Below are 110,330 nucleotides of genomic sequence, written 5' to 3'. Positions count from 1 at the left end.
ATACAATTACATTTTATTATATTTCACAAGCACTTCCATAGCCCTTACAGTGTGACAGACACTGCATATATCATATAACTCGTGGTATATGCTACTTCACTAGATCCTTAAAACAGGTGTGGTAAGTCTTGTTATTGTCCCTATTTTACAGATGAGGAAACCAAGGCACAGAGATTCACTAATTTGTCCAAGATTATGAAGTTAGTAAGGAACACAGCAGAGCTGGAATCTGAACTCAAGTTGTCTGGTTCAGAATCTCTACACTTATCAATAATGTTAATTAAGTAATGAACTGTGGATTAATTTTTTGTGCATGTTGGTTGTTATCATCATCATCAATTGGTTTACAAAGCAAGAAAGTTTGAGAGAACTGCACTATATAAAATAAATTCAAACTTCCCATGTACCCAGTTTCCCTGGGGTCTTTGCATAGGCTGCCCCCTCTACCCATGCTGCCTGCCCACCTTCCCTGTTTAACTCTGACCCTGAACTTATCCAAAGCATCACTTCCTATGGAAGCCTCCCTTGACACCTAATACACTCCCTAAATTTAAAATCCTATCACACCACATAGTTCTCCTTGGTCGCAATGATCACAATTGCATTCATGCTATGGTACAGTTTTTCAGGTTGTGTCAATAAACACATAACATTAAATTTACCGTGTTAACCATTTTTAAGTGTACAGCTTAGTAGTGTTAAGTATATCCACATTGCTGTGCAACAGATCTCTAGAATTTTCATCTTGCAAAATTGAAACTCTATACCCATTAAATACTAATTTTCCCCTCTCTTCCTCCCAACCCTTTCTATTTTCTATGATTTTGACTACTTTCAATACTTCATATAAGTGGAATGATACACTACTTGCCTTTTTTGGAAATGGCTTATTTTACTTCGCATAATGTCCTTGACGTTCATCCATGTTGTAGCATATATCAGAATTTTCTCTTTTTTTTTCCTTTTTTCTTTTTATAGGAACAGAGAGAGAGTCAGAGAGAGTGATAGACAGGGACAGACAGACAGGAATGGAGAGAGATGAGAAGCATCAATCATCAGTTTTTCGTTTCGGCACCTTAGTTGTTCATTGATTGCTTTCTCATATATGCCTTGACCGTAGCCCTTCAGCAGACCAAGTAACCCCTTGCTCAAGCTGGTGACCTTGGGTCCAAGCTGGTGAGCTTTTTTTTGCTCAAGCAAGATGAGCCCGCGCTCAAGCTGGCGACCTCGGGGTCTCGAACCTGGGTCCTTCCACATCCCAGGCTGATGCTCTATCCATTGCGCCACCGCCTGGTCAGGCAGAATTTCCTTCTTTTTAAAGGTTGCATGATATTCCATTGTATGTATATATCACATTTTCATTTTTTAAAATACTTTATTCATATTAGAAAGGAGAAAGAGAGAGAGAGAGAGAGAGAGAGAGAGAGAGAGAGGAGGTGGGGAGGAGCAGAAAACATCAACTCCCATATGTAGCTTTGACTGGAGAAGCCCAGGGTTTTGAACTGGCAACCTCAGCGTTCCAGGTTGATGCTTTATCCGCTGCACCACCACAGGTCAGGTCTATATCACATTTTCTTTATCTGTTCATCTGTTGATAAACATTTTGGTTGTGTCTACCTTTTGGCTATTGTCAATAACACTGCAACAAACCTGAGTGTGCAAATAGCTCTTTGAGATGCTGCTTTGAATTCTTTTGGATGTCAGCCAGAAATGAGATTACTATTTTTAATATTTAAAGGAATTTCCATACTGTTTCTTAAAATGGCTGCACCACTTTACATTCTTACCAACAGTGCACAAGGTTTCAATTTCTCCACATCTTCACCAACATTTGTTATTTTTATTTTATTTTTTATAGTGGCCATCCTAATGGACATAAAATGATACCTCACTGTGGTTTTGATTTGCATTTTTCTTATGATTAGTGACAGTGGCATCTTTTCATGTGTTGTTGGCCATTTATATATTTCCTTTGGAGAAATGTCTATTCAAGTCTTTGGACCACTTTCTAATCTAATAATTTGTTTGTTGTTGTTGAGTTATTTTTTAACTTTTTTAAAAATTCTGAATATTAATGGTTTATCAGATGATTTGCAAATATTTCCCTCCATATCTTAGGTTGCCATTTCTGGTGTAGACTTTGAGACGTAATATATCAGCCAAGAAGGATTCCTCGTTGTTAACTGGGCATTAATTTATAACTAGAGTCTAGCAGTCAGAGCCCTCTAATACACACTATACTCCATGAAAAAGCTACAGACTGAACTGCTGTCCTCCTGTGTCTAAATCAACCCTTCGAAGGGAGTTCCTGTTATCATCTTCCAATCAATGAATTGAGACCTGACCCATTCAATCATCTGCATCATACTGATCAATCAGAATGTCTTCACAACAGCTTATCAGGGTGCAAGAATCCTACCACTCTATTGCCATTTGGACCAAACTGACTGCAAATTTGGATCCTTTGTTTGCATAAAAATGGACCAAACTGGAACTAAAGCAGGAACTTTATAAAAAGGAGCTTCTCTTGAGTCTGGAGGAATGCACTTCCGATCTCTACCAGAAAGCACATTTCCTATTTGTGAACTGTTTACCTAATAAAGTTTCTCCTTTACTGCACCCCAGACTGGGGACTCCTGTTAGCATTAGATTGGTGGCATTAAACTTTTGTTGACACTAATCATCGTACACTTTACTTAGTAGCCCTCTCTCACCTGACATTTGTTGACCAATGGTAATTGGCATCAATTTAACATCAATAGGAATCCCCAATTTAGGGTGCAGTGAGAAAAGGAAGCTTTATTCAGTGCAAACAGCTCAACTGTGATACAGCCTGGCTGTAACAACAACACCACCATTAGTAGTCCATACTGGTCTGAATGCTCCAGGCTCCAGCCAGACTATCCTTAGTATTTCACTTTTGGTGTTTCAGTTACAGCCATGGAAACACAGTCCTCACTCTTCTGGGAAAGGGAAAGTGCACTCCCATAGCAAGAAGGGAAATGACTTATATAAACAAAAGTCCCCACCCCTGGTCCCTGATTGGTTTGTCCTCATGCAAATGAAGACTCCAAATCCTCACAGTGTGCTTGGTAGAAAAGGCACTTTCCTAATTAGTCAGAATTGAGACACTCTGATTGGTTAGTAAAGAAGCTGATGGGGAAGATGGCGCTGGAGTAGGCGGACGTACCGGCATCTACCTCCCAGAACCAAAGTGGATTACAAACTAATTTTATGAACTATCAGCTGGAAAAACCAACTTTGGACTAAACTAAAAGGACTCTTCAACCAAGGAACGCTGAACAAGCCACACAGAGACTGGTAGGAAAAGCGGAAACGCGGAGAGAGTTGCCCAGCTCCTCGGAGCTAACGGCAGCAGGGAGAGACTCGCGTGGCGGGAAGTGAGTTTAGCAGAGGGGAAAGGGTCCTGAGCCCCAGGAACAAAGCCCCAGCCTGCAGCCCCAGACCCCAGAAGAGGCGTAAAGACAGTATTTAGCCAGAAACAAGTCAGGATACTGTTTGTGAGGGAGTCTGATTTCTCAGACCCAGGATCCTTCTTAAAGGGACCACGCAGAACATCTCTCTCACAAACACTCACCCGGGGCTCCTGGAGACGGAGGGAGAGGGGAGAGAACCACAGTAACAGGAAGAGAGTATAATCTAGGAGGCACAGGGAGAAACATTTTGGGAGATAGCCACCCTAACCCCTGGGACGAGTCACTCCCCAAAGCTGAAGTGAATATTTCCCCCGGAAATAGCAATACCAGCAAAGGGAAGCAGGAGAGCAGCCAAACAAGCTCCCCCGCAGCATTCAGAGCAGAGTCGCATAGAAGGAGGGAGCTTTAGGGTCTACAGTAGTGAGTCTTAGGGTCCGAGCTGCAACGCCCCCACCCACGCAGCTGAGGGCGCACGGGAGAGCCGGTGGCAGCGGGAGACAAAAGCGCGGTTCTGCTGGCAGGGTTGGAAGCCAGCTGGCCACCACTGGGCTCAGGTGTGAGCTCAATCTTGCCCGGCTAGGGAGAAGGGGGCGTGCAAAAGCGGCCAAGCTCAGCTGCCGGCAGCCTGTAATCCAGCCTCGGGAGAAGGGCGGGAAACCTGGAAAGGGTAGAAACCAGCCCCGGAGCAAGGGCAGAGGAGCACATCCCTGCCCCGCCCGTGCAACCCAGGCTTGCGGTCTGACTTGGTAGCCGGCTCCTCCCACGGGGGTGGAGCCAAAAGCCCAGAAGAGGCGGAGTTCCGCTACAGAGCTGAGCTTGGGCACGCAGCCCTGCCTGGTGGTAGAGCCAAGGCTAGCAGCTGTTCCTTGAGTGGGATCATCCGGCAAAGGCAGGGCGAAAGCTCGGAAACAGGCGGAGACCCGCAGCTGAGCAAAGGTGCTCGCCAGTGCCCTCAGGACCGAGCATAACGTCACACACGGGGGTGGGGCAAAGGCCAAGGCCACCAACCCTTGTGCACCCGAGCACGTGATCACAGCCACTCCCGTGAAGAGAAAATGCGGAGGCAGAGAAATACAACACAAATAAACCAAGAGAAATCCCCAGAAAAGGACCTAAGTGAATCAGATATAACCAAATTACCAGATGCAGAGTTTAAAATAACGATTGTTAGGATGCTCAAAGATATTAGAACCACCATAGATGGCCATTATGAAAACCTAAATAAAGAGATAACAAATATAAAAAAGGACATTGAAATAATAAAAAAGAATCAGACAGAAATGACAAATACAATATCTGAAATAAAGAATACAATGGAAGGAATTAAAAGCAGGATGGATGAAGCAGAGAATCAAATCAGTGAGTTAGAGGACACAATAAATAAAGGCACGGAAGCAGAGCAGAAAAAAGAAAAGAGACTCAAAAAGTCTGAGGAAACTCTAAGAGAGCTCTGTGACAACATGAAGAGAAATAACATCCGCATCATAGGGGTTCCTGAAGAAGAAGAGAAAGAACAAGGGATAGAGACTTTGTTCAAACAAATTATAGCGGAAAACTTCCCCCAGTTAAGGCAGGAAAATGTCTCACATGTTCAGGAAGCACAGAGAACTCCGTTAAGGAGAAACCCAAAGAAACCAACACCAAGACACATCATAATTAAATTACCAAAGCTAAATGATAAAGAGAAAATATTAAAAGCTGCGAGAGAAAAAAAGACTATCACCTACAAAGGAGCCCCCATAAGGATGACTTCTGACTTCTCAACAGAAACACTTGAGGCCAGAAGGGAATGGCAAGAAATATTCAAAGTAATGCAGAACAAGAACCTACAACCAAGACTACTTTATCCAGCAAGGCTATCATTTAAAATTGAAGGAGAAATAAAAAGCTTTACAGACAAAAAAAAAACTCAAGGATTTCACTGCAACCAAACCAAGGCTGCAAGAAATGCTAAGGGACCTGTTGTAAACAGGTCAAAGGAAAAAAAGAATATAGCAAAAGAGAAAAACAGTTTTAAAGAAAAAAAATGGCAATAAACAATTACATATCAGTAATAACCTTAAATGTTAATGGATTAAACGAGCCGATCAAGAGACATAGGGTAGCTGCGTGGATAAGAAAACAGGACCCATACATATGCTGTCTACAAGAGACACACCTTAAATCAAAAGATGCACACAGACTGAAGATAAAAGGATGGAAAAAAATATTTCACGCAAATGGAAATGAAAAAAAAGCTGGGGTAGCAATACTTATATCAGACAAAATGGACTTTAGAACAAAGACCATAGTTAGAGATAAAGAAGGTCACTACATAATGATAAAGGGAGCAATCCAAAAGGAAGATATAACCATTATAAATATCTACGCACCTAATATAGGAGCACCTAAATATATAAAGCAGACTTTGATAGACTTAAAGGGCGAGATCAACAGCAATACTTTAATAGTAGGAGATTTCAATACCCCATTAACATCATTAGATAGATCCTCAAGAAAGAAAATTAACAAAGAAACAGCAGACTTAAAGGACATATTAGATCAACTCGATCTAATAGATATCTTCAGAACCTTTCATCCTAAAGCAGCAGAATATACATTCTTTTCAAGCGCTCATGGTACATTCTCTAGAATAGACCACATGTTAGGGCACAAAAGCGGGCTCAACAAATTTAAGAAGATTGAAATCATATCGAGCACTTTCTCTGATCACAATGGCATTAAACTAGAAATCAACCACAATAGAAAAATTGAAAAACATTCAAACACTTGGAAACTAAATAGCACAATATTAAACAATGAATGGGTTAACATTGAGATCAAAGAAGAAATTAAAAAATTCCTAGAAACAAACGATAATGAGCATACATCAACTCAAAATTTATGGGACACAGCAAAAGCAGTCCTGAGAGGGAAGTTTATAGCATTACAGGCATACCTCAAGAAGCTAGAAAAAGCTCAAATAAACAACTTAACCCTGCATCTAAAAGAACTAGAAAAAGAACAGCAAGTAAAGCCCAGAGCTAGTAGAAGGAAGGAAATAATAAAGATCAGAGCAGAAATAAATGACATAGAGGCTAAAGAAACAATACAGAGGATCAATGAAACCAGGAGCTGGTTCTTTGAAAAGGTAAACAAGATCGATGAACCTTTAACAAGACTCACCAAGAAAAAAAGAGAGAGGACTCAAATAAATAAAATTAGAAACGAGAGTGGAGAAATAACAACTGACACAACAGAAATACAAAATATTGTAAGAAAATACTATGAAGAACTGTACACCAAAAAACTAGACAACCTAGATGAAATGGACAAATTCCTTGAATCATATAATCTTCCAAAAATCAATCTGGAAGAATCAGAAAACCTAAACAGACCAATTACAACAAATGAGATTGAAACAGCTATCAAAAAACTCCCAAAAAAGAAAAGTCCTGGGCCTGATGGCTTCACAAGTGAATTCTACCAAATATTCAAAAAAGAACTAACTCCTATCCTTCTCAAGCTATTTCAAAAAATTCAAGAGGAAGGAAGACTCCCAAACTCCTTTTATGAGGCAAGCATAATTCTGATTCCAAAACCAGGCAAAGACAACACAAAAAAAGAAAATTATAGGCCAATATCCCTGATGAACTTAGATGCAAAAATCCTCAACAAAATATTAGCAAACCGGATCCAGCAATATATGGAAAAAATCATACACAATGATCAAGTAGGATTTATTCTTGGGAGGCAAGGCTGGTACAATATTCGCAAATCAATCAATGTGATTCATCACATAAACAAAAGAAAGGAGAAAAACCACATGATAATTTCAATAGATGCAGAAAAGGCATTTGATAAAGTCCAGCACCCATTCATGATCAAAACTCTCAGCAAAGTGGGAATACAGGGAACATACCTCAACATGATAAAGGCCATCTATGACAAACCCACAGCCAACATCATACTCAATGGGCAAAAATTAAAAGCAATCGCCTTAAGATCAGGAACAAGGCAGGGGTGCCCCCTTTCACCACTCTTATTCAACATAGTTCTGGAAGTCCTCGCCACAGCAATCAGACAAGAAAAAGAAATAAAAGGCATCCAAATTGGAAAAGAAGAAGTAAAACTATCATTATTTGCAGATGACATGATATTGTATATAGAAAACCCTAAAGTCTCGTCAAAAAACTACTAGACCTGATCAAAGAATTTGGCAAGGTGGCAGGATATAAAATCAACACTCAGAAATCAGAGGCATTTTTATACACTAATAATGAACTGTCAGAAAGAGAAATCAGGGAATCAATCCCCTTTACCATTGCAACCAAAAAAATAAAGTACCTAGGAATAAATCTAACTAAGGAGATTAAAGACTTGTACTCGGAAAATTATAAAACATTGATAAAAGAAATCAGGGAAGATACGAATAAGTGGAGGCATATACCGTGCTCATGGTTAGGAAGAATAAACATCATTAAAATGTCTATATTACCCAAAGCAATTTATAAATTCAATGCAATACCAATGAAAATACCAATGACTTACTTCAAAGACATTGAACACATATTCCAAAAATTTATATGGAACCAAAAAAGAACACGAATAGCCTCAGCAATCCTGAAAAGGAAGAAAAAAGCGGGAGGTATCACACTTCCAGATATCAAGTTATATTATAAGGCCATTGTACTCAAAACAGCATGGTACTGGCATAAGAACAGGCACATAGATCAATGGGACAGAACAGAGAACTCAGAAATAAACCCACAGCTCTATGGACAAGTGATATTTGACAAAGGAGGTAAGACAATACAATGGAGTAAAGACAGCCTCTTCAACAAATGGTGTTGGGAAAACTGGACAGCTACCTGCAAAAAAATGAAACTAGACCACCAACTTACACCACTCACAAAAATAAACTCAAAATGGATAAAAGACTTGAATGTAAGCCGTGAAACCATAAGCATCTTAGAAGAAAACATAGGCAGTAAGCTCTCTGACATCTCTCGCAGCAATATATTTGCTGATTTGTCTCCACAGGCAAGTGAAACAAAAGACAGGATAAACAAATGGGACTTTATCAAACTAAAAAGCTTCTGCACAGCTAAAGACAATAAGAACAGAATAAAAAGACAAACTACACAATGGGAGAACATATTTGACATAGCGTCGGACAAGGGGTTAATAACCAAAATTTATAAAGAACTTGTAAAACTTAATACCAGGAAGACAAACAATCCAATCCAAAAATGGGCAAAAGAAATGAATAGACACTTCTCCAAAGAGGACACACAGATGGCCAATAGGCATATGAAAAAATGTTCAACATCACTAATCATTAGAGAAATGCAAATTAAAACCACAATGAGCTATCACCTCACACCAGTCAGAATGGCGCTCATCAATAAAACAACACAGAATAAGTGCTGGCGAGGATGTGGAGAAAAGGGAACCCTCCTGCACTGCTGGTGGGAATGCAGACTGGTGCAGCCACTATGGAAAACAGTATGGAGATTCCTCAAGAAATTAAAAATCGAACTGCCTCTTGACCCAGCTATACCACTGTTAGGAATATACCCCAAGAACAGTATAGCACTGTTTGAAAAGAAGAAATGCTCCCCCATATTTATGGCAGCATTGTTCACAATAGCAAAGATTTGGAAACAGCCCAAGTGTCCATCAGAGGACGAGTGGATTAAAAAGCTTTGGTATATATATACTATGGAATACTACTCAGCCATAAGAAATGATGACATAGGATCTTTTACAACAACATGGATGGGCCTTGATAACATTATACTGAGTGAAAGAAGTAAATCAGAAAAAACTAAGAACTATATGTTTTCATACATAGGTGGGACATAAAGATGAGACTCAGATACATGAACAACAGTGTTGGGGTTACAGGGTGGGGGGAGGAGAGGGAGGGGGTTGGGGGAGGGTCGGGTCACAAAGATCATGACTTTTCAGCACTTGCCATATTCCCCCCTTAATCTATAGACAGACAGCAAATATTTACGTATGGTGTTCCCACTACAAAGACTGCTGTCTTAGGGACAAATGCTGATAAACTACTTCAGCAGTTCCTCCTTCTTCAAAGACTTATATGTAAACATAGAGCTCCATGTATCATAGGACATACTCAAGCTCACTCCATGCTCCCTGGAGCTTTAGCACAAGGGAATGCCCCCTCCCTTTTTTTTTTTTTTTTTTTTTTTTTAGTATTTTTTCTTTTATTTATTTATTTTTTGTATATTTCTGAGGATGGGGATGGGGAGGCAGTCGGACAGGCTCCTGCATGCGCCTGACTGGGATCCATCTGGCATGCCTACCGGGGGGAATGCTCTGCCCATCTGGGGTGTTGCTCTGTTACAACCCGAGCCATTCTAGCAACTGGGGCAGAGGCCGTGGGGCCATCCTTAGTGCCCAGGGTGGATTTGCTCCGGTGGAGCCTTGGCTGCAGGCGGGAGGAGAGAAACGAAGAGGAAGGAGAGAGGGAGGAGTGGAGAGGTAGATGGGCACTTCTCCTGTGTGCTCTGGCCAGGAATCGAACCCGGGAATCCTGCACACCAGGCCAATGACTCCGACGGGTCTACTATATCATGCTTTTTACTTAAAAAAAAAAAAAAAAATTTACATTTCTTTTGAATGCTGATGAGCAGGAGACACCAAATCTTTTTCGCCTGCAAACTACTACCCTCTTTATTAGATCTAGCTAATAACACTGTTCTGTCTTTTTTCCAAACAGCTCCAGATATATGGAAAAGATTTATATAGGCGGATGGGGATCCTCAAACCCCTCAGCGAGATCTTCTGAGAATGGCTTTTAAGATACCTAGAGGCAGAAAAAGCCCAATAGAGATCAGGGGAACTACCAGCTTTTAGGATACACCCTTAAAGGCTCCAATGCCCCAAAGAGGTCTCATAGGATGCCATCTGGGTCCTGCTTCAATAGTGGAAAGGAAGGTCATTGAGCTAAAGCCTGCCAGGCTTACACGCCTCTGCTGCGAGGAAACAGGGACACTGGAAGGTGGGCTTCCCCCTCGCTCCTCTAAGGGAGGGTTCAGTCTCTTCCAGTCCTGCTCCAGCCACCTATGACCTAACCTTGCCCAGAAAGCTGGGGTTTGCCACTGAAGGCTGAAGGTGCCCAGGGCCGTCGGCCCCATCTACAACACTGTGGACGAGCCTAGGGTATTTCTTCCAAGAAGCAGGTAAACTGATCTCATTCGCACAAGGGCCACTTAACTATGTTTTGCCTGAATAGTCAGGTTTTTTATTCTTCCCTCAAAGATCTCTGTTGTGGGTGTTGATAGTCCTATTTTCTGCTGCTTTGCTTAATATATAGTGTTTCCTTTATCCCTCCTACCTCAATGCCCCACTCATATTTCAGGCTGGGACCTACTCCTAATTTAGAGCTCTCTTTCCTCCTTTAGCCAACTTGTATTATGAATTTACCTTTGCCACCCAGCTTAGTGTATCCCAAGGTTCTCTTTACCAGGCCACAGTCACAGAGCTCCAGGAAAAAGCTACCTGGTCTCAACTCTCCAGGCAGAGGAGAACAGAAGCTTCATATCCACGCATGCTGCAAATGGCTTTTTCCAGTCTACCTGAATCATTACCAGCTAGAAGCAGCGGTCATTGGGACTTGGACATGAGCTGCAAAATATAGAATGGTGACAACAATTCCAGTGCTATGCGGACTTTTCCTGTGGGGAACTTTCCTGGACTCCTGCTCCCTGTGACAGCTCCTAACAGACTGAACTGTGGTTGGGTTGCATTTTTCAGGGATTTGGCATGGTGATGGGGCCAACTTGGACTTGGGGAACATGTTAAGGACACTACTCTTTTAGGGATTCTTGCTGTATTGGCCAAGAGTTTGCTTAAAGGCTTTTAATCACTGTAAAAAAAAATAGAGGACTGGATGAAGAAGATGGGGCACATATACACCATGGTATACTATTCAGCTAGGAGAAATGGTGACATTGGATCACTTATAGAGGAATGGTGGAGTCTTGGTAGCATTGTGCGGGGTGAAATAAGCGAATCAGAAAAAAACAGGAACTGCAGGATTCCATACATGGGTGGGACATAAAAGCGAGACTAAGAGGCATGGACAGGAGTGTGGTGGCTATGGGGAGGTGGGGGGAGGGAAGGAGGGAGAGGGGGAGGGGGAGGGGTACAGAGAGAACTGGATGGAGGGTGGCGGAGGATGATCTCGGTTCGGGTGATGGGTATGCAACAGAACTAAATGACAAGATAACCTGGAAATGTTTTCTTTGAATGTATGTACCCTGATTTATTGATGTCACCCCATTAAAATAAAAATTTATTTAAAAAAAAAAAAAAAAGAACTTTTAAGATCTACTCTTAAAAAAAAAAAAAAATAAGCTGATGGGGTTATAGCTGCACAGCTCCAATGAGATGAGGTAAACCTCAGTCCTATAGGTTGAAATAGGATTCCAGGAACTTTGTTTATAAGGGTTGGCTCAGATGGCAGAAACACAGTACAGGTAGGCAGGTCAGAAGGTAGATAAGTACAGCCTTCTCCCTAAAGTACAGTTTGCATTTCTCCTGTATAGAAATGGTTGCTAGGTTCTGTTTGTTGAATTTGAGCCCAGTTAGCCACCAGGAGCCCTTCTTAGTAGTTATCTTCTTTCTCAAGGTCCATACCTATGAGCAATATGAGGTGATGGGCAGACTCTATCTACTTTGCTCTTCACTCTATTCCCACACTGTCTAGCTGTTAGGAAAAGTAATAGAGAGGAGGTGACCACCAGTTGACCAGAGAGATGGACCCAGGCAATTGGAGGATCTTTGCCCCTACCCCCTCCTTGGAATGTAAGTTCTGCCCACTCTTCCTATATGAGGAGCAGTTTCAAAGATGCAGCCTTGAGAGAGTAAGGACCACACATGTGACCAAACCCTGTTAAGATCTCTATAGAAACTTTAAGATTCTGGCGTGAGTTTGGAGATCTACTTCTCTATGGCGCCCAAGACAGCCTTGTAGCTAACTTCCCTGGATTGCTAACACTGCCACCTTCGCATCTGCAGCAGTCAGTCTTTTTCTTCCCTCTCTTCTTGCTGTGTGTGTGTGTGTGTGTGTGTGTGTGTGTGTGTAGGTGGTTTCAAATGCATCCTGAGAAACTCCCAAGTTTGAGAACCAACATTAGTGTCAGGACCGGTGAATACTAGGCCCTTCCCAAATATTTTCTGAAGGAAGTAAGGAAGAGCTGAATATATTCTAGAACGAAGAATCAGGAGAGGTACCGTATTTCCCCATGTATAAGAGGGACCTTAATTTTGGGGCCTGAAATTTGAAAAAAAAAAAAGAAAAGATATTACATAAAGTTATTGAACTCAAGTTTTATTCATCATAAAATTCATACAACTCCTCATCACTGTCAAAACTCTCATCCATTAGCTTGTCCTCATCTGTGTCTGATGACGAATCACTGTCTTCAACAATAAGCGCAAAAACAAGCTCAAAAAAGCAGGACATGCAAGTAAAAAAAAATCTACAACCACTGTATAAGATGCACCCAGTTTTTAGACCCCAAATTTTTTACAAAAGTGTGATTATACATGAGGAAATATGATATTTGGGAATAGCTTATGGGTTCCTGCCCAAGACCAACATTATCAGATAGAAGTGAAATAGGCATAATTTTAATTTGGGGGGGGGGGGAGTCTCTTCTCAATATTTTATTCAAATATGTGTGTTAAAATCATTTAAGATAAAAGAATGCATAATTGAAATTGATTTACTTGAACAATCTATGAAATATCTTAGCAGTACATGATAAAACCAAACTTAAAATTAAGTCAGTTTATGCAGTTTAACCTTTGTTCTGTGCCCGGAAAGACTGTCCCCGCCCTGGCGCCAGGACCTGGTGAACTTCCTCACCATAATAAGTATCAATTAGATGCTCTAACCAACTGAGCTAACCTGTCAGGCCTAGATGTAATTTTAAATTGTCTAGTAGCTGTATTTTTAGAAAAGGAGAAACAAGAGAAATTTATTTTAATAATATTTTGTTTAACAAACTATACCCAAAATAATACCATTTTAACATGCAAGCAATTTAGAACTTGTAACTGCGTTTTAAAAAAATTCATTTTTGGTCCTACAACTTAAAAGCATTTCAGGTCAACTTGACCAGGTGGTAGCATGGTGGATAGAGCATTGGCCTGGGATGTGGAGGACCCAGGTTTGAAACCCTGAAGTCGCTAGCTTGAGCATAGGTTCACCCAACTTGAGTTCAGGGTTCCAGCTTGAGCGCAAGGTCCCGGGTTTGCGCGTGGGATCTTAGCCATGACCCCAAGGTCGCTAGTTTAAGCCCATGGCTTGAGCAGGAGGTCACTGGCTGGGCTGGAGGCCCCACCTCCTCCCGCAAAACACCAATTTTACACTTTTTTCTAATGACACCAAGTTTGGTTTCATATGTGCAATTTTAACATTAATAGTACATAATATTTTTTTATTTATTTAAAAGTATGGTTAACATGTGTTTTTATTTTCCCTCTCTTTTTTTTAAGGGCCCGAATATTTTCTTCTGCACCTGGCGCCTCAACCAACCTTAATCCGCCTCTGTCTTTCACTAAGAAACAAAACAAAAACATTCCAGTTCATTGGAGCCACAATTTCAAGTGCTTCATAACCAACCACATGTGGCTAGTGGAGAACGCAGCGCTAGCCCTTGGCGCTCTGGGTCCTCTGGGAGCCTGCCGCACTCCAGCCTGCGCCGGGCATCTGGTGGGCGCTCGGTAAGGTTTGTTGGGTGGAAGGAAAGAGTAAATGCAGACCCGGGCAGTGAATACGCCAGCAGGTGTACACGCCCAGCACTCGCAGGAACTGGGCTCGATTCCAAGAAGAAAACGATCAGCCCTCCAGGCAGCAAGTCTGCCTCTGGTGCCTAGACGCGCAGTCTACCGGCTGCCCTAGGTTCAGGTCGCCGACGTACTCCGCCGCCAGCAGACAGGAGCTGGGGACGCAAAAAAAGGCCCGTGGGAAGTGAGGAGGTTCGCCAGGTCCCGGCGCCAGCACCGGTACAGTGTTTCCAGGTATCCGCATGGGCGGATTGCGGAGCCTCTTCTCCAGGTCCGAGAAAGGATGGAAGAGAAAAACGGGGTGTCCCCAGAGGCAGATTAAGGTCGGTTGAGGCTCCGGGCACAGAAGAAAATATTGTGCCCCTTAAAAAAGACAGAGGGACAGGAAAATAAAATTACATGTTGACCATATTTTTCAAATAAATTAAAAATATTATGTACTATTAATGTTAAAATTGCACATATGAAACCAAACTTGGTGTCATTAGAATAAAGTGTAAAGTTGGGGTTTGGCGGGGGCCCTTCAGAGGTCGGGGCCCAGGGCGTGCGCCCGTCGTTAAATTCTTCTCTGGCGATCCCAAATGCACGGCTGCAGCAAGGTGGCCAGGGGTGGCAGCTGAGGTCGCAGAGCGGGGAGCGAGCGTGGGTAGGGTACGAGAAATGAAGGGAGAACAACCCGGGGGCGGAAATCCGGGATAGGCGTGGAGGGGGGTGGCCCTGCGGTGGCTCCAGCTCCAGCCGCCGCGCGCTGACACTCTTGAGTTAGCAAAGTTTCAGGGAAGGGCAAGCAATCGATCGCCCCCATTCAGCCCGCCCGGCAGCCGCAGAGAGCAAAGAATAATCGCACCTATTTAGCCGGAGTTTGCGCAACGATGCGGGACCAGGTGAGCTTTTTTTCTCTGTGCGGCGACGTGGTGCAGAGCTCCGGCTTGGAATCGCAGCGTTTATGCGCTGTGCGCCTCTGGGCAACTGACTTACCCTTTCTGAGCTCGTTTCCATCTTTGTTTTTTTAAAGGGCTAAAAATAGGACGTTCCTCTTAGGACTTCTGTGAGCCTTCTGTGTGCTGAGGACCCAAGAAGCACCTTCTAAATGTTAGATGTTATTTCCCCTGGGATAATCTTCTGAGATAGGGTCTCCTGGTCCCATTTTACCCATGAGGAGATGCCGGCTCAGACAGATTAAGTAACTTGCCCAAACAATTAGATGAGATGGAGATTCTAGCAGACAGATCGGTTAAGTCCTCCCAATATGCCGAGTTTGTGGATTTGATGCCCCGTCAGAGCAATGTTTCTCTCTCTCTCTCTCTTTCTTTCTCTCTCTCTCTCTCTTCCTCTCTTCCTCCCTGCTTCTCTCCCTTTCTTCCTCTTTCTTTCTTTCTTTCTTTCTTTCTTTCTTTCTTTCTTTCTTTCTTTCTTTCTTTCTTTCTTTCTTTCTTTCTTTCTCTTAAATCAATTTTAAGAAAACAATTGGATGGCTGTGCAGGTGCGACTCTCCAAGGAGGATTAAATTAAAATACCTTTTCCTTGAACACCTTCTCACATAGAGAGTCGCATTCCAGGGATCCCCACCTGTCACATACTTGCAGGTTTGTGTTCTGATAGGACAAGTGCTACTCTGAAGTGTGCCAGGGCAGTTCCTGGGGACAGTAAAACTGTAATGGGAAGGGCAGTGTGCTATCTGCTTAGGAAACGCCATCCTTTGATGTGGGCCCTTGGTAGGGGTAGGGATCCTAGTTTTTAATATTATTTGAGTTGTTAACATTTGTTCTGCTTACTCTGTGCCAGGCATTGTGCTAAGCCCAAGCTCTAGTGATCTATGGAACCTGGATTCCAAAGCCAGGCTGCCTGAGTTCCAATCCTGCTTCTGCCACTTTTTAGCCGTGTGACCTAGGGCCAAGTTACTTAACCTCTGTGTGTCTCAAATCTGTAAAAAAGGATGATTGTAATATACCTAACTAATAAGGCTCCTGTAAGAATGAAATATAATCTATATTTGCTGATAAGAACAACGTAGTAGTAAACGTTACCCATTTATATGTTATGAGTATCTTCATTTTAAAGCTGAGGAAACTGAGGCTCAGAGAAATTAAGAATTTGTCCAATGACACGGAGCGCTATCCTTTCTTCTCTGCAGCCACCCATTGTTTCTCATTCCTCTGCCACCACCTTAATTCATGCCTCCCTCTTTCCACAGCCACGTTCTTTTGTCTGCCCCTATCTAGGATCTCTGTTTCCTCTGTGTGTGGGGGGGGGGGGGTGGGGGGGTGGGGGGTTCCAGCATCTTCTGTTTGTTCTCTCTCTTCTCCACTTTCAAAACTTTAGTTAGGAGTTCCCCAGTGATCTTGGAATTAGTTTTTTGTTTTTCTTGTTTGTTTGTTTGTTTGGTTTTTTTCCCTCTTCATCTAAGACAGAAGAGATGATTTATTATGCACTTTACATTCAGTCACAAGTGAGAACAGAACTAGTCGAGGATGTCACAGGCCCAGGGCAAAGGACCAAAAGGGAGTGTTTTTGTCTGGGCAAAGTGGGTCTCTCAACAGGTGGTTGCTGCGATCAGATGGCGATGTTGTGCTAGCTAGGTCCATTGAGAGGTCCTAGACACGGGCACGCAGCCCAACAATTTGGACCACCGTCCCTAGCCTCAGGCTTCCCTTATTTCTGCTCCCGTGGCTTCCATGGGTGCTGAAGCTAGTGGTTTACTTGGACCTCTGCCTCATCTTTCTTCTCTTGCACTTAGTATGCACAATCGCTTTTTTCTCCACTTGGCTCTCAGGGCCTAGAGTATCCTAAGATGGTGCTAAGGACGAGAGAGACTAGTTCTTTTTCTTTGACTCTTCCTATGGTTTTTCTCTGATTAGAAATATAATGCATGTACAAGTTACTTTAAAATTTTATGCCTTGCCTGACCTGTGGTGGCGCAGTAGATAAAGCGTCGACCTGGAAATGCTGAGGTCGCCGGTTCAAAACCCTGGGCTTGCCTGGTCAAGGCACATATGGGAGTTTATGCTTCCAGCTCCTCCCCACCTTCTCTCTCTGTCTCTCTCTCCTCTGTCCCTCTCTCTCCCTTTCTCTCTCTTCTCTAAAATGAATAAATAAAATTTAAAAAAATTTTATGCCTTACAAAGATATTTCGTAGGAAGTAAGAAACTCTGCAATTTCATCCTCTGGTGATAATCATTGTTCCGCATTTCATGTATGTTTCTTTACATTTCCTGCATCCCCCCAGGTATGCTAACATAGATTTTTTTAAGTTATCTTTTAATAAAAATGAGATAATGCTATTCAAAACTGTGTGCAATTCACAGCAGAAAATTTAATTAATTAATTAATTTTTAACTGAGAGGAAGTGAGATATTGAGACAGACTCCCACAAGGGCCCTGACCAAGGTCCACCTGGCGACACCAGCCTGGGGCAGATGCTTGAATCAACCAAGCTGTCCCCAGCGCCCAGTCTGATGTTCAAAGCAATTGAGCCACTGGCTGTGGAAGGGGAAGAGGAAGAGAAGGGGGAGAGGGAGGGGAAGAGAAGCAGACGGTCGCTTCTCTGGTGTGGCCTGACTAGGGATTGAGCCTGGGATGTCCACATGCTGGGCCAATGCTCTATCCACTGAGCCACAGGCCAGGACTTAAATTTATTTTTTGAGTGTTACACTGACTCGTGGCATAAAATCCAAAAGATGGCTAAGCAAGTATTGAAAATCTCTCCCTTTGTATGTGTTCTCAGCTGCCAAGTTTCTCACTCTGGAGAAAGCTTGCCAACTTACAGTCTACCTGCAGACAAAGGAAGAAACATAATTACAGTTTATAGGGCATAACAGGTGTCCCAAACCACAACATGTAAAAATAAGATATAGTTTGTAGAAGTGGGGAATTGGAGGGGGAGAGAAACTTTACTAGAGGAGAATGCTGAGATGCTACTTTCCTTTTCTTATGTGATGGGAGTCAGGAGATACGAGCCCCCAAGTTCCTGGAGCATCTCATTCACAGCAGTGGTTCTCAGCTGAGGGGATTTTGTCTCCCAGCGGACATGTGTTCATTCCTGGAGGCAGTTTTGGTTGTCACATCTGGTGGTGGTGGTGGTGGTGGTGGTGGTGGGGAGTGTCCTACTAGCATCTGAGAAGTAGAAGCCAGAGATGCTGCCAAACATCCCAGAATATTCAGGAACGCTCTGCACATTGGACAAGTATCTGACCTAAAATGTCGATAGTGCTGAAGTTGAGAAACCCAGACTTATTAATAGCTACAAAAAAATTACTGATTTATCCTTTTGCCTCGAACTCCAGTTTGGCTCACATCCACACTGATTGGCAGGCAGGACCCGGAAGTCCAGGTGTTCCGTGATTCTCACGCTTCCAAGTACCATTATCTCACCCCAGGCATTAGTTCTTCAGGCAAATAAAACCATCTTCCTGGAGACCACCACCTATCTCCTCTCATTGTGAGCTCTCTCCTTTGATTGTACAATTTATAAAACAAGTCTCTGTCTCTATCACAGAAGAAAATTTCACCCTTTCTTTGAAAAGCTACTAAATTTGTATTTATTGGGTGCATTAATGCAGGAAAGGTTGGGAACAGTATTTATGGGCCTCCAATTCTTCTTGTGAACTACAGAAGACTTCCTTCTCTTTTATTAAATGATACTCACTCAGATTCAAATGTCATAGGAAATGAAACCTATTTGTTCTGGCACTCATAAAAATATGGAAATCTTACCCAGTCCTGGGTCGTCTATTTCCATCTCTTTTTTACGCCTGAATAAAGCGTCTCCTCCCAAAGATAACTGCATGGAGGATTGTCCATTGGCTGGAGTTCTTTCTGGGAACTTGAGTTTTAGGCGGCAATTAATAGCCTGAACATTAAAATGGTCTAACTTCGCTTGACCAGGCGGTGGCGCAGTGAATAGAGTGTTGGACTGGGACGCAGAGGACCCAGGTTCGAGACCCCGAGGTCGCCAGCTTGAGCGCAGGCTCATCTGGTTTGAGCAAAGCTCACCAGTTTGGACCCAAGGTCGCTGGCTTGAGCAAGGGGTTACTCGGTCTGCTGAAGGCCCACGGTCAAGGCACATATGAGAAAGCAATCAATGAACAACTAAGGTGTCGCAACGAAAAACTGATGATTGATGCTTCTCATCTCTCTCCGTTCCTGTCTATCTGTCCCTATCTATCTATCTCTCTGTCTCTGTAAGAAAATAAAGGTCTAACTTCCCCTGGCTGGGTAGCTGAGCTGACTAGAGCATATCTCAATATGTCAAGGTTGCAAGTTTGATCCCTGGCCAGGGCACATATAAGAATCAACCAATGAATGCATGGATAAGTGGAAAAACAAGTCAATGTTTCTCTTTCTCTCTCTCTCTTTCTCTCCCTCCTCTTTCCTCTCTCTCTCTCTAAAATTAATAAATAAAAAATTTTTAAATGGTCCAATCTTTCTCAAAGATCAACCCATTTCACTCTTATCAACACTCTGAGCAAATAGGATACATTGTCTCCATTTTGCAGATGGGGGCAATTGAAGTTCAGAAGGGTAGAGTCCTCTCAGAACTGCACAGTCCTAAGGTGTCAATGAGAGTAGGATTCAAGTCAGCTTGCCGGGAAATGTGGGCTGGCTCCACGCCGCCTGTCCTCTGATTCCTGGAAGGGATGCCATCATAACTGTGAAGGTAAACTGTAAGGTCTGAATGTTGCCCCCGGGGCTGAATCAGCAGAACACAGTGGCTGTGCCTGAGGGTGTTTCATGGAGCATCATGCTCCAGAAAAATGCTTTATTGAATAAATGAAAAGATAGTCTCTTTCTCTTCCACATCACTCTCTAGGGTAAAAAAAAAAAAAAAAAAAAAGAAAAGAAAAAAAAGTGACTTACTTCCTTATGGTGTCCAAGAAATAAAATATTCTCTAGAGAAGACTTTGTTCTTTTTACTGCACTTATGCCAAAAGAACATTCGTGAGAGGGAGGGGTTGAAATTCAGGAAGAAGGAAATACACAGTTTGGTCCTTGAGTAAGGGCTGCTTCTTCTCAAACCCAGGACACAAGGGCCATGAAGCAGCCATGATGTTGGGGGTCGAGGACTGATCTGCGTTTAACAAGGGAGACCCAGTTATTCACTGGCCGGCAAAGGGAGACATGATAACCAGGGTGGCATAAAACAGTCACAAGCTGGTAGACATCCCCTCCTTGAGAGCACAGCAACATAGCTAAGATTAAATAGGGCTGTGTTTAAGGTAGAAAAAGATGGGTCAGTAAAAAAAAAAAAAAAGGATCTACTGTCTCTGCAAAGTGAAGAGGAAATGCCTGCATGTTCCCACAGGTAAGAGAGGGTGCTTTGAAGGGGAGGCGGCAGGGACACAGATGATGGGGAACCCTTCAGAATGTGTCATGGGAGGAGGACAGAAATGGGCTGTCCAGCAGCCGGGTACAGAGAAATGCACAATAAATATTTGTTAGAGGGGAAAAATGACTAGGGGAAGTGGGAAGCAAGGGAGCATGTGTTGGCTGTAAGAGAAAGCTCCAGAACTGTCTGCCTGAATAGGAATCTGGGCTTCTCTGGATCCTAGTTGTGACACTGGGTGAGTTACTGTACTTTCCTGGCCTCAGTTTGCGTGTCTGTAGAATGGGCAGTATGCTAAGAGCACCCACCTCCATGGGTGGATATTAGGGCTAATAAAATATGATATGCACTATAAGCACTCAATAAATTTTCCCTTTAACTCCCTCTCCTTTTCCTCCTCATATTTCTCTTCTTCCTCTGATAACAATGATGTTGATAACAATGATCAAAGTTCAGAGAGCAGGGGTTTGAGTCCCATCCTGCCTCTATTTAGCTGTGTAATCTTGGACAAATTACTTAATCTCTCTGAATCTCACTGTAATCATCATAAAGTGGGGATAATAAGTCCTCTCCATAAGGTTTAGGGTTTGTTTGTTTGTTTGTTTTACAGAGGGGAGGGAGAGAGAGGGAGAGAGAAGCGGGGAAGAGCAGGAAGCATCAACAGCTCTCATATGTGCCTTGACCAGGCAAGCCCAGGGTTTCAAACTGTCCGCCTCAGCGTTCCAGGTTGATGCTTTATCCACTGCACCAAGGTTGAGGCTTTAATTGCTAATTCATGGGAAAGGCATAGCACAGTACCTGGTGTTCAAGTTGGTTCTGAAGAAATGGTCCTGTCTTTAGCTTATTATTATTCTTTCAGGACACAAGAGTCATCAGATTCAAGGTTTACCTATCTTTTTTAAAGCTCTGTGAATCACTAATGTTTGCCATGAGTTCCCAGAATGGAATAGTGAGAGATAGGGGTATCTTAGAGCTCAGGTTATTTCCAGCGACCTAAGGGTCAGTGTTCCCAGAGTTAAATCCCAGCTGAGGGAATACTAATCATTAGGTAGGGTCATTTCTAGGAAGGACACTCCTTAATCATACGGAAAGAAGTAAGAGACTGGATGATATTTCTGTATTTTTACAAATAACAGAACAAGTTCTGTTTCCTATGGCATTTGAATCTGGGTGGGTATCACTTAAAAGAAGAGAAGAAAGTCCTATTACTGTAATTCATAAGAAGAATCAGAGGCCCATAGTTACTGTTCTCAACCTTTCCTGTATTAGCTCCCCCAATAAATGCAAACTAGTGGCTTTCCAAAGGAGAGACAGAATCCCCCCCCCCACCACCCCATGGTAGAGATTTGTTTTGTAATTGTACTATCAAAGGAAAGGTCTTAAAGTGAGAGGAGGTAGGAGGTGGTCTCCAGGAAGATGGTTTTATTTGCCACAAGAACTGTCATTCCTCAGGTGGGATGACAGTACCTAGCAGCATGAGACTCACGGAACACCTGGATTTGGGGCTCCTGCCAGCCAATGAGCATGTAGCTGAGCCAAATTGGAGCAAAAGGGACAAATCAGTCATCTTAATCAGGTCTTTATTGGAAATGTGATTTGGCTCATCATGGATTTTTGCATTATTTTCTCCTTTTAAAAATATTGCTTTATGATATTTTTCATCTTGATAACTAAGATTTTTGGTACCCCTTAAATTTGCGTCCCAGACCAGCACCTCACTCTTTTACCCTACTGTTGCCCCTGATGCCAATGGCACTGAATCTAGAAACTTCCCAAGTTTAACATCATACTTACCTATCACGAGCAAAGAGATGGCCAACATCAAGATGTGAATGTGAACAAATGAGTGAAAAAGGGAGCACCCTGGCAGGTTAGGTAGGTCAGAAGAGTGTCGTCCCGAAACATCAAGGTTGCAGGTTCCATCCCTGGTCGGGGCACACATGGGAAGCAACCAAGCAATGTATGACTGAGTGCAACAACAAATGCTTTCTTTCCCCCTCCCTTCTCTCCCTTCCTCTCTCTGTCTCTCTAAAAATCAATAAAAAATTAAGCCCTGGCCAGATAGCTTGGTTGGTTGGAGCATTGTCCCGGAGCATGGAGGTTGCCGATTTGATTCCCTAGTCAGGGCACATACAGGAGCAGCTCGATGTTCTTGTCTCTCTCTCCCTGCCTCTCTCAAAGTAAATAAATAAGAAAGAAAAAGAGAATTAGTTTCCATGAAAGAATGGGCCTTTATAATACTCTATTCCAAACTAAACACTACTATGCTGCCTCAAAACCATGGTGCCCAGGCCATCACTGGGGACTGTGGTTGCCCAAAACCTCCACCAGTCCTTTCTTTGCATCTTTAAATCCCTATTTAATTCTTGCATTCTTTATTTGGATTTTTGGACATCATGTTTTATTTTCAAAAAGTCATGAGATATATGTATATACATATCAAAAAATATTTCAAGTGAAGCAAAAGTATAGGCAAGGAAGGTGGGTGCTTCTTTCTCCTGTCACCTAGACCAGTGGTCCCCAACCCCCGGGCCGCGGACTGATATCAGTCTGTGGGCCATTTGGTACCGGTCTGCAGAGAAAGAATAAATAACTTACATGATTTCTGTTTTATTTATATTTAAGTCTGAACGATGTTTTATTTTTAAAAAATGACCAGATTCCCTCTGTTACATCCATCTAAGACTCACTCTTGATGCTTGTCTCGATCACGTGATACATTTATCCGTCCCACTCTAAGGGCCGGTCCGTGAAAATATTTTCTGACATTAAACCAGTCCATGGCCCAAAAAAGGTTGGGGACCACCGACCTAGACCAGATCTCACACTGCAGAGGTAACCAGCTTTAATCCTTTTTGGTTTCAGTGCTTTCACTGCTTTCAGCCACCAGAAATCGAGATGGTTTCTTGCTTCGTCCTACGTCTTTAGTGTGCGCTGACTCTGCTCTATGAAAGCTGGGGAATTTCACTCACACTTGATTTCCGCTTCTTTCTCTTCTGTTCCTTCTAGGCTATTTCTTCTCTCTCAGTTTTATTATTTATATATTTTAAATTTGTTCCTTTTGTAGCTATAAATCAGGGTTTCTCAACCTTTGCACTATTGACCTATTAGGTGGGATCATTCTTTGCTGGGGGGCAGCCAGGGGCACTGTGGGATGGTTAGCAGCATCTCTGGTCTCTACCTACCAGATGCCAGTAGTTCACATATGCACATTCCAGCTGCAACAACCAGAAAGTTGCCTGACTTTGCCAAATGTCCTCTGGAGGCAAAACTACCCCAGTTTGAGAACCACTGCCAGTGAAGATATAGTTACAGATCCATGAACTTCAGGCATTATTTTCTGACTTCCCACTTATGATGAGGAAATTAGCTTGACATTCTTCTCAGGTCATTCTTCTCCCATCCATTTACCCAATCCTAGAAAGTATGCTAGACGTTTACCTATCGTGGTTTAGGAATATGTATATCCTGTCTTATACACTACAATGATATGATTCTTGCATTGTCTTTGAGTGGACTGTAAAGATTGATAATACACATGACTACAAGGTTATAGTTACATGCGTATTAGAGAAGGTGGATCACAGAAAAGGACCTGTAAGAAATTAAGAAAATGTATGGGGTTCCTAAAAATATTAAATTCTAGGAAAAAAATTCACTGCTTGAGTACTCTTCCAGGGTCATCATGACCACTGTTTTATTACTAGAAGCCTAAAATAATGACTGACAGACAGTATGAAATAAGGAAAGGGACATGTAATTGTTACTAAATCTGAGCCCCTGGAGGAAGCTGATTCTAACATTCCAGTGAATTGGGTTTTCATTATATGATCTTCCTTAATTATTCAGTCAGGTCAGAGTTTAGTTATTTCACGTTCAGATCATGACTTTCTTATTCAGCTTTTGGGAATGGCTTGGAGTTTCCAAGCGTCTTTAATTTTTTCTTGTTGACAGAGAAAACACGCACAACTCTGAGCGCATCTGATGTCACGCAGGTTCTTACTCATCCCCTTTGGGGGCTGTTATAATTTGCACTGACCACTTTTCAGGAATGTTGCAATTTACTTCTTTGTGTTGCTGCATCTTATCCTCTAAGAATTTTTAAGCAAACAAAAGCACCGATGATAAACTTTCTAACCTTTTACCCATCTGTCCATGTCTCTATTTTTGTCCTCAGCTTGCTTCTGTAGCTTGGCAAGGCACAGGATCTTAGATTAGGAGTCATTTTCCTCGGGACTTTGTGGGCTTGGAAATGACCTCCCAGTAGCAGTGCCCACACCTCTCTTTTGGTAAGGTTAAATTCTTTACAATGAGGTGTCTGTCCTAAAGTCAAAGGGAACCCTGTCGTTATCAGAATGGAAGCAGCCTGCTTATTATTCTCTGGGAAGATTAAATAGCTAATTATTGCTCTCAGCCTCTGCAGGAAATACTTACCTGCCTGCCAGAGCTTGGCACCTTCCTGGCAGTGAGCTGGGGGAGTGTTCCACCTCCGCCAGCCTTACCCGGTGCCTGGTCTACAGTCTCCTCCACCCTGGCTTACCACCCATGCATCCATTCACTTTCTGTATTTTGGAAATTCACTATCTCTAGTCCAATGGTTGCCTCCCTCTTGTCTTGTTCTTTACATTATCATGAGTTTATTCCCATTTATACACCTTTTCTATAATTCACTGAGACTTGAGGAGGGAGGGAAGCTCTGCCCCTCAGGCTCAGTCTGCCATCTTGAATCAGACTGCAGTTTCTTTTGTTATATTCTGAATGTAATGTGATATATATTTAGCACTTTGTTCCTTCCTCCAAAATCACTGCAAGAAATTTGTCATGTGAACAATCAAAGACAAATTAAATTTGTCATGTGACTCCATCAAGGACGAGCCATTGAACTTCTGGCAAATGACTTTATGTCTTTGGAAACTATAGAGTACAATGAGGCCAATTTTGGAATCAGCTTACCTGGTTTTATATCCAAGCTCCACTTCTTTTTTTTTTTTTTTAATTTTTATTTATTTTTTTATTTTTTACAGAGACAGAGAGTGAGTCAGAGGGAGGGATAGACAGGGATGGATAGACAGGAACAGAGAGAGATGAGAAGCATCAATCATTAGTTTTTCATTGCGCGTTGCAACACCTTAGTTGTTCACTGATTGCTTTCTCATATGTGCTTTGACCGTGAGCCTTCAGCAGACTGAGTAATCCCTTGCTGAAGCCAGCGACCTTGGGTTCAAGCTGGTGGGCTTTTCCTCAAACCAGATGAGCCCGCGCTCAAGCTGGCAAGCTCGGAGTCTCGAACCTGGGTCCTTCCGCATCCCAGTCTGATGCTCTATCCACTGCGCCACCACCTGGTCAGGCTCCAAGCTCCACTTCTTACTGGCTGTGTTTCCTGGCTGAATTACTTAGCCTCTCTGTGCCTCAGTGTCCTTCTCAGTAAAGCAAGGGTAATAATGACACCTTTTGTAAGGATTTAATGGGCTAACTAACACCTGTCAGAGTCTCATAACAGTGTCTTACAACATACATATTAGTAAAAAAAAAAAATCAATAAATAAAAAATTAAAAAGGAATAAAAAGAAAAAGAAAGTGTCAATGTCATTAAATTTGATGAACTTGAAGCAAATAATTTTTAAAGGGCATATTTTAATGTTTTCCTAACATAAAAATAAATTTTGGAAGGAATTACTTGTTTTACATAGTGAGATACAGAGTAACTTACCCAAATGTTCCACTGTATTCTTTTCTAGATAGAAATAGATAATTTTCTAAACTTCATTGATGAGAAGCCACTAATCCTGACCATCATAAAATATTTATTTGCTTAATAAAATGTAAGAGAAAATATTGCTATCACTCTTCTCCTGACCCTGAAAAAAATATATGGTCTGTTTAAAGCAAACTTTCAAAAAAAACACAAAACATACATATTAGTTGTTTTATTATCATTGGTTTCTGCAAATCAGGAACAATAATACTTAGGCTGTGTTATATAATGTCTATTTAAGTGGGCAGTGTAAGGACTATGAGTCAGACTGAATTAGGCTTCCACAGACTGTTGGTTCACAGAGGGGAGGGAGTTTGGGGACCTGATTGGAAAAGGTAAAGGGATTAATAAGTATAAGTTGGAAGTTACAGAATACTCACAGAGATATGGTACAGCATAGGGAATTTAATCAATAATATTGTAATAACTATATACAGGGAGACCACTCTGTAAATACAAGATTGTCTAACCACTATGCTGTGCATCTTAAACTAACATAGAATAATATTGAATGTAAACTGTAATTGAAAAACAAACAAACAAAAAAGGACAAAAATAAAATAAAATAAGCCTGTAGCTAAAAACGAAAAAAAGAAAATTAAGTTTCCAGTCCAAGGGGTGGATCCAGAAGGAGGTCCTTTTTCTTCTAACAGAGGGAGGCTGGACACAGACCCACAGTGTAAGGCTCAACCTGGCTTCACTGCCCCCTCTTGCCTTTCTAAGACCCACTGGCAGAGAGAGCTGAGAATCCCTAGCCGCAGACGGCATTAGGCTTATCGTTTCTCACTGCTCCTGGCAGGATTCTGAGCCCATGGACAGCGGGAAAGGGGCAGGGAGGGTTTCTGTAGCCTGCAGGTCTCCAGGAAGCAGAGTCCTTCCTTGGGTAGCAGGGGAGCCCACTCCTTCCAGAAGGTATCAGCGGCTACAAAAGCCATGAAGGGCACTTCATGTTGTCCTCCTTCCCCTGGGATGGGCTGGGACACGACACCGCAGCCAGACAAGAAAGCACAGAGACACCCAGGCTCAGGCAATCCACGAATCTACTCCCCCTCCCACCTTCCCACCTGCTCCTTGCAACCTCCATTAGCCTGCAGATCTGCAGTGATTCTCAAAGCCTGGTGCACAGAAGAATCGCCAGCAAACCCAATAATAAGGCAAGCTCCCAGGTCCCACCCCAGAACCACGGAATCAAAACTTCTGGGAATAGGACCTGAACTAGGGTGGTTCGCCCAGGTTCCAAGGACAAGGAACTTCCAGTGTTAAAACTCAGAACATTCTGGCCAAACTGGGATGAGTTGTTCACCAGATGATCCACAGTGCCCCACCACCTCCCCATCTCCAGCAAGCTCCCAAGTGAATATCACAAACACCCAGCTTGATGCTCACTGACACACACCGATCAGCAAAGTTTAAATGTTGCAGTTCCTTTGGGCTCTGTTCTTCCCTAGACTTGCCCTGTATAATATGGTAACCTCATAAGCCATGTGTGGTTATTTACATTAAAATTCATTAAAATAAACTAAAATTAAAAATTCAGTTCCTGAGTTGCGCTAGCCACAATATAAGTACTCAATAGATACATGAGCCTATTGGTGGCTGTGTTGAACAATCTGATATGGGACGATTTCATCATCAGAGACTTCTATTGGATGACAGTATTGCCTAGATCAGTGGTCCCCAACCTTTTTTGGGCCACGAACCGGTTTAATGTCAGAAAATAATTTCACAGACTGGCCTTTAGGGTGGGACGGATAAATGTATCATGTGACTAAGACAAACGTCAAGAGTGAGTCTATAGACGGATGTAACAGAGGGAATCTGGTCATTTTTAAAAAATAAAACATTGTTCAGACTTAAATATAAATAAAACAAAAATAATGTAAGTTATTTATTCTTTCTCTGCAGACTGGTACCAAATGGCTCACGGACCAGTACCGGTCTGCAGCCCGGGGGTTGGGGACCACTGCCCTAGATGTAGAGTAAGGTTTACATCCTGTAGAGCAGGGGTCCCCAAACTACGGCCCGCAGGCCACATGCGGCCCCTGAGGCCATTTATCCGGCTCCCTCCGCACTTCCGGAAGAAGCACCTTTTTCATTGGTGGTCAGTGAGAGGAGCACAGTACCCATTGAAATACTGGTCAGTTTGTTGATTTAAATTTACTTGCTCTTTATTTTAAATATTGTATTTGTTCCCGTTTTGTTTTTTTTTACTTTAAAATAAGATATGTGCAGTATGCATAGGGATTTGTTTATAGTTTTTTATATATATAATCCGGCCCTCCAACAGTCTGAGGGACAGTGAACTGGCCCCCTGTGTAAAAAGTTTGGGGACCCCTGCTATAGAGTAAGGTTTCCTGACCTTGCCACTATTGACATTTTGGGCCAGATAATTCTCTTTTGTGAGTGGCTGTCCTGGGCATTGTAGGATGTTTAGTGGCATCCCTGGGTCTCTAACTAATAAATGCCAATATCGCACCCCTTGCTTCAAGTTATGATGTCTGAATATGCCTCCAGACATTGTGAAATCTGCTCTCAAGGGGAAAAATTGGGGCCAAATTGCACTGACTGGGAATCACTGCCCTAGAGGCATGACTTCCACAAATCTCTTTCTAAAGTGGAATCAAAGCCAACTACGCACCCTGCACTTCAGACACACACCAGGATGCAAATGCTGTCCTGCAGTTCAGACGGATCAACCAGCTTTCCATGTGAGGCCTGTGGCTTTCACCTCCTTTGATGGCAGTTTTATGTACAAGAAAGAAAGTCTGGTTATAAGATATCATTTGCATGGGGTGGTTAGGGTTATAGTAAGGATGAAACCCCTGGGAAGAGTTTGGTCCAGAAATTTCCACTGAGAAAGGATTACAGTTAAAAAGGAGGCATCTTAGTTAGTATAATGAGATTTGAGATGCTTCGAAACATCTGTGTAAATGAAAGAATCATCCCATTCTTTTCTTGAATTTTCCTCGTGGAGATTAATTGGTGACATTTGCCAACTCTGTCGTCCCAAGTTTCCCAACTCTTATTTTGAAAGATATTGGAACTCATGTAGCACATTTGGCCATTCTCTGAATGTATTTTTACTATGTCTGGATGGTACCCTTCATGGGATTAAAGTTCATATTTACTTTTCAGCCTCTGAAACTTTTTCATGTGCTTAACAAGCTATAAAATCTTACATTCTTTTTGCATTCACAAAATATGATTTTCTTTCCTCATGAATTAAGTCAGTATCTTGAAAATTTAGTAAATTTCTTGAAGGGAAAACATAAATAAAAAACAAGAACACATACCCATTTTGTTTAAACTTGCATTTTAATCTTTTTTTCTTTTATTAATTTTTAGAGAGGGGAGAGAGAGAGAGAGAGAGAGAGAGCATTTTAATTTTTTTTATTAATTTTTAGAGAGGGGGGAGAGAGAGAGAGAGAGAGAGAGAGAAAGAGAAGGGGGAGGGAGGAGCAGGAAGCATCAACTCCTATATGTGCCTTGACCAGGCAAGTCCAGGGTTTTGAACCTGCGACCTCAGCGTTCCAGGTCAATGCTTTATCCACTGCGCCACCACAGGTCAGGTGAACACATACCCATTTTATTTTATTTAGATTTCCCTGCTCCTGTTCATAGCTTTATATTGGTTATTGCACATACAGATCTTATTTTCCGAAGGGTCTAAACTTATGGCTACGAATGTGCCTGGGTCAGAGGTGGGAAATGCTTGGGAAAGGCCTGTGGGACCTGCACTGACAAATATTTAGTTATGGGAGGGTTTTGTTCAATGGGTTGATTAGAGGTTATGCACTCATATGCTTTTAAGAAACCGTTTGCATTGCCTTTATTTCCTTGTTCTAAAAATCACACGTGACAAGTAAGGGATTTAAGTCTTTGTTTGTTGTGACATCAGTGATGACAGCCAGAATAATCATTAAGCCCAGACAAGCCCAGAAAGAACAACGCAGTCTTTGCAAACAAAATCTGCGTCTCTGCTGAAATGTGGATGTGTTTGAGTGTTGGCTCGCCTGCTGCCTGGGCAACCATTCAGGGACACGTAGTGGCCTTCACCCTTTGTGTTGGAATTGCCTTTCCAAGATAAAGAGAAAGGAATCGAAGCTTCCAGAACTGTGATTATAAAAGTTTTGTTGAAATGAGATGCCTCGTATGAGCCATTTCTTTTGGCTCAAAAAAAAAATTCTTTTTCCTTTCTTTTCAAGAATTTTTAGAAGCACAGACTGGTTGTGTGTGTGTGTGTGTGTGTGTGTGTGTGAGAGAGAGAGAGAGAGAGAGAGAGAGAGAGAGAGAGAGAGAGAGAGATGGGGGACGGGGGTGAGTACACAATTATATTATGATATAATGTCCATTGTTTCCCCAAATTTAGAAATTTGTATTCTATTTTCATAATTTTACCATGCATACTAATAGTTACCTATTCTTTTTTTTTTACCTAATATATTTATTTTAAAAAGAAACTGATGTCATTATTGTAAATGGAGAACTTGGACCACTCGCTTATAAATATAGGTGACTATATAGTTATATGCATACATACATACAGGGAAAACCAAACTGTGTTATTAAATTCTAGCTGGATTTTTTAAAAGATTTTATTTATTTATTTTTAGAGAGGGGAGAGAGAGAGAAAGAGAGAGAAAAAAGGGGGCGGGGAAGAGCAGGAAGCATCAACTCCCAAATGCGCCTTGACCAGGCAAGCCCAGGGTTTTGAATTGGCAACCTCAGTGTTCCAGGTCAACGCTTTACCCACTGCACCACCACTGGTCAGGCCAAATTCTAGCTAGATTATGCTGAGTGAAAGAAGCTATATTCTGTGCAATTCCATTTATGAGATATTTTGGAAAAGACAAAACTATAGGATCAGTGACGGGCAAAGGGTGTGAGGGGTGACAGGAGGGGTTTGGAGTGAGGGAACTGCTCTGTGCCCTGATTGTGGTGGTAGTTAAGCATGTGTTCAAACTCACAGAACTAGGCACCAAAAAATATTTTATTGTATGTTAATTTAAAAATGAAATAGTGAAGTTCTAGTCATAAACTGTGGCCTCATGAAGGTTCTGAGCTTGGAGCTTCGTTCTTTGTCGCTAAAGGCAATGGCAAAGTCAGAGGTGCTAAACACTTATTAGCACCAATTGGAGACTTTACCTGATTGTTAATTCAAAATACTGAACAGGAATCAAAAAGGAAGGAACTATCCCTGGGAGATTCCTTGTTATTTTCCACCAGGGAAATGATTCTTTCAAGAGTTCCTGAACTTATCCAAAACCCTCAATTAATAAATGGGATGTATGTGTGCTAAATATGGACCCAGGCATGCGAAGTGCAGGCCCGAGTGAGCCTTCCCCTCCTCCAGAGTAGTCTGGCTGGTGCCTGTGTGGGTTTATCTCCCTTCCCACTGGCTGAGGGCGGCCACCACCAGGGAGGACTAGGTGATGGATGAGACGGATGAGAACTTTGTGGGACAACATTCGTTTGTTCATTAAACGATATTAATTAAGTGCTTTCTACGTGTCAGGAATGGTGTTAGATGCTAGGGATAAAGTGAGCAACATAAAATATTCCTTATGGAGCTTTCAGTCGAGTGGAGGACAAATATTGAACAACATGTACACAAAATTAGTTTGTAATTAAGTCCTGTGGGAAAAGGGCAGGATGCTACAGGACAGGCTTTCTAGGGGAACTATGTGAATGTGGAGGGAAAAAGAATGCCTTTCTCTGAAAGAGGGGTTAGCCATGCCAAGGATGGAGGGAAAAGCATTCTAAGCAGAGGGAACAGCATGTACTAAGGCCAAGACGCAGGAAAACAGCCCAGTGGGTTCAGTGCAGGGGTTGGCAAACTACACCATGCAGCTCAAATGTGGCCTATGAACTAAGAATGGTTTTTATATTTTTAAATTGTTGATAAAATAATAATAATTCATGACATATGAAAATTATGACATTCAAATTTCAGTGTCCATTAACTGAAACACAGACACACCCATTCAACTATGTGTTCTCTGGGGCTGCCAGCTCTCTTTGTGAAGGGCAAGTAGGGTTGGAAATGTGTTCAGGGCTGTTGGTTTTCATTTCCTTCTATTGCGGTGACAAATGTTATATTTAACCTTTCAGTGATGGTTTTATTGTGCTTGTTTTGAGGCTGTAAGTGATGTATACTTCAAAAACTCAATACATCTTGATTACAGCGAATTTTCATTTATTTTAAAGCCTCCATAGTTTATTTGGGGATTGGGCAAAAAGGCATTCACACAGTCAGCATATTCCAGCTCTTTCTGTCTCCCTTTCTCCTACAGTGCTTTAGTGTTTTACTCTTTTTAGAAACTAGTTTTTATTTTTAAATGGCTGTGATTTGGAAAAAAATGTCCTCTTTTTTGTTTCTACTATTCTTTTTTTTTTTAATTGTGGTAAAATACACATAACATCAAATTTATTGTCTTAACCATTTTAATTGTACATTTCGGTAGTGGTAAGTACATTCACATTGTTATGCAACCAATCTCTAGAACCTTTTTATCTTGTAAAACTGAAACTCTATACCCATTAAACAATGAACAACTCCTGTTTTTTATTTCTATGAGCTTGATTGCTCTAGATAACTCCCACAACTGAAGTCACACAATATTTGTCTTTATCTGACTAGATTGTTTTACTTAGAATAGTGTCCTTTAAGGCAGTGGTCCCCAACCCCTGATACTGGTCCGTGGGCCATTTGGTACTGGTCCACAGAGAAAGAATAAATAACTTACATTATTTCCGTTTTATTTATGTCCAAGTCTGAACGATGTTTTATTTTTTAAAAAATGACCAGATTCCGTTTGTTACATCCATCTAAGACTCACTCTTGACGCTTGTCTCAGTCACGTGATACATTTATCTGTCCCACCCTAAAGGCCAGTCTGTGAAAATATTTTCTGACATTAAACTGGTTCGTGGCCCAAAAAAGGTTGGGACCACTGCTTTAAGGTTTATCCATGTTGTATCCTATGTCAGAATTTCACTCCTTTTTACACTTGATCTTAGCCAAAAGGCCAAGAAGCGATGAATTTCATTCCTTTTTGAGGCTGAAGAATATTCCACTATGTGGCTATACCAATTCTGTTTATCCATTCATCCATGAGTGAACACTTGGGTTTCTTCTACCTTTTGTTTTTTGTGAATAATGCTGTTATGAACATGGGTGTATATATATTTCTTTGACGCCTTGCTTTCGACTCTTTCGGATATATAGCCAGAAATGGGATTGCTGGATCATGTGATAATTCTATTTTTAATTATTTGAGAAACCTCCATGCCATTTTCTGTAACAGCTGAACCATTGTACATTCCCACCAACAGTACACAAGAGTTATAATTTGTCCACATCTTTACCAACACTTGTTACTTTCTGAGTTTTTTGGTTTTTTATTTGTTTGTTTTTATAGTGGCCATTCTTATGGATATGCAGCCATAACTCATTGTGGTTGTGATTTGAATTTATTAATAATTAGTGATGTTAAGCATTATTTTATATACTGTTGGCCATTTGATTATCTTCTTTGGAGAAATGTCTATTTAAACCCTTTGCCCATTTAAAATCTAGGTTATTTGTGAGTATTTTTGTGGTTGAGATATAGAAATTCTTTATATATTCTGGGTATTAACCAGTAATCATATATATAATTTGCAATTATTCTCTCCCATTCCATGTGTTGTTTTTTCATTTTTTTTATTGTGTTCTTTGATGCACTGATGTTTCAAATTTTGATATAGTCCAATTTGTCTACTTTTACTTTTGCTGCCTGTGTCTTTTTTTCACATCCAAGAAACTATTGCCAAACCCAATGTCATGAATCTTTTTCCCTGTTTTCTTCTAAGAGTTTTATATTTTTTTAGGTCTTACTTATTTAGGTAAGACCTAAAAATTTATTTTGAGTTAAATTTATTTCAATTTATTTTGAGTTAAATTTTTTTATATAGTGTAAAGTAAGAGACCAATTTATTTTGAGTTAAATTATTTTATATAGTGTAAGGTAAAAACCAACTCCATTCTTCTGCCTGTGGATACACAGTTTTCTCAACACCATTTGTTGAAAAGGCTGCTCTTTCTGCCTTGGGTGGGTTTGGCACCCTTGTAGAAAATCATCTGACCTTATAGAAAAGGGTTTATTTCTGAGCTGTCTGTTCTTTTCCATTGGTCCGTGCATCTGTCTTATTGACAATTCTTGTCTCCTCTTATTCAGCTTTGTTTATTGTTTTTCTTTCTGTAAAGAAGCCTTTTTCCCCCCCTGAATCAAAATTGTGTTGTTTCTATTATCTATCTTTAATAGGGAAACAAACTCAGACCATCATTGATTGTTCAAAAGATTTATGTAATTAAGTAAATAAATTTAAAAGTGAAGAAGTCAATTTACGTGGGAGATGGCCAAGGGCAGTTAAGGAACTTACATTAAAATCTTTGCTCCTACTGACTATCTGGTAAAACTCGGAGAAGTTACCAGGTCCTTCTAAGCCTCAATTTTCTCATCCATGTAATGGAAACACAAAGAGTCCCTCACACTAAAATGAGTGATGATTCTAGGAGAGTGCGCGTGTTCGTTGCTCTGCTCCATGCCTGGCTCAGAGTAGGCAGTAGAATTTATGCCTCACAGAACCCACTTTCTTACTTTGTCTATTTCGCTTCCTAACTTAGATGTCACTTTCATCCAAAATGTTCACCCCTTTCTCTTTAATGAGAAAAATCTCCCTTCTGTTTCCCTTCTTTTTTTATTTCCTGTAAATTTTTCTTTGTACCATTGACTTGGAGAGTTGGAAAAGCCCATGTTAATTGGGTCATTCTCAAACACAGAGGCTGGGTTTTGGGGGAAGGAATGGTGATTATGTCCCCCAAAGACGTCTGGCAATGTCTGGACATACCTGGTTGTCACAACTTTAGGAAGATGGTACTGGCACCTGTAGGCAGAGGCCAGGTCTGCTGCGGACCATCCTACGCAGCATGGGACAGTCCTCCCAACAAAGAATTATCTGGCTCCAAACGTCAATAGTGCTGAGAAGGAGAAAACCTAGTTTAGCTAGGCTAGTCCTGCCAGTCTTATTTTTCTCTATTAGCGTCTTGCACTAGCCTTTTGGCAAGCTACGTTTGGTACTAACTGGGTGTAATCCAGAGAAAAGAGGGGAAAGATCAATTTTCGGAACATCTTTGGTTGTTCTTCTAGGGTAACAATGTGAAAATGAGTAAGTTACTTACCTGAGGCTGTTAGGAATTAGTACAACTACTTAGGGTCCATCTCCAAACAGGAGCTCACAACATAACATGGCAAAACCACTTCCAGGTCTCTTCCTTGGAGAAATGTTTTCCTGGTCACAGGGAGATGCAGATGAGTACACACTGATCATTTTAATAGTGAAAAATGAGCAACAGCTTAAATGTCCATCAGTAGGAGAAGGAATAAATACAATGTAGTTGGGTCATGCAATGGAAAAGTACACAGCCATTGAGAAAAACAAACCTCTAGACTGATGAGTAAACCATTAGCTATAGTTACTAGAACTACCAACATGGATAGATCTCAAAACCAATTGTGTGTTTAAAAAGACAAGTTGCAGAAAATATATAGGGTATAAGATAGATAGCTATAGATACAACTTTCATGCATGAAGCTATAGTATTGTCACCTAGTGACACATATATGTGGCTTCACTAGTTTCCTACACTGCTGTAACTAGGTACCATAGACTGGGTGGCCTCAATGACCAAAACTTATTGTCTCACAGTTCTGGAGGCTGCAAGTCCGAACATAAGGTGTTCACAGGGGAATGGTCCCTCTGCCACCCATAGAGGAAGGACCCTTACTTGCCTCTTCCAACCTCTGGTAGCCCCAGACTTTCCTTGCCTTGTGCCAGGGTAACACCAGTCTTCACATGGTATTGTCCCTGTGTCTCTTCACATGTTCTTCCCTCTGTGCATATCTCTGTCCAAAAGTGTCTTTTTGATAAGGACATCAGTCATATTGGATTAGGACTCACCCTCACGACTTCATTTTAACTTAATTACCTGTGTAAAGACTCTATTTCTAAATCACATTCTGAGATGCCACGGGTTAGCTCTTCAATGTATCTTTTTTATGTGGGGACACAATTCAACCCCTAACATTGGTCAAAGTATAAACGATATGACCTGGAAAGTCACACACCAAGTCCATGATAGTGGTGGTTTCCGGACAGAAAAGAAGAAAGTTGGTGGGAAACTGGATGGGGGAGAGGCATAGAGAGCTTCAGCTTTACCGGTAATGTTTTATTTCCTTGGTAAAATAAAACAAATCTTGAATTAATATGACAGAGATTAGTATTTGCTAATATTTGTTCTTTTGTTCTCTGTACTTCACTGTAGTCTAATTTTTTAAAAAAGTTAGTTAGAGGAAAGAAAACAGAAAGCATGTGAGCCAGCATTTCTCACTTTGCCTATGCACCTGACTGAGCTGTACAGTATGAAATAAACTTTTATAGAAGTCAAAGTCCTCTGTTTTTTTGAGTATGTGGCTCTGCTTGCAATCAGCAAGTTGGAAAATTCAGACTTCGGATCAGTGTCAGAGATTGTAACCTTCCGTATATCGTCTGCAGTCCAGCTCCTGTCACTAACTTGCCTGAGGGAAGCCTCAAGTGCATCTGACACCTGTGGTTCCCAACAAGATCTGCAGACCAAGGTGGTTTGTGTAGCTTGCATCCATTTGGGAGAAAGTGAGAAAAATAAAGGAGTAAGTATTTTTTCCATTGATTTTGAGAGAGCGAGGAAGCATCAACTCATTGTTCCACTTAGTTGTACACCTGTTGATTGCCCTGACCAAGGCTCAAACTGGTGACCTCAGGGTCCAGCAGCAACCCTGGGATCAAGCTGGCAAGCAACTTCGGCATTCCGAGACAATGCTCCATGCACTGTGCCACTGGTCAAAGCCAAGGAGTGTTTATGAAGCTATTCAACTAAATGGCTTCCCTTCCTTTTGAGATTGGAACCCCTCTTGTTTTAAAAAAAAATGCTCCCTAGCCCTGGCTGGATAGCTCAGTTGGTTGGAGCATCATTACAGAGTGTGGAGGTTGCCGGTTCAATTCCCTGGTCAGGGCACACACAGGAGCAGATCAATGTTCCTGTGTCTCTTCTTGCCTCTCTCTTTCTCAAAAAAAAAAAAAAAAAAAAGTCCATAAAATGTTTTATGAAATAATAGTGATAGTAGGTTGTTAGCTATCATTGATTTTAATGTCCTTATTTAGAAAAATAAAATGTTTTTTCCTAAAAAAAAATTTTTTTTTAATTTGGTCAGTCTTTTAAGCCTGACATGTGGTGGCACAGTGGATAAAGCGTCAAACTGGAACACTGAGGTCGCCAGTTTGAAACCCTGATCTTGCCTGGTCAAGGTATATATAGGAGTTGATGCTTCCTGCTCCTCCCCCTTCTCTCTCTCTCTTTCTCTCTCTCTCTCTCTTGCTTTCTCTCTCTCTCTTAGCTTTCTCTCTCTCTCTCTTTCTCTCTAAAATGAATCATCTTAAAAATATTTTTAAAAGTTTGGTTGATCTTTTAAATCAAACGGGTAGTGGCTCATTGGAACTAGTTAGAAATTTCTATAGAATCACTTTGATAATTTGACATTGGGTTTTAAATATGTACCTCATATCATGTATAGAATCGTAACTAGCATAAGCAATGTTGATTTCATTTAGGTTGTAAGGTATACCTTGCCACCTGTTGGCCTGACAAAGTTCACCCCTTTAGGAAAACATGATAGGTACATCTGAAATTAGAATTTGTGGCTTTGCTTTGCCTCTTATGGGGTGTTGTCTTGCATTTAGTGATCAGGTTTGTTGTTTTATGGGTCTCTGTTTTCTTGTCTTTCAGGTAATAAATGACCTCATTAGCAAAATTCACCTTTGCATAGTTCCCAACAGCATGGCCATGATATTCTGGCCTTGACCTGGGTCAGGAAGTAGACAAAGGAGATTAGAGAGAAGAGCCATGACCAGAAATTTATTGCTGGTGTAAATCTAAAAATAATTTTTTATTGATCTGAGAGAGAGGAAGGGAGCAAGAGAGAGAAGGGAAAGCTGAGAGAGAGAAAGAAACATCAACTCGTTGTTCCACTTAGTTGTTCCATTCAGTTGTGTACTCATTGATTGCTTCTTGTGCATGCCCTGACCAGGAATGGGACACACTACCTTGGTGTGCCAAGATAATTCTTTATCCACTGAGCCACTGGTCGGGGCCTAAAACATTCTCTTTTGATAACACTATGATTTTTCACTATGCAGACGAGTTAACAGATTTGGCCCCTCCCCTGTTGATGGGCCTTTGGATTATTTCCAGTTGTTTGTTATTATGCCCAAAGTTTGGCCTGACAACCCCAATGACTCTGTTCCTGTATTTTGTGAGGTTGGCAGCTGCAGAAAAGAGCTTGTGGGTGGCTTACCTTGGCTTATGTTGGTTTAAGACCGGCCAAGCTAACAGCAGCAGAGAGACCCAGAGAAATAGTCTTAATGTTACCTTATCATGGTTATAAAATGTACAGTTTAAGTCCTCACTTAATGTTATCAATAGGTTCGGTGACTTTAAGTGAAATGCTGTGTATGTAACAAAGCCTATTTTACCATAGGCTAATTGATATGAACAAGAATTAAGTTCCTACAGCATCTCATCAATGTTAAAATGCAATGACATGAACAAAGTGACATTCTTCAAAGACCTGCAATAATTTAATCTTGATTATTCCTGGACTAGCTGAATGATAAATGCAAGGTTGTTATGCTCACCCATTCAAACCAGGAATCTTGCAAGGTCAAACTGAGACTCTACAATGAACAGACTTATACTCTGGTTTCTCTTCAAATCGCATAAATCTTTCACCTTTTACAATGAACAGACTTAGAAAGCATATCATTGCTTGGGATTGTGACTGAAAACCATTGAAACAGTGAAGTGGGAAACCCTAAGTGGGATGTCAAAAAGGAGGATTCAGAATAGATGGTTCAGTGGCCCTTATTAAAAAGGTACCAGGGCAGTAAGATCTGGAGGGGAAATAAGTATCTCATCCTCCTTGTTCTTTTTCTAAGACACGAAGCAAAATTACTTCTCTGAAAGGGCAGGGTATTTGTTCCTCTAATGGTGAATAGGAAACTATGAGTAAGGCTCTTAGATGACCACGCCTACTTCATTTGACCATAAATATGTCTATTTCCTTATAATTATTTCCTCCTCTCTTTTCTTTCCCAATCCTTTTCTGTGGCTTAGCTTTTTGTTTATTTAGGAATTTGTCCCAGTGCAGTTTGGTAGTGGTTAAAGCATCATTTGTGCTTAGACTGTGAAAAAGGCATGCAGTATACAAACTCCTGTCTAATGACATTAGTAGAACAGAGAATGGTATCCATAAACTTGAAACTAAGTGTTAGCTGATCATATATAACGTCTATCTATCTATCTATCTATCTATCTATCTATCTATCTATCTATCCATCCATCTATCCATTCATTCATCCATTCATCTACCCATCTACCTACTTCCTACTTATCTATCATCTACCTATCTATCATCTATCTTTGTATCTGTGTGTGTGCTATATGAATATATATGTGAATAAGTATGTATAAATAGATTTATCAGAGACTCTGAACAAAGCTGACTTATATCAGTCAGTCTAGGCTGAGCTCTGGCACATCAAGAAACAAGCTCAAAATCTCAATGGTTTAACACATAAAGCTTATTTCTTGCTCATGAAAGATATTGTGGGTTCATGGAAGCAGAGGTGGACTGTGCTCCATTTAGTAATGCAGGAACCTAGGCTGATGAATGGGACCTCATCTGAAGTGTCACTTGTTGCTTTGGCAGGAGAAAAGGGAGCCAGAGGGTTGAGCTTTGGCAGTTAAATATTTGGCTTGGAAATATCACAATCACTTATGCTCACAGCCCATTGGCCAGAAATAGCTGTATGCCACTGCCTTACTGCAAGGTGGCTGCTCATCTCCTCACAGTGACCTGGAGGGGTCACCAGAGCCTTCTCTCCACTCTACTCCTGCTGCTTCTCCTTGAATTACTAGAGCACATGTTGAGTGTGGGGTTGCCAGCTTGAGTGTGGGATCATAGACATGTCCCCAGTGGTCGCTGGCTTGAGCCCAAAGGTTGCTGGCCTGAAGTTCAAGGTCGCTGGCTTGAGCCCAAGGTCTCTGGCTTGAACAAGGGGTCACTGGCTCAGCTGGAACCTCCATTCAAAGCACATATGAGAAATCAGTCAATGAACAACTAAGGTGCCACAACTATGAGTTGATGCTTATTTCTCTCCCTTCCTGTCTGTCTCTGCCTGTCTCTCTCTCTTTCACAAAAAAGAAAAGAAAAGAAAAGAAAAAAAGATTAAAACTTCAACATTTCTGATTTGAAAGTATGCCATTTCTATAGATGAGAGTTCATGGAATTCATAAAATCACATTTTCAAACTGGAAAGGATGCTACCAATTGTCTCCTTACCTGAGTCCTCTATTTACCATTAACTATTCTTCTTTTGAGCACACATACTAATTTATGCATTGAACCCTAGAACCACTAGGCAATAAAGTACTCAAAAGGTCCTTGTTCCTTCCAATCTTTTGGATCATTGTACCCCTCTCTCCCAACCGAGGGATTATATTGGTCAGGATATAAGTTTGGCCACATGTATCAGAGACCCAAAAAACAGTTTACATAAGATAAATGTTTCTGTTTTGTTTTACATAAATGCCCAAGATGATATATCAGCAACCCAGCTTCTTCCTTCTGTTGTGCTGCTATCCCTAGTGTGGGTGTTGCCTTTGTGTGCATGCCCTATCAGTGGTACCCAACCTTTTTGGGGCCACGGACCAGTTTAATGTCAGAAAATATTTTCACAGACCAGCCTTTATGGTGGGACGGATAAATGCATCATGTGACCGAGACAAGCGTCAAGAGTGAGTCTTAGATGAATGTAACAGAGAGAATCTGGTCATTTTTAAAAAATAAAACATTGTTCAGGCTTAAATATAAATAAAACGGAAATCATGTAAGTTATTTATTCTTTCTCTGCGGACCGGTACCAAATGGCCCACGGACCAGTACCGGTCCGCGGCCCGGGGGTTGGGGACCAGTGCCCTAGATGGCACACCATCATTTCTACACTGCAGCCCACAAGAAGCAAGGACTGAGAATAGGAGGGATACCCCTCCCCTTTAGGAGCACAACCTGGAAGTTGTATATATGACTTCTGCTCACATCCCATTGATCATGGTAATGGCCACACCTAGGTGCACAGGAGGCTGGGAAACATAGACTTTATTCTGGGCAACTGAGTACCCAACTATGAAAGAAAGGAGGACAAATACTGAAAGATAACCAGCAATCTCTATAGGGAGGAAAGGAAAACATCTGACCTTTTCCTTCCTTTTTGTTTTTCAGATTTAAAAAGACGTCCCCAGGGTAAAGGAGCTGTACCAGCATGTCTGCCTACTACAGGAATACTGCGTATAAGGAAGATCCAGAAGACCCTGACTACTCAGGGGCTCAGAACCACACACAGGGGTATTTTAAAACTCAGGATTATCCCGATTCTCTAGGCCCTCTGAACAACTCAAATTACTCCAAAACCAGGGGCAACCCATACTCTGCAGACCCCAGAACAAGTCCAGACTATTCCAGGTCTCTAGCAAAACCAGATTATCCTGGATTTTTGAGTAATCCAGACTCTCCTGGCACCAGAAACAATCTTTACTCTGCAGAGTCCAGAAGAAACCCAGTTTCAGACTATCCTGAATCTCTAGCAGAGCCAGATTACCCTGGATCTCAGAGTAATCCAGACTACCGTAGCACCAGGAGCAATCCCTACTCTGCAGGCTCCAGAAGAAGTTCAGACTATCCCACATCTCTGGCAGAACCAGATTATCCTGGATCACAGAGTAATCCAGGCTACCAAAGCACCAGGAGCAATCCCTACTCTGCAGGCTCCAGAAGAAGTTCAGACTATCCCACATCTCTGGCAGAACCAGATTATCCTGGATCTCAGAGTAATCCAGGCTACCAAAGCACCAGGAGCAATCCATACCCTGTAGGCTCCAGAAAAAATTCAGACTATCCCACATCTCTGGAAAAGCCTGATTATATTGGATCTTGGAACAATGCATACCATCCACATTCATTCAAAAAACCGGATTACTCTGAATCTCAACCAAATCCTGACTTCGCAGGTTCTAGAAGCAGTGGAAACTATGCAGGCTCCAGAAGAAATCCTGATTATCTTGGCTCCTTGGGAGAACCAGACTATCCTGGAGCTCAGGGACATGCTAACCATCCTGACCCCAGAGCCAGTTCCAGCCATCCAGGCTCTAGAAGGAGTCAGGAATATACTGGTTCCAGAACCAAATCATATATAGACACTCTGGGAGAGCCTGATTATCCAGGAGCTGAACGTCAACCTAACTCTCCAAACTTTTTAAGGAAACCAGACTATCGTGGTGCCGAGGACTACCAGAACTCGCCAGATTTTTGGGGAGAGCCTGATTACCCAAACGCTGAGGATGGTCATGATTATGGCTCCTCGGATGCTCCGGAAATGACCAGGGAGTAAGTGCAGGCATCTCTCTCCACTTGGGCTGGGGGTTGAGTCAATGAAACTTGGTTGCATTGTATGGGTTAGGGACACGTATGGTGGTTTTTGTGACCTGAAGTTGTGGTGAAACTTTCATACCTACCTGTAGACTTCACCTGGGCCATGGCTCTCAGCCTGAGGCTTCAAACTTTTACCTGAACATAATCTTTCATCACCTCTTGCTTGGATAACACTCTCCCAATCTCCATTTAGTATCCAATTCCTGAAAAACATTGAGATCTCCACTGTTTTTTCTTAATGCATTTTAATTTTTAAAAAATTTTGAGAGAGAAAGAGAGAGACAGGAAGGGAGAGAGATGAGAAGCATCAACTCATAGTTGCTTCACTTTAGTTGTTCATTGATTGCTTTTCATATGTGCCTTGACCAAGGGGCTGCAGCCAAGCCAGTGACCCCTTGCTCAAGCCAATGACCTTTGGGGTCAAGCCAGCGACCTTTGGGGTCAAGCCAGCAAGCCTGTGCTCAAGCTGGATGAGCCAGCACTCAACCTGGTGACCTCAGGGTTTCAAACCTAGGACCTCAGCCTCCCAGTTTGACGCTCTACCCACTGCACCACCACCAATCAGGCAGATCCCCACGGTTTTGACCTGCTATTTTGTAGGTCAAAGATTTGATAAGGTTAACACTTGATAGTTACAACATTTTAACCAGAAGTATATCAACAGGAATGCATTGTAGTAAATAAAATGTCTTGAAGAACTAACTGCATGAACACAATTTAATTCCTCCATTGATTATCTTTATGGCTGAGCTATAAAATAACTTTAATCTTCCAGCAATTTTTTTGTCGTTGACAAATTTTACTAAATGTAGTTCTGAACGTTACAGTGCTAGTTTGGGTGACTCAGTCTTACTAACTTTAATTTTTGGGGGGTTAAAGTTTTCAATGTTCATGTGTCCAACAAGATGTGATTCTTTGGTCAGGGTTTTTTTTTTCTATAACAAATTTTACCACGTGAAATTTTAACCAATATGAGTCTCATTTTTGCACGTACTGTTTTTACTAGTGATATTTATGACATCAACAAAAACTAATGACTTGTATTTATCTTGAGTAACAAAAATATGAGATTTGTGTGTGTAGCAGGGTCAAAATGTCTTCAGGTCCTAAAAAGTAGGGTTAACAAGACCAGGTCAAAATGCCCTCTTCGATCTTGTCCCCCGCCTGATTCATCATTCCAAAATATACTTATGACCCTGTCACTCTTTTGCTTTTTATCTTCCATGAGTCCCTATAAACTTTGGGGGAAAGGCCACCACACCTGTGAGAACATTTAAGAATAAGCATGTACTGGGAAAATTGTAAGATGCCAGTCAAAAACCAGCCTGACTTGACCTCCCTTCTCCTCTCCTATCCTTTCTCCACCTTAACCTTATATCCAAGGTCAGTGGTTCTTGACTTTGGTTGATCCTTAAAATTAACTGATCACCTGGGGAACTTCAAAAACAATGCCAGGGCCCAACTTTCAGAGCTTCTGATTTAATTGTCTGGGTGAAGCCTGGGAATTGGTATATACATAAAATTGGGAACCATTGTTCCAGGTTAATTGATTTTCATACCATTCCCTTTTACAGTCAACACTTTCTTGCCTCACATCTTTATTTATGCTGTTCTTCATCCTTGGAATGACCTCCTCCTAACTCTTTTTGTATGAATTTATCCTTCCAATCCCAGATTGGATGTAGATTTACCCCCCAAACTCCCAGCCAGAATTCCTCTCTCCTTCCTCTGAACTGCTTGGGCTTATTTTTTGATACTCATTAGTTACTACTTGTATTATAATTGCTTGTGATTGTTTCAAAGAAGCTCTACCAGATTGTTTTGGGAGGTTCTCGATGGTAGACAGACACCCCATGCCTTTACTTTATGTCCTCACCCCCCAACCCTTGCCTAATACATGATTAGCACTCAGTTGGCATTTGTGAAATGAATGGATGGATAGATGGATAGATGGATGGATGACTATCCTTACCATGTTACTGAATGAATATTGATTCATCATTTTGGGATTTCAGGGTGCTCAGCAAAACATCTTCAATACAGCCCTCATTTCATCATGTGGGTGACAGCCCCTTGGGCTTGCTTGCAAGAAGGAATGAAGATTATCCTGAAAGCATTGAAATGAAATCCATGGAGGAAGCAAATCCTTATGACCACTCTAGCAATAGCTATGGTAAGTATTTGTTAAGATGAGAATCATATCTTGGGAAGAAAGTAAAATTTAGTGGACTTAAGGCAGCAATCATTAAAGATTTATAGTAATAGAAGAATGGTTTATCCCTCTCTACTCACATACCCTCTTTACAAGAACTCAAAGTCTAGAGAACAAGCAGTATCATAAGTTATCAGAGTGGGCCAAGTAGGAGTTGTGAGTACGTGAGGTGGCCAATGTTCAGATTTGATGCATTGTGGTTATGCGGAAATGTGGGTTCAGGGTGGCCAGATCATAGTATTTTTCAAAAGAAACGAGAAATCTTTGTTTTTGTGTGAAATCTCCTGATTTTTACATGCTCCAAAATAATAATAAAAAAGTAGAAACACTGGGCTGGGCAAACAAAATCAGTAGGTTAAAGTCAGTTAGTGTGCTGCCCATGGCTAGTTTTGTTTAGCTCATCCTAAAGGTGATCAGATGGTCAGCACCTGTGCCTCCCAAACCTACTGTCAGGCAAATGGAATACGAAGTAGCTCTGTCCTCAACTTATTTAAAGCCTAAGTGGGTAGCTGACACCAGCATAGTAAGACTAAGGAAAATTAAACAAAAAAAGAGGAAAGACTAAAGAAAATTAGCAAGAAGACTAGTAATATGTGAAAAATTGCATCCTCTTCAAAATCTGCTGTGTGTGAGGGTTAGCTCTGGGAGGCAAAGGAAGTTCCACCAGTCCTTACCTTGTTGGAGGGAAAAGGGACTGTTACTGGTAGTTGAAGCCATTTTATTACGTATAAGTCAATGTTACAGAAATTTAGAGCTCGTGGGGACCAGAAAAGAGAGGGAGTGTTCAGCCAAGAACAGAACGAGGGACCCAAGTGCTGGTTGATGCAGAGGGAGAATTGCTCAGCCCTGAAGGAGCCGGTGGGGGAGTCTGAAGCAAGCAGGGAGGAGGGATGGGATGCATGGCTGCCCTGATGAAAAATACTGACTACTACACATTTGCACGGAAAACATGCATGTTGGCTACTAAACCTTATGTCATGCATTATCAATGTGGCAGAATCAATCCTAAGGGATGAAAATTTGATTTGTAAAAGGCCATAAGTAACCTTTTTCTTTTTAATATAGAAAGCACAGATACACATACTGACATAAACAGATATACAGTCTGATAATCAGTCTATTTGTGGTATTAACATTTCATGTGGGAAGGCAATGAAGAAAGAATGTCTAGAAAGATAACTTATAGAGTCATTAATGAAAAAGATATAATCTGTGTTTTAGAGACTAAGATATTAAAACTCAGAGAGGTTAAGTAACATGTCCAAGGACACGGCACAATGTTAATAAGTAGCAAACCTGGGAAATGATCTTTGGAAAGTTCCAGAACCTCCTGAAGTGTTATAGTGTGCATGTCACCATGAAAATATGCTCCATTTTCTCTTTTGAGGAGATGAGCCTTTAATGTTTAACATGGGCTGAATAAAAATATTGAAATGTGACACTGTCGTAGATATGCTGTGACTGACCTCTGTCCCTAAGAAAATTATGTCATATTTGAAATGCATTAATGCCTCATCAGAAAATGCTAGGAAGGAACTTCTATAATTACCTAGACAAGTATCTTTTACTTAATTAAAAATTAATAAGACTGTTTTTTAGGTACACAGTAAAATTGAGAGGAAGGTAACAGAAATTTCCCATATATCCTCAGCCTCCATAATGTAGCCTCTCCCATTATCAAGATCCCCACCTGAGTGGTATATTTATTACAATCAATGGACCTACATTATCACCCAAAGTCCGCAGTTCACATCAGTGTTCACGCTTGGCGTTATACATCTATGGATTTGGACAAATGTATAATGACATGAATCCATCATTATCATACAGAATATTTTCATTACTCTAAAATCCCTGATGCTCTGTCTATTCATCCCTCCCTCCTAGACAAGTATTTTTCAAACTCTGAGTATCACTCATTAACAAGTCATAAAATTAATTTTAAAAAATGAAATAGAGAAGAATGGAAAAGAATAAAAACATATCAGAGTGCTGTTTATGTAGTCAAGCAAAGCATTGTTTGTGAAATTTGTGTTTTAGTTATACATGTGTTGGTACGTCCCAGATCTCAATGTAACAATTATTTTTTAAGTATGGCTTGTAGTCAAATGAAAACCATTGATCAAGGTTGTTTGTATTTAACAGCATCGTTTGTGTATGTGAGTCCTATTTTTCAACCAAGAGCTTAATTATTAGTCTATTAGAACATCAAGGTCAAGGTCTCAGCCTTACTGACCATTACATGCTCGGTAATAGCTAGTGTGGCAGGATTAATGGTGATGTCTCCTACCTCTTCATTCCAGTGAACCCTGCTTATGTGGATGAAAATAGCCCCAGCCAACCTTATGGAAACCCACCATCTGGTAGTGATTGGCACAGGTCACCCCAAGGTAAGGCTTAAATGGACAGTGACCAAAAATTTAATGCTAGACAAGGAACGTTCAAGCACCACAGACATAGCCATTTCCTTTTAGCCTCTGGTATGGTAACTAAGCAGTACTTCCTAAATGTTTGACAATGGGGTTTTCTTTTAGACATGCAGATTTTTTTCTCTCTTGGATATTGAGGTGAAGATGGTTTCATTAGCACTTTTCTGTTTACAAGTGACAGAAACCCATGTCACACTGGCCCAGTGTGAATTTATTGGCTTGTAGGGGGGGAAGGATTAAGGGGAAACAAAGAATTGAAGGTAGAATTACCTTCCAGCACCTGCACAGTGCCTGGCAGATGGCTGGTGCTTGGAGGTATTTGTTGAATTAATTTGTTGAATAAGTTACAGGATCTCTAAGTGTAGAGCTAGGGGTTTAGTGCCTCCTGGATTCTTTTTTTCTCCATCTGTGCTTGACTCAGCTCAGCTTCCTTTGAGCTTCACCTCATAGCCAGGCCTTTTTCACAGTCCAGGGAGCATGACCAACAGCAGGCCTAGATACACACCCTCATTAGAAAGCCTTTCTTTCTCCCTGGGTCTATTAGTCAATGCTGGGGAGAGGCTCTGCCCAGCACTCTTTGGGGCCAAATGCCTACATGTGGACTAATCAGTTTTACACCTTGTGGCTAATACATCTGTGGGTGAGGTGGCAGTGCATTCATCAATGTTTTTTCTGAATCATCATAGAATTATTAGCGATGGTGGAGTGGCGAAGCAGTTGGACTGACGAAAGATAGAAGGCTTTGAAATCAGCCAGGAAACTGTAATGATTACTAGGTGTCTCAATGAATGTCTGATCATAGAGACTAAGAAACAAAAAGGAAGCAACAGAGGAGAGAGGCCAGGGAAGGCTGGAACCTAGAGGCAAATCTGTGAACAAGAAATGAAACCATGGCATCCTCAATGTAATAATGCAAATTGAGGAGCCCCATGACTTAAGACTGCAGTATCTCTCACCTTCAGACCCCCTAGTCTACATGATAAAATTTAGCCTCATTCTTAGAAAACTTCTCGAGGAAGTGTGTATCCTCCAAAAGGGTTAGCTATTGCTACTTGGAGGGAAAATCATGGAGACATAAACAATCTCCATTGGGTTCCCACGGGGGCAGAGAATGGCTTTAACTACTGGCGAGAGGAAATGTCTTTAAACTTCATTAGACTGCTCTATCTAGCGAGCATGAGGTTTGGGGCCTCTGATAAAAAAAAAAAAAGGAGCCCCCAGAAAACAGAGAGAAGTAAAGAAATGGAGGACCCAATGATGAAACTGGCTTTTCTCACCATTTTGCTTTGAGTTAGTTCTGATTCTCAGACCATGTACAATTAATTGGAAAACAGCCTTCTGACAAAGCATCACTTTGATGGATTATGCTGTGCACCTAAGAAAGTGCCTGGCACACAGTAGGTGCACATAAATATTCATACTTTTATGAATGAATGAGTGATAATTCAACATCTTGTAACAGGAAGGGGCCAGGGTGAAGTGATTAGCGGGCCCTGCTTTGGGGCCAGACAGACCTGGGTTTGCTCTGCTACTTACTGCTTTTTGTGACCTCAGTTTGCTTAGCTATAAAATGGGGTCTATTATAGTACTTACTTTAAAATGTGATTATGAAAATTAAATAATATACATTATTTAAAGTACCTGTCTTGCTATCATGGCAAGTATCGTTACTGTTAATTATCGTTGGTGGGGAGGAGTAGAGTGCTAGTCCCATCCTGCCATTTTTTTTTTTTTTTTTACATTTTTTTCATTTTTCTGAAGCTGGAAACAGGGAGAGACAGTCAGACAGACTCCCGCACGCGCCTGACCAGGATCCCGCGACCAGAGCCACTCTAGCGCCTGGGGCAGAGGCCAAGGAGCCATCTTTGCTCCAATGGAGCCTTGGCTGCGGGAGGGGAAGAGAGAGACAGAGAGGAAAGCGCGGCGGAGGGGTGGAGAAGCAAATGGGCGCTTCTCCTGTGTGCCCTGGCCGGGAATCGAACCTGGGTCCTCCGCACGCTAGGCCGACGCTCTACCACTAGCCAACCGGCCAGGGCCCCATCCTGCCATTTAATGAGTGTGATGAGGAGGAGGGTCACTTCGTTACCCTGCACCGCAATATCTCCAATTATTAAATAAACAGCTTGGCTGAGCTGATTTTGAAACCAGATCAATGGGATAGGAATTGTGTTCAGGTGCCTGGCACCGAACGAAGTAGGATGGTGGCTTAGCAAAGGGTGGCTTTTCTCATGTAACTGGCAGTGTGGAGGGAGGGAGTCCAAGTTTGTACGGCAGCACTGCCCCTACGCTGTCAACGACTGGGGCTCCTTCTGGAGCTTTTTTTTTTTCTCCACTATTCTTAGCAAGTGAATGTTTGTCCTCTTGCTTTCAAAATGGAGCTTGTGGTCAGGAAGAAGGAGAATGGATGAAGGACAGAAAAATAAAACCAGGCAAACTCTCACCTTTTAAAGGGCATTCCTGGAAGCCACATCGTCTCATTGGCTGAATGGCGTCACGGGTCCACCCTTAGCCACAAAGGAAGCTGGGAGAATTTTACCTGAGCCCAGTGTATACCCAGGAAAGGAGGCTTCCGCTGGTAGGAGAAAAATGGAGACTGGATGTTGAGAGGCAGACAAGCATCGGGGTTGGCCAACCGAGGCAATCAAGAGACAATAATTGTTTCGCTATAAACCTCTCTGGTTCTATATAGGCATGTAAAATTATTGTAATATAAAATATAAGTTTCAGGCCAGAGACACCAAATGAAAAAGAAAACCTTGCCTTTTGATTATGAGTCACTTAGAAGACTCTCTGCCTTCTGTTTCTAGAATCCCATTGTCTTGAATGAAGGATTCTGTTTCCGGTTTCTTACATAGCTACCGAGACAGACCTCTCTTCAGGACAACACGCCTCCTCCTAGGAGACTCAGCTCTTGTAGATGTGGGGAGTTATACTGTGATTTGTGTGGGACTGGCTTTGGCGATCTCATCCTTGGCATTTAAAAGAAATGTGAATGGAGCATCCCTCTGTGATGCTATCACTCTTTTCGGTGGTTCTGGCCAATGCCGGCAGGACAGCCATGTGAGGTCTGTGGAAGCCCAACCCCAGTGCAGAATTAAGCTTGAGGGAGTTGAGAGATGCTCTCTGATGATCAAGTAAATGAAATAATCGTAGATGTTGAGAATGTTCCATCTGGGGTCCAAAGCCATCTATCCTCAAATCTGAATGTTCCGACAAAGATGCTGGTGAACTCGAGCTTCAACATGGTCTCATCCATACCTAATATCGATGTGACAGACATTCAGATTTCCAGCCACCAAAATGACAGAAAGGCCAAGCAGTTGTTACGGTTTTCAACATCTCTGAATGAATCGTTTTCTCAGTCCCTTCATAGCGCAGAGAGTGTGGACGTGGACACTCCTTGTACTTCACGTGAAAACATTCCAGGTAGTTAAGATGCTGGAGCAAAGAAGCAAAGACAGCTTCCAAGTGATCCCCAGGGTTTTTTAGTTTTAAGACATCAGGTGGGTCATATGTCTGCACCTATACCGGTCACATGCAAGGGGACAAGACCTCAGGATTGGCTTGGACTCACTGGGACCTGTACCCTGTACCTGGAGACGGGTCCTACCCTGCAGAAGCTCAGGGCCATGGGAGGGAGAGGGTAGATTTCCAAACAAAACTGGGATTCTATTGAAAAGGAGAGATGACTTGAAGATAGGCCACCAACAGTATCTGCCACGCTGACTCCAAATGTGATTATGAGATATCGGGAGAAAAGGTGGGGGAGTCATTCCAGGTGGCAGGGCATCTGACAACAGTCAAGCACTGTAAGAGGATGCTGGGGTCTGAAGTCCAGGAGGCAAGAGAAAGCGGTGTGGGGTATGAAGTGAAAGATATTAATGTACAGGATGATGTTTTCATGGAAAAGGAACATATTGAATTGGAATTCTGCGCAGACATCATTTTCTTTGGTTTTGAGATTTAACACAGATACATGTTATCATCTTGTTTTTCTCTGTGACCTTTGGGATCAGTACATTCTTCTTTCCTTGTGCTCTTATAAAAGCATGCTCTATCTTCAGCACCATATTTTTAAATGCCGTTATTTTATTAAACAGAAAGAAATTAAATTCTGTTTTATTTTCTTCCATAGGACAAAAGTTAATCGCGTCTCTCATACCCATGAACTCTAGAGATAGAATTAAAGCCATCAGGAATCAGCCGAGGACCATGGAAGAGAAAAGGAACCTTAGGTATGGACCAAATGCTTTTGTTCTTTCCCAGATTTGACACCAAACTCAATCTTCTACTTTGTCCCCATCTCAGAAAAATAAAAAATAAATAAATGCAAGAAAAAAGACCATCTTCCTACAGAAAATTCCACATAATCTGTGGTCTCCCAGGGTGTAGGCTGTGTGTGCTTAGTGACCAGCATCCCAAGAGTAGTGTGTGGAAGTCATGTTCCAGAGGTGAATGAAGTCCATCTAACACTACCTCAGCCAGGTGATCAAGGTTGACATCCTCAGAGATAAGTCATGTGACCAGAAGGACATATCCCCTCTGTGGCACTCTCTCTTGAAACTTGTAATCCTAGTCTAATAAGAGAAAAAAGTCAGTCAAACCCAAACTGAGGGACATCTTACAAAATACCCACCACGACTCCTCAAAACTGTAGGGTCATCATAAACGAAGAAAGTCTGAGAAACTGTTACATATTTGAGTATTCTAAAGAGATAAGGCAGCCCTGGCAGGGTACTCTGTTGGTTAGAGCAGTGGTCCCCAACCTTTTTTTGGGCCACGGACCGGTTTAATGTCAGAAAATGTTTTCACGGACCGGCCTTTAGGGTGGGACGGATAAGTGTATCACGTGACCGAGACAAGCGTCAAGAGTGAGTCTTAGCCTGACCAGGTGGTGGCGCAGTAGATAGAGCATGGGACTGGGATGCCAAGGACCCAGGTTCAAGACCCCGAGGTCACCAGCTTGAGCGTGGGCTATCTGGTTTGAGCAAAAGCTCACCAGCTTGGACCCAAGGTCGCTGACTCAAGCAAGGGGTTACTCGGTCTGCTGACGGCCCGCGGTCAAGGCACAAATGAGAAAGCAATCAATGAACAACTAAGATGTCACAATGTGCAACGAAAAACTAATGATTGATGCTTCTTGTCTCTCTCTGTTCCTGTCTGTCTGTCCCTATCTATTCTTCTCTCTGACTCTCTCTCTGTCTCTGTAAAAAAAAAAAAAAAAAAAAGAGTGAGTCTTAGACGGATGTAACAGGAAATCTTGTCATTTTTAAAAAATAAAACATCGTTCAGATTTAAATATAAATAAAGCGGAAATAATGTAAGTTATTTATTCTTTCTCTGCAGACCAGTACCGGTCCGCGGCCCGGGGGTTGGGGACCACTGGGTTAGAGCATCATCCTAATATTTCAAGGTTGCAGTTTTTATTCTCAGTCAGGGCACAAACAAAGATCAACCAACAGGCCCTAGCCAGTTAAGCACAGTAGGTTACAGCGTTGTCCCGAAACGCCAAGGTTGTGAGTTCAGTCCCCGGTCAGGGAACATATGGGAAGTGTCCAATAAATGTACAACTAAGTGGAACAACAAATGAATGCTTCTCTCTCTCTCTCTCTCTAATATCAATTTACATAATAAATAAATAAATAAACAAACAAATAGACATGACAACTAACTGCAATGTTGGATGGGATCCTGGAATAGAACATTCCAGCCATCTCAGTCTCCTTGAGGCTTCAAGGGTCCCTATGCACGGGACAGTCTCTTATTCATATACAACAAAGCCCTCTCTACTTCCAAGACTTCATTCAAATGTCGCCCTATTTCAAATTGTCACACGGTACCAGCTCAGCATTCCTTCTAACCCTGTTATGTTTTCCTTTTTCTTCCCCATAGTATAAATCACCTTCTAATATATCATACAGTTTAGCCATTCTATTTTTTAAATTTTATTTATTTATTTTTAAGTGAGAGCAGGGGAGATAGACTCCCGCATGCACCCCAACCGGGATCCACCTGGCAATTCCTATCTGGGTTCAAGGCTCTAATCAACCAAGCTCTCCTCAGCACCTGAGGCTCAGACCAGTCGAGCCACAGTCTGCGAGACAGGAAGAAAGAGAGAAGGGAGAGAGAAAGGGGAAGAGAAGCAGATGGTCACTTCTCATGTGTGCCCTGGCCAGGCATCGAACCCGGGACATCCACATGCCGGCTGATGCTCTATCCACTGAGCAAACGGCCAGGTCCTCACCACTTTATTATTATACTTTCTGCTTACTGTCTTTCTCTTCCAACTAGGATGTCAGTTCCATGAGGCAAGAAAATTTGTCCCTCCTTTTATTTTTAATAACTTGTTTTGAGATTTCATGTACTAGTAATTATTTTATTTTATTTGAAATTGGTCTCTTTATCTCTGCCTTGGACTGAGCCTGGCATGTAGTAGGTGCTCAGTAAATATGTTGGGAATGAATGTACAGTATTACAGCATTTATATCTCTCACTTTCTTCTGCTATCCCCCCTCAAGGAAAATAGTTGACAAAGAGAAGAGTAAGCAGTCCCGTCGTACCTTTGAGCTCAACTGCTGCACTCAGTGCCTGAATTCCATTTCACTGGTGGGTCAGCCTTTACTGCAGTTGGTAAAATGAGCACAAGAGGGTGGAAAGAGGAAGGTGGGAATGAAAGGAGGCCCATGGGGAAGAGGAACTAAGTTCAGAGCTGTTTCACTGAAAGCCATTAAAATTGGGTCACTGCAGGTGTGGGGAAGCCAGGTGCCTGTGTGAAGATCTGAGTTATTTGGGCAATTTAGCCACTGTGAGTGTCACCTTCAACAGCAAACCTGGGAAAATAGTAATAAACCCACTTTAGGAAGTGGTTTTGTGGATTAAATTAAATGGCATTTGCAAATGCCTAGTAAGGTGCCTGGCATATTGTAAGGCTCTAGAAATGGTGGCTGTTTTTGCTATGGCGGGACCTCCTCTGTAGATATTTGTTGAGGGAATGTCAAGCCTTGTCCTAACCCCAGGTGTACCGGAGAGCCAGGAACTGCCTGTCGGAGCTGCTCGACTCCATCAGCCTGTGGCAGAAAACGCTCAAGGTCATCGGAGGCAAGTTCGGAACCAGTGTCCTGTCTTACTTCAACTTCCTGAGGTGGCTTTTGAAGTTCAACATTTTCTCATTCATTGTGACCTTCAGCTTCATCATAATCCCTCAGTTTACCGTGGCCGGGAGCAACAACCTCCAATTCACAGGACTGGAATTTTTCACTGGGGAGGTAAGTTCTCCGTTCTCCCACCTGGTCTGACCACCTCAGAGATGCAGAGACACAACTTGCTGCTGGTCCCTGTTCCAAACCTCTTACTTTTTCCTGGGAGTCAGCTGCTGGGGAAAGTGTGGTTTAAATAATGTTCTTCTTTTTTCTCCCAAAGTAACATATTTTTATATACAATTCGACATAGGAGGATTTCTGCCTCCACAGGTAACACTTAGTGTTGTTGAGAATCCTGAGAACACAATATGCCTCCTTTTTCATTTTTACAAAAGATGATTTATTTGTAAATACTGCCTATGACTTGCTTTCTTCACCTAATATGTAGTAAATGTCTCATATTAGTGCTCATAGATCTACCTTTCCCTCCTACAAAAGTTAATGCTCCTTTAGAAAAACTCCTACTACAGAGAACTAAGAGAAGTCCATTTTACTTTTCTTCCCTAACTCCCCAGCTCAGAGGGTATCTTTGTCCCATGTTTTTCTTCCTATACAACCATAGAGACATACACACATAGGTAGGTAAGGAGGTAGGTAGGTAGGTAGGTAGGTAAGTAGGTAGGTAGAGATAGACAGGTAGGTAGATAGACATTCTTTAAAAAAGAGAAAAAGAGAAAGGATAGGGTTCAACAAGTCTTGTTTTGCAACAATTTTGCTTTACCGTGTCTCTTGGGTATCTACATAGGTCCACATTATTCCACATTGAATAGAAACCGTGAGATCCTGGCTGGCTAGCTCAGTAGATAGAGTGTCAGCCCAGTATATGGATGTCCCAGATTCAATCCCCGGTCAGGGCACACAAGGGCAGTGACCATCTGCTTCTCTCCGGGCCCCACTTCCCTTATCTACCTCTTCCCCTCCTATAGTCCTGTAGTCGGGGCCAGTAGATTCGAGCATCAGCCCAACATAGGGATTGTTGGGTGGATCCCGGTCGGGGCACATGTGGGAGTCTGTCTCACTATCTCCCCTCCTCTCACTTAAAAAAAGAAACGAGACCTTGATATATTTACCCAACTGTTTCTTGAGGCCCGCAGCCCTCCCTTGTGAGTTCACTTCTGGGCGAGAAGTCTGCCACCGAGAGTCTGGAGACCAGGGGTCAAAAAACTGCAACCTGGAGCCAAGTCCGGCTGGCCAACTGTTTTTGCACAGCCTGCGAACTAAGATTGGTTTCTACAGTTTTAAATGCTTGAAAAAAAACTCAAAAGAAGGATAACATTTTGAGAAGCGCGACAATTATATGAAATTCATGTTTCAGCGTCCGTAAATAAAGTTCTTTGGGAGCACAGCCGCACTCGTTAGTTTGCGGGTCTGTGCTGCTTCTCTGCTGCATCAGCAGAGTTGAGACATTGTGGGCTGTCACATTGGCCTGACATTCACTTATCTAGCTCTTTACAGAAAAAGTTTGCTGACTCTTGCAGGGGGAATGTTCAAAGTAAGATTCTTCCATTTGTCTTTTTTTTTTTTCCTTTTTCTGTTAAAATGATTTCCCTTGGGACAGGTACATTTAAATGAAATTCTTGTGTCATTTTTTTTTCTCATTACTGTTTAAATTTTGTGTATTTGTATCTATGAAACATTTTATTCTAAAAAATTTCAAACATACAGAAAAATAAAAAGCAGTATAATAACATCCACACTAGGTAGATTTAAAATTGTAAATATTTTGCCATATTTGTTTTATCTTATTATTTTGGGGGGGCATTTTATAGTTGATTACAGATATCAGGACATTCCACTCTGAATTACTTCAACGTGCATCCTGCTGTTAGTCACGCTTCACTTGGTCACCGTGTTCTGGTGGTAACAGCTGGGTCCCTCTATTGTAAAACTCTGCTGGTTTGGGATTCTTTTCCAATTCTGAAAGCCTAGTGATAAAATGTCTAGGTGCTCAGTGGCCTTGGCTACTTCTTCCCTTGCAAACAAACATCTAATCCAGGGGTCCCCAAACTTTTTACACAGGGGGCCAGTTCACTGTCCCTCAGACCCTTGGAGGGCCGGACTATAAAAAAAAACTATGAACAAATCCCTATGCACACTGCACATATCTTATTTTAAAGTAAAACAACAAAACGGGAACAAATACAATATTTAAAATAAAGAACAAGTAAATTTAAATCAACAAACTGACCAGTATTTCAATGGGAACTATGGGCCTGCTTTTGGCTAATGAGATGGTCAATGTGTTCCTCTCACTGACCACCAATGAAAGAGGTGCCCCTTCCGAAAATGCGGTGGGGGCGGATAAATGGCCTCAGGGGGCCGCATGTGGCCCGCGGGCCATAGTTTGGGGACCCCTGATCTAAACTGACTGGTCCAACCTTCTACAAGACAAAAGTGGTCAACTGTGCTGACCATAGTCACTCATTGTTTTCTCAAGAGACTCACTGACCTACGGCTTACTGTCCCCTGCAGGGTTATTTCAATGACACAGTGATGTATTATGGCTTTTATACCAATTCCACGATCCAGCATGGGAACGGTGGGGCGTCCTACAACATGCAGCTGGCCTACCTCTTCACCATTGCAGCCTGTCTTGTCATCTGCTTTTTCAGTTTGCTATTCAGGTATGAAGTGTCTGCATTTCCTAATTCTAAGCTCTTTTTAGATTTAGGCAAAATTCAAGAGACTCGAAAGTTATCTAGGAAACAGTTTCTCTGTAATCTGTCTGATCCTACCTTGTTCTGCAACATGAACTATCAGTTAGGACAGAAAAGATGCTATAAAAGAAATTGTGCTTTAAAAGAAATTGGTCAGTCTGAACACAAGGATGCAATGAGTCAAGAAGTTATATGGACAGAAGGACATGGATGGAACAATTGTCAAATGATAATTGTCAAAGAGGAAGTACATATGTTCAACCTCTGTATTAGTTTGCTAGGTCTGGGTGGTTTAAGCAACAAGAAATTTATATTCTCAAATTCTGGAGGCTGGAAGTCCAGGACCAAGGTGTTGTCAGCGTTGGTTTCTTCCGGGGCCTATCTTCTGGTAGATAGCCATCTTCTTTCTGTATCCTCACATGGTCTTTCCTCTGTCCATGTCTGAGCCCTAATTTTCTCTTCTTATAAGGCTATTAGTCATATTGGTTTAGGGCCCACCCTTAATGACCTCATTTTAACTTAATTACATCTGTAAAAATCCCATCTCCAAATAGTATCTGAAGTTCTGGATATTAGAACCTTAACTTACGAAATTTGGGGAGAAGGGACACAATTCTATCCATTACAACCTCATTGCCAGCACAATAATTTGAAAGTAAAATGAGACTATTTTTTTGTCCTATCAAATTAGGAAATGCTTCCTAAGCTGCTATTACCAGTGGTGGCACATTTTGGAAAGAGAGTTTCTATTTTACTCAGCATTTATTTGTCCTGAACCTGATTTCATTGAGTCCTCCAGACATCTCCATGATAATAATAGCTCCTTTATTGAGTGCTTATCCTCAGAGCACTACGTTGACTTTTGTGGTCAGCTGAATAATGTCCCTCACCTCCCAAAGATGTCCACATTTTAATCCCTAGAATCTGTGACTATGTTACCTTACCTGACAAAATGCACTTTGCAGATGTGATTAAGTTAAGGACCTTAAAAAGGGAAGGTAAGCCAGGATTATCCAGGTGAGACCAATATAATCACAAGGGTCCTTATTTGTGGAAAGCAGAAGGGTCAAAGTCAGAGACAAATTGTAAGACATTACTCTGCTGGTTTTGAAGATGGAGGAAGGGGCCACAAACCAAGGAATGCGGGCAGCCTCTAGAAGCTGGAAAAGGGAAAGAAACAGATTCTCTACCAGAGCCTCCAGAAGGAATACATCCCAGCTGACACCTTGATTTTAGATCCATTTTCTGATTGCTGACTTTCAGCAAGAGAAAAACTTTGTATTATTTTAAGCCATTAAGTTTGGGCAGTTTGTTACAGCAGCAACAGGAAGCTAACACACCTCTCATAATAACTCTGTGGGGTGAATACTATTTCTTATCACTATCATATAGATGTGGAAACTGAGGCTTGGAGCAGTTAGAATGACTAAGATTCCCCAGTTGGCAATTTAGGATTGTAAGTCAGCCTTGTCAGATCCTAAAGCCAGAGCATTTAACCATTATGTTTGTGATCACGCTGTTCCAGAAGAACTTGGAGTTAACTCTTCCATGTTGCCTTTCACTGTTAGAGACAGCACTGCCCTTTGTTTTAATCCATGCACTCCCCAATGCTTGTCCGAGTAAGCGTTGGGTATTTTGGTTTCTGCCTTCCCTAGCATGGCCAGATATTTCCGGAACAACTTCATTAACCCCCACATCTACTCCAGAGGGATCACTAAACTTATTTTTTGCTGGGACTTCACCATCACTCATAAAAGGGCTGTGAAGCTGAAACAGAAGAATCTCAGCACTGAGATAAGGGTAAGTAAGGCAAACTTGCTTTTTACGACACCTTCCCCCACTCCCAGTCTCCCTCTCTCCTTCAGTATCTCTGTAACTTTTCTTAAAGTAATAATGATTTTTTTTTTTTTTTTACTCATGAGATTGGCCAAAAAAAAAGAGAAAAAAAACACAAAAGAACGTTTATAATGCCTGGTGCTTGTGACAGTGTAGGGAAATGAACATTATTATCACATGACAAGGTGGCTTTGTAATTAGTACAAGCTTACTGGAGGGCAGTTTAGCAATTTATAAAATGTTAAATGTAAGTACTTCTTGACCTTATAGTTTCAGGTTTAAACTTTTACCCAGTGGTTTTCCACCCAGGACAGTTTTGCCCCTCGGGAAATATATGGTCATGTATTTTTGGTTGTTTCTAAACTGGGGAAGGGGTGCTGTTAGCACCTAGTGGATAGATGCAGCTAAACATCCCACAATGCACTGGGCGGCTGCCACAACACGGAGCTGGACACAAATATCAATAGTGCCAAAGTTGAGAAACCCTGGTCTATAAAAATAACTGATTAAAAAGAAAGCAAGCAGAATGTCTAAACAAAAGGGCTTTGTCAAAAGGATTGCAGATATTAACTTCTCATTCTTCCAGAGTTTCACGACTCCGGGGTACTTTCCTCGGGAGCACGGTCCCAATCTGCTGGTCTGTGGGCCAATGTGACTTTCTTGTGTTTATAGGAGAACCTCTCAGAAATCCGTCAGGAGAACGTCAAGTTAACGCTCAGTCAGCGGCTCACCCGCTTGTCAGTCCACCTGGCCGCCTGGGTTGTCTCTACCGGAGTGGCCATTGCCTGCTGTGTAGCTGTTTATTACCTGGCTGAGAACAACTCAGAGGTAACCAGAGTGCCAAAAGCAGCAGGGTCCAGAGCACAGAGGACCAGACGAAGGGCTGGGATGCTGGAGGGGAGAGTGAGATAGACTCTACTCAAATGGGGTCCATCGGCATCAGTTGGAAACTTGTTAAAAATGCAGAATTTTGGGTCCCTCCTGTAGCCCATAGACTCAGAATTGCATCTTAACAATGTCCCCAGGTGATGTGTGTGCATGACTTAGAGTGAGAAGCTCTGGGCTAGTGGAGAGGTGGGAACTTTGGCTGCAGACCTGTGATAAGTTCTTGTTTCTTCCTTTATTATTGTATCCCTGCTGCTTCCCACAGCCCCTGATACACTGTAGACGCTCACTAAGTATTGTGCTCTGATGGACTCTAGCAAATGATTTAATCTTTCTAAGCCTCAGATTCCTCACCTATAAAATAAGAATCATCACACCTGGCTTTGTAGGTGTGTGGTCAGGACTAGAGGAAGTTATATGGAGAGTCTACCCACTGCCTGGTACTGTGGGTGATGAAGGAATGTTAGTTTTATTTTGTTTGTTTTTTGACATGATATGAACTCTGAGGTTAATTAGCTGTGTGGTGTGGGTAAAGTACTGTTTTTCTGTAGGTTTCAACTTTCTCCTCTGGGGCTAAATGTAACCAACTTGCTGACCTCTAGAATTGTGGCACAGGTTGGTTATATATATATATATATATTTTTTAATTTTAATAATTTTATTTTTTTAATGGGGTGACATTAATAAATCAGGATACATATATTCAAAGATAACAAGTCCAGGTTATCTTGTCGTTCAATTATGTTGCATACCCATCACCCAAAGTCATATTGTCCTCTGTCACCTTCTATCTTGTTTTCTTTGTGCCCCTCCCCCTCCCCCTTTCCCTCTCCCATTCCCCCCTCCCCCCCGTAACCACCACACTCTTATCAATGTCTCTTAGTTTCACTTTTATGTCCCACCTACGTATGGAATAATGCAGTTCCTGGTTTTTTCTGATTTACTTATTTCGCTTCGTATCATGTTATCAAGATCCCACCATTTTGCTGTAAATGTTCCGATGTCATCATTTCTTATGGCTGAGTAGTATTCCATAGTGTATATGTGCCACATCTTCTTTATCCAGTCATCTATTGATGGGCTTTTTGGTTGTTTCCATGTCCTGGCCACTGTGAACAATGCTGCAATAAACATGGGGCTGCATGTGTCTTTATGTATCAATGTTTCTGAGTTTTTGGGGTATATACCCAGTAGAGGGATTGCTGGGTCATAAGGTAGTTCTATTTTCAGTTTTTTGAGGAACCACCTTACTTTCTTCCATAATGGTTGTACTACTTTACATTCCCACCAACAGTGTATGAGGGTTCCTTTTTCTCCACAGCCTCTCCAACATTTGCTATTACCTGTCTTGCTAATAATAGCTAATCGAACAGGTGTGAGGTGGTATCTCATTGCAGTTTTGATTTGCATTTCTCTAATAGCTAAAGAAGATGAGCATCTTTTCATTAATCTGTTGGCCATTTGTATTTCTTCCTGGGAGAAGTGTCTGTTCATATCCTCTTCCCATTTTTTTATTGGATTGTTTGTTTGTTTGTTGTTGTGGTTATATTTTTTAATGGCTTTCTATTACCCTCAATATAAAATCTATCCTCTGTGGCATGATTGGTAGATCTTTTATGATCTGACCCCTGCCTTAATTTCCACAGCAACACTAAATGGTGTGTCTGTAGTTTCCTGAACAGACTGTGTTTTCCCTCATCTCTAGATGGTAAACATGCAGTCCATTCTATGTACCCCCCTCACTTGCCTTCATCTTGTAAGCTCTTTTTCCTCCTCTAAACCTCAGCATTGGTGTCACTTCCTCTGGGAAGCCTTCCCTCACCACCATCACTCTCATGAGGCAGAGTTAGGTGCTTCTTGATCTGCAGGCTTTCCCTGTGCACTTGTCACATGCAGCATTGAAAATACCTGTTTATGCATCTGTTTCTTCAAAAGACTGCAGCCAGAAATGTGGCCTAATACCTGGCACACAGTAGGTGCTCAACAAATGGATTAGTACGTGAAGGAGAAGCCAGTAAGAATATGGATGTGGGATTATACAACCCTACAGGTTTGCCATTAACATATTAAGGTGTGCCCTGAAGCGGAGTCAGTCATTAGGGGCTTGGCATTGCCTAGCTGGGGTGCCTAGCTGGGGTGCAGCTGTGACAGGGCAGCTGTGGGTATAAAGAAAACTTATGAGTTTCCTCTTCACCAGAAGGTTTTCTCCACATCCACCGGAAGTGAAGGAGGGCAGCAGAGGAGGAGAGAAGGAAAAGTAGCATCATTCCCATTGTTTGAACATCTGCTCTATGCCAGGCAGGATTGACCCTTTTCACAACTCCAGGGGTCACATTTATTGGAAACTACAATTTCATGTGAATGGTGCCTGATCAGTGTCATTTAGGGGCCAGACCTTGCCTTACCAGTCTCATTTAATTCTTGCAATGCTCCTATGGGTTACATGACAATCTCCCCATTATACAGACTGGGGAAAACGAAGCTCAGAGAAGCTATTTATCTGGCCCTGGACCTTGCAGTTTATAAATATGGGGAGGGGAACAGAATCTGTTATGCTGGCCTCCAAGATACTGCTCAAAATTTGAGTGGTGCTTTCAAAACCATCCAGAGGTAGATGGCAACAGGGTCAAGCCTGGGCATAAGGAAGAGGGTTGTGAGACATCAGATAAATCCAAGGGAATCTTTTACTCCAAGGATGTCTGGCAGCGGGCAGCCCAGGTTCCACTCTGAGCCAAATGCTCAGAGTCGTGTCCACGTGAAGGAAGGGGGCGCCTCACCCGACCTCACTCAGCGACGGGGCATGGGCTAGCAGAAGCTCCCCTCCCCCTAATTCAGCACCAAGGACAGAGGAAGCCTGGTGAAAATGAACCAGGCCATGCAGGAGCAGGAAAGGGATGTCCCACAGGGTTGAAACCCCTGTGCTGTAGCGTCAGTAAGCACAAGCTTTGCTCCAACAACCAGGGAGTGCATTTTCATTGCAGGAAAGTCACAGATTGGCTTTTTGAGGTCAAGCTCCTGAGTCAGACAGACCCGGGTTCAAATTTGTCACTTCCTAGCTGGGTGACACAGGGCAAGCATCTTCACCCGAGTCTCAGTTTTCCTGTCAGTTATATCAGACTTAACCTGTTGGGCTGCAGTGAGGATAAATGCAATCATGCGGCTAATGAATGCTTGGCCCAGGGTAAGTGCTCAGTAACCAGTAACTTAATCCCAGAGGAACTACTTCTGCAGTGTTTCCGTGGTTGGGGAGGGGGACATCTTCTGAGTGAGGCAGAGAAGGGTCCAGTGCACAGTTGGCATCTGGATTCTCTCCCTTCATTTCCTGCAGTTCCTGCAGAGCCACACGAACCCCGGGTCGGCGCTGTTACTGCCTTTCGTGGTGTCCTGCATCAACCTGGCCGTGCCGCGCTTCTACTCCGTGTTCAGGCTGGTGGAGCACTATGAGATACCACGGCAGGAAGTTTATGTCCTCCTGATCCGGTAGGTGTGTCTGTCACTCCCAACACCAGCCTCCATTTTCAGAGGGAAGTAGAGTAGGAGCTAGAAAGGGTTACTCTCAAGCACCTAAGTTCTGGTTTCAGAAAGAATCTCAAGAGTATAGTGTGTTTGTGTGGTATGCTTTAATAACCATGAAATCCAAAGATCCCAGAGAAATGACAGGTTTTTAGTTACATCTGCCTTTTGCACAAAGTAATGGCTTTCTCTTTCCTAGTGGCTGCCAGCCTAAGGCTAAAAATTGTTCTCAGGTATAAGATGTACAGATGGGCAGTTGTACACTGCACTTAGGTTCCTGGCTGAGGCATTGTATGCAAACTGAAATCATCTGGTGTGTCCATGAGTCACATTGTGAGCCCTGGTCTGGTTCCCTCTGTATCAGCTGGGAGGAAGAGGCACATTTTTATAATTCAGCCACCCAAACTAAGGTGGAGGGAGTGCTTTTGGCAATTCATTGGCTGAGGGTGGTGGTGCCTTATTTTGATTCCCACAAAAGCACTGTATGTGCTTAGAAGTGACCCCCGGGGTTTTGGTAAACAAAGCATAAAACTACCCAAATTGCATTCTTCTTCTTGGCTAGTTCCCCAACCAGGTGTTTGCTATGATGGTGTTTATAACAATAGGGCTGCCCAATGCTGATTGAGGTTCTTTACTGATCAGTTGCAGAGTCTTAGCCTGACCATGGCCTCTGAGGTCTGGCTCCTGGCCAGCTCTTCAGCCTCATTTCCTAGGCTTTCCCCCGTCTCAGTGCTCCCCTGACATTACTGGCAACTTAACTATTCACAAACATGCCAAACTGTATACACACCTCTGGACCTTTGTGCTGGCCCTTCCTTTTCCCTGGAATGCTCCCTCCGCAGGCAGCAAATCTATACTGACATCGATGTTTATAATTTCTTTATACAGAACTTACACATTTTTGTTACTCTCAAACTTATACCAAGGATATTTTTGAAAACCACACATATATGTGTGCCTATGTTTTAGATCAGGAGTTGACAAACTATAACCTGCAGGCCAGCCTCCTGTTTTTATAAATAAAGTTTTATTAGACCACCATGTTCATTTGTTGACATATTGTTGGCAGCTGCTTTCATGCTACAATGGCAGAATCAGGTAGTTGCAACACAAGACTGTGTGGCCACAAAGCCAAAAATATGTACTATCTGTGTCTTCACAGAAGAAAATTTGTTGACCCCTTTAGATCACTGTTTAGAGTTAAGCTACATATGTATTATTCTCCCGAAGAAAAATCTTAGCAACCCCTCACTCCTGCCCACCTCACCTGACTAGATGCCTCCTCTCTGTAGTTACAAACCATTAAGACTTTTTAAAATTGTGATATATGGCCCTGGCCGGTTGGCTCAGTGGTAGAGCATCGGCCTAGCGTGCGGAGGACCCGGGTTCGATTCCTGGCCAGGGCACACAGGAGAAGCGCCCATTTGCTTCTCCACCCCTCTGCCGCGCCTTCCTCTCTGTCTCTCTCTTCTCCTCCCACAGCTGAGGCTCCATTGGAGCAAAGATGGCCCGGGCGCTGGGGATGGCTCTGTGGCCTCTGCCTCAGGCGCTAGAGTGGCTCTGGTCGCAACATGGCGATGCCCAGGATGGGCAGAGCATCGCCCCCTGGTGGACAGAGCGTCGCCCCATGGTGGGCGTGCAGGGTGGATCCCGGTCGGGCGCATGCGGGAGTCTGTCTGACTGTCTCTCCCTGTTTCCAGCTTCAGAAAAATGAAAAAAAAAAATTGTGATATATATCATAAAATTTTCCATTTTAACCATTTTTAGGTGTATAATTCAATGGCATACAGTAACTTGGGGGGGGGGTTGTGTATGCATTAATAGTAAGTTTCACTGGCTTCTTTGCTCACTGCTGTTTACTTAATGTATTCTACTTACAACCTCCTCTTTTTATATTGTAAAATGTGAAATTATTTTAGAGTAGGTATAGGGATGGTCACCTTTCTAAGTATATCCATGTTCTAACATATCTTTATTTTACCTTTTTACTTACATGTGGGTTTGGGTGGGCCAAAGACTCTGTATTCTAACTAACCTTTTCTAGAATCTACAGGTGTTTCTTTGAGATTTTCTAAATTTTTCTTTAATTATTTTAGAGAAAGATGAAGAGAGAGAGAGAAACACCGATTTGTTGTTCCACTTATTTATACATTCATTGCTTGTTTCTTATATGTACCCTAACCATGGATCCAACTCGCAACCTTGATATATCGAGACAACACTCTAACCAACTGAGCTGTCTGGCCAGGGCTGCTCTGAGACTTCCTGACATCTAGTGTGGTCAAATACCCACCCAGCTGCTCTCTCCAGATCTTTTGCATTGGCTGTCTCTAAGCTCCAGGCATCCTCAGAACTACCACCACCTCTGAGGTGTTCCCCTGATAAATTTGTTTTAAGCTAAGGTTTTCTCCAGTCTTATTTCTCCATCAACCTCCTTTCATCTTTTTGTCTATCACTTATTTCTTCTTTCTATATTCCATAAATTCCTCTATATTGTTTGTCTGGTCATGACGACTTTTCTTGTTCTTCATTGCTTTATGAATCTTTTAGCTTCTGACTTTCCTATCGTTTCAATAAAATTTGGATGGAGGTGTGGTAGACATATATACTCAGCATGCCACTTTGATCCAATGGCTCTGCTATTTAATTTGCATTTATCTGATCACTAGAGAGGTTAATTGTCTCTTAATATACAGTAGCCATTTGTATTGTCTCACAAAACATTCGACATTTCTTCTACATGAAGAGAATATGGGAAAGCTCAGAAATACACAATCTTTCTATTTATGATAAGCTTTCCTTTGCTTAGAAGAGTGTGTTTTCATATGTAACATGAGGTTACACTTCAGTATATGTAAAGTTCTGACACCAATTGCAATGTGTGGGCTTTTCCCCCACGCCCCCAAGCAGTTCTCTGACACTGGCTGGTGTCTGACAATTCAACTCAGTTCTGATACAATATACCTGGAGATTACGCAGGTTAAGGACACAGTCCTACAAGGCAGCCCACACCCACACCTTCAGATGCCAATTGGAAGTTTAGATTGTTATCCGTGATTCTGATTTATCGGCTATGGACTGGAGGTTTTAGTGTTGTCCCCCCTCAGGTTAGATCAATTTGCTAGTGTCTCACAGAGCTCAGAGAAACACTGTACTTACTAGGTTGCTTGTTTATTGTAAAAAGGATATAACTCCAGGAAGAGCCAGATGGAAGAGATGCACAGGGCAAGGTGTGGGGAAAGGGCATGGAGCTTCCATGCCTCTCCAGGCACATCATTCTCCCAGCAGCTCCAGGTGGTCACCAGGGTCGTCAAACTTTTTATAAAAACCGCCCACTTTTGCAGTGCTGGTCAACCTGGTCCCTACCGCCCACTAGTGGGCGGTCCAGCTTTCATGGTGGGTCAATCGCAGCGCTGTTTGGTTGCGTGGTAGGGACCAGGTTGACCAGCACTGCAAAAGTGGGTGGTTTTTATAAAAAGTTTGAAGACCCCTGGAAGGTTTCCAAACCCTGTCCTCCTGCACTTTTATGGAGGCTTCACAACAAAGGCATGATTGATTCAACTTCCAGCCCCTCCCCAGAGGTTAGAGAGGTGGGGCTGAATGTTCCAGCCTTCTTGGTGCTTCCAAAAAGTATCTCCTTAGCATAACAAAAGACACTTTTATTGCCCTAGTTGCTTAAAAAATTCCAAAGGTTTTTAGGAGCCCTGTGTGAGAAACTGGGGCCAAAGATCAAATATATATTTCTTATAACTTACAATATCACAGTATACTAAGGCTTTAATCTAGTAGATATCAAGGGTCATAGAAGGGCTTGACAATGGGTAGGAAGTTGGGGATCTGGCATTGAGAAGGCAGATCCAGTTACCCTCCTTCACGGTGGAGTCTAGCACAATGTTCTCAACCTCTAGTGTGCACCAGAATTACCTGGAGGGATTGCGAGGCCCCACTCCCAGAGATTCCATAGGTCTGGGGTGGGGGCTGAACAGTTGACTTCTAAGAGATTTACAAATGATGCTGATGCTACTGGTACTGCTGGTCTGGGGACCATACTTGGAGAACTACTGGTCTGGTGACACATGAGTCTTGACACAGCAATCCTGAAGCCCTAGTAAAACCAGCCGGTATTGATTTAAATTCCTGGGTTTAAAAACTGGAGCTGTGAAATCAGATGGTCCTCAGTGTGAATCTTTGCCATGACCCTCACAAGCTGTTTGACCTTGGACAGCTTATTTCATTTCTCTGAGCTTCAGTTCCCTCATTGGTAAGAGAATCATAAAATACTATTTACTTTATGGTAGAGTTGTAAGGATTAACAGGAATGGTTTAATAAAGTGCTTAACACAGCATACTGTCTATGGTCGCACCCAATGAATAGGTCACTAATGAGAAGTGAAATCAGATAATTTTGAGATACATTGAAAAAGGGTGTATCAGTCAGAGTGAATTAGATTATGCTGCAGGAACAAACATCTCCAGTCACCCAAATCTTTGTGGCTTAAAACACAAAGGTTTATTTCTTGCTCATGCTACATGTCCATTGTGAATTGATTGGCAGAAAGTTTTTGCTCATGTTAGGCATGCAAGGATCAAGGCTGAGAGAACAGCAATCATCTTGAACAGTGGTCCCCAACCCCCGGGCTGCGGACCAGTACCGGTCCGTGGGCCATTTGGTACCAGTCCACAGAGAAAGAATAAATAACTTACATTATTTCCGTTTTATTTATATTTAAGTCTGAACAATGTTTTATTTTTAAAAAATGACCAGATTCCCTCTGTTACATCCGATTAAGACTCACTCTTGATGCTTGTCTCGGTCACATGATACATTTATCCATCCCACCCTAAAGGCCAGTCCGTGAAAATATTTCCTGATATTAAACCAGTCCGTGGCCCAAAAAGGTTGAATATTGCTGATGGCCATTCCAGAGGGAAGACAGTAGTTCCAGGGTGGGGGAGAGGTGGTGGTGGTCTCACTAGCATTTCAATGCTCCAGGCTAGAAGTGACACACATCACTTTTGTTCACAATTCATTTGCCAGAACTAGCTCTATGGCCCCACTTAACCATAGGGGGACAGGAATTTCCATCCTACCATGTGCCAAAAAGGAAATATTGGGAAATAGAACTGATGACAGCCACGACAGTAATGATCATTGTTTTTTCTTCTGTTATTCAGGAACATCTTTTTGAAAATATCAATCATTGGAATTCTTTGTTACTATTGGCTCAACATTGTGGCCCTGGCTGGTAAAGAGGTGAGATTTCCATGCTGTTCTGCCTTGTCCATGCTGTTTGGTTTCTTAGCCTTTGACCACCAGGGAAGAAGTGAGTTTCAAGAATTTCTATTGATAGTATTAGAGCAAATATCATGTTATTCTTCTCTCTGTCCATTTATTTATCCATTTCTTTATCCATCCATCCACCCACCCACTATCCCTGGGGTTGCACATCCAAAACTTTCCTTTCCTCCTTCAGCCAAGTCTAAAAGCTTTCACTCAGTCCATCAGCACATAGTACTGACTTCCTACAGTTTCATAAGCTGACTAATTCAGCCTTCCAGTTTGTGCTAGCTTGTTACACCTCTAAGCTACTTTCTTAATCATGCACTTATTACTTGATTTCTCATAAGCTTAATAAGCAAGAGGAGTGGAGGCATTATTAGCCATTAACGCCTCCTACTCTTCTGAAGAAACTGATTAGCCCTGGCTGAGAAATGGGATCCAAAGGGCATAGGACAAAAATGAAAACTATTTAAGAGAGAGAGAGTAAGAAGGGAAAGTTTGGGTGCATGGGGAGGGCATGCCTGAATGGAGGAAGTGTCACAGGAAAGGAATATCATCCTGAAAACAAGTCGACCCAATTATGGGTTCCTGCCCATAAGAGGGCTCTGATTTTCTGGGCACCCAAGAATTCTGGTCAGACTAAACCACCAGCCATGCCCTCATGAGTACAGGGTGCCAGGAACAGATGGAAAGAAAGCAGAGGCAACAGCTCCTTCCCACAGCCTGACTCTTGTTTGCCTTCCAGTGTTGGGAAACCCTCATTGGCCAAGAAATCTACCGGCTCCTTCTGATGGATTTTGTGTTCTCTTTAACGGATTCCTTCCTGGGGGAGTTCCTGAGGAGGTAAATATTTGTCTGTCTTGAGTGATAAGTACCTAGCATTGTAACCGGAGCCATTGTCTTGACTGAGCAGGAAGTATATGGCTCTCTCCATTCTCTAAGAGTTCATTGTTCTAAATCTACCTATTGTCCTTTGGGATATCATTTTCTTTTGAATCAACTGAAGTTTCACCTTCACTTGTTGTCAAAGATTTTTTTGGTTCAGTTGGCCTTTTCCAACCTTCTCTTTAAAAACAAATGTTCTAGAATAAAACACAAAAACTGAGAGTCATTTAAGATCTTATTCACCACAGATAATTTTGATATTCTACTGTATATTTTCCCAGATTTTTCTATGCACATACTGCTTTGTGTGTGTGAGCTACATAATTATCAAAGGCAAAAATGAGCCTGACCAGGTGGTGGCGCAGTGGATAGAGCGTCGGACTGGGATGCGGAAGGACCCAGGTTCGAGACCCCGAGGTCACCAGCTTGAGCGCGGGCTCATCTGGCTTGAGCAAAAAGCTCACCAGCTTGGACCCAAGGTCGCTGGCTCCAGCAGGGGTTACTCAGTCTGCTGAAGGCCCGCGGTCAAGGCATGTATGAGAAAGCAATCAATGAGCAACTAAGAAGTCACAACGAAAAACTAATGATTGAATCTTCTCATCTCTCTCCGTTCCTGTCTTTCTGTCCCTGTCAATCTCTGCCTTTGTAAAAAAAAAAAAAGGCAAAAATGAGGTCGCACTGAAAAATCATTGTTGAATTTGCTCTTACTAATCTAATCACAATGTTTTGGCATCTTTCCTTGCCAGTACATATAGATTTATCTCATGATTCATTTAACTGAATTTAGTTAATGGACTAATTTTTATTTTAGAACCCAGGTTTACAGAATTGAGGCAGTGGCATCACCTGTCCACCTGCAGTCCTCTTTTATTTACTTACTTATTCATTTTTAAATAATACCATGAGCATCTCATTCCTTGTGGACATTTACATATCTCTGCGAGCTGCCGCAGTGCTGAGACGCATGACACATGCTGGTCCTTTCCTCGGTGGGTAGGCTGAGTGACGAAACTTCTCACTCAGTCTTCCCCAAATCACTTTTATTCCAGTCTCTCTCTCTCTCTGGAGTGGAGACAAAAAGGTGAGAGGTTTGGGGGGCGGGGTCTTGACAGCCATTTTTGTTGGCAACTTCTAAGTATGAAGAAATAAAAGTGGTCTCAAGTTTGCTCAGAACAGATGAGGATCTTGGTTTCTTCCTTGTAGATTTGGAAACAGGAAAACACCATTAATTCAAAGTAGTAATCAAAAATTGAAAAGACTCCAATTTATTTGGGTTGGAAGGGACTAAGTTTATTTGGCCATGAAAAAATAAGCCTTAATAAGCCAACAGTTAGGCCCTGGCCGGTTGGTTCAGTGGTAGAGCGTCTGTCTGGCGTGCAGAAGTCCTGGGTTCGATTCCCGGCCAGGGCACACAGGAGAAGCGCCCATCTGCTTCTCTACCCCTCCCCCTCTCCTTCGTCTCTGTCTCTCTCTTCCCCTCCCACAGCCGAGACTCCATTAGAGCAAGGTTGGCCCTGGACGCTGGGGATGGTTCTGTGGCCTCTGCCTCAGGCACTAGAATGGCTCTGGTTGCAACAGAGTAATGCCCCAGATGGGCAGAGCATCGCCCCCTGGTGGGCATGCCGGGTGGATCCCGGTCAGGCACATGCCGGAGTCTGACTGCCTCCCCGTTTCCAACTTCAGAAAAATATAATAATAATAATAATAATAATAAGCCAACAGTTGTGTAAGCAAGAAAATAGGTGAGATCATTTAAATAATAAAGTAACAAATGTTCTCTAGAATTTTTTTAGCTGTACCTCCCCACCCCACCCCCCATTTGCATGCATTATGTCAATTCCGTTTTCCCTCAATTATTTCTTTAAAAACGTGCTTATACTTTGAACTTTTCCAAAATTTTGCAAGGGGACTTATGACTTTATTCCACACTGGTGAGGGTCTCCTTGATTGATTGTGCAGAATCTTTTGAAAGAGGGAGTTGATGGTTTGGGTGTGAAACTTAGCGTGTTTCCACAGAATCATTGGGATGAAGTGTATCACAAGTCTTGGCTTACAGGAGTTTGACATTGCCAGGAACGTCCTAGAACTGATCTACGCACAGACGCTGGTGTGGTAAGTTTTGAGAATCGTCAGTGTGCCCAGTGGTCAGTCCCAGAATCTGTTGTTTTTAAAGCTGCGTGGGCGATACCAAATCCAGCCAGTCTGAGAACTGGGAATGTACCATATGTCCCCTTTCCTGAGGTCTTCAGGCAAGAATCAAAGTAGAGCAGGAATCCCAACCTGGAGGCCCCCAGGCCGTATCTAGACTGCAGGTATATTTTGCTTGTCTCACAGTGCTTTTTTTCTAAAAATGTGAATTAACCACCAATATTTAAAAATCAAGAGATTTTTACATAAAATTTAAAATTTCTGTCTTCTCTCAAAAAAAAAAAAAAAAAAAAAAAAAAAAAAGGAAGGCTGGAGGCCATCTCCTGTTCTGGTGACAATTGGCTGGGTCTTGAAGTGGTCTGAGCCTCCAGCTTGCCTAGTCCCCACCTTGCTATTACCTTCCCAGCATAGCTTTGTCATTTTGTGTTGCCCTCATGGCATTGGTTTTCTGATGGTAGACTATTTGACTGTGATGTTTCAACAGAAGTGGGGGAATGAAGAAAATCAGGGCTGTTTATTTCTTATACCTGGCCTGCTTCACTCACTGATATAACCCCTGATGGGGCCTCTGTAGCCTTTGGGGCTTGCGGCCTGTGTTAACTATATACGGGCGTGTGTGTGCACAGGTGCCTGTGAGTGCGCATGTGTGTTTTGAGACTAGCTGGCTAGTTGCATCAGATTTTTTACAAGTTCACCTAGACATTCAAACCAATAGCCAGTGACTATTTTTATTTATTTGAACAGGATGTAATTAAGGCCAGAATTCTGTATGGTGCATTACAGTCCCAGATCCCATCTGTTGGGGCGTTGCTAATTTGAAAGCAGGGTGTTTGGAGTTAGAAGCAGTCTCCCTCTGTATTGGTTTGTTAGGCCGCCATAACGAAGAAACTTGGATTCTGACGCTGGCTCTGCTCCTCACTGAGGTCACTGAGCGTCTCTGAGCCTCAGTCTCCTCGTCATGCTATGTAAAATGCACATAATTATAGCTGCCTTTGAATTGTGTTGAGTCAGATGATATATGAAAACTGCTTTGCAATCATCAATATGACACACAACTGGGAAGTGTTTTATTTCCCAACTCATTCAAGTTGCCCTGGGCACTTTAGCTATCTGCAAATAACTTGCTAATGTCAATGAGTTTATTCTTAGAGGTAGAGAGGACTTTTTCTTTCTGTGGTTTAGATGATGCATTGTACACTGCCTGGTTACTCCCTGGACACTGGGCAACTTATAAAAGACTTTCACCCACATTATGCCAACTAAGGGGACACCTTTGGGCAAGTTACCCAAACTGTCTCTAAACAGTTTTCCAATCTGTCAGTGGGAGAGAGAACAGGATCTACTTCATAGGTTGAAGTGAGCATTAAATGAGAAACTCAAACTAAGTGCTTAGTGAGTACCTGACTCAGAAGGGTTATTGTAAGTGAGGGAAAAGTTACAATCAGTGATGGCTATTGTTACTTCTGGACCTTTAAGGTTTCTGTTAATAAAATGTAAATAAGCACAATTGAAAACACACATGTCTTTTTCTTTCTTGGTGGCAATCACAGATTTAACACCTGTGGGTTTTAGGAGACTATTGCCTTTGATGATGAGCTTTAAAGGAAGATAAGATAATAACAGAAATTGAGTGATGTTGGGGATGATGGTAGAGATCAGGTGAGGAACATGTTTCCCAAACCTCAGTCTTTTGTACACCAGCCTGCCTATTATTGGCGTATCTACTGTCGATGTAAGAAACGTCCAAATTTGTAAGAATTTTTGTGAATTTATTTGAGCCAAACTGATGACAGTTACTGGTAAGCAAAACTGCAACAGATTGAGAAAATGCTTCGGAAAATGGCAGTTTCATTACTTATTTTATACATCAGAATCAAAGGGGAAAGTGTAAGGGGGTTACATGAAATCCACTGCTGATAGATTAGGGAGGCAGGAGAAAGCAAAGCAGGGAACTTTTGGGGATTGGATCAAAAGTAAAACCTATAGACACGTACTTCTTTCACATGGTAGGTAGAGGATTGGTAACAGTTAACAATTATCATGATAATATAATGAGGGGGTTTGTGGTCTCTGCTTTGTTGGGGTGGTAGTGCCCTGAGGGGTCTGGAAAAAATTACTCTTACATTTCAAAAGCATGTTGCTCTTACATTTTAAAGGTATGTATTGTATGATAGATGCAAAAAGCAACAGATAGGCTGCAATGAGTTACAAGTGAGAAGGCATCCCTCTTCAACTCTCCTCAGTGCACCTGAGCCCAAAAGAAGAGGTCGGTTTGGTGCCAGAATTTCTTTAACTCCTAACACTTGTCAACCTCCCATTTTATTGAAAAAAAAAAAAAAAAAAAAAAAAAAGGAGCAGGCTTTAGACTGGGAGTCTTGGCAGACAGCAGCATTTTGCTAGAATTTAATGACTGCTCATGATGAGATTGACTGTAGATTCAGGTTACTCACAATTGCTGTCAGACAACACTGGTTTTCCATGTATAACTGTAAAATAAAGACTCCTTTAAAATATATTTCAGCTAAGGAAAGGCAAATATTTTTTAAAATAATATTAAGTAAAGAAAAAGTGCAGTTGATACATGCAGTGTGGACAAAAAAGGGCCGCATCCTAAACCTGATGAGCTCAGGGGAGGCCTGGATGGCGGCCTTATAAACCCAGAGACCGGGGGCTTACACAGCACAGATTGATTTCCTCAGAGTTCTGGAGGCTCGAAGTCCAAGATCCAGGTGTCCGCAAGGTTGGTGTCTCCTGAGGTCTCTCTCCGTGGCTTATAGAGAACCATCTCCTCCCTGGGACTTCACATGGTCTTCCCTCTGTGTGTCTGTGTCCCAATCTCCTTTTTCAGAGGATTAGATGAGGACCCCTCCCCCCAATGACCTCATTTTACCTTAATTACCTCTTTAAAGGCCCCATGTCCAAATACAGTTGCATTCTGGAGTACTGGAGTTAGTCACTTGTATTTATATAAACTTCTGAGGGACACCATACAGGCTATAACGCCCCCTTTCCCTTCCCTTCACACCCCATATCTGCCCCTACTCCCTGCGTCTTCCCTGATCTCTGACACTCACGCTTTCTCCCTCACAGGATTGGAACCTTCTTCTGCCCTCTGCTGCCCTTTATCCAAATGATTACTCTTTTCATCATGTTTTATGTCAAAAATGTGAGTCAGTCTGCAGTTGGAACCAATCAGCCTGGCTCGGTCACATGTGACCCAGTGGTGGTTGGAATTGGGAGTGGGGGTGTGGTGGGGGCACTGAGGAGGGTATCACGAAGCAGCTGTCTGGGGGTGGGGGTCCCTCTGGCATGCTCACAGATGGTAGGTGGCTACTTCTCTCCCTTCAGATCAGCCTGATGATGAATTTCCAGCCTCCGAGCAAAGCCTGGCGGGCCTCACAGATGATGACTTTCTTTATCTTCTTGCTCTTTTTCCCGTCCTTCACTGGGGTCCTGTGCACCCTGGCCATCACCATCTGGAGGTAAGAGATGGCGACTTTCAGCTAAGGTCTTAGAGCTGTGGTGGGGGTTGAGGGGCAATGTTTTAAAATGTAGGCTCTATTATTATTCAGATGTGATAAGGCCAACAGATCGGGAAATGACAAATGACTGCCACTGAAAGATAATTTGTTGCCTTGGCTGGGTATCTCAGTTGGTTAGAGTGTCATCCTGATATGCCAAGGTTGCTGGTTTGATTCCCTGTCAGGGCACATACAAGAATCAATGAATAAATGAGCAGAAAAATGAATTGAAGTTTCTCTCTCTCTCTGAATGCCGGCCTTATAAACCCAGAGACCAGGGGCTTAAACAGCACAGATTGATTTCCTCAGAGTTCTCTAAAATCCCTTTCTCTTTCTCTAAAATCAATAAACAAAAAAATTTTTTAAAAGAAAAGATAGCCTGACCAGGCAGTGGCGCAGTGGCTAGAGCATCGAATTGAAACATGGAGGACCCAGGTTCGAGACCCTGAGGTTGCCAGCTTGAGCCCAAGGTCGCTGGCTTGAGCAAGGGGTCACTCGGGCTGCTGTAGCCCCCCCCCCCCAGTCAAGGCACATATGAAAATCAATCAATGAACAACTAAGGTGCTGCTACAAAGAATTGAGGCTTCTCATCTCTCTCCCTTCCTGTCTGTCTGTCCCTATCTGTCTCTCTCTCTCTGACTCTCTCTGTCTCTGTCACACACACAAAAAAAGAAAAGATAATCTGTTATACTCACAGATCCCTCCAAAAGGGAGCACAGCACCCCATGAAGGGTGGAGGGGGCACATAGGAAGGCAGTGAAGTTAAGGAGGCAGGAGGAGCAATGGGGAAAGGTGGCCAGAGCCTTTATCGTGGTTTCTGTGGGGAGCAACAGGTGAACAGGGAAAGCAAGTTCAGGTCGGTCTAGTTTGAATAATTTCAGCGGGCTCTGTGGTATTGGGGCTGTCTGGAGTTGCTGGATATCTGGCCCTGGGGTGTTTAGGGCAGGAGAACAGTGGCCCCAGGTGTGAAAGCTTGATAGAGGAGCTGTGGGGTTGGGGGAGGGTGCGGGCTCTGGTTTGCATATGAAAGACTTGCTTTGTCATTTAGCCCTGGGAAGGGCAATCTCTCCAGGGTCAGTAAGGCCACAGTTGCCAAAACAGCAGAGTCAAGAGACTTGTCTAAATACAGTGTTTAACCCAAGTTCCCCAGCAGACATTATAACCAAGGGAGGGAATATGTCTTACTTAGGTGCCCACTATCATGACTGGCAAAGCTTCCTCGCTTTCCCCCAGAATGGGGAAAGGCCAGTCCCCCCACCTGGAGAACAGAACTCCATCTGAAATGAAAGGCCCTGTCTGATCAGGCTCTCCCCTACTTCTCCAACCTCGCCCCCACTGGCTCCATCCTCCTCTGGCCTCACACTTCCCGCTCCATTCCTGGGACTCTGATCCCTCCCCCCCCCCCCCCCATGGAGCAGGGTCCTCTATGTGAGGAGCTCTCCCCACTCCCTTTACTTGGGAGCCTCCTTTCCACCCTCTGGTTATTGGTTCAAAATTCATCTCCAAGACCCGACCTTCACAACCATCCTTGTCTGTTGTCAGTTCCACCTCTACTTTCTCTCAGGCCAGTTTCTTTTCTTCATTCCATAGTTCCCAGTCAGAAATGCCTTGGTTTGAATCTCTGTTTAATTGTTTAGATATTGGTTTTCCATTTTTTCCACTAGAATATAAATCTAAAAGGGCAGGTACCATGTCTGTCTTGTTTCCTATGGATTCTCCAGGGTTTAGTATCTAGTACAGTGCCTGGGACAAATGCAATAAACTTTGAATGAATGAATGAATGAATGACATTGACTTTTAGGATACGTATGGAACTGGAACATTGACAATTCACATGGCTTCAGGGCGGACTGCTCTTTCATGATGTCCTTGCTACTCTCTCTTGTGTCTCCTAACAGTTTCTCGTTGTCCTCTAGTTTCTGCTTGCTCCTAACAACTGACTGCACGTAGCCATCATTGCCACAACTTCAGGTTCCATCGATTACAGGGTCCCCTCTTCATAATTCTTAGTTCAAGTTCCCAAGAAAGAGCATCTGGTTGCCCCAATTCATTTCTTTGGGCCAAGGTACAGCAAAAGCTGCTGCCTGGTCTTTGGGTTGACTACGGTTGGGTCAGGTGGTAGTCTTGTCCGCGAGCTGTTCCTCAGAGTATAAAATATACCAGCTGAGGCTGGAAGAGGAAAAGTTTCCTGTGGAAGTGGGGTGTGGGTGGAGCAGGCAAAAATGGCTGGTTCCAGAGCCCAGAAAGGACACCCTGGTTTTAGGAGAAACTAGACCAGAGTCTCACTGAGAGATGTTTTTCTGACCCTTGTTTCACCAGATTGAAACCGTCAGCTGACTGTGGCCCGTTCCGAGGACTGCCCTTCTTCATTCACTCCATTTACAGCTGGATCGACACCCTGAGTAAAAGGCCCAGCTACCTGTGGGTGGTTTGGATCTACCGGAACCTCATCGGAAGTGTGCACTTCTTCTTCATCCTCACCGTTATTGTACTGTAAGTGGGGCAGCTTGGCGAACCCTTTACTACAACATGTGGACGGCCGTAGGGATGTTTGCTGGGAAAGCAAAGGGCTACGGCATAACTTAGTGTTCTGGATGATCTGACTCTGCCCTTGAGGGTTTTTTAAAAATATATTTGATATTTTCTTATCTTAGTTTTTTTTTTGTGGCATGTTTGATGAAGAAAGCAATAAATACCTGCTCCCTGCCCCTCTTAGGAAATAACATGAAAATAAAATTTTTTTAAAAAGGATATGAGAATGCTTAGGACAATTATATGTGTGATTCTTTCTGAGATTGTGACATATTAAAGTGGGTTGGGCATTATTGATACATAAGATAGTGTATTTTCATTTTTGAATAGAAAAAGAGCAATTTCTGACTTCTTGTAAAAAAAAAATAGATCTGCCAAGACTGGGCCTGTTTTCCTGCATGGACCCTTGGTTGGCTGACCAATAGCTTCCGTCTTTGGAAGCCCAGCGCTGACGGTATAGAGATTGTAACTCCTCATGTGGACAGGACACACTGTCAGTCAGGCCCTCCCTTCCCAGCACTAGGTTGCCATTGGCCTTTTTAAAATGGTGAGCTCTCCTAGTGTCTTGCTCCTTCAAATTTCTAATTCACTGGGGAGCTTGTAACAAATGCAGGTTCTGAGGCCCTACCCCAGACCTACAGAATCTGCATCTGCATTTTAACAAATTCCCAGGAAATCTGTATCACGTTGAAGTTTGAATAGCACTGTCCAGAGTCATAAAACCTGGCTGCACATTAGAATCACGTATCTTGAAAAAATGCTGATGTCTGACCCCGCGCCCAGAGACGCTCAATGAACTGATCTGTGAAGGGACTGTGACAGGAGTCTTTCAGCCACCTCTTCGGGGCTTCCGTGTGCAGAATGCGCACAATCATTGCTATAATGTAGTCAGTCTATAATTCAACCAGAGGCAACTTTTCGGCAACATGGTTGTGGCCAACATCTATTATCCCGCAAGCATTCCAGTTCCTTTGCATCCAGTTGGAATTCAGAGCCTTCCGAACACTTGTGAAAGTGTCTGTCCTTCTTTCTTTTCTTCCCTTCCAGAATCATCACCTATCTTTACTGGCAGATCACAGAGGGAAGGAAGATCATGATCAGACTGCTCCATGAACAGATCATTAATGTGAGTTCTGTTGGCCCCCTCTGTTCTCCTCTCTGCCTTTTTACATTTTATAATGAAAAAATTTTAAATACTCCCAAACAGAATAGTACAATGAACCCCCACCACCCACCCCAACAACCATCTATAATTGTTTGCTCTTATTCCACTGAGCTACTATCCCTGCACTGCAAATCTCTAGGTCATTTTAAAGAATTTTCTAGACTTTATACCTTTTTATCTGTAAAAACTTCTATAGGCCTCAGATAACCAGACTTCAACCACAACACCAATTATCACACCTAAAAGAAAACTTAAGAATTCCTTACTATCATCTAATATCCAGTCATGGTCAGATTCCCCCAACAGTCCCATTAAGTGTCTTTTACAGTGGGGTTATTCACATCAGGATTTCAAAAAGTGCCACGTGCTGCATTTGGTTGCATTGTTGAAGAAACCAGGTCATTGTCTTCTAATAGTTCCCATATTCTGGATACGTCTGATTTTCAACCCTGTGGTCATGTTCGGCATGTTTCTTTTTACTTTTTATTTCTTGCAAAATAATGGTGAGATTTAGAGACCTCATTAGATCCAGATTCAACATTTTAGCCTGAATACTTCATAGATGGTGCTATGCACTTCTTGAGATGGGAAATGTAGTTGTCTTTTTGTTGTGTGATGTTGAGAGCAATTAGCGGGCCCACACTTTGTTAGCCTGACCTACCATTATAAAGTTCCCCATCAGCCTCTCTCTAATAGGCTTAGCAGCCTTTGATGAGAATTGCCTAGAAGATCCATTTATTTCACTAGGGATTACAAAATAGTGATACTCTAATTCTAGAATTTTTTCTGCATTTATTAGCAGAAAATTTACTAACCAATGATTTGATCACCTTGAAATACAGTTCACACATAGTAAATGCATGATTCTTCCCTTCATTTCCAAGTTTTCAACATGCTTACTGTATTAGTTTCCTAGGGTGCTATTGAAAATCACCACCAACTTGGTGGCTGAAAACAACAGAAATGTATTGTCTCTCAGTTCTGGAGGCTAGAAATCCAAAACTAAGGTGTCAGCAGAGTAGGTTCCCTCTGGAGCTCCAAGGCAGAACCTCTTCCGTGCCTCTCCCAGCTTCAGGTGGCAGTTGGCTGATCTTGGCATTGCTTGGTTTGGGGTTTCAGATCATTTGAATCGGGCCTTTTTGGGGGTGTAAAGAAAGGGCATGGGTTAGCTGTGCTCTTTCCCCTGCCTGTCCCCAGAAACATCCCCCATATTTTTCTGATGAAGCACTCTGAGTGGTTTGGTCAAGTCCTACAAAGATCTTAACATAGGAGGGATTTGATTCTAAAATCTCCGGTAATAAAGACAATGCCAGGGAGGTGTTTGGACGGCATCAGTTCAGCGAGGCACCATAAGCATCACCACAGACCTGCCGGTTTGGAAATCTTGCCGAGAGGAAGGATCACAAAGAGCCCAGACAAAGAGGCTGGAAATAGGCATGACAATCAATACAGTACAATCACCGACATCAAAACTCCTGAACGCTTGTTAAAAGAGCAAATTCCTGTTACCCTTCCCTTTTCCACCCAATAGCAACAGATAACATTTATTGAGCACTTATGTGATATTATGCTAAGTGATAAACAAAAATTTGTGTTAAATTTTCATTCTTTCTGCACACATACATTTCTTGAAACCCCCTTTTTAAAATTAAGAAAACTGAGACTTACAGAGTGAAGCAATTTGCCCAAGGTTACAGGGCTCATAAATGGTAGGATTTGAACCAGGCGACTCCAAACTTTGTGCTCTTAACTACAATGCAATTTTGCCTCCGTGAGTCAAAATCTGTTGAGGAAAGCCGAAGAGTTTGCGTTGTTTTTGCAAGCTCTCCAGGTAATTCTAATTCATTCTGCTACATATGAGAGATTTCCGAAACAGCTGGCTGCATCTCAGACTGCTGGGGGAGCTTATTAAAAATAGGAATTCCCCAGTTCAGCTCTTCCTTAGAGAAGAATTCCAATTAATAAATGTAGAAGGAATGAGGGGCACAGAAAATCATCACAAAGCAAATAGCACAGCAATAATTATTGCATGTGAGGTCCACTAGTGGGTGCTAAAACTAGTGTGTGAGAGTTTAAGAAAAAACGAGGGCGTGGGAACTGGATTGACCTAGACTGGACAGACCACCAGTGGTACTTCTGAACCCACCTCAACACAGATGGAACACTGTCTTATCTGCAACAGAATCACGGGAAAGTGACACACCCTCCCGGGGAGGCATACCCTCTTTCTTACTTCCCCCTCCCAGCTAGGGGATTATTTAACTGATCTATTCCATTAACACAGATAAAACTGACAAATGAAAAATACTGGATATCCTTAGCTGCTGAGCTGTAAGCTTTGACATTCTCTGTGGGAGGACAAGACAGACCTGGACAAGGCTGAGCACCCAGATAGAGCTCTGGGGCAGAGGGAATGCCAAGAAGGGGGATACAATAAATCAAGGGTCCCCAAACTTTTTACACAGGGGGACAGTTCACCGTCCCTCAGACCGTTGGAGGGCCGGACTATAAAAAACACTATGAACAAATTCCTATGCACACTGCACATATCTTAAAGTAAAAAAGCAAAATGGGAACAAATACAATATTTAAAATAAAGAACAAGTAAATTTAAATCAACAAACTGACCAGTATTTCAATGGGAACTATACTCCTCTCACTGACCACCAATGAAAGAGGTGCCCCTTCCGGAAGTGCGGCGGGGGCCGGATAAATGGCCTCAGGGGCCTCATGCGGCCCGCAGGCCATAGTTTGGGACCCCTGCAATAAATCATTTGTCCTGGGCCTTCAGACAGTGGCATGTAAGTTGCTGCTAGCAACCAGGCTAGAGAAGGCTGCTGCTCAAGCCTGCTAGGGGAATTGCTTTAGAGGAGAATATTCTAATTCAGGAAGGCTTTAGGGGAGAATTCGGCTTTGCTATTAAATGTTTCTTTTCTTTCATCAAGAGAAAACATGTGGCAAAATCCATCCAATGGACCCTACCTGCCTAAAAAGAAACCTATCATTTGCTTCTCAACCCCACACCATCATTCATCATTTGTGTTTTTGTTTTCATTGTTCTTCTCGGCAGGAAGGCAAAGATAAAATGTTCCTGATTGAAAAGTTGACTAAGCTGCAGGATACAGAGAAGAGAGCAAACTCCAGCTCGTTCACACCGGAAAGGAGAGACGTGGAGGTGAGGCTGCAGGCTGCCTGGGGAACCCTGAGACACACACTTGCCTCCCTGTGAAAAGGGCCTCAGGGAACCAGGATCACATAAGGACATTTCACTTTCTATGTGTAAGATATTCCTAGGCCTGGCTGGTGGTGCAGTGGATAGAAGCTCAAGCCTGGGGTCGATGGCTCAATCTGGTGTTGCCTGCTTGATCTCGAGAGTGCTAGCTCAATCCCAAGGGTGCCAGCTCAACACCAAAGTCACCGGTTCAAGCCCCAGTCAGGGCATATATGAAAAGTAATCAATGGCACAACTAAGTAAAACAATGAGCGATGTTTCTCTCTCTCTCCCTTCCTCTCTCCCTCCCTGTCTCTAAAAAAAAAAAAAAAAAAAAAGACATTTCTATATTTTTTACTTTAAAAATCATATTTATTCAACACTTTCCATGCCTGGCCTTGTTCTAGGTGCTGGGGTTATTGTAGTGAACACAACAAAGGTGCTGCCTATATCTTTCCTATAATCTGATCATATAGACGTATAGCCTACTGAGATGAAAAGTGCCCTGAAAGCTCGCCCCACTATATTAATGTTTCTGGGTCTATCCCTCCAGATCCTTCCCCCTAGGCATCTGCAAACATACATGCATTGAATGTTTTCCTTTATTTTTTTACAAAAGTGAGGCTATACTATGCACGTTTCATAACTCCCCCCCAACCTTAATACAGTGGTGCCTTGAGATACGAGCAGACCAACATATGAATTTTTAAAATACGAGCTGCGACTCAGTCCATATTTTTGTTCAAGATCCAAGCGAAATTCTGAGATACGAGTCGTGATTCGGGAAGCTGCTGCTAGTTGGCGCGTTGGCGCACGGGTCCAGTATCGGCAGCACAACACCAGCACCTCGTTCTTTCTCAAATACTACCCACAGAATCAAGTTGAATCTCGTGCACTGTACTCATTCTTGCATCATTTTTGCATTTTTACTAACTTTTTTTGTGCGCTATCATGGGGCCAAAGAAAGTGAGTGTAAAGGATAGTGGTGAGAAGAAGAGAATGATGTCAATAGAAGTAAAGCAAGAAATAATAGAAAAACATGAGCGTGATATACAAGTGATTTAACTGGCAAGGCTGTATGACTGCAGTACATCTACAATTTGTACCATCCTTAAACAAAAGGATGCCATCAAAAGCACAAATCCAGCGAAAGGAACTACAATTCTGTCCCAATTAAGGACAAATATCCATGAAGAAATGGAGAAGCTTCTGCTGGTGTGGGTGGAAGAGAAAGAACTTGCAGGAGATACAGTGACGGAGACTGTAATATGCGAAAAGGCACATATTATTTACAGCGACTTGAAGAAGAAAGAACCATCAACTTCAAAAGAGGCAGCAGAAGATACGTTTAAGGCAAGTCATGGCTGGTTTGAAAATTTCAAGAAGAGATCTGGCATCTACTCGGTGGTGAGGCATGGTGAAGCTGTGAGTGCTGACATTAAGGCAGCTGAAGAGTACGTTGCACATTTTGCTGCGCTTATCACAAAGGAAGGCTGCATCCCCCAACAAGTGTTCAACTCTGACGAAACAGGATTGTTTTGGGAAAAAATGCTCCAGAGGACTTTCATCACCGCAGAGGAGAAGCTGCCAGGCCATAAACCAAGGAAGGACCATCTGACCCTTGCATTGTGTGCAAATGCTAGCAGTGACTGTAAAGTAAAGCCACTGCTAGTGTATCATTCCGAAAATCCTCGAGCCTTTAAGACTCACAAGATTCTTAAGGAAAAACTGCAGGCTATGTGGCATGCCCATGCTAGGGCATGGGTTACGCGGCAGTTTTTTATTAAATGGGTGAATCTCATCTTTGGTCCTGCAGTGAAGAAATATCTTCAAGAAAATAAACTCCCGATGAAAGCATTACTAATCCTTGATAATGCTCCAGCACACCCACCTGGTCTTGAAGATGACATTCTCGATGAGTTCAAATTCGTGAAAGTCCTCTACCTCCCACCCAACATGACTTCAATCTTGCAGCCTATGGATCAGCAGCAGGTCATTTCCATCTTTAAAAAGCTTTACACAAAGCACTTGTTCCGCCCTGGCCGGTTGGCTCAGCGGTAGAGCGTCGGCCTAGCGTGCGGAGGACCCAGGTTCGATTCCCGGCCAGGGCACATAGGAGAAGCGCCCATTTGCTTCTCCACCCCTCCGCCGCGCTTTCCTCTCTGTCTCTCTCTTCCCCTCCCGCAGCCAAGGCTCCATTGGAGCAAAGATGGCCCGGGCGCTGGGGATGGCTCTGTGGCCTCTGCCTCAGGCGCTAGAGTGGCTCTGGTTGCAACATGGCGACGCCCAGGATGGGCAGAGCATCGCCCCCTGGTGGGCAGAGCATCGCCCCATGGTGGGCGTGCCGGGTGGATCCCGGTCGGGCGCATGCGGGAGTCTGTCTGACTGTCTCTCCCTGTTTCCAGCTTCAGAAAAATGAAAAAAAATTAAAATTAAAATTAAAAAAAAAAAAAAAAAAAGCACTTGTTCCGCCACTGCTTTGAGGTGACTGAGAATACAATTCTATCCCTTCGAGAGTTTTGGAAAGATCACTACAACATCGTGATATGTTTACGCATTATTGAGTTGGCATGGCAAGAGGTTACAAGAAGAACCTTAAACTCGGCATGGAAAAAAGTATGGCCTGATGTTGCAGACAGGGACTTTAAAGGGTTCGAATCAGAGACCGAGACTGAGTAGAAGTGTTGGTTAAGATTGTGTCTCTCAGAAAGTTGATGGGTCTGGAGGTAGATGAGGGTGACATAAACGAGCTTGTCAAGGAACATGAGGAGGAACTCTGAACTGAGGAGTTGAAGGAGCTACAGATGATGCAACATACGGAGCTTCTGCAAGAAATTAGTAGTGAGGAGGAGGTAGAGTTGGAGGAAGGGATTTCTACAAATAAAATTAAAGATATGCTGGCAATGTGGGAGAAGCTTTCAAGTTTCATTGAAAAAAACACCCAGAAAAAGTTTTAACTGGTCGTGCTTCAGCACTTTTTAATGACACTTGTTTGTCACATTTCTGTAACATTTTATTTTATTATTTTATTTTATTTTTTGTATTTTTCTGAAGCTGGAAATGGGGAGGCAGTTAGACAGACTCCCACATGCACTCGACCGGGATCCACCCGGCACGCCCACCAAGGGCGATGCTCTGCCCATCTGGAGCGCTGCTCTGTTGCAACCAGAGCCATTCTAGCACCTGAGGCAGAGCCAGGGAGCCATCCTCAGCGCCCGGGCCAACTTTGCTCCAAGGGAGCCCTGGCTGTGGGAAGGGAAGAGAGAGACAGAGAGGAAGGAGAGGCGGAGGGGTGGAGAAGCAGATGGGCACCTCTCCTGTGTGCCCTGGCTGGGAATCAAACCTGGGACTCCTGCACACCAGGCCGACGCTCTACCACTGAGCCAACCGGCCAGGGCCTCTGTAACATTTTAAAAGGCAGGCAAAAGCAAACTTCTTTGGATAAATTTTTATTCAAAAGTCCTGCAAGTGAAAGTGCCAAGAGTGCAGCCAAAAAGGCAAAAACAGATGATGATTAAATGAAAAATATGTAATGTTAAGCTTAGGTTAAGTTTAGAGTTAAGAAAGTGCATTTTTTTACAATTAAGTTTCTGTGGTTTCATTTTAAGAAAGTGCAGTTTCAGTTTTGTTTAAAGTAAAGAAAATGCAGTTTTAGTTTACGTGTCTGCAGTGCCTGCTCCCTTCCTCCCTCCCTCCTCCTCTGCCATTCACCTCCATTAGCTGCACTCGTCTGTCTCCAAGGTAAGAATACAGTACTAAATAACACTTTTTTCTTTTATTTCATATATTTTGTATGCATTGGTAAAGTATACATGTGTGTTTCTTAATTAAAAACATGTCTTTTTAAATAATTTAGGATGGTTTGGGGATGTTTCACAGGGCTGGGACGGATTAAATCTATTTCAGTTATTTTATTTTATTTTATTTTATTTTATTTGTATTTTTCTGAAGCTGGAAACGGGGAGAGACAGTCAGACAGACTCTCACATGCGCCCAACCGGGATCCACCCGGCACGCCCACCAGGGGCGAAGCTCTGCCCACCAGGGGGCGATGCTCTGCCCCTCTGGGGCGTCACTCTGTTGCGACCAGAGCCACTCTAGCACCTGGGGCAGAGGCCAAGGAGCCATCCCCAGCGCCTGGGCCATCTTTGCTCCAATGGAGCCTCGGCTGCGGGAGGGGAAGAGAGAGACAGAGAGGAAGGAGAGGGGGAGGGGTGGAGAAGCAGATGGGCGCTTCTCCTGTGTGCCCTGGCCGGGAATCGAACCTGGGACTTCTGCACGCCAGGCCGACGCTCTACCACTGAGCCAACCAGCCAGGGCCAATATTTCAGTTATTTTAAATGGGAGAAATTTGTTTGATATACGAGTTGACTGACTTACGAGCTCTGTTGCAGAACAAATTAAACTTGTATCTCAAGGTACCACTGCATCTCAGACATTGTTTTTAGTCTGTACATATTTGGGTGTTTGGGTTGTTGCCATGTTTTTTTTAATACTAAAAACTGTGTGTAAGGACCCATTTTTTTATAATTACTTTATGCAACTATTTCAGCCATAGGACAGCCACATGATCATGTTAATAGATAGTGCCATACCACTTTCTTAAAATGATTTCACCAATTTCACTCTTTCCAGGACAGTGTAAGAGATGCCTGGAAACCTGTCTAATTCCACAGCCCAGGCCGGCTTCCCTGATGTTCCAGAAAATACAGATAAACAGTAAACTCACCTTAATTCAAATGCCACCAGTTTTTAGGAGTTATGATCTTGTCAGAAGAGACTGCTTTCATTTACTATCTGTGAAATTAATACTGTCGGTACCATTCAGGGAACGAGACGCCCAACTGTCAATCCTGGGAAAGCAGGGACCATGCCCACTCCTTACAGCCCTAGGTCCTAATCTATTACCCGGCATGTTGTAAATACTCTGTGAAATGAATGAAAAACTAAATGGAATCACAGTCCCTAAAAAACTCAACAAAGCACATTTGATGTTTCTATGGTTAAGGCTTGTTCTTAATCTGTCACCTCTCAGTTTTAAAATGGTGGGCGCTCACAAAACTTCCCAGCTATGCAACCGGACCTGGTGGTCAGCCTACATTACCTTCCAGTGACGAGGCTGCCTGTTTTCTTCTTTTTCAGGAGCCAAGCCCTTTGCACATCAGGGAACACGAAGCTGCTTGTGGTGAGTAATCGAACAGGTGCTGAAAAAAGACCTGATTCATCTAGAAGACATACCCTGAGACAGAAGACCAGAATTGCTTGTGTATCAGTTACTCATTCAATTGCAAGAACTGACCCAAAGTGGCTTTAGCAAAAACTCAAGAATAATTCTTGCTTTTAAAGCTGGGGCTCACAGTATGTCCGAAGAACCTGGTTCCTTTCTGTTCAGTTCTTTTCCATGTTAGCTCCCTTCTCAAGTAGGCTCTTCCTAATAATTGCAAAACAGCTTTATCCACTTCTGCTGTTGACTGTGCAGATCTGAGTCACAGGTCTGAGCTTGGGAAAGAGTGGCTTCCCAGGGGAAAGCTGCGGCTGATGCCAAAAGGGAAATGAATGCTGGGACTCCTCCCAATTCATCTCTTTTGGGATAGCATTTATCGACAGCATCCAATGATGGGAGTTCAAGGGGAAGAGTTGAAGAAACTTAAAATGAGGAGGCAAGGAAGGCATGAGAAGCTGAGGGATCTTGGAGGCCAGGTTGGCCTTTCCTTTGGAGAGATAGGGCAGTGTGTGTCTCTGTGTGCTCATTTCTCTTTCTGTGTTAACCCAGACCTGCGATTTAGGCGGTCAGTTCAAGAAGATAATTCAAAGGCCTGAGGATTGATGATTATTATGGTAGCCAGACACCGATCAAATAAGGAAAGAAGATAAAGATGGAGCAACTTTTACTGTGACACCTGGGCATTTCAGAGCTTCTTAGAAGGAAATTTAAGCCATTTGCCAGGAGTGGAAACTGACCACAATGTAAATACTGAAGTAAAATTGGCCATACTCTGCTGGTATTTTACACTTGAATTGCTTATTTTAAGATAAAATATTTGGGATTTTCTAATAAAGACTGTTGTAATGATTTACCTTGTTTATAAAAACCTGGGAAAAGATCACCTGGGAATGGTGTATTGTTTCTTTGAGAGATGGGATTATGAATTATTGGTCCTTAGGAATCTCTTCTCCCAGACTTCCCAGACCTGGCACGTTTGGAAACTGGTGCTAAGACAGCCTGAATAAAAATGTGATCCACTGTCGGGCATACGATGCCTCTGAATTGTGGAAGCTGCATTTGTTCATGACTCTGAACTAAAAATAACCTGTTATCCAGAGGTGAAATACAACCACCGGTCTCTCTGGGAACTTGACTGCGTATCACGTAGGTATGTCCTTGGGCTTGGACGGGGAGGTGGTATGCGGACTGAGACTCTGCCCTGTGAGGTTTCACATGTGACCATCAAAGTCCTTTTTTTTCTATTCTGTATTTTTCTGAAGTGAAAAGCGGTGGGGAGGCAGACAAACAGACTCCCGCATGCACCTGACCGGGATCCACCTGGCATGCCCACTGGGGACGATGCTTTGTCCATCTGGGGCATTGCTCCGCTGCAACCAGAGCCATTTTAGTGCTTGAGGCAGAGGCCATGGAGCCATCCTCAGCGCCCGGGCCAACTCTGCTCCAATGGAGCATTGGCTGCGGGAAGGGAGGAGAGAGATAGAAAGGAGAGGAGGAAAGGTGGAGAAGCAGATGGGCACTTCTTCTGTGTGCCCTGGTGGAGAATCGAACCCGGGACTTCCACAGGCCGGGCCGATGCTCTACCACTGAGCCAACTGGCCGGGGCTAAAAATATTAACATGTTGTACCAAACATGAAACTAGTGGTATATATGAAATATATATATATGTATGTATATGTGTGTAAGAAATTAATATGTGTGTACATATATACACATACACATATATATAGCATTCTTCTGTAGATTTGCCAAATGATTCTCAAGGCACGTGACTGTATTTAAAATTGAAGAGTCCAGCAGAAAGGTACAATTACCAAATTACTCAAGGCAGAGGGAGCCTACTTTGAGTAATCACTACCACGAAATCTGATTGAAACTGAATTTAGAAAACATTTACGGTACATTTAAAACACAAACACCCAATCAGTATTCATTCATGGATTCTCTTTTTCATTCACTTATTCATTCATTCATTTTGTCATCTGAATTTCTGTTGGTATCATCTTTGCCAGTGGTTGCTAGTAGCGTTCATTTGTTCATTAATTTCACAAATACGTGCCAAATGGTGAACAAGATAGTGAACAAGTCAAGACACAATCTCTGACCTCATATGCTTATGTCTAGGAGGTTAATTTAGACAGGAACTTAATAATTAAACATTAATTATAATTGTGATAGGTGCTGTCAAGCAGAAGCCCAGGAGAAATGAGGATATAATTTGGGGTCAGTGAAGGCAGCCTGTGGAATTGATGTTTGAAGTGATTTTCTTCCCTTTGTGTCATCTTAATGCTGCTTGTCTCTGGCTTCTACACTGAATTATGAACTCCCTTCTGAAAGTGTAATTTTTGCTGACTCATCATATGCTAGTGGTTTATACCTCCATTCACTCATGTCCTGTTTCTGCTTCTATTAAGCTCTTGCTTCTCCTGGAGACACCAACAAGATAGAAAGAGCTAGTCTATGGGCCTCACACAAACATGTGGGTATGAGGATGCTTTTAACATTTGGTCTTGAGATTGGGGGTGACAGGGTATTTGGCTGTCATAACCGAATACCACAGACTGGGTGGCTTACACATTTATTTTCTTACAGTTCTGGAGGCTGGACTTCCAAGATCAAAATGTTGGTGTCCAGAGTTCTGGCTTCATTCTGAGGCCTCTCTCCTTGGCTTGTAGATGGCCACATTTTTGTTGTGTCCTCACACAGTTATTTTCCTCTGTGCGCACCTTAATGGTTTTTTTTTTGTTTTTTTTTTGTATTTTTCTGAAGTTTGAAACGGAGGCAGTCAGTCAGACTCCCGCATGCACCCAACTGGGATCCACCCGGCATGCCCACCAGAGGCCATGGAGCCATCCTCAGCGCCCAGGCCAACTTTGCTCCAATGGAGTCTTGGCTGCGGGAGGGGAAGAGAGAGAGAGGAAGGAGAGGGGGAGGGGTGGAGAAGCAGATGGGCGCTTCTCCTGTGTGCCCTGGCTGGGAATCGAACCCGGGACTCCTGCACGCCAGGCCGACACTCTACCGTTGAGCCAACCGGCCAGGGTAGAGTGGCTTCCTTTTAATTTAGTCACCTGTCTAAAGGCCTTATCTCCAAATACAGTTACACTCTGAGGTACTGGGGGCTCAGACTTCAGCACATGAACTTTGGGTTAACACAGGTCAGCCCATAACAGGAGCCAGCTCTCCCCTAGCCCTGTCATAGTCTCTCTTTAGGCGTCCAGGTCCTCGGTGCTGGCTGCCCTCCGGAGCACATGGGGAGCTGTCCGACAACAACCAGCCCCAGGCCCCACTCTAGATGGACCAAATCAGGCATCCCTACTTTCTCTTTAAAGCTCTGCAGATGGTTTCAGTAGGAAGCCACGGTTGAGAACTACCAAGCTAGGATCTAGAGTAGTCCTTCCCAAACTTACATTTCCATAAAAACCACCCGAGGCACTTATTAAACATGCAAATGGTGAGCTCAGAATACTTGACATCAAAATCTTCAGGGGACATTCCCCCTCTTGCTCTTCCAGCCTTTATTTCAATTAGTTCAAAATGATAAAGCATATGCTTTCCAGACATCCCTTAAAAGCTGATAACCCCTGCAGTTTCAAGTATAAAAAATAGCCTTTTGAATTTCTGCAAAATCTGGTCCTTCAAGTGGCCTCATGACTCACCCAGTTCATATGAGGCTGTGAGATGATTTTGTGTGGATTCCAGTGATAGAAAGAGTGACTCCAAAGCACAGACTGGCATGTGTTTTTATAAGCTTTGGATTGAGGACAGGTGGTAAGAATTCAGCTCATTAGCAGGAACTACCTCTGAGTATGGTAGCACCTCACAGTAATCCCACCAAACTTCTCCAAGTTGAAACTCTTTCATAGCATTTCCGTGTCTGATCAACTGCTAGACCACCGAGAGGAGCTCAAGTGTGGAGCGAGGGGCCCTCTGCTTTGCTCAGGACTGCACCTGCCTGATGCGAGTAGCACCTTACACCTGTGCAGTGTTACTCTCTGCTCAGTGCCTTTCCCACCTGAATCGCCAGGGCTCGTTACAAAGCAGATTCTGCCAGGGAGTCTTTCTATCTAGTGCTACGGTTCTGAGGACCACACTCTGAGTAGCATGGTCTTAGAGCATCTCCACATTTTTTTTCTTATTTTCTCTCTATAACAGTATTATTACACTATTAACACATTTCCCAAAAACACTCCCACTTTTATCACTTGAACCTCATGACATTATTGCTATAAGACAATTAGTGCAAAAGTCATGATCTCCATTTGAAAGGTGATGATGAAAACTTGGGCACATTTGCCTAGGGTCTCCTAGTTAGTGGCAGAATCAAGGACTTGGGTTTCCTCTAGCTCAGTGGATCTCAGGCCTGTAGACCTATCAGAACTGCCTGGATTGCTTGTTAAAACAGATCCTGAGCCCCACTCAGAGTTTCAGTAGGTCTCGATGGGCTCTGGGAATTTGCGTTTCCAACAAGTTCCCCCATAGCCGATGTTGAATAAATGTTTCAAAGAACAGCATCCCCTGTGCCTAGCTGACATCCAGCCTCTTAGTAATTGGTGCTCCGCAGATATATTTTGAGTATAAAGTGTAGTAATGGAACACACAAAGTCATTAATCTTCAGTATTTTTTATCAAAGAAATCAAATAGCCTTACCATACAGGAACTACATCACTCCATGCTAAAGGTCTGAGCGGATGTTTGGAACACTTTATCAGCTCACACCCTTGTCCTCGAAGCTGTGGTTAACTGTCCTGTTGAAGCACTATTTCCACTTTGGTAGAATTTTTTTTAGAAATCTGCATCTAATAAAAATGTCTTAGTGAAATTCTTGTCCAAATTAGAAAATGAGTAAGTAGTGGATTTTTTAAGCCTGTTGAGGTGGCCCTTCAATGTTATGTATCCCCCGCACCGAGAGCAGAGGTGCAGTCCAATGAAAGCAAATGTGATTTTTATCCGTATTGACGTTCATAGAAAGAATGCTATCGGGATTTTGGATGGCCCCTTGATACTGCTGAATCCTGAATCACTTATCTAAACTCCCAAATTTTCATCTCACAGTATCTGTATCTCTAGTTTCCTCAAGGAAGTTTCCACTGACATCCTGTAATTCATTGAACATCTACTGTGGGACAGGCATTGTTATAGGTATAAACCAGACATGTTAAGGGTTTAGGGTGTGGGCTCTGGAATTATACCACCTGGGCCTGAATCCTTATCCTACTATTGGTTGTGCCACTTTAGTCAAGCTACTTAACTTCCCAAGCTTTGGTTCTCTTCAGTATATAATAGTATTTACCTCATGGTGGTGGTGGTGCTGCAAAGTAAACACATGGAAAGCATCTGAAAGTGTCTAGGACATGGCACACAATGTTAGTTATTAACAAGCCTTTTGCATACTTTCATTTAATCACAACCACCCTCTGGGGTGTTACTAATACTGCCCTTATTTTACAATGAATTAAGTAACTTGCCCCAAGATCATTCAGCTGGTAAGGAGCTCATCAGGAAATCAGACTTACTTTTCTCTAATCCCAAATCCTGTTAACCTGTACACCAAGCCTTTCAAGTAAGTACTTAATAGCAGTGTTATTAACATCTTCTTTCTTCACCCAAATTTTCCTTCTTTTTTAAGGGAAAGAGGGAGCAACATCGATTTGTTTTTCCACTTATTTTTCATTGGTTGATTCTTGTATGTGCTCTGATCAGGGTTCAGCTCACAACCTTGGCATACTAGGATGATACTCTAACCAACTGAGCTACCAGGCCAGAGCCAAAATTCTCCATTCTTCAAGGCCCAAACCACTTTAGCATAGGATCTAAATCCTTAATTGGGTATGGCAGAGGCAAGAGCAAAACGGATTTGGGACAAAGGTCAAGACACAGTGAGCTGGCTTTCAAAAGGTATTCACACAACAGAAGGGATGTTGTTAACTACACTGCCTCAAAGAGAATTCCTCCCCTGTTGTTCGTGTTGTCTCCAGTCACATTGAAGGAGGAATTCAAGACAGAATTTTTGGGTCGTTCTCCTTGTCATTCTAGTCGTAAAGTGGTACGGAATACACACAGTTTAGATATATGTTCCATTTATTGAAGAAATCTTTGTCCCATTAATTATTAAACTCAAGGAAATTTTTTTTTGTAAATGCTGATTGAAAACGTCACAAGCCTCATCTACATGCCCCTGGCAAGAAAATTTTTTTGTAATTCTGATTGAAAACGTCACAAGCCCCATCTACATGCCCCTGCCACACTAACAGTAGCCAAAGTCAGTTTGCTTCTCACTGCCACCTAGTTGTGTGGACTGCTGGCCTGCCTGCTACAAGTGTGAGGCTGGTGACCCACTGGGACTCCGGGGACATCATGACTAAACTGTGGTGCTTGGGATCAAGGCTACAAATGGGGCTGTAAGGTGGGGGGGCCGCTAGAGGAGAGAGGTAGCTTTGCAATTTTCTAAAGACTCAAGTTCATTTTAAATATTGCTATTTAAGTTCAAAGTAAGACCCTCCGGAAGCTCACACGGGAAGGAGCTGGAAACCAAGGGCTTTATTGTATAAAGGCAGCCAGGAGGGGTAAGAGCAGAGGCTCTGAGTCACAGCAGTCTGGATTTGAATCCCAGCCGCACCAAGAAACTTGAGACCTGAGAAGGGAATTCACTCTGCGGTGCCTCCGCTTCCTCGTCGGTAAAATTTGAATACCTCTAAGATTTTTGTGAGACTTGATTACGATAATGTGTTAAACCACCAAAGTTCCTGGCAAACAGTAAACAAGAACTTTTAGTTACACTATCAGGCTCTGCTAAGTGGAAGACCTTCCCTTCCACAGGTTTCCGTTTTCACGGGTAAAACGAGGATAAGCCTAGATGTCCTTGGATTGTCCTGAGAGTACAACTGCTCCTTCGTGGTCTGCAGTTCTTATCCCAAGATACCACAACTAATCCCTCAGGCTGGTGTCAAGGCTGCCCTGACACCTGTGCCACATGAAGCTGCTGCCCTGGTCCCTGACTGCTGAGAGCAGCCTCCCTGAACTCCTCTGCCCTAGGATACGATACTAGATGAGCAGTTTGCCCTAAGTGCTCTTTTAATGATTTTATTAGTATGGTCACAAGTTTGATGTCTACAGTACATTGATAACGAAGCTGAATACAAATATTTTAACTAAGTAAATTACATATATGTATATCAAGTTTTCAAATGTCAACTTTGAGTGATCATGCATTTCCCATGCACTTGCATTTGCACCCCCAAACTGCACAACTCAGTCTGTGCTTATCCTCACTGGGTCTTGGTGTCTGCCTCCGCTAGGTCTGGGCAGGAGAGTTGTGCCTTTTTGCAGACCCAGATTTTCAAGAGCAATGGTGTTGAGCTCAGGCATTCCATGGCACAGTGGCCAACACCGGGTTTTGCTTTGGTTCGGGTAAAAATGCCATCCCCGACTACCGCTTATGCAGGCCACCTGACCCCCACGCCTTGGGCTAGCACAGAGGTTTTCTCAGGCAATCTTTGTACCCGTGGCTTCCCCACTGGGGGAAAAGTCTAGAACTGAGATGCGCAGTCTTCCAACATGCTGTCAGTGATATAGCTGGAATGAAGATGGGATTCATAGTAACTTTTTTCATCAAAAGTGTTAACAGTCCAACCAATAACCTGAATACCTTTAGCAGACCACTTCTTTAAGTAGTTCCTGGAGAAAGAGGAAAAACCAAATGTTAGAACAATGATCAGCTGGTCCAAGAATCTGCAGTGGTCACTAAGTATGGTACTCCTGGAGTACTAACTGCTCAGAAAGCCTCGTAGCTGGCCTCTACACCAAATTCAGAGGGAATGTTCCCAAACCCAGTGTGAGGGCCTCCTCCACATCACTTCAGCTTCAAACTTCGGTGGCTGGCTAAAGAACCCCTCCCCCAAGTCATAGGGGAGGCCATGCCGGCTCAGCCCCACCTACCTCTTCGGCCTCATCTTAAACCATACTCCCCTTTTCTGGTCTGTGCTGCAGAATATTGATTTTCTTCCCATTCCGTGAAAGAACCAGGCTCTTTCCTGCCACACTTGTCATGTGTTTCTCCCTCCGACTTGATCTCCACCCCCCCTCAATTTCTACTCAGACCTTCGTTGTTATCTCCTTGGTAATGTTTCTTCCCTACTCCCCGGCTAGGTCAAATTATATATGTACACTGTTCTCTCCCACAGAGCGTCTGTCTTAGCTGTATTCATTAAATTTTCATTCGATTAGCATCTATCTCTTCCACTTTGCTATAAACTCCATGCAGAAAGACCATGGTTTTGTTTACCAAAGTACCTTCAGATTCTTTTTTTTTTTTTTTTTTAAAGACTTGATTCAATTTTCAGAGAGGAGAGTGAGGGAAAGAGGGAGAGAGAGAGACAGAGAGACAGAGAGAGAGAGAGAAGGGGGAGGAGCAGGAAGCATCCACTCCCATATGTGCCTTGACCAGGTAAGCCTGGGGTTTCGAACCGGCGACCTCAGTGTTCCAAATCTATGCTTTATCCCACTGCGCCACCACAGGTCAGGCCCTTCAGATTCTTAATACAATACCTTCCAACATTGTGGACATACACTAAATAATTACTGTATTAAATACACACATGCTTGAAATAACATGAAACTTAAATTATTATTGGCTGAAATAAACAGCTATAAAACTGCTAGAAGATTCAGATTACCAGCACATTAGGACAACAAAAAGTTTCTTGGAAACGACAGAGCAGAGCCTGCAATGCATAAGGAAGTGGAAGAAAAGATGGGAGAGATGAGCGAGGTGACCACAGGACATCTTCATGCAGTTCTGACATGGATCCTGTGTAGGTTTTCAAAGGGAGCCAATCACAAGGAAATGTCATCTCCATCTCATCAGTTTGGCAAATTTAATTTTTCTTTAAAATGCACTTAAAACCAAAATATTTGACTAGCTTGTTTTGGGAATAAAATATGCCTAGACTTTTCCCACCTAAGAAGCTAGTGGCATTCTGACTTCATAAAGCCACGGTGGGCTTTGTGGGTGGGAACCAATCCGGGCTGTCCAGTGTTAATCCTTCCCTTCCAGAAAGGGCACTTAGGAAATGTGTCAAGAGAAGAAAAAACACCAACTTACGGGGATACAAAATCCTTCTGTATGAGGAAAGCTGAAATTCCACAAAGGTACCACAGGATATTGTGCATGCTCCAATCAAGCAAAATGTCTAGGACCACAAACATGGATTGTGTCCAGATAGTTTCATAGCGTGGTTTCCCATCTCCTGTATGGCTGAGGCTCCAGGGTCTGTGAGTTAAAGCTGTCACTACATTCTGATCTGCTTGTCTCATCTGAAAAGAAGTTGTAGAAAATGAAATAACTCTCATAAGTCCAATACCTCTGACTTGCTATTTAAATGTAATAGCAATGTTCTAATTCTGAAAAATAGTCATTTGGTACCCTGTCTCCAATGTCTGCTAAATAAGTACTCCATCATAAAACTTTTGAGACAATAATGTGATGGATGTAAGGCATTTAATATAAGTATAAATAAGAATAGTTCCTTCACGGCCCTGGCCAGTTGGCTCAGCGGTAGAGCGTCGACCTGGTGTGCGGGGGACCCGGGTTCGATTCCCGGCCAGGGCACATAGGAGAAGCGCCCATTTGCTTCTCCACCCCCCACCCCCCACCCCCCCTTCTTCCTCTCTGTCTCTCTCTTCCCCTCCCGCAGCCAAGGCTCCATTGGAGCAAAGATGGCCCGGGCGCTGGGGATGGCTCCTTGGCCTCTGCCCCAGGCGCTAGAGTGGCTCTGGTCGCAGCAGAGTGATGCCCCGGAGGGGCAGAGCATCGCCCCCTGGTGGGCAGAGCGTCGCCCCTGGTGGGCGTGCCGGGTGGACCAGTCGGGCGCATGCGGGAGTCTGTCTGTCTCTCCCCGTTTCCAGCTTCAGAAAAAAAAAAAAAAAAAAAAGAATAGTTCCTTCACAATCCTAAACAAACTGCAACCCTACCTTTAAAATGAGAAAATTATAATCTCAGGAACAAGTTTTAATGTCACAAGAAAATACTTTCAATTAGATATCAATTTAAATTCTGGCCAGAGATCATTAGAACTCAATGAGGATGGAACTAAGATCATTCCAAGAAAAGGGCTGATAAGAATGGTAGGGGTAGGGAAGCTGGATGAGAAGTGAGAAGACAGAATAGAGAAGAAAAAGTGGGGGCAGGGGACAGGAAGAGGGCAAAGGAGAAATGGGGAGGCATGGATGGAATTTTCAGTCTGTGTTCTATGCTCCTCTAAAGAAAATATCATACACTGTAAAGGCCTCTACAGCCAAGTAAGTTTAGGAAACACTGATCCAAATTTCGGAAAGCCCTATGACCCTATTCATCTTGATGACAGTTTATATGTGGACAGGCTACACTCTTACTGTTAAATTTTAAATTTCTTTTTTTTTTTTTTTATTTATTCATTTTAGAGAGGAGAGGGAGAAACAGAGAGAGAGGAGAGACAGAGAGAGAGAGAAGGGGGGGAGGAGCTGGAAGCATGAACTCCCATATGTGCCTTGACCAGGCAAGCCCAGGGTTTTGAACCGGCGACCTCAGCATTTGCAGGTCAACACTTTATCCACTGCGCCACCACAGGTCAGGCTTACTGTTAAATTTTAAATGTATGCTATGTAGGTCACTGTTGAAGAGCGCTACAGAACCAACTCATTATTTTGGAAGCAGGTAAGTTAAGGGAAAGATTAAGCATTTATTTGCCTAACTAAATAGTAGAAGAGAGCTTCTTTTTATAGATGCATTCCAGCTAATACATGAAGAAATGATAGAATTAAAACATTAACATTTTGCAATCCCTAATAAGTTGAGAGAGCTGGCCATTGGCAACAGTAGCAGCTGTTAACAGCAAGAGTCAGCCAGATGTTATGTGCCTTCTGATGGAAAAATACCCTAACCTATGAAATTACCTTACCAAGAACAATCAAAGCTAATTAGATCAAGCCTTTAGCTCACACTACTAATTTACAGGAAATACACAGAGGAGAAGAATGTGCTGAATTGTATCATGGCATACTTAGCAAGATCCAGACTTGGGTAAGCGCTACAAAACAGCCTAGTTTCTTCAATAAACATATCACTAGGGGGAAAAAAGAAAGAGAACTTATAGATTTAAGATTTAAAATTATAACAGGCAGTCTTTACTTGGGTCCTGATTCAAATTGGCAATTTGTAAAAAAACACAAAGAACCATTTTTGCTATCTCTGAGACAAATGAAAATGTAGACAGTGACTGGATGTTTGATGATCTTATAGACTTACTGTTAATGATTTTAGATGAAATAATGGTATTATGGCTCTGTTTTTAAAGGAATCACTTTTTAAAGATAATGCAATTTTAATGCATGATGAAATGATATGATGTCTCGGATTTGCTTTAGAATAACACTGGGGACGGTAAGTGGGGGGTGATGAAATGAGCTGGAGCATGCATGGATAAAGGGGCTCCTATACTATATCCACTTTTATGCATATTTTAAATTCTCTGAAATTAATAACTATTTTTTTAAAAAAGGTATTTTTGCTGTTCATGAGATGTAGAGCTACATAATTCTTTCTGTTCTGAGAACATATACCCAAGTAATCTGAATAAGCCTATAAACACACAAAAAGTAGCTAAAAAGAAATTATGATATTTTTAAATGGGATATGAGTACATTTCCCTTCCTGAATTTCTCTTGTTAATTTAAAGGTGTTTCTTAACTGATTCAGTTCAATTTAACAGGCATCTGTCTTATGCTTACTTAGCCCACTGCTTTATTACCACCAATTAATATAATACTATGTATGACAAAAATCCTGAGCCCTGGCCAGTACACTCAGTTGGTTAGAGCATCGTCCTGAAACATCAAGGTTGTAGGTTCGATCCCCTGTCAGGGCACATACAGGAAGCCACCAATGAATGTATAAATAAGAGGAACAAATCAGTGCTCCCCCCAACCCCTTCCCTTACTCTCTAAAATTAATCAATTTAAAAAAAATCCAGGGCCCTGGCTGGTTGGCTCAGTGGTAGAGCATCGGCCCAGTATGTGGAGGTCCGGGTTCAATTCCTGGTCAGGGCACACAGGAGAAACAACCATCTGCTTCTCCATCCCTCCCCTTCCCCCTTCTCTCTCTCTTCCCCTGCCGCAGCCATGGCTTGAATGGTTCGAATGAGTTAGCCCTGGGAGCTGAGGATGGCTCCATGGCCTCGCCTTAGGCTCAGTTGCTGAGCAATGGAGCAGCAGCCCCAGAAAGGCAGAACATTGCCTGGTAGGGGCTTGCCGGGCAGATCCCCGGACGGGGCGCATGCAGGTGTCTAAAGCACTGTCTCCCTGCCTCTCACTTAATTTAAAATAAAAAATCCTTAATTTTACCTTATAGATAACTTCTGGTAAGAAAGAGCAGACCATACTATTGTTGTGTAGTTGAGGAAACTCCATATATATTTTCTTTAGAGCATCAGTAGCCTATAAAACAGAAGAGATGAATGTATTTAAAATCTATTACAATGTAATAGTCTTAGTCAATAACAATTATATACTAAGTACAACCCTATCAAGTAAATCAGAACTTTATTAATATATAGGGATGTTGAAAGGAGTATTAGTAGAATCCACTATCCACTGGGATAGATTTTATTTTATATTTTAGAGAAAGGAGAGAGAGGTGGGCAGGGACGGGAAGCATCAACTTGTTGCTTCTTTTATGTGCCTTGACCAGACAATCCCAGAGTTTCGAACCTGCAATCTCAGCATTCCAGGGTGATGCTCTATCCACTGTGCTACCACAGGTCACGTGCATTAGTATACATTTTAAACTTACATCTGCAGCAGATAAAGAAGCTGAGTTACTGTTGCTTTACTAGTTTGCTAAAAGGCCCACTCCTTTTGTCATATTTTTGCAAAGAACGGCAGACTGTAGGCCAGTGGAGGCTGGAAGCTAAATTTTAAACTGTTTTACTTATAACCTAGTTCAGTGGTCGGCAAACCATGGCTCGCAAGCCACATGCAGCTCTTTGGCCCCTTGAGTGTGGCTCTTCCACAAAATACCACGTGCAGGCACTACCTCGATAAGGAATGTACCTACCTATATAGTTTAAGTTTAAAATATTTGGCTCTCAGAAGAAATTTCAATCGTTGTACTGTTGATATTTGGCTTTGTTGACTAATGAGTTTGCCGACCACTGGCCTACTTTAACCACTAGGAAAATTCCTTTATTCCACAACTCCACCAATCTCTGCTTTTCCCAGCTGAAACATGAACCACCAGCCTGGGAACTGCAAAGGATAGATATTTTTCAGCCCAGGGTGAGACTAAGAGGAAATGTCACCCATCATAATATGAAGGCAGAAGCGATGGGACAAGGGAGGAATTAGAAAGAACTGAAGTTTCTCTTCTCAAGGTGAGCAGAAATTTCTTTTTGTAGTCCAGCTAATAAGTAAAGAAGAAATGATAGAATTAAAATATTGGTATTTTGTAACCTCTAGTGAATTAATAGATTTGGCCATTGGCTATAATGCTGCTACATCATACTTCTTAAAATGCCGCTAATTTTTAGAAAGTCACACATACCTATAACCAAATGTAAGCAACAAAATGCTTTCAAAAAAAGAAAAAATGGCATAGAAATTATTCATGTTATGCTTTCCCTTCACTAATGTGACGCAGTGTAAACTATAGAGCCGAAGTTCTTTTCTGTTTGAACTATTATTGTATGTATTGTGTGTAACCCTTCACCTCATTATTTAATTCTCACAACACCCCACCTGGTAGTTTCCTTTATTATTCCCATTCTGCCCAGGAGGAAACTGAAGCTTATCAGGGTTGAGGTTCTACCGTACTAAGTCCATGATCTTGGCTCCTGTGCTCTACTAGCTCCAATTTGCTGCCAACACTTGTTCCTTTATGCTACCATTCTGGTGAATGAAACTCTTCTATCCCAAATCACCTGCTGAGCACCAACCAGAAAGCTGAAATAGCTGGATTAAAAAATATATTTTTTCTCTCTCTGACCTCCCTCGCATTCTAAAAGACTAAGCATGAAGGTCAGTACCCCATTGGGTAGAAATGTAGGATCTATCAGGGTTCTCAAACACGGGCCATATTATCAATAAAACCTGAAGCACTCATTAAAAATACATGTTCCTTAATCCTGCCACCCCAGACATTTTCAGAATTTCTTCTCTAAGTGGTATGGCCCAGAAGTCCATATTTTTAAGCATTCCTGGTGATTCTGATGCAGATCAAGTGGAAAATCTGGAACTATCACTTCAGCAAAATAATAAATTAACCAGAGCCCCATTCTCCTTTTTCTTCAAAAATAGGAGTTTTCTGTACTAAAGTTAGAATACATACTGAGGTTTATATTTCAGATATTTTTTTTTTGACAGAGAGAAAGGGAGAGCCAGAGAGAGACAGGGAGAAAGAAGCATCAACTCATTGTTCCACTTAGTTGTGCATCCATCAATTGTTTCTCATACGTGCCCTGACTGGGCTGGAACGGCATTCTCAAGATGGAGCCAGCATTGGTGGGATCAAGCCAGCACCCTTGGGACCAAGTCAGCGACCTTGGGATCAAACCAGCAACCTTGGCACTCCAGAACAACACTCTATCCATGGCACCACTGGCCAGGGCTGTATTTCAAATTTTTTTTTCATATCAGGTTTATTTTGGCCAAATCTCTTTCAGCTCTCATCCAGTCCAAAGGGGCCTGTTTCAGATTTTCTTTTTTTTTTTTTGTATTTTTTCCGAAGTTAGAGGTGGGGAGGCAGTCAAACAGACTCCCACATGCACCTGACACGGATCCACCCAGCATGCCCACCAGGGGGCGATGCTCTGCCCATCTGGGGCATCGCTCCGTTGCAACCGGAGCCATTCTAGCACCTGAGGTGGAGACCATGGAATGGTCCTCAGCACCCAGGCCAACCCTGCTCCAATGGAGCCTTGGCTGCACAAGGGGAAGAGAGAGACAGAGAGAAAGGAGAGGGGAAGGGTAGAGAAGCAGATGGGCGCTTCTTCTGTGTGCCCTGACTGGGAATCAAACCTGGACTTCCACACGCCAGGCCGAGGCTCTACCACTGAGCCAACCGGCCAGGGCCTATTTCAGGTTTTAACAACTGGTTTCAACTATATCATGGGGTAAATTTTAAAATACTGACATCAGTCTACGGCCATACCACCCTGAACGCGCTTGATCTTGTCTGATCTCATGAAGCTAAGCAGGGTCGGGCCTGGTTAGTACTTGGATGGGAAAATACTGACATCATCAGAATTCTAAACCAGTCGATGGCCATCGTGATTATATAACGATTGCTAGAGGTAAATATGCACGTTGTTCAAATAAGGAAAAATATTTTTACTTGAAAAACTGGTTATAAGAAAGCAAATGTAATCTGAACCACATTTTCCCATTGCTTTCCATTGTAATATATTTTTATGAGTAAGAGCATATGTTCTAAAATGTAAGCAAAATTTTATTTAGGAATGTCATACATATTTGAAAAAATAGTAATTTAGTAATAAAATTACCATATATATAAGGTCTACCGGAAAGTTCTGTCCGTTTCTATCAAAAGTTTCGACAGGTAAGCACGTTTATTTGGCGTATGTGTGCCTCTCTATTTTTATCACTTAATGTATCCATACTGATGTAGCAAATTAACTAAAACAAAGTTGATTCACGTTAGTCTTATGTTGAAGCAATAGTGTACCCATGGCTACTAATAAAGTTCATTTACGCCACTGTATTTTATACGAATTTCAACAAGGAAGAAATGCTACAGAAGCATGTAGAAATTTATTGAAAGTGGTGAAGGTACAGTTTGTGATAGGACATGCAGAAGATGGTTCGAAAAATTCGAAACAGGTGATTTCGACCTTTCTGATAAGCCACGTTCTGGGCGACCATCTTTGATTGATGACGATGTTGTTAAAACCATGTTGGAGCAAGATCCTTTTCTAACAACATCGCAGAAAGGCTTAATTCAGCTCAGCAAACCATTTCGGACCATATTTGGAAGATAGGATTGGTGTGGAAATATTCAAGATGGGTGCCACGTGAATTAAGTCAGAAGAATTTGTATTTTGTTTTATTCCAAAAACAGACAGAACTTTCCGGTAGACCTTATAGTAATTTGAGCATAACTATTCAAATCATAGAATAAAACTATACATAAGGGATAGAAATCACACAGATGGGATAAACCTGTGTAAAAGATAAATATCCTATTAGCTATCAGAAGCTTTAAATTTCATCCATTGTTATCTAAGACCTTTAACAGACAGATGAAACTGGTTGTGTCCAATTCCTGAATTCCTTTTTTCTAATTTTTTCAATTTTTTTTATTCTTGTTTAAAGCGAGAGGAGGGGAGATAGTAAGGCAGACTCCCACATGTACCCCAACTGACCAGGCTCCACCTGGCAACCCCACCTGAGTCCAATGCTCAAGTACCGAGCTATTTTTAAGCACCTGAGGCTGACAAGCTCTGACCAACCAAGCTATCCTTAGCGCCCAGGGCCATGCTTGAACCATTTGAGCCACTGGCTGCAGGAGGGCAAGAGGGAGAGAAAGGGAAGAAGGAGAGAAGGGAGAGAGGGAGGGAGAGATAAACAGGTGGCCGCTTCTCCTGTATGCCCTAATCAAGAATCAACCTGGGCTGTCCATATGCCGGGCCAACTTTCTATCCACTGAGCCACTGACCAGGGCCCTGAATTCCTTTTTTGAGGTTACTTGCGCAGTCTGTGTAAGAAGAGCCTCTTTACTTTCTATTTAATTTCTCTGACAAACATTTTATGTAAATAAGAGAAACCTGACTGTTCTATTCTGTGCTAGATGTAGACTATCAGGAGTTGTGTAAAGGTTCCATCAAAAGTTTAAAAGATTCTATAATTTGCAGTTTTCCTTACAGATGTGGATTTTTGCATCATACACTTCCATTAAGCAAATATAATTCATAAAAATAATTTTAAAATACTTAACAAAATACATAGTTTTGGAAATGACTAGCAATTAAAGATGTCTTTTTAAAAAGTAACAGCTATGCTATAAATTGTACCTTATTTGCATGGCTCTTGACATCAAAGAAGATTGTGAGGTTATAGTTTAGGCACTCCATAACTGCTTCTCTCAGGGTAGGGATTTTTTCATCAGGGAAATCATTCCTGTCAGAGAGGGAAAAGGCACAGCACATTGGTAGGGGGGAAAAATATGCAAGTTTAGTGGAACAGACATCTGACAAATGTCTCCCAAACTGCTTTACCCAACTTCCTTTCTTCAACCACACCGAATTCCAAGGATGATTTCCTATATAGACTTCAACCAAGTATAGATATTCTTGACCAAAAAACAGCAACCACAAAAATCATTTAATTTTTAGGAAATCACTAGATTTCCACTGAATTAATAATATAATTAGTTTTTAAGTTTACTTATTGATTTTACAGAGAAGGGGGTGGAACAAAAGAACAAAAAGTAGTTGCTTCACTCTAGCTGTTCATTGGTCAATTGTCATATGGGCTTTGGCTGGGCAGGTCCAGGGTTTTGAACCAGCAACCTTGGTGTTCCAGGTTGGCTCTCTGTCCACTGCACCACCACATGCCAGGCTAATAACTATAGAATAACTATATAATTAGTATAGTATAACAAAAGTATATATAATTAGTAACTACTCTCCAAGGGCAGAGTGTATGCCACCTTTGGAAAATACAGACTTAATTTTAAAATCGTAATTGCCCTAAAAGAATCTTTGCAGGAAAAATTCCTAGGAATACATAAATCTGTTGACTGTATTGTTGTTCATTTAAGTGCAACTGTTGAAAATAATTTTCTAATACATAATTTTATGATATAAAAAGGAAAGTTAAGTGCCTAATAAATTAAGAAATCGGCTTTTCTCACATAATAAAATTTCACTGTACATGATTTAACTTATGTTAATTCAATTGTATTATTTCACCTATAATACCCTGGCTTTTAAAAAAGATAAAGATCATTTAAATAGCACCGGCAATTCTGCCAGCCGTTCCAGTCAATGCATATTCTCTGGAGTGAGGGATGAGAAATATAAATTTGCTATTCTCTTGGCCAGTCTTAGGTTCCCTGCCCCCCTCACAGGATGACCTTCTCACCCTAGAGTAATTCTTGAGAAACTATTTTTCCCTATAATATGGTTCCTAAGCTCTAGCCAATTACTTCATCTGATGTCTAAGCAAAGAAAATTCAATCTGTTCCAATAAATGCTTCCCCTAAGCATGTTGAATAAAAACTGATCATGTCAAAGATACATATAAAGATGGGCCCTGGATGGAGGCTCAGAGGATAGAGTGTCAGCCTGGCATATGGACATCCTGGGTTTGATTCTCAATCAGGGCACACAGGAGAAGCGACCAGTGTCGATCAGTGGCTCAACTGATTTACGCATGGACCCGGGTGCTGAGGACAACTCAGTTGATCTGAGCGTGTCAGCCTCAGGAGCTAAAAATAGCTCTTTACTCAAGCATCAGCCCCAGATGGGGTTGCCGGGTGGATCCTGGTTGGTTGGGGCGCATGCAGAAGTCTGTCTCACTACCTCCCTTCCTATCACCTAAAAAAAAAACAAAAAAAAAACAACCCGATATAGAGACGGTATATTGACTCTGCTATCGTGCTTTCTAAGAAATTTTAAGAATGATGCTGACCCTAAGCATTTTTTGCTTTTTAAGTGTTGATTCTGAACATGACATCTTATGTGCAATGTCATTATCACTTAAAACCAGCCCTTCCCTTGCATGCTGCAGAGCAATAAAATATGATTACAGTAAAGAGTAATTCCAGCAGCCTGGATTCAGGACTTTCAATATTTTTTCTAGACTCAAACATGATTTCCTTTGGCTGACTTTTAATTTCTTCAGATCCTGGGAAAATGAAGTCTAAATCATCTTTTAGGAAAGACTATAACTTAATCACTGGGTGGCATACTCAGTACTCAAGGTGTAGTCATCATTGTCCAGAGAATTAATATGACATGAATAAGAGTAAACATACATCTTTCAGTATTATAAAGAAAACAAGAGGAGGAGGATTAAATAACCACATTCCAAAGTATATCATTACCCATTACACCAATTCCAAGGTGTTTAAAGCTGTTAATGGTGGGAAGGGTGTGGGTTCTTTGATGACATACATTTCAGAACACTAAACTGAAGAATTGACTGATATGGACTATTTATTTCCCAGAGGGAACATCTAAGCACAGTGATCTTACTTGAGCACAGAACCCTTTTCTTGGGGAACATGATGTAGGGTTAGCTCTGATGTATATACATACACATATATACTTTATATAACAGTACAAAGTAATTGGCATGTTAGTGACTAGACAGAGTATTGTCTTGAGAATAATTCCAAGGCCAAATTTGGCCTCAGTGAGTGAAGATGAAAAACGTCCATGCCATATTTCTGTTGTTCCTAGTACCTGCTTATTACCTGGGAAACATGTATACAGTTCAAAATAATGCACAACATAATAACTCTCCTGGAGCAACAGCTGTAACTTGTAGGTGCCAATGTCTGTCTTTGATCTCCACCAAAAGCTAATGATATGTTTAAGTGACAATAAGCCACTTACCTTAATCTGTGATTTGCGGCAGGATTAAGCTTCCTAATTTGCTCAAATGTCAAATCACACAATCGACCAGTGCCATCTGTAGTCCTATCAACTGTGTTATCGTGCATTAAGACAGGAATCCCGTCAGAAGTAAACTCAATGTCCAACTCCACACCTGTTGCTCCATTCTTAGCTGCCTTAACAAAAACACCAACAACATTAATGTCAAATGTCATTTTACAACATAAACACTCAAGGCAACCAACAGGGCTAGAGAAGAAGACAACTACTTTTACTGGTTCTTTTCATATTTACTTTATCCATTCCTCAACTTGCTGTTTCCACTCTTGTACTGTTATGAATAACGCTATGAACATTCAGAAACAAGTCTTTACATTTCAATTCTTTGGGATATATACCCTAGGAGTGGAATTGCTGGGGCACATGGTAACTCTATGTTTCACCTCTAGAGGGAGTGCCAGAGTGTTTTCCCACCAATAGTATATATATAAAGGTTCCAATTTCTCCATATCCTCACAAACGCTTGTTTTTGGTTATAGCTATCCTAATGGGTAGGAAGCAGTATTTCATTATGATTTTGATTTGTATTTTACAGATGGATGGTAATGTTGAGTATCTTTTCATGGGCTAATTGGCTATTCGTACATCACAAGCCTTCCAACAAACATACTATACTTATCAAGTGCCTACTATGTAATCAGCAGTGAGGAGAGAGTGGTGAGCAAGAAAGAAAAGGATCATGGATCTTACATTTTAATAAGAAACACAGACTATAAACATGTTACAAGTAAAATATGACAGTAATAAATGTTTTGAAAAAGAAAATCGAGGGTAATGTGAAGGTTAAAGAAGGTAGCAGTCATCAGATAGGGCAGCCAGGTCAAGACCTCTCTAATAATATGATATTTGAGCTAAGACCATAATGATAAATGAGTCAACCATACGAAGATCTGGGGGAAGAGTTTTCCAAGCAGAAGAGATAGCAAGTATAATACAAAGGCCACAAGGTAGGAAGGAGCCACAGTGTATTGACCTAAATCTATAGATTCTTGCCCTAAAGAGCTTACATTTATGGAGGTCCTATGAGTCATTCATATTTCTTCACTGCGCTTTTCGCTCTCTTAAAGTGTCTCATTTATGCGTTTTATTGGTTTAAGGCCTGTCTCCTTGACTTCAATGCAAGCTCTGTGAAACCAGGGGCCCTATCCCATCTGTCTGTTCAGGGCTGTATTCTCTGCCCTTGGCACATAGCAATTATATAAATACTATACTTGCTGTGTTCTAAAAATACTTGAAGTTGGAAGACTTTCCAGAGTTCAAACGGATCAAGGGTCACTTCAATGTCTTCCTTGTGGAAGAATGGGGTACTGGGAAGGCTATCGTGAGAAGACTGGGGAAGCTTTGGAAGGACAAGCAGAGAAGTCCAAGCTCCCAGAAGGGGCGCGAGGCGTGAGGTGGGGGCTCACCTGCCGAATAGCCGCCAGCGTGTTCTCCGGCGCGTCGTGACTGCCGCCGCGGTGGGCGATGGCGGAAACGCGGTTCCGGGGCCTGAGCACCTGCAGGGCCCTGCGGGCGGGCAAGGGCTCAAAGCTGAAGAGGCGCAGGAGAAGGTAGAGGCTGCAGGTGAAGAGGCAGGCATTGAAGGGGCTGCGCGTCGCCAGCAGCAGTAGCAGCAGTAGGAAGGAGAAGGTGCCCAGGAGGCCCCCCTGTTCTTCCCATAGCCACATGCCGGCGCCCGCACCGGCACTGACGGGAGTCCCGGACCCGCCGGGATCCCGGGACAGGAGAGCGAAAAGCAAGGGCAAGAGCCCAAGGCACTTGCCGCAGGAATACCCTTCGAGGGGTACAGCGCCGCACAATGGCGGCGGCGGCTTTCACATCCGGAGAAGGAGCCAGCAGGCTAACCAATCAGGGCCGGGGATCCCCAGAGGTCGGGGGCGGAGCCACTGGATGGCAACGGAGGCGGGCTCAGGTACAGGCTCACGTCCCAAAAGTGGATTTTGGCTTTTGCTGGGGTTTAGACTTCAACCCGGCTTTCATATGCCCGAAGGGGAGGGATGCAAGAGCCGTTGTACGGTTGTATAGTTGCAAAGGATCTTAGTGACTCCTTCATTCTGCCCTCCAGGACACAGCCCAGGGAGCCTTGAAGGGGCAGGACGCTTTTGACTATTTACTCAGTTCAGTTCAAGGTGTGCCAAACACCAATCCGGGTGTTCAGGACACAGCGGTGAACAAGACCTATACGGGGTCCCTGCTTCCTGGGGGTTCACATTCTAGTGGGGGAATGTAATAGTGTTAGGGAGCACAGCCAACATTTATAGAGCATCTGTTCTAGGTTCTGTGCGAACAATTGCTTCATGCGTTATCTCATATAGTCTCACAACAGCCTCAGTGGGTAGGTATTAGCTCAGGAGAATGAATCCAGTCGATTTTTCAGATTCTGAGGGAATGAAAGAGCATAGCAAAAGGAAGCATAATCGATTTATAAACCTGAGAGGGATTTTAATGATTCCCTCACTTCATAAATGAGAAAACTGAGGCCAGGAGAGGTGAAGTGGATTGGGCAGTTAATGGCAAAGTCTGGACTGACACCAAGCCACCCCAGTTTTAGGCCATTGCCTTTTCAACCGTTACTCCACCTGCTAAGGACCAATAGTGAGCTTATGTACCAGGCACTGTGCAAGAATTATGTTATTCCTCATAATTAATCTTGTGACAGTTGCTTTTAAAACTCTCATTCTACATATGTAAAAATATGCACGGGAAGGAGGCAAAAGGTAAAACCGAGTTAGGAAATGAAAGGGGCCACTACATCATATTTCCGAAATCTGGTAACATGTTTAGATAGAGAACTTTGTCAAAAACATTCGGGGCTTTTCCTGCCATCCTGAACCTGTTCTTTTTCTCTGACATTATTTTCCCACTGATTTGCAAAAGGGCAAGCGATGTCTTAAATTTTAGAGTTGGCATCTAGGATTGCGCAATTTTTTATTTACAGGGAAAAAAAAAGTTGGTGAATGTCTTATGTTTTCCAACAACTACACAGAAAAAGGGAGCGTTCCCATTCAAATGAATTAC

General features: G+C 42.5%; 2 protein-coding genes across 12 annotated transcripts; one reads left to right on the top strand and one right to left on the bottom strand.

The window, feature by feature from the left end:
* The first annotated feature begins 14,116 nt into the window (after positions 1-14,116).
* TMC5 (transmembrane channel like 5) lies at positions 14,117-88,716 on the top strand. Of its 10 annotated transcripts, none has more exons than XM_066382511.1 (22): positions 14,296-14,480; positions 36,920-37,053; positions 41,740-42,900; positions 44,961-45,118; positions 47,461-47,547; positions 51,722-51,821; positions 54,105-54,192; positions 54,603-54,851; positions 57,258-57,409; positions 59,098-59,242; positions 59,951-60,106; positions 63,492-63,643; positions 68,852-68,930; positions 69,703-69,800; positions 71,859-71,954; positions 75,081-75,156; positions 75,339-75,472; positions 77,831-78,004; positions 79,091-79,169; positions 82,279-82,383; positions 87,562-87,604; positions 88,193-88,716. In XM_066382511.1, the coding sequence occupies exons 3-22, from the start codon at positions 41,780-41,782 to the stop codon at positions 88,237-88,239; spliced, it is 3,339 nt and encodes a 1,112-aa protein (XP_066238608.1). In that variant the 5' UTR covers positions 14,296-14,480; positions 36,920-37,053; positions 41,740-41,779; the 3' UTR covers positions 88,240-88,716. The 10 variants fall into 10 exon arrangements, with proteins under 10 accessions (XP_066238611.1, XP_066238612.1, XP_066238610.1 ...); XM_066382506.1 differs by having other exon boundaries at positions 14,296-14,569; XM_066382508.1 differs by lacking the exon at positions 14,296-14,480 and adding an exon at positions 14,963-15,130.
* Positions 88,717-94,712: 5,996 nt separating this feature from the next.
* Positions 94,713-109,130, bottom strand: GDE1 (glycerophosphodiester phosphodiesterase 1). 2 transcript variants are annotated; one of them, XM_066382504.1, is made up of 6 exons: positions 108,719-109,130; positions 107,253-107,428; positions 104,703-104,808; positions 100,021-100,113; positions 96,746-96,957; positions 94,713-95,319 (listed from the first exon to the last, which is right to left on the bottom strand). In XM_066382504.1, exons 1-6 carry the CDS (start codon positions 108,977-108,979, stop codon positions 95,172-95,174), a joined length of 996 nt encoding a protein of 331 aa, XP_066238601.1. In that variant the 5' UTR covers positions 108,980-109,130; the 3' UTR covers positions 94,713-95,171. The 2 variants fall into 2 exon arrangements, with proteins under 2 accessions (XP_066238601.1, XP_066238602.1); XM_066382505.1 differs by having other exon boundaries at positions 107,253-107,424; positions 108,719-108,852.
* Positions 109,131-110,330: the final 1,200 nt, after the last annotated feature.

Source organism: Saccopteryx leptura, chromosome 4 (assembly GCF_036850995.1).
Source record: "Saccopteryx leptura isolate mSacLep1 chromosome 4, mSacLep1_pri_phased_curated, whole genome shotgun sequence".
Classification (NCBI taxonomy): Eukaryota; Metazoa; Chordata; class Mammalia; order Chiroptera; family Emballonuridae; genus Saccopteryx; species Saccopteryx leptura.
This window is presented reverse-complemented; position numbering and strand designations above follow the sequence as displayed.

What these genes read in the sequence shown, in the direction of transcription:
- TMC5 (XM_066382514.1), top strand. Translation starts at nt 41,780, where the DNA reads ATGTCTGCCTACTACAGGAATACTGCGTATAAGGAAGATCCAGAAGAC. An exon ending in CCACTCTAGCAATAGCTATG is followed by an intron (nt 45,119 to 47,460) that starts GTAAGTATTTGT and finishes TCTTCATTCCAG; the next exon opens with TGAACCCTGCTTATGTGGAT. An exon ending in TGGAATTTTTCACTGGGGAG is followed by an intron (nt 54,852 to 57,257) that starts GTAAGTTCTCCG and finishes TGTCCCCTGCAG; the next exon opens with GGTTATTTCAATGACACAGT.
- GDE1 (XM_066382504.1), bottom strand. Translation starts at nt 108,979, where the DNA reads ATGTGGCTATGGGAAGAACAGGGGGGCCTCCTGGGCACCTTCTCCTTC. An exon ending in GCCGCAAATCACAGATTAAG is followed by an intron (nt 104,809 to 107,252) that starts GTAAGTGGCTTA and finishes CCTCTCTGACAG; the next exon opens with GAATGATTTCCCTGATGAAA. An exon ending in TCAAGAGCCATGCAAATAAG is followed by an intron (nt 100,114 to 104,702) that starts GTACAATTTATA and finishes TCTGTTTTATAG; the next exon opens with GCTACTGATGCTCTAAAGAA.